At 38.0% G+C, this 144,179-nt stretch overlaps 9 protein-coding genes across 12 annotated transcripts in view; 4 read left to right on the forward strand and 5 right to left on the reverse strand.

The window, feature by feature from the left end:
* Positions 1-8,257, reverse strand: part of rragca (Ras-related GTP binding Ca) — a 10,687-nt gene extending 2,430 nt beyond the window's left edge. The window contains exons 1-7 of the mRNA XM_067405925.1: positions 7,930-8,257; positions 6,052-6,255; positions 4,969-5,168; positions 2,548-2,662; positions 2,153-2,295; positions 189-337; positions 1-110 (exon numbers count right to left, since the gene is read on the reverse strand). The exon at positions 1-110 is cut by the window's left edge and continues 2,430 nt beyond it. Coding sequence (XP_067262026.1) covers positions 1-110; positions 189-337; positions 2,153-2,295; positions 2,548-2,662; positions 4,969-5,168; positions 6,052-6,255; positions 7,930-8,109 — 1,101 coding nt within the window. The 5' untranslated portion in view covers positions 8,110-8,257. The remainder of the gene's footprint in view (positions 111-188; positions 338-2,152; positions 2,296-2,547; positions 2,663-4,968; positions 5,169-6,051; positions 6,256-7,929) is intronic.
* Positions 8,258-12,205: 3,948 nt separating this feature from the next.
* Positions 12,206-13,705, reverse strand: gja9a (gap junction protein alpha 9a). Its single transcript, XM_067405938.1, has one exon. The coding sequence runs from the start codon at positions 13,700-13,702 to the stop codon at positions 12,206-12,208; it is 1,497 nt and encodes a 498-aa protein (XP_067262039.1). The 5' UTR covers positions 13,703-13,705.
* A 7,105-nt stretch (positions 13,706-20,810) lies between these two features.
* rhbdl2 (rhomboid, veinlet-like 2 (Drosophila)) lies at positions 20,811-25,967 on the reverse strand. The gene is made up of 8 exons (XM_067394282.1): positions 25,671-25,967; positions 24,902-25,124; positions 23,864-24,012; positions 22,981-23,093; positions 21,872-21,972; positions 21,702-21,762; positions 21,521-21,582; positions 20,811-21,341 (listed from the first exon to the last, which is right to left on the reverse strand). The coding sequence occupies exons 2-8, from the start codon at positions 25,118-25,120 to the stop codon at positions 21,159-21,161; spliced, it is 888 nt and encodes a 295-aa protein (XP_067250383.1). The 5' UTR covers positions 25,121-25,124; positions 25,671-25,967; the 3' UTR covers positions 20,811-21,158.
* A 1,105-nt stretch (positions 25,968-27,072) lies between these two features.
* Positions 27,073-46,240, reverse strand: akirin1 (akirin 1). The gene is made up of 5 exons (XM_067405952.1): positions 45,864-46,240; positions 31,892-32,038; positions 31,240-31,374; positions 27,638-27,709; positions 27,073-27,498 (listed from the first exon to the last, which is right to left on the reverse strand). Exons 1-5 carry the CDS (start codon positions 46,066-46,068, stop codon positions 27,488-27,490), a joined length of 570 nt encoding a protein of 189 aa, XP_067262053.1. The 5' UTR covers positions 46,069-46,240; the 3' UTR covers positions 27,073-27,487.
* Positions 38,032-40,067, forward strand: LOC137024141 (uncharacterized). The gene is made up of 3 exons (XM_067391341.1): positions 38,032-39,210; positions 39,301-39,553; positions 39,658-40,067. The coding sequence occupies exons 1-3, from the start codon at positions 38,032-38,034 to the stop codon at positions 40,065-40,067; spliced, it is 1,842 nt and encodes a 613-aa protein (XP_067247442.1).
* A 6,523-nt stretch (positions 46,241-52,763) lies between the features above and the next one.
* cnr2 (cannabinoid receptor 2) lies at positions 52,764-57,250 on the reverse strand. The gene is made up of 3 exons (XM_067405965.1): positions 56,930-57,250; positions 55,635-55,730; positions 52,764-54,684 (listed from the first exon to the last, which is right to left on the reverse strand). The coding sequence occupies exons 2-3, from the start codon at positions 55,708-55,710 to the stop codon at positions 53,609-53,611; spliced, it is 1,152 nt and encodes a 383-aa protein (XP_067262066.1). The 5' UTR covers positions 55,711-55,730; positions 56,930-57,250; the 3' UTR covers positions 52,764-53,608.
* A 2,512-nt stretch (positions 57,251-59,762) lies between these two features.
* pnrc2 (proline-rich nuclear receptor coactivator 2) lies at positions 59,763-63,626 on the forward strand. Its single transcript, XM_067405980.1, has 3 exons — positions 59,763-59,936; positions 60,469-60,686; positions 60,875-63,626. The coding sequence occupies exon 3, from the start codon at positions 60,896-60,898 to the stop codon at positions 61,361-61,363; it is 468 nt and encodes a 155-aa protein (XP_067262081.1). The 5' UTR covers positions 59,763-59,936; positions 60,469-60,686; positions 60,875-60,895; the 3' UTR covers positions 61,364-63,626.
* Positions 63,627-64,745: 1,119 nt separating this feature from the next.
* dop1a (DOP1 leucine zipper like protein A) lies at positions 64,746-89,069 on the forward strand. Of its 4 annotated transcripts, none has more exons than XM_067406001.1 (38): positions 64,746-64,874; positions 66,650-66,842; positions 66,934-67,115; positions 67,203-67,373; positions 67,992-68,181; positions 68,311-68,409; positions 68,684-68,783; positions 70,050-70,159; positions 71,624-71,738; positions 71,829-71,949; positions 72,088-72,207; positions 72,284-72,395; positions 72,834-72,863; positions 73,389-73,622; positions 76,142-76,694; positions 77,035-77,306; positions 77,389-77,541; positions 77,643-77,743; positions 77,866-78,131; positions 78,221-80,327; positions 80,655-80,766; positions 81,023-81,205; positions 81,315-81,440; positions 81,527-81,661; positions 81,775-81,830; positions 81,908-82,012; positions 82,319-82,385; positions 82,655-82,799; positions 82,921-83,000; positions 83,273-83,382; positions 83,518-83,667; positions 83,772-83,833; positions 83,964-84,116; positions 85,872-86,008; positions 86,218-86,273; positions 86,404-86,568; positions 87,902-88,031; positions 88,230-89,069. In XM_067406001.1, exons 2-38 carry the CDS (start codon positions 66,705-66,707, stop codon positions 88,530-88,532), a joined length of 7,449 nt encoding a protein of 2,482 aa, XP_067262102.1. In that variant the 5' UTR covers positions 64,746-64,874; positions 66,650-66,704; the 3' UTR covers positions 88,533-89,069. The 4 variants fall into 4 exon arrangements, with proteins under 4 accessions (XP_067262102.1, XP_067262093.1, XP_067262111.1 ...); XM_067405992.1 differs by lacking the exon at positions 64,746-64,874 and adding an exon at positions 64,890-65,549; XM_067406010.1 differs by lacking the exon at positions 64,746-64,874 and adding an exon at positions 64,890-65,383.
* Positions 89,070-90,571: 1,502 nt separating this feature from the next.
* snap91a (synaptosome associated protein 91a) overlaps positions 90,572-144,179 on the forward strand; it is a 66,403-nt gene continuing 12,795 nt past the window's right edge. The window contains exons 1-16 of the mRNA XM_067406031.1: positions 90,572-91,411; positions 117,059-117,201; positions 125,050-125,125; positions 125,340-125,442; positions 127,502-127,595; positions 127,893-128,004; positions 128,090-128,196; positions 128,291-128,332; positions 133,478-133,539; positions 133,684-133,689; positions 134,359-134,371; positions 135,026-135,162; positions 135,257-135,339; positions 135,897-135,911; positions 137,304-137,477; positions 141,527-141,607. Of these exons, the coding sequence (XP_067262132.1) occupies positions 91,282-91,411; positions 117,059-117,201; positions 125,050-125,125; positions 125,340-125,442; positions 127,502-127,595; positions 127,893-128,004; positions 128,090-128,196; positions 128,291-128,332; positions 133,478-133,539; positions 133,684-133,689; positions 134,359-134,371; positions 135,026-135,162; positions 135,257-135,339; positions 135,897-135,911; positions 137,304-137,477; positions 141,527-141,607 (1,378 nt within the window). The 5' untranslated portion in view covers positions 90,572-91,281. The remainder of the gene's footprint in view (positions 91,412-117,058; positions 117,202-125,049; positions 125,126-125,339; positions 125,443-127,501; positions 127,596-127,892; positions 128,005-128,089; positions 128,197-128,290; positions 128,333-133,477; positions 133,540-133,683; positions 133,690-134,358; positions 134,372-135,025; positions 135,163-135,256; positions 135,340-135,896; positions 135,912-137,303; positions 137,478-141,526; positions 141,608-144,179) is intronic.

Raw genomic sequence — 144,179 nt, forward strand, 5'->3', positions numbered from 1 at the left:
CATGAGAGGGGTGCCAATTGGCTGGTTGCTTGTCCTTGAGGTGGAAACACCCACTTCGAACACTTCATGAATGGCTTTCCGGAAACAGTGGAAATTGTAGTCTATCAATCCTGTGGCACAAAAAGGAGAGAGTTAAAAAGAACCGCTAGAATCAAAGACAGCAATATAACAGTATTACTGTGGTGTACCTTTGCGCTCAAAGCTCTCTTCTCTCAGGATGCAGACCAGAGCGAGGAACCTGGTGACCTCTTTCAGGTACAGCACTGTGGTGTTGTTGAGTTTGATGATGGCCATAGACTCCTTATCATATGCACTGCCACTGCCATCCTCCTTTAATCTACATGAACAAAACATACACTTACAATGCAGAACTGATATAAGCATGCTAAAAAAAAATAACATTAGGAAAATGTGAGCTCCTCTTCTTAAGAGGAAAGGAACATAATTCATTTTTAATGAAAGCTACAACCATGGCCGTTTTTTTAACAGTATGTAGAAATGTAAATGGTGAAATGTTACATCAGAAGTTTTAATGTACATTATTAAAATGGAATTAGCATTGGAATAACACTGGATTACAAAATTCTAGATACAACTTTCATTATTTACAGAAATGTGAAAACATTGACATAATTAAAAATGCTTTCCATCCTGACAGATAAAAATAAGATGTCTTTCAAATTTCATTACTTTAAAAATAACAGTAAAGCATATTAGTTGGCAAAGAATATAAAGTTTTAAAGCGCTTCCATGGACAGAAGAAAGATGTGAGAGAAATTTGAGTAGAGCGAAAGATATAAAACGATAGATAAAATGATAGATAGAACGATAAAACAATAAAATGATATAGAACGACAAATAAAATGGTAGACAGAACAACAGATAAAAGGACAGATAGAATAATAAAGCGATAAAATGATAGAACTATAAAATGATAAAATAGAATGACAAATAAAATGATAGATAGAATGATAAAATGATAGAGCGACAAATAAAACGATAGATAGAACAACAGATAAAAATAATAAAACGATAAAATGATAGAACTATAAAATGATAAAATAGAATGACAAATAAAATGATAGAAAGAATGACAGATGAAATGATAGAATGATAAAATGGTAGAATGAAAGAATGACAGAACTAAAACGATAAAATGATTGACGGAACTATAAAAATGATAGAACGACATAAAACAGTAGATAGAACAACAGATAAAAGGATAGACAGAATGACAGAACTAAAACAATAATAGACGGAACTAAAACGATAAAATGATATAATGACAAAACGGTAGACAGAACGACAGATAAAAGGATAGATAGAATAATAAAACGATGAAATGATAGAACTATAAAACGATAAAATAGAATGACAAATAAAATGACAGAAAGAATGACAGATGAAATGATAAAATGATAGAATGACAGAACTAAAATGATAAAATGATAGACGGAACTATAAAATGATAGAACGACAAATTAAACGATAGACAGAACAACAGATAAAAGGAGGGATAGAACGATAAAATGATAGACGGGACTATAAAACGATAAAATGATAGAACGACAAATAAAAGGGTAGACAGAACGACAGATAGAAGGATAGATAGAGGGATAGATAGAATGATAAAACAATAAAATGATAGACAGAACTATAAAACGATAAAATAGAAAGACAAAAAAACGATAGAAAGAACGACAGAAGAAAAGATAGACAGAATGATAAAGTGATAGAACGACAAAATGATAGAATGACAGAACTAAAACGATAAATTGTTAGACGGAACAATAAAATGATAGAATGACAAATAAAATGATAGATAGAACAACAGATAAAAGGAGGGATAGAATGACAGAACTAAAACAATGTTAGACGTAACTATAAAACGATAAAATAATAGAATGACAAATAAAACGGTAGACAGAATGACAAAATAAAAAGATAGATAGAATGATAAAATGATAGAATGACAGAACTAAAACGATAAAATGATAGACGGAACTATAAAATGATAGAACGACAAATAAAACGGTAGATGAAACAACAGATAAAAGGATAGATAGAACGACAGAACTAAAACGATAAAATGACAGACAGATAGATAGATAGAGCTCCTATATGCAAATAAAAATCATATACAAAGTCTGACCCGTAAATACAGGAGACGTCGATGACCACATCAATCATGTCGCAGCAGAGCTCATAGGACTGCATGTCCACCGGTGAACTGTCGGTGGCGATGTAAATCTTACTGACGACATCAAACAGGAAGGCCTTCTCAATCCCTGAATTCTATTAGCGGAGAAACACACATACACACATTGCATAATGCCCTGCAGGGTTTGATATGGGATCTTGCAGCACTGAGAGCATAATAAAACATGCATGAGCATGACTGCATCTGAGATGGAGGGCCATTTCCACTGCAACAACAACACTATATATTCTTCATAATGAAAATAATGCAGTGACCAAAGAGGGAATGGAAATTCATTAAGGTGCAACCATCTAGAAACATTGGGGTCTTGAGGTAGTGGCACATACAGATATAAAGATGTTGAGAAGGTTCTCCAGTGTGGGAAGCTGAGGGATGAGCTTCTGGACAACTTTACTGAAGGCCTCGAAGATGGAGTGATCATATATACTGGTCAAATAGAAACTGCAGAGGACAGAAAAAAAAAAAAGCCTTAGAATGAGATACAAAACATCCGATAGATTTGATACAGCCAATACACCTAATTGTGGTGAACAGTTAAATGCATTTCTTAGTTAAAATGGGGGGGTATTTATATTAGTGGGACATTTATGTAAAAACAATTACGTAGCTATATATTGGGAAGACAATAAATTGCAATGTTTTTGTAGCGAGATCTGTTGCCAAATGAACAGAAGTGTTACCAAGACAAAAGCCAGCAGAATCTGCCAGAACAGAAGTAGCTTAAAGGCTCTGCCGTATTGGACAACAGCCTCTGACTTAAAGGGATAGTTCACCCAAAAATGAAAATTTGATGTTTATCTGCTTACCCCCAGGGCATCCAAGATGTAGATGACTTTTTTTTCTTCAGTCGAACGCAAATTATGATTTTTAACTGCAACCACTGCCGTCTGTCAGTCAAATAATAGCAGTGATTGGGAACTTGAACAATAAGAGTCGAAAAAACTTCCATAGACAAATCCAAATTAAACCCTGCTGCTTGTGACGGCACATTGATGTCCTAAGACACGAAACCATCCGTTTGTGCGAGAAACCGAACAGTATTTATATCATTTTTTACCTCTAATACACCACTATGTCCAACTTCGTTCAGCTTCCGGCTAGTGAGGTCTGATCGCGCTCTGACAACGGAAGTGATCTCTCGCGCTCACTGAAGTATATGGGCGAGACATCACTTCCGTCATCACAACGCGTTTTTTGACCTCACTAACAGGAAGCTGAACGAAGTTGGACATAGTGGTGTATTAGAGGTAAAAATTATATAAATAATGTTCGGTTTCTCGCACAAACCGATCGTTTCGTCTCTTAGGACATTAATGTGTCGTCACAAGCCGCAGGTTTTAATTTTGATTTGTCTAAGCAAGTTTTATTTACTGTTATAGTTGAAGTTCCCATCTACTGCTATTATTTGACTGACAGATGGCAGCGGTTGCAGTTAAAAATCATAATTTGCATTCGACTGAAGAAAAAAAAGTCACCTACATCTTGGATGCACTGGGGGTAAGCAGATAAACATCAAATTTTCATTTTTGGGTGAACTATCCCTTTAATAAAATATCCTTTCATATCAGACCGATCTGATGTGCAAAGATCTCTAAGCTCTCTTCTGCAAATAAAATGAGCAACACTATTACTTGTAAGAAATGATAGTAGTTGGCAATTATTACAACACAATATAACAAACTTTGTACACCATGAAATAGTAGTGCAAGTCTACTAACCACATTTCATTTGCCAAGTGAAGTCTGTGGTCAGTGCTTTGTAAACAACAGGCAATGGTGAATTGCAAGCATACTTCTAGCATGTTCTGCAATTCTAGCAATTCACCCTTGCCTGTTGTTTACGAAGCATTGACCACTCAAGCCCCTTGAACTGTACACTTGACTTGGTGTACCAAACAGAGCTGAAGGAAAACAAGCTTCTTTCTTTCCTAGTGTGGCTTTAGCATGTAAATTCAATTGTTTAAGAGCTAATTCCTCTACATCCACAACTATAGTAACCTAAACAGCAACTAAAAAGTATGCTTTTTTTTTTTTACTGAGGTGATCAGAGCATCTAAAGTTGCCATATTTGGATTGATAAAGACAAAATGCAAATATTTTCAGATAATGCATCATTAAGCAGACACTCTTTATTTAGATCAGAGGGTTGAGAGCTGTGTATTCATCTTCACATTCAGTAAAGAGTACCAGGAGATTTTAAAGCATTAGTGAAGACAGCAGGAAAAAAAACAAAAAAACATGTAATTGGATCCAGCCATAAGTGGCACTCTATTTAAAATTTGATAACAAAATTAATTTTGCAAATGCCTATAATGACTGAGATTTAACACAGAGCTCATGAAACATCACCATTTCCTTGGAGAACCACTTTTCAACATCAATCCATTACATCCATTATTAAGTCAACACCAGAGTGGCTTTGACTTACAGTAGTTTCTCCGATTTAGTGACATAAAATAAACAAACCAAGAAACAAAATCAAACTTTAGAAACATCATTTCCACATATTCACACATTAATTAGCTGTTCTGCAAAATTAAAACATTAAGAATGTCACATTAAAAAATTGATGATGAAATCACAATGCATCTACATCAATGCTGGATTTCTGTTTTGTCTTCTCAGATCACAGAAATACTGAAACATGGGAATCCAGCACATATTATATGCCAGCACATATTACTGGCACATATAATCAAGGAGTATTTTAATCAATAAACAGCACAGAAATAAAATGCAAATGATTACCTGAGATGTAGTTTTTCTAAACTGGCATCTGCCAGATCATCATTGGCCCTCTGATGTATATCCCTCTGGGTCTCAATCTTATGGTCATCTGACAGGCCATCTACTTTATGGATGAACACTTCAAAGTTGATCTCTGGGTTAACTCTGTAGGCCCGTGATACTGTTAGGTGGAGTCGACCAAGGGCCTCCACGTAGTCATCCTTTTATACAGAGAAAAAAAAATACAAAATCTTATGAGTTGGCAATGTACAATCGAGACTGATTAGGTTTAGAGAAAAAGCTATACTTGAGGCTACCAAAGAAATTGAAAATTACATTGTACATATTTACAAAATAAAAGAATGCAGAACTTTAAAATAAATTATGCAAAAATATAGCAGTCTCTTCTAAATAACAGAAGACAAGAAAATTGACAGCTCTTCTTGACACAAAAACACATAATTTGTGCGATATCACATTCTGCTGTAGTTGAGACTTCTACTAGTTATTATCTAATCTGCGATCTAATCAACCATATCCTTTAAAATAACTTTCAGCAGAAGAAACACTGAAGGGCTGAGAGAAGATACCCACTCCTCTGTATCAGCAGAAACGCAAAGTCAATCTTGTGTCTATTTTTACCTTAAGCCAATGTGATACAAGGAGCCAAGCCTCAATGACAAACACCATTCAATTAAATTAAACCAGAATATCTGGACTCAATGCCAAGATTTAAATAATTAACCATTTACAACCATTAACCAACTACAGTTAAACACAATCTTTACAATAACTTAAATTTAAATGATAACTTCCTCTGGCAATGACAACTTGATTCATTTAAATTAAATGACTTTCTTTTTGAAACATACAAACAAACTTAGCTACTTGGAAGCTCGGTTTTATCTGGGTAGAAATAAAAGAAGTTGAATAAATAAAAACCTTAAATATTCCACCAACAAATATGATATAGCTGGTCAGCATTTGTAATTACAACGTTTCACACAAAAATCCAGCCATCTCGAATTACTGACAGAAATGCATCACTATGTTGTTTGGGTGTATACAGTAATTAGAGTCAAGGCTTTGAATTTCCCATTTCACCTGTGCATCGATGACAAATATCAAGGCCCCAGTTCCTCTGAAAATCATCTCGTAGTCAAAGGTAGGATCAAAAAAATCAACTTGTCCAGGGAAGTCCCAGATCTGGAAGTTGACAAAGGAACTGCTGGAGATGTCATCTTTATAGATCTTGTTGGTGCTTTCCAGAAATAGGGTCTCGTTGGGGGACATCTTATGAAACACCACCTGATAAGTCAAAGACATTTAAAACATTACAAGCGTTCTCGAAATGCCCTGTCTCAACTCCAAAGTGTAATTATGTCAACCAGTTGTGAAATCAAACTAAAAGCCCAGTCACATGCTTACTGGTGGCAAGGATTAAGTCTCGGGGGCCTCAGATTCAAATTCTTAAATCATAAAGCCAAGGTAATCATGCACACTTTAAAGCGGCACTCTTTTTGCACATTTTTGATTGCAATTAGTTGGCGCTTTATCATTAGTACCAATGGTTTTGGACATTACTATACTATACTATACTATACTATATACTAACACCAAGCGTGCAAAATAATTATTATGAGGAAGAGAAGTCGAAACAAAAAGATCTAATTCAACCATATTCAATTTTTGAAAGGGTTTACTATTTTGCAGTAGTGATAAAAGTTGAAATTCTTATTTAATCTTTCGCCAAATAGTGACTAAAAAACAAAAGTTGTGTTTTCCGCAAAGTAACCAACACAGCACTCACATACTTTCCATTGAGAATCAAGTGGTGCATAAATGAAGTACTGGCATTATGAATCATAATATTACATATTTCATATCAAGACACCTATTGTAGTGGATGCATGACACTGCTGCTTCACATCTGTTTATTTTTTTCTCCACACGTGCTTATGAGTTCTCTCCCCGCGGCATTTGTGTGTTTTATGGTATGGCAGTTGTGACTGTCATGTGTTCATGTTCAGTGCCTGAAACATTTATCCTGAATTGGTGGAATTGTGGAAGTTGGAAAAAAAGAATCAAAAGGAACTGCTTATTTGTTGTTATACTGTTTGCTACTTTTAGATTAATGATTTTTAAAATGCCCAAGCACTGGCTGAAAATGCTATATAAGATAAACATAATATTACCATTGTTATTATCAGTAGTATTATCCCAATCAATTGCATGAAACAGTCGGTCATGTGACGTCACCATGGAAGCGCCCACGAGGGGGCGACCCGCTCCATGCACAATAAAATAGCTTTTTCTAGTAGACTGTTATGTCTATAGTCTTCATCCCATGTAATTGTTCATCATTTTAAAAAGCGCTGTTCATTACTTTGTGTACAACGTTTTTAATTAAGTAAAAAATTCCTGAGTGCGCCTATAATGGCGAAATTTCTTAAACAAATAGGAGTAATATATGAGAAATGCACTCAAATGTCGACTTACACAATACGCAATTAATAACCTTTGCATAACGTACTGTATATGATGCGCAAAAATAGTAAAAGAAAGAAAACTCATTGACAAGAATGAGCTAAACCATGTCTGTTCGTACGATTTATATCGTCGGTGTTGCGAGGGTGTGGGGGATGCTGAATGTATGAATAAGCATTTCAGGTTTTAATATGAAGAAATCACGTGCCACATTAATGCCGGGTGAGTTATCAAAACATGAACATAAGACATGCTACATATTCTTAGCCAGCTAACTGAATGCGATGTATTTAGGCCTGTATGACATCCAAGTCCGTAAATCCACCGCTGCTTAAGAAATAGGTTGGTTGTAATGGCTCTGAGTGCTGATCTTGCCCGTGCCCAGTGACAGTTAAGTAGCCCGGAGCGGCTCTGACCCGGTTGTAACTCGCTCGGCTAAGAAGTCAGCAAGGGAAAAGATCGTAGACTGTCTAAAAAAACATCTCTTTCTCCTACCTTTTGGATAGAGGACTTTCCGCTCCTCCTTAATCCCATCAGCAAGATTCTCGGTTTGCTGTCGGAGGGACTAGGACTGTCCTCAATGTCTCCCTCCTCTTCTCCATATCCGAAATCTTTGGGAAATGAGTCCGCCACCCCGTAGCTGTCCGCCAGCGGTGCCTCGTACTGGATCGACATGTTGACCCCCCTCCCCAACCCCTTTAAAATATAACCTGCCCGATTATTAGTAATATAATCAGCATAAAATAAATGCTGAGAGAACAAACATAAAACCTCGTTACACAATTAATGGATGAGAGCAAACTTATTATGGATTCTCCTTTAAATCTTCAGTCTCTTGTGTTTCCCTTCTCGACGAAACGCCCACTTAAGATCGATACTCGCGTGTAATTGGACGTCCGTCCGGTAACTCGTATGCTGGTTGGCTAAATAAAGTGTCACTCAACTGAGCTATTGAAATGCGGGCGGATCGTTCCAAGTCATGTGCCTGGTGGTCACCTGACAAAAGGATTCGTGTGAATGTGTTTTTTCCGACCTTTCACCTGAAGTGGGCTTTCTTATCTAAAAATGCTGAAGAATTGTTTGTAAAAGTTATATGCTGTCCCTTTCAATTTTCCCTGTGGGAAAGTACATTTTACTCCCTGGATATTAGACAAACTGTATGCTCTTTCTAAAACAAGTATGAATCAGCTCGACCACTTTCATGATCGATGTGAGAGCAATTTTATTATTACATTAATAGGCTAATAGACCCTTTCCACATTATGCATGCCAAATGTGGTAGTTGTGAAATTGTTTATATTAAGTCAAAACAGACATTTAATTTTAGACCATTCACCACTTTAATTAACAGGCTGTTGTTTACCTAATATATGGAAATTATGATACACAAATCGTGTATCTCAGTTTTATGTGAACCACGGGCCTTTCCAACACTGTTGGACCAATGTGTCACATGGCAGACAAAAGTCGTTATTGTTCAGTTTTACTAATATATATGCACAACTATATAACTATATGTATTTCATCAGATTGCAAAACTGAAGCACTTTAGTTTTTACAATTTTAGTTGCACAGATACATATAATTCATAAAATATTAATTTAAAAGATACATTTTAATGATCACTGGATGTTGGAAACTGTTTGTTTGTGGTTAGGACACAACCAAATAATTAGTATAAAGCAAGGATGGGATCTTATCTTAATTAAGATTTCTTGAAATGGTGCAAGTAAAGTTTTGCCATTTAAGAGTTGAATGGGAATGTAGAATCGTCTTACAAAACAGGTTAATTTGAGCAACTTTTTTGTAGTTTTATTCACTCATGCCTTCTTTTTCTAAAACAGCAAATGAACAAATATAACCAACCCAGTTCTTAATACTCAAATTAGAGTAGCATTTAGCTGCTGATTTCACAGTATAAATATTTTTTTGTGTGAGGACTCAAAATATATATCCATATATATATATATATATATATATATATATATATATATATATATATATATATATATATATATATATATGTCCAGTAGATGGTGGTGTGAGCACTCAAACTAGTTTGTTTTTTAAACTGTATTATTAATCCACTGCAATGTGGCATTAAAACTCGGGGAGAACAAGAAATAATAACACATTTCAAATGTCACATTTTATTATGAGGTAATACTTCTCATCAAATTTACGATTCTTCTCTTTAGTCAAGTGTAAGACAAGAACAAGGATAATTTCTAATGAACCAAAGTGTGACATGAATAGATGATGATAACCATTCAAGCTAACAGTAATGGAAACAGAAAACATACAAAAAACAAACAAACACACAAAACCACAATTAATAAAAAAATTGTATTAATATTTGGATTTGGTGGTTGTGAAGAGAGCTCACAAGAAGCTGTGGGAAGAAGCTGTTGCATATTTTCTTACCGTTAAGGTTCTAAACCAGCTTCATCTTGCTGATAAAATCATGTGTGCATGATTAAACAAAGCACAGTAGGCATGGTCTTGACCGCATTACATGTCACATTACAAATCATTTCGCCAAATGATTTCAGTTATTTCAAATGTCCTTACAGCCTACAAAAGAAAAGAAAAATATGACACTGAACAAGCAAATAAATATAGTAAACAATAGATAAAAACAACAAATTCTTTCCATGTTTTTTGCCACAAAATTACGTTTTACTATGTATGGAAAGCACATAGCCTACTCTTTCTCCTGTTCTCTCTCCTACTCATGCACACACATAGGGTACAGACACACACTCACACAAAAAAAAGTGTGGTCAGTGCTGCTCTGACAATTTTATCAGTAAAATAGTTTAGCAACTTTAAAAGCTACATGACATTTCTCACTAGGGAGATAATAAAAGCGCTGTTCTTGAACCAGATAAACTACAGTTTTATTATTAGACGCACAGACTCAGGTAATTCACATGCTTAATCTCTCTCTCTCTCTCTCTCTCTCTCTCTCTCTCTAATAACTGCATTAGTCTGCTAGCAATGGCTCAAGCTTCCATTACTAGCTCTAAAATTATGAGATCTGTAAGAAAGTAGTCCTACACATGAGTGGTTTAAGGAAAAAACCTGACAATGTCTTGAAATACAACATCTGAACAATGTCATGAGATGTGATAACTATAGTATAAGCGAAATAATTGACTCTGGTCCATTGAATTATTAGAAAATAATGCACACAAGGTGTGCTCCACTTCGTGTTGTGGTCATATTACCACCTTGGGTGTGCATCTGCCACTGCCTTTCTAATAATTTAACGGTCCGTCATCAAATATTCCTTACTTATTCCGCTTTTTTAATCTTTTGAGATTTAAAGGATTAGTTCACTTTCAAATGAAAATTAGCCCAAGCTTTACTCACCCTCAAGCCATCATAGGTGTATATGACCTTCTTGTTCCTGATGAACATAATCGAAGAAAAATTAATAAATATCCTGACACATCCGGGCTTTATAATGGCAGTGAATAGGGTTCATGAGTATGAGCTGAAGAAAAAGCTTCCATCCTCATCCATCCAGCAGTAAGTGTAAACCTCTTGCAGTTCACAAAGCTTACACTACGTCATGCGCCTTCCCTATTCAACTTAGGGAAAAAGTGTAACTGACATGACGGCAGTTTACACTTTCTTCATAATGTGTATACGGAAGGCGGTCTAGTGGAAGCTCAATACTTCATAACTTGTTTAAATATGGATATTTTTTTACACAAACGCATCGCTTCACTTCAGAAGGCCTTTATTAACCCTCCGGAGCCGTGTAGAGCACATATTTATGATGGATGGATGAGGATGGAAGCACTTTCTTCAGCTCATACTAGTGAACCCTATTCACATGTCATTATAAAGTTTGGATGCGTTAGGATATTTATTAATATTTCTTCAATTATGTTCATCAGGAACAAGGTCATATACACCAAGCACAAAGTCATGTACACCTAGGATGGCTTGAGGGTGAGTAAAGCTTGGGCTAATTTTCATTTGAAATGCTCTTTGTCTATATGTTTGGAAAAGACAACCTTTACAAAGAAAGATTCAATATTGGCTTAATTGCATTGTAAATCAGACCACTTTATTTAGCTGTATTATGACATGCAGATATAACAGTGTTTTTTTACAATATCATATTTTTGAAGATTTTTACAACTGTTCTAATTAAGCACTATGGCCTGGTTTCACAGACAGGGCTTAGATTAAGCCAGGATTTAGCCTTAGTTCAATTAGGAAATTTAAAGGAAATTTAGTAGCATTAATAAACGTACTCTAGAAAAAAACATTACTGGTCTGCATCTTGAGACAAAACAATGGCACTGACAAGATATGTCGGTGCAAGTTGCTTTCAGTTAAAACAGCTTAAGCCTTAAGCCTAAAGACTAGCTTAAGCCTTGTCTGTGAAACCAGGGGTACGTGTTTTAAAATTGTGATTAGTTTTTTTTTTAACCATTACACCATTTTTACTTCTGATGCAGGAAGCACTCAAAAAGAGAAATGTCCAGAAGGCATACATAATTAAACATGCAATCCATTGTTCTGTATTGTAGTCATACTACTATTGTTAATTAAGTATACTATGTGTACTGCTGAATTGATATGTATATAAAAGTAGAGTTTAAACAATCCATTAAAGAGTGCCACCACTTATATAGTTCAATATAAAACTTTAGGTTAAGATTGCTTCCATGCTAACATCAAAGTTTTAGATGTTAATTTTACAATCCATCAATTTATAATTGCAAAAATGGCTATAATCTATGAGTTTTTCTCATATCTGTAAGTCTGTGGGAGCAGCTCGTCTGCTACTGGAACTGCTGGCCAATGAGGCGCGATGGCTTGGTGATACTTGTGGACTATGCCGTGACTCAGAGCTGGATTCTTCTATTGAATCAGGAGAGGTGGGCCTGCTCCGCTTGGATTCAGACCTGGACGAAGTACGTGCCCGCACAGTAGAGTAGGGACAGCGGGCTTTAGCGCCTTCCAGCGAATCCGAGTCGGAGCCATTACCTTCTACAACCGTTGAGCAGTTCCAGGGTGCGCTGACCTTCCATGGCTTCTTTCCCACGCCGGATGATGAGTGAGAAGATTCTCTGGGGTGGCTTGATGAGTCTTGAGTCTTGGACTCCTGCCCTTTCTTGTGCGTAGGTGGAGGCTGGACAGAATCTTCCCCCTCATCTTGCTTTGGTGGCGTGACGGAGTTGCAAGGTGGTGAGCGCGTGTCACTGCTGGTGTTGTTGGAATTGCTGTTGTGCTCTGTGGGACTGTGCTCCGAATACTTCGGTGCATCAGAACCGTTTTTAGCTGGCAAATCACCCTGAACGGGCAAGAAAGCAGAGGATGGGTTAATCAAAGGAGGGTAGCCGGTTTCATCTGGTGGTCTCTCAAGCAGAAGGTTGTATCCGCTGGGTGCAGAAGCAATGGTGGCCTTGCGGCCAGTCGAGGTGCCGATGCATGTCTGATGGACCACAGAATCTTTCTTCAGCTTGTTGGGATAGTAGCTGTCATCGAGATCATCACTCAGGTGTGGGTAGTAGTTTAAAATGACTTTTTTAAGCTTCTTGTAGCCCAGGTGCATGATCTCAAGGATGTTGAGAAACAATGAGATGGCAGCTATGCATTGCATGAACACCATGAAGACACTTTTCTCAGTGGGTCGAGATACAAAGCAATCCACTGCGTTCGGGCAGGGCTCCCGCTCACATTTGTACAGCGGATTTAGTTGAAACCCATACAGAATATATTGTCCGGTCATGAAGCCCACCTCTACGGCAGAGCGGGTGACTATGTGAGCCACGTAGGTGCGCAGAAGGGACCCTCTCAACGGAGCTTTGTTCAGCTTCCCCTGGTCGATCTGCCGAAGCTCACGCTCTATTTTGCGACGTACCTCTGCCATCTCCACATCCACAGCCTCAAGTTCACGTCTCAGTGTTAACTTTTTGCGCTGTCGCTCTTTCTCGAGGGCACGGAGGCGGTAGAGGGCATGGCCCATGTACACCAGCGAAGGTGAAGACACAAAAATGACCTGCAGCACCCAATAGCGGATAAGGGAAATGGGGAATGCTTTGTCGTAGCACACGTTGCGGCAACCAGGCTGCTCGGTGTTGCAGATAAAGTCAGCCTGTTCATCATTCCAGACATCCTCGGCCGCCACCCCAAGCACCAGCATGCGGAAGATGAAGAGGATGGTCAGCCAGATCTTCCCCACCATGGTGGAGTGGATATGCACCTCTTCCAATATCCCGCCAAGGAAGTTCCAGTCTCCCATTTTCACTTGGGCATTTTTGTCTCTGTTAAAGGAGGAAATAAGCAAGAATCATGAAAACGGACTCTGCGTCGCATTTGAATATTAAAATGCATTGAAATAAAACAAATTTCCTACTAAACTATTATTTGATTATTGAGCGTATCACTTTCATCATTACTGTCAGTCACTTTATTTTAAATAAACATTCTCCCAGAGCTAAGCTTTCCCAAACTAAGAACATCTTAGAGTAACCCAGTATATTTGTATAAATGTATAAATAGGCTGACTACTTCAATGCTAGGAAGGAATAACATAACAAAGAGACACATTTTTTATGGTAAACTAAAACAACTGATGCAAGATCACAAAGTCTCCACTGCAAGCATCGAAGCATCAGTATTGGGTATAATTCAGACATAAACGTTGAATACCCCCCAACAAAAGCAGATTAATGGCAGATCAATGTGGGATTTTCAGTGACAGATTCTTGTTTGATTGCAAACAAAATATAATAATGATAATGATAATACAATGTAAAAAGTAATACGCTCTATCTACTCAAAATTGTGGCAACAGATTACAAGCAATATTATTAATTAAATTCAACATATAAGAATTGAGTTAGAATTAATCAAATTAATTGCTTAAAAGTCATCCATTTAAAAAGTGTAAAATTAGCAAACACCATTACAAAAAACACAAACTTACATAAAAAGCAATGTATTAAACTACCCAACTAAATGAAACACTGATCAATGTAATGGCATTTTTAATAAAAGCAACATCAACAGCTAAACCTATGTTAATTATTATGTTTCTCTTTCCTTTAGTGATTCTGCTTGTTATCATCAGGTGTCTTCAATTTTGGTAATACAAAATATAGTTTTAATTCATCTCTGACATCTGTTATTCAGATATTTTTGATTAAATTTTACTTCAATTTTACTCCTTTTAAATGGCTGACATTTCAGGAATCAATTGGATTAATTCTAACTCAACTATTTTTTGATTATTTAATTAATAATATCACTTGTAATCGGTTGCCACAATTTTATGGAGAAGTTATAGCGCATTACTTTTTACAGTGTACATTTACCATTTTTCATACCTGAATTTAATGTAAACAAATACATTTAGTCCCAAACAACATGTGTGTGTGTGTATATATATATATATATATATATATATATATATATATATATATATGTATATATATATATACACACACTCACACACACAAGTATATTAAGTATAACTTAGGTACCTATATTAATTACAGCAAGTTTAACTAACCTCTCTAAACGACTTAATCTCAAAATTGTCAAAACATGCAGTACTACTACATGCAGTCAATCAATCAATCAGTACATTGCTGTGTTTACAGTTGTTGAGCATATTTTTGTTGAAAGTAAACGTAGATAAATAAACTGAAGCACCAACGTACCTTAAACAAATTAGGAGAAAATGAAGTAAATCTTCATTGTAAAAGCGACCCAAAAGCTACTCCAAGGCCTACACCTTAAATAAAAGCTAGGCTTATGCCATCCTGCTTATTGTTAAAGGTCTCGACTAAACACAAAACAAGCAGGTCTTCTTGGTGCCAACTTATAGGCATGCAGGAGAAATCAATGTGTTAGCTGATGTCATTACCTTACAGCAGTATGGACAGAATGCCGGTGCTTTAAATCCCCGCGGGTCATACAGGCGCGATGAGGCCACCAAAATATTTAAAAATCGTTGGTGCCCTGCACATCTGACACAGCACATCACCTGAACTTTTGTGACCCCCTTTTTCCTTTCTGTTGGCACCGAAAGAGGGTTTCCAAATGTAGGGTTCAGTTGGCAAGCGCACTGCTTCTGTATGTTAGTGCGTCAATAACTAATACTCAAGGGAACACTGAATTGATTGTGTATGCCATGCATAAATATACATTATGGAATGATAAAGCCCCCTTCTGTATGAAATTAAGGCTCTGCTACACTTGGTGCCCAATTCATGCTCCTGTGCACCCGCTCTTAAACACAGTAGTTGGTCTTGCATGTTTGATTTCTAGTTAACACCCGTTACAGAACAACATTTCGCTGAATTGCAAAAATAACTGTGCGTTCAACACTATTGGTGGATTTCCACATTTTGTAAAGAGAAATGAAGGCCTGCTGGTTCTTTTAACAACATAAAACCAAAAACAATGACCGACATTATGAGAAATGTAGAATAAAACAGAAAAGGCTGAGATGTTTATTGTTATCATGATAGAGATCACAGCTTATCACAATGCTTCTAATGGCATTTGGCCACATGTTGGTACTACTTTTAGTAGTCAATACTTTGGGAAGCAATCAATCGGTCATGTCCGATTTCATACTCTGCTGGGTCCAGCCCAATGTAATTAAGTTGTCTCTGCTAGTTGTGGAGATATTTTATTCCATTTAAAAGAAATCAATTGTGTAACCCCATTACACTCACTAACTATGCTGTTGGTTGGTTTCATCCACGGCTTGCGACATCTACTTAGGGGCATATGAGGCAAGCCCTGTTTAACATAGTGAGTCTCTTCATTACACAATTTGATTCAGACTAGGCATGCTCTTAATGAATAACTGAATTAAGCAGTTGAGTATACTGTAGCTAAAGTGAAGCACATGAGGTTAGCTTGAATGCATTTTATGCTCCATGAGTAAAAAAATCTTTCCAAATTAAACATTTTATGGTTCATCATAGATATACACATACTGTACACACTACTTACAGACCCCAAACCTTTCTACATACACAATATTGAAGTGTAACATCTTAGTACAACGATGAAGATTCAAATTGTGTTTATTAAAACAAAGTAAGCTCAGGCAATACACAAAGATACGAAACAGCGTACTACACACTTACAGTGCTACACATGAAAGAACTGAATGCAAGGAGGAACTTAAATACACAGTGATAATCAACAAAATACAGACAAGTGTGCTCGTTAAATCAATGTCCATGACAACTGAATAGTGGTAGGAAACAGGTAACTGAAGAGAAACAAATTAAAAGTCCATGAAAAGAAACCAATACCAACTAAATGTGACAGAACTCCCCCCCCCTGGAAGGCTGCTCCTCATGCCACAAAAGAGAGTAAACGGTTCTTTTAGGAGGGAGAGTCCTAGTAGGTAGGAGGAGAGTACCAGGGTGGATCAGATGGAGGGAGGAGCCAGGGAGGAGATGAATGTAGGTACGGGCAGATAAGGGTCCCAATTACAAGTGCATCAGGTGATGGGAGGAACCAGGAAGGAGGTGATGGCAGGATGAAGCAGAAGTAAGCCCAGAGCACATGTGATATGTAGGCCCACTGCGGAAACAAAGGTGAGAGGAGCCACGGTGAAGTTAGCGGACGAAATGCCAATGATGGAGGCGAGAGACATGGAGATCAGGACCTGACAACACCTAACACCATGGGATCCAGCTTCCGAGGTGGAACCAGGGTTATGGAGGACTGAGGCAACTCGAGAGGCTACACACTGTGAAGCCATGGGTGGAGTATTACCTCCAGCTGCCCCTCTCTCAACCTACTGTGGGCATGATGGGTGGAGCTGTATCCCCAAACCACACACTAACCCTACCCATAACCCTATCTCTCCACCCATTAAACAGGTTAAGATCATTTGGCTCTGCAGCGAGCACCACTTGGGTGACTCCGGTGCATACGAGGACCAAGGTAGAGCCCAACAGAGTCGAAGGGGTGTAGAAACGAAGCACAGCAAAAGGCCCAGAAGTCCATGGTGCAGGCAGAGTGATGTCTAGCCAAGGTAGAGCCAGAGGGATGAGGGAGCTTGGTGGAGCAGTGAGGAAGATGGTCCCAGGTGGAGCTGAGGAGCCAAGGTGGAGCCGACTGGTTGATGGGCCAAGGTGGAGTTAAGGGAATAGCTACCTGATACAAAGCCAGGGGATCCACACTCCAAGGCAGAGCTGGTGCCCAGCAGAACCAAGGCGGAGCTGACTTACTGTCTAGTTCCAACAGTGGAACCAAGCAACTGAAGTGCACCAGTGAAGGCGGGGCCAAAAGAAGCAACTGATCTAGGCAGAGGAGGATATACCAGCGGTGATCTTTAAGCTGGGCAGGTGGAGATGAAGGCTCTGGGCTTGGCAGAATCATTGGAGGAAGGCTGTCATCATTTCCTCAAACTGCTCTCTTTTTCCCATCCGGCTCATATGTAGAAGTCGGTATACACATCTGGTTGGACTGAGCAGCAACATTTAGCTCCAAAACGGACGTGTCTTCAAGCTTTGACTCCATGGCTCTGGGTTTGTGGCGGGCGTCAGCCCTGTCTCCAGTTCTGCGGAGGGCTAAGGCTCCTTTCCTGCAGAGAGCGATTGCTCAGGCTCACAACGCATCCATCAGCTGCAGATATGTGCACAGCAGACAACAGAGAACCACCTCTCTCCAGGTTCCTTTTCCCATATCTGGAAAGGGGGCTATACTAGTTCGCCCCCAACCAAGAAAGAGACTTTATTGTCTTGTCATCAAAGTTGAATCTTGCAGCCAGTTGACTAAAGCAGGTAGAGTACTCCAAGATAGAGAGATTCTTATTGGCTAGGTCAATAAGTTTTGCTGCAAAATTGTTTAGGTCCAGTATTCTGTAACGTCTTAGGGTGCGTTTACATGACAACAATGTAAAAAAATGGAAACGTTTTTTCTTTGTACAGATGACAACATTATCAAATCTATCCCCGTTCACACAGATTCGCGCAAATGACCAAAAACGATGTATTATGCATGCCAGACAAGAAGTTGGCAATGTCACTTCGTGCAGAAAGACTACATGCCTGAATTCACAGAATTCATTTTTACGTTTACTGCACTTTGATATTCTTCTCGTTATTTCCCTATAAGGGCTAATAAATCGAAAGTCTCACACATTCACAGAAAACACCTTATTTCTGCATTGAAAAATAAGATGGATAGACTAAACACGTAATACGCATGTGCATGCCGTCACCGTTTTCACAGATTTGCGTTTTTACAGTTTACACAGAGATGATAACATTATTGTTTTCAAAAAACTTCCTCTTTGAAACCCATTTTCAAGTTTGCGTTTTTAGGCCACCTAAATGCCATTGTCATGTAAATGAACAGTGAAAACGCATAAAAAATTTTTGGCTTTTAGTTGAAAACAGTGTTGTGTAAACAACCACCTTAGTCCGATGATGATGATGATGATGAAGAAGAAGATCATTGAAGATTCAAATTGAAGCATGTTAAAACAAAGTAAACTCAGGCAATACACAAAGATATGAAACAACATACTACACACAAACAATACTGGATAAAGAACAAAATGCAAGGAGGAACTTAAATACACAGTGATAATGTACTAAATAAAGACAGGTGTGCTCATTAAATGAATGTTCATGACAACTGATTAGTGGCGGTAAACTACAAAGGAAACAGGTAACTGAAGAGAAACAAACTAAATTCCATATAAATTAAACGTATACTAACTAAATGTGATGGCAAGATGTCTCTTATGCAAAATAAAAACAGTAATATTGTGGAATTGCTACAATTTCAAATAACTGCTTTCTATGTTATTATTTATTAAACAATGTAATTTATTCCTGCTGAATTTTCAGCATCATTATTCCAGTCTTCAGTGTCACATGATCCTTCAGAAATCATTCTAATATGGTGTTTATATATTATCCCTGTTAAAAATAGTTGTGCTGCTTAAGATTTTTGAGGAAACCTTGATACAGCATCATTTGATGAATAAAAATTTCAAAAGAACATTTATTTGAAAAATCTGTCACTTTTATTCATTTAATGCATCCTCATTTGCAAGTACTCATTTCTTTCAGAGAAAAAATCTTAATGATGCAACACTTTTGAAAGGCAGCGCAGATTATGTATATGTATTTCTTCATCTACAAATAGATTAGAAAAAACTATCCATTTATGTCAGGCAGGGGAATGTCCCTGGTGGTGCCTGATCGGCATTTCTGTTAGTCAGGGCAAATAACTGAACTTTTGATGAACATGTAGTTGAAGGCACAGCTCCAGATATCAGTTAATTAAGTTCTAAATATAGCCCAGAATTAGATTAACACATATTATTGCAGGAGTGAGCGTGTTGCACCTTTGATTCACAACCAAAATTATGGTTTGTACTGGAAAGTGATAAATATACCTAATTGATGTGATTGGTCAGCAGAGTGAAAAATCAGCCTCAAAGCAACCTCTTCATATCCTCAAATGCCCTTTAAGGACTTACAGGTCACATCAGGTATAAGATACTTCTGTAAATTTCAGAAACATGCATTGAATACTCAATGGCAGATATTCAGTTTATTATGGCACAAGTGTGAGGACTCAAATAAGTATATAATAAGATCACTTAATGAAAGCATGCTTGAACAATCAGTAAACTATTTTGGAGTTTTTTGTTAGATTAAGAACAAATTAAATAGGGTTCTGCAGCAGCCCATTTAACAAGCTTTCTTCGCAGCAAACACACTGTATAAAGTGAATATTGAAGTGCCATGAATATCATAGTAGCTTAGACATATTTGTAATGAAAATTGATGTTTTTTTTCATGAACTTAAAATACCTGGAATGTTCTGTTTAGACTGGCAAGAACACTGTATCCATATTGGCTGGCAATCAATGATCTGTTTTGGAGAACTACCATCAGCTAATTAGAACAGGGGGACAACATTTGTTTTGGGATGTTTTCCGACGTAAACTCACTTGACCGTCAGCTATTTGGCTTGGTACAGCATTTACCTCACACACAAACTCATTAACCAGCACATAAAACAACTATATTTAAAACAAGTGAATATAATTAATGACTAACTTGAACACATTGGTTTTAAAATGTTAGTACATTATGTTTTATTTTATTTATTTTTAAATAAAAATGATATTTCCAACCTAAACCCTGAAACAAAATGATATGATAATCATGTAGTGATGCATGTCATTATAATTGAATTGACACAATTTCCTATTGATTATAGGTCAATAACTTATGCAACGCCACATTTAAAAAAAACTACATTGTTGTGACCTCAGGTTGAGGTCTGTCCACTTGCTGATCAGTGCTGCCCTCTACTGACACTTCCAATATTCTGAGTCTAAGAAATCAGAAATGCATTTAAAATTTCTAAGTAAAACAGAGTTTAATAGAGAAAAACAACAACAAATTCAGTCACAAATTCAGTTTGTAGGCCAGCATGTAAAGGGCTCAATAATTTTGTGAATACAAGAGGAACTACATTATTTGAGGAGGTGTGTTTAAGCAAAACCAAAAAGGGATTTAAAAATTACATTTACCTTTATTATATGTATGTAGAGAATTAGCATATGACATTAAGAGTCTTGTCTGACAGTTATATTGACCTGAGACTTGCTTTTTTTTTTTAAAAAGCCATGATAATAAAAAGTCCATTGTGAACTGATGCATGACTTCAACTATCACAGACGCACATCCTCCTCATGCGGGTGCTGGGGACAGGAAGATGTTGAAAATTACAGCAAACAAGATGAAGGCGATGTATCCCACAATGCACAACCAGAAGCGTGGGTCCCTGAGGAGCTCTTTATTGTAGTTGGTGAAAAAGACATAACCAATGGTCATGCCTGCTACACCACCACCAATATGGGCCACAAAGGAGACCTAACAAAAACAAGAACCTTGTGTGAAAACTATATTCAGAGTGAATTCTTGTGGTATGTCCTATTTATTAAGCTTGTAGTCTAAATAAATCATTCTATTCGAGTATTAGGTATTCTGGTTTAAATAATATATTTTAATATATGGCTTATGATTCTGCTATGATCTTAAAACGGTCTCACCTTCATGGCAACGTCGTGGCTAAAGAACCTTCTGTAAATAGCAAATCCAACATCTGTTCCAACTGAGAAAAAAAAAAAATTTTCATTAACCAGTCAATAGGTCTGAACAAAATGCTCAAACATCAATAGTAGATGTCAAATAAGATACCAATAGTAGAGTGGAAAGTGAAAATGGACGCACCGATAAGAACAATTACAAGAATGCGAAACGCACCCATAAGTGGAATCATCTCCCTGAAATTCTATAGGAAAAAGAAAACATTTTTTATTTGGGTACTTGAGTATATAGTCTGAATTGTCTTTTCTAAAAAAAATGTATATCCCTTCAAATATAACTGGAAATCTACTCACCACCACAGCATTCATGAAGTAACCTCCCATGAGGGCATAAACACCTCCCGAAGCACCCACAAGAGCACTGCGAGGATCAAAGATGGAGCTGGCAAGAGAGCCTGAAAGAGGATTCACATGTATATACACACATTCCTTGAGAATATGAAGATTTGAATCAACAGCAAAATTATAAAATGATCATAACTTAATAATTTTCAACTAAAACTATACTGTATCTAACCAGGAACTTCTCATTATTGAGTGAATGTCCAGAAGTTTAAAGTTTTGAATGTTTTCACCATGCTTTAACTTCATTTACCCACTTTTTATTAATTAAAAAAATTGAGAAATTCTTTGAAATTTCAAATTCTTCAAGAACTACAGCAAAAACCAGTGTGAGAAAAGAAAATATATATTTTTAATCAATATTTATGAGAATTTGTATTTGAATATATCATTAGATTCCTAATAACATATGAGAATTACCAGTATGAACTCCATTGACTTCAACTGATTTAATTAAATTCATTGAAAATTTAGATGAACTTTTGCTCTACAATCAAATAAAGACAATTTGTCATTTTATTTTAAATTTCAGAATTATTGTGTGTGCATATGCGAGCATGTTATAAACAAAATGCAGCCCCGGTGGGAAGGAAAACAAATGTATGTGTAAGTGTAGGAAAGAGGCTAACTCTAACTAATAGATGTTTTTTTAAAGAAAAAATTCATGTGTAAAGCCACAGTTCACTTTCCGCACAAAACAGTCCAGAATGCAAAAGGTGTAACAATTCAGTTTAAATGGTCATATCTCTTATACTTTTTATTTTTAAAAAATCTGAAAAAATAAATGTGTATTTTGACAGTCTTAAACTTACAAAGTTTTATCTTCATACTAAAAACTATAGATTAAAAAAAAAAATAATAATAAATGATGTACCTCTTCTGGGTCAAAACAGACCAGAATGCAATAGTATGTGAAACAACACGTATTTAAAGAATAAACATTACTTTAGAGTTGTGACATAACTTGCAGTAACTGTTTGCAATCCAAACAAATATTGCATTGCAATGTGAGAGATTGTATACTGTATCCCTGTAAGAACTACTGAAATACGCAAACCTACCTGCAAGGACTCCTGCCATATAGACCATGCCTACTTCAAAGCCCTTATGCACCAGCTCCAGGGGAATGCCAAGAAGAAGCTGCATTAACAGGTTTCCCATGATATGCTCCACCCTAAATGAAGAAAGATGGTATTAAAAGGTAGGGTAGGCAATTTCGGAGAAGCTAGCAATAGCAAGCTAGCTTTGAAAGCATAGCGCTGCATTCACATGGGGCGTCGATGTCAGTGCTTGACGGAAGGCATTTCTGAAGCTTGAGCTGACGCGACCGTCATAGTACAACATGAATGCAGTTGGTTAGCGTATATGATCTGATTGGCTGACGCCTGCGTTGGCACTTGAAAAATTGAGAAATTTTCAACTTCTGCCATGAGCAACACGAGTGAAGTGACGCCACGGAACCCATAATTCAGTTCAGCAATGCATGACGTCACCCATTCAAAGTAAATGAGAAGTGTTAATGTCGACGCCCCGTGTGAATGCAGTGTAAGATCCCACCCTCCCTTCAGAGCATCTCCAAAGCCTCACCTCCTTAAACTTCCAAGATATATATTCAAAGATATATGTACCATTTTATTTTTTATATTTAGACCACTTTTATTATTGATTGCCATCAGGATGTGAAGAGAGTTTCAACCAGTATAACAAAAGTGTAAAAAAAAAAAAAAAAAAAAAAAAAAAAATTGCCTTACCTACCTTTAAATACCTATAAGTTATTAACTTGGTTGTCTGGCCCATTTTAATAATGTCACTGGAATTAACTTTTATCATTTCATTCATTCAGGATGGTTCAAAATAGTTTTCATTGAGCATTTTCATGCACAACTGCAACTCCCAACATAGAGAGTAATTTTAAAATGACGAAAATGAGCAAAATCCCCTTACCCGGCATGTACAAACATGTAGGAGAGAAACCGCCATGCCTCCTCGCGTTGTTCAGGCTTATAGGTAAGAGGACTCTCCCAGATCCCTGTACCCAGGGTTATCCACTGCTTTTGAGGCTTCCATACCGCATAGTATATAAACACTCCTAACTGTAAAATCGAAAAGAGTTCTGAGAGAGAGGACATCAAATCTTCATTATGCCAAAAAGCACTGTCCAAAACATTACCCTGTGTGTCAATGCCTCAAAAGGCATTTTTACTGTAGCAGAAAAAGCGCAGATTACAATAGGAAAAAAATGTTGGTTTAGCAGTAATTAAATCATATTTAGACACATCATTTTCAAAAATTCTGTGTAAATTAAACCAAATATGAATTGAGGTAAATAATAATAATAATAAAAAGACACTTTCTAATGGAAGTTTATTAATTTGAGACTGATTTTCAGTGACTAGGTCTATTTTAAGTAATGTCCATGGAAACAAGGATGAATCTGGCTTTTCAAACACTGTGGCTAAGACTTGCCATACAGGAAAGGAAAAGTGGACAGCATAGCTCAAAAAAGAATCTCTGTTCTTTCATAGCGAGACTTCCCAACAAAAATGTTCGCAAATTGATGGAAATGTACTGGTTGCTGCAAAGTGTCTACAACGAATAAACATAGGCCCTATATATATATATATATATATATATATATATATATATATATATATATATATATATATATATATATTATATATATATATAAAAAAAATTATATATATATATATATATATACACACACATATATTATATTTATATTATAATATATATATATAGGCTGGTTTAAAAGAGATTTTCAGCTGATTGGCCAATAGATCAGATAAACCATCTCAACACCAGCTTGGCCAGGATGGGAGACCATTTTAAGCCAGCTAAGACCAGTAAGCTTTAACTGGTTTAAGAGACAGTAGCTGTGGTGACAGTAGAAAGAGTTCAATATAGCCAGCAAGATAAGATTCCAGCGGGTACAAAGGTTTCTATACAAACATTTGATTGTACCTCCGCTAAGCTGATGAGGATGATGAAGATCGGTGGCGGACAGCAGTTCGCCCGCTCCAAATACGTCTCCCGTAACTCCTCGGGAAGAATCCATTTCGAAACATTCTTATGTATCTTTTCTACCCTGCGACCTCTTCTCTTCGGATTTGCTCGAGTATCACCTTCTTCATCCCTGTCTACGGGAATAGTGTCTTGCTCTTCGATGTCATTATCGCCCATTTCTCTTAAAAATGCAAATCAAAAGGATCGTTTTTTGGATTAATTGACAAGAATGAACAAAAGGAATTACAGTTTTTTTTAATTATTATTTCATTAGGCTAACAGAAAAGTTTTTAGTAATCTTGGCAATTGTAGCAGAGCAAAAGCAAACTTAAAAAAAATCTAAAATGTACTTCAAAGCTATTTAGATTTAATCTCCACGTTATTCAGAGGCTCTCTCTTCCGGAGTTATTGGCTCTTCCTGCATAAACAAACTCATCCTGTATGGAATTATTTACGAGGTTACTATAGGCTATATGCTTTATTTTAGAAACAACTTTATGAGGGAAAAAATTGTAAGAGTGATTCATAGCTATATCGGGGGGTTTTGTAACCTGAAATACAGGTTGTTTTTTGTTTTCTTTTTTTAAATGATAGGGCATTTTCTATAAATGTTTAGAAGTTGCATTTAAACTGAGCAAAATTAAGTGCTTTTGATGTCCGAAAATCCTTTGAATAAAGAGAATTTGCGAAAAAACAAAAAAACAAAAAAAAAAACAACTCAACTTACCGTTTCTTCTGATCCACTACCTCTCACGCGAGTACAAGAGATTTCTCTAAGAGCGCGCGCCGACCAGTGCTCATTAATGTTGTTGGTAATTTGAAATAAGGCAAAAAAGTCTCTGTTTTTAAAATAAGATAAACAAAAATAGTTTCGTGACCACCACGGACTAAAAGACGCTCTCCCTGGACGATAATTACAGGCTTCATCCAGCTTTTCCGGTTCCAGTCTTCCTTCCTCTTGTTCCTAACTTGAGGGTCTGCAGGATCGTTTTATGTTTACTTTTGTTGAGCAAAAAAGCAACCTCTGACCCGCCAAAGTATGGTAGACTCTTTACCTGAGCTTCCGCAAACCGCCACACCTGAAGTCACGTGATGCTATTAATTGTTTTAAACATTTCGTCCAATTGACGAAATGCACGCCAAAAACGATATATAAACGCTGACAATTAACTAACCATAAATAAACATACAAAATATTGTAAAATACATAAACTCATTTAAAGAGAAGGTGGCATCCTTTATGAGCACTAGATGTCGCCATTTCCAGTACAATCAACATTCGGGTTTCTTAAAGAGAATTCGGACAAAAAAAGAATTTTACTCATAGTTGCGTTTCAAAACCCGTATAAGATTCTGCAGAAAACAAAAGTACAAACGTGTTTTTTTTAAATGGTTTTATATTTAAATATTTTAAAATGTAATATTCCTGTGATAGCAAAGCTGAATTTTCAGCATAATTACTCCAGTGTTCAGTGTCACATGATCATTCAGAAATCATTCTAATATGCCGATTTGGCACACAAGAAACATTTATCAATATTGAAAACAGTCGTGCGGTGAATAGCATTAATTTAAAAATAGAAATATTTTTTTCTAAGTCCTAGTCAATTGTTTTCTATAAAATAAGTAAACTGACCAAACAAGAAAAAAGCAAAACAAAAAGTATAATACAGTTGTTTACATGTAGCATGCACTACATTCCAAGTCTTCTAAAGCCATTCAATAGCTTTAAGGAACATGATTATAAATGTTAAATCACTGATACTTTTATATCCAGTGAGCTATTAATGCCACCCTCTCAAACACAACAAGAATTGAATTTCAGGCAACAAAAAAAAAAAAAAATAATGACTTGAATGTCCCCATCACACAAGACTCCACAACACTTGCAATTTATCCTATTAACCACTTTCATGGAGATTTAACTTTTTTTCCATGGAGGTCAAACTATGACATTATTTAAAATATCTTTTGTGTTCCAAAGCAGAAATTCATAAGTGTTTGGAAAGACATGAATCCGAGTAGCTAATGAAAGATAATCCACTTTGAGTAAATTGATATGCAACACAAACCTATACAAGTTCAAAATTATTTGAAAGAAAGAACAGAATCAATACAAATGCTGACTTATCACAGATCTTTTATTTGTCAAAAAAGAAAAAAAAAAAAGTTGGAGAGTTAAAAAACAGACTGAAGGATAGAGGGAGAGAGTCTGGTATATCTGCTGCAGGTCAGTCACATTACATTATACAGAGATGATCGCATCAGCCAAGCTTTTTTACAGCGGTAGTTTGACATCTTTTCCCACAAATTCTAAAAGAGATTTAACTTTCTTAGAATGCATCTAGATATGCATATTTGGTGTTGGGCCATCAGTAACAGTTAGCAATAAAAATGAGTTAAATGTGGATAGACCATGGCACCCAAGCATTTTAAGGGGGGGGGGGATCAAAAGTGTAAGGAAGAAATTTCAAGTGAAAGGAAGGGGGCTGGTTCTATAGCAACCGGCTGCTGAGGGTTGGCTAGTACCATCTATACTGTTCTTCAAGACACATCTGAAAATAAAGAGACAATAATCAGCATTTGGACAAAAATGGTACAACTGAAAACTACTTTTTTAAAATTTGATACTGCAACAAACAGACAATGAAAGAATGTTAATTGGCTGCTAATAGAGGAAGTTAATATACTTACAGCTTGCAGGCCTGGCGCCATATCTTCGCATAATCTGATCCTGTGTGAATTTCACGAAGGACTCGTATTGTTCTTAAGGGGAAACGGAACAAAAACAGCACATTAAGAATACAATTCAGCCATAAACTTGAACAAAACTGGCGAAACAAGAAAACATAGCAATGTAGCATGGCGGGGAGGGGGAAATAAATAAATACATTATACTATGGACTACTTGCACTGATCCTCGTGACGCACATCCGGTTTAAATAATACTGCTCAGTTATTTCTGGTGTTGTGCTCTTCAAACCATTCCTGAACCATTTTTGCTTCGTGGCAGAGCGCATTATCCTGCTGAAAGAGGTCACATGGTCTGCAACAATGCTTAGGTAGGTGGTATGTGTCAAAGTAATATCCACATGGATGGCAGGACCCAACAGTGCCCAAAGCATCACACTGCCTAAGGTAAGCGACGAGCACACACACCTGGCCATACATGTGATGTAAAAGAAAACATGATTCAGACCAGGCCGGTTCACCAGTTCCTTCCTTGGATCACTTTTGATATAGATACTGACCACTGCAGACCGAGAACACCCCACAAGAGCTGCAGTTTTGGAGATACTTATCACAATTTGGCCCTCGTCAAACTCGTAAAACAAAAACAAAACAAAAAAACACTAATATTCAAAAGTAGTCGCGCTGTCATTGCATTATTCTTTAATATTTAACATTGTTAAATTTTTTTAAGGCAGTTACCTCACATTCATTCAGCTATTTTAAACACTGGAATAAAAGCACCAACGCACACAAGCAATCCATGGGTTTCAAAGACGCCACTTTCGCTATGCCCGCCACCATATTTGTGTCCGAGATGGCAACTAACACAGCAGCGCTTCATTGTATTGATGGTCATCTTTAGCTTCAGCGCGAGTGCTCAAACAGCAACACAAAACATTATCTACGATTGTGACAGTCATATTAATAACATTTTAATGGTCTACACTATTGTATTCAAATATTGTGAATTCTAGTTGCTGTGTTTCGGCGTGTTGTTACTGGAAGAACGCATATACAACGAGTTATTTTGACTACGTTACTAGTTCAAGTTCATGCGCGCATGATTTTGCGCAAATATAAGTTGTAATTTTATGTTTATCTTGTATAAATATATATATATATGAATTACCATATATAGGATGTGTTCCGTTAAGTTCATTAACCTAGCAAAGCACTTCAGTTTACGGTTGTTCATTCAGTGCTTGTAACGTTAGCTCAATCAGTAATGTTATTATCAAAATGAGATGATTTGAGGAAAAAAACTGGTAGTGTTCATGATCCGTATTAACCAAACCATGTGCTTATGAAAATAATACAACAACAATATAAGTGCTAGTTATTAAAAATAACGCATTCATTTTTTGAAAACATTAAAGTTTTAATATTACAGTAGTAAACATTGCCGTTTTGAGCTGCGCACGCTGAAGAGAATCAAAACCCATAAACTGAAGGTTAATTAACTCAACGGAACACATCCTGTATAAGATAATTCAGATATTTATACAAAATAAAAATACTTTATTTTTTGCCTTACTTTTTGAGCCCTCACACTGAAGCTATTGATGATCATCAGCTCTGCAGGTTATTTACCTCAACGAAACACATCCTTTATGAGATATTTATACTTAAAAAAAAATTACACTAATGCACAAGTGAAGTTTGAACAAGTTGTGTAATCAATGTTTAACTCGAGTAGATGCGCTCTTCCCCACAACAACACGTTAAAAACAACACCACAGAGAATTCACAAAGCTTTATTACAATAGTGTTCTCGTTATAAAGTTATGTAAATTACAGTCCCAGCAGTTATTAATGTTGTGCGTTGCCGTTTGGCTGCCAGTGGTGTGATCCCTTCTGATTGAAGCCAACAATTCCGCCGATCTAACTCCTTTGGGATCGAATAAAATTGTAGTTCGGGGTTTCTCTGACGACTGTTAAAACGCCAATAACAAAACATATCCCAGATATATTGTAAACTTGTTGTGAACCTTCTGAGAGCGTCTTGTTGCCCTTCCTCTGGTAGTTGTAGCTGCTGTCACCATAGACAAACAGGGCGCGCAGATGTGACCGGACACAAATATGGCGGCGATAAAATACAGTGACGTCACATGAAACCCATGGATACTGCCCTTACGAAAATTAACCATAATTACTACACTTTTACTAAAGTAAAACCATGGTTCGCCTTCATAAGGGTGTTTGATTAATTGTAACTATATGAAAGTCAAGATATAGTTAATCGTCAGCTTGGCTTGTTTGTGCATGTCTTGTAGGCTCTTCACTGCTCATTTACAGTCAGAAAGCAGCTAGCGCACGATGCTAGTGGCGCTAACGGGCTTACAGTGACTGTCATTCAGTTAACAGATTGCTAGGATGGAATCAACCATTCTTGCCAGTTTTAACTCGTTTTTGTTTGCAGTACAATTATAGCTGTAATGTAAAATAGTCTAGCCATCGTAATAAAGGCATTGTCACCCATAGTTACTACACTTTTACTGTAGTAAAACCATGATTCATTTTCATAAGGATGTTTATCAGTCAAATTAACGTTCTTATCAGTTCAAAGATAAAAACACTTAATGAGAAGACGAGCACTGGACTGCAACAGGTTGGTGGGGAAATATTTATTATTCAGAATGTGCATTTGGAAGGGAAATATATTTATAAACATTTTAGCAGGTTGAAGATAATGTTAATGCAGAAAATATGATTAATTGTTCAAAAAAACATTTGGCAGCCCTAAAACGTAGTAATAATCTGCGTTTTCATGAGAATCTCTCTGTATACAAGCGCATTGAATGCTGACCGGAAATCCTCGAGCAGTACCAATTAGAACGCAGAAGTAGTTGTGCAAGTAGTCCATTAAAAGAAATAGACCTTATGTAGCCCTGACACTTTTCAGTGCTGCACTCTGTGTGTTCTGTTTTAAAATGTATTTTAAAATCTTCAATCTACTGACATTTGTTATGACAGCGCTTCAAACTTTACAATGCTCATGATAACTTTCCTTAACTCTACAATAAGTAAATCCTCTTCACCAGCTAATTACTCTTTGACAGTGATGCCATAGGAATACAGAGCTACCTCAAAAATTAAAGTTCAAAGACAAAATTCTAAAGATGCCTGCACGGTTTCTCTGGTCTATAGACCTTATTTTCCAGAGAAACATGCGCGTCGCCATCTTTAGAATATTGTCTTTGAACTTCCGTTTTCGCGGTCGCCCTGTATATTTCTATGGCATCGCTGTTGAAGAATAATTAGCTGGTGAAGTGGATTTACGTGTTGTAGAGTTTACAATGCTCATGATAACTTTTGTTATGCTTAAAGCGGGTGTCTTAAATGTCAATAGAATGGGAAGATTTTAAAATGAGCAGTTCATGCATAAATACATAAGATCGCTGTGGAAATACAAGCCGGAAGTCAAAAGACAACGAGCGCAGCGCTGTAAAGGGGCGGGGCTACATAAGGTCTATACATATAAATTTGTGTTTTTATCTGAATGAGAAAGGCATGAAATCGATAAAGCTAATACAGCACAGTGTGGAATCTGCAATGTGTTGTACCTGCAAGCTTTGTGTTCAGTATCTGTTCATACTCTTCACGGATCTTCTCCTCGTGATCTTTGATAAGGCGCTCACACAAATAGCCAACCTGCCTCAGTGTGAACAGTGGCTGATCCTTCTTCAATGATGAGGCACCTAAAAAAAAAAAAAAAAAAAAAAAAAAACAACTCTGAATATCTACTTGACCATGTCACTATACATTCAATTTACAAAATATCTATACTACGGTTCAAAGTTTTGGGGTTGGTAAGATTGTTTTAATGCATTTTAGAAAAGTCTCTTATGTTCACTAAAACTGCATTTATTTGATCAAAAGTATAGGAAAAACAGCATTACTGTGTACAATTCAAAATAACTGCATAGGTGTCTATGGAGAGACAGAAAGCTCTCCGATTTCATCAAAGATCTTCATTTGTGTTCCGAAGATGAATGAAAGTCTTACGGGTTTGGAACAACATGAGGGTGAGCAATTAATGAAGTAAACATTTTTGGGTGAACTAACACTTTAATAATTACAGACAGGTGTGCTGGAGCAGGGATGGAACTGAACTCTGGTGGGAAGGTAGATCTCCAAGAACAGTATTGGGCACACCAAGTCTAAAGGCTGATAAATGGTGAGCTTTTCATTGGACATGAGGTTGAGCAGACTGACCTGTGGGAGAGCTGGGGGAGGTGAGGGCGGGACTGGAGCTCTGGATATCAGTGGAGCTGCAGGGCTCAGTCTGATTGAAGGCCCCTTCTAACTGCCGTCGCCTCTGGTAGCGGCTGTACTCCTGACGAATGTTCTGGAAGATCTGCTCTGTTGGGGTTAAAGGAAGACAATCGAGAGTTCAGAAAGATGTTAATTCAGCTTACATAAAAAAAGAAAAAAAGAAGACTTCTCCTAATGGCCTGATAAACTTGAAGAATGAACTGGTGTGATGTCATTATTTTAAACCAAATCAGGCCAAAAGTAGGTTTGTTTGGAGTTGTTTCAAACTCCAGAAACCAGCTTGTCAAAGCAAACTTTTCAGGAAAATTTCACTCCCTGAAGACCTTCAAACTACCCATTGGTCTATGGCAATTGTGTAATTAGTAGGTGTGGTCTGGGACTCCACCTGGTGCCTTATTTGATGTGGAAATTGATTAATTTTTTTTTTTCAGTTGACTTATTCTGTTCAGACCATCAAGGTCAGAAATGAGTAAAAACATGAACACAGTGGAGCGCTGCTTTTGAGTAGAAATGAAGTTGTAATTCTAATTCTAAGTGACAATGACATGGTTTGTCTCATCTTTAATACTATAAAGCTGCTTTCTTTAAAGAAATCTATTGTATTAAGTGAAATATAAATAAACATGACGTGGCTTGATTTAAGTGCCAAATTGCCGGGCTGGTGCAAACATGTCCACAGTGCTATTATCAGATGCTTTCTTTACTGTGGTTGTGTCATCGCTGTCGTTTTTGTTGTGTGTTTATTTTGTTGTGGGAGGTGTCAGGATGTTCCCTACCAGTATACTTCTGCTTTAGCATTTTAAACTTTTTGCCCCCAAGCAGAGCAAAAAAGAACTTTGCCGCAAGTATAATCGGGGCCTATTTTCAATCATCTTAAACGATGAGGTGAAGAAAAACAACAGCAATCACTGGCTTTACTTCAGCCACCGCACACAATGCACAGAGGATATCCTGCTTTCAGCATGGGTCCCATGACGAATAGAGTGAAGAAATAAGTTTCACTTCAGTTTTACAATCAGCCACAATGGTACACTGACAACGTCACTAACACACTCTGCATAAGGGACAAAATGGGATGCAGGCTAGTTTGGCTTTGTGGAGGGTAAGGCTTATTTCTGGTAACTGAATCTGGGTGACGGGACTGCAATGCGGAGGGCAGCAATGCAACCATGAACCTCCTGAGTCCCTTTCTAGAAAAACTGGGTTGGGTTTAGTCCCCCATCCTAGTCTTTAACACCAACAGATTACTCAAAACTGTGTATTAGAAACCAGCATGACTTCCATGAGCCATACTCTTTAAAATTATCTTCTATAATAGACTTAAATCATCACAAAAGTGAGTATTTGGATGTTGAGAGTCTCAGATTCCTGAATGTAGGTCATTTAAAGCTTCAAGGGTGGACAAACACCAGTGCACATCTGCTGTGCCTGCATCACTTATCTTGGGTGGGGAGCTCAGAGTTTCCCCCCCTTCTAAAGGCATCAGCATTCACATAACTAAAAGACGAAAAGGAAAAAAAAAAGAAAAAAAAAAAAACCTCAAGGGGTAGAGGTGTGAATCTTCGCTTACCTCATCATTCAATTACGATTCAGAGGGTAATTAATAAATTATCAAACATTTTTCAATGTATCCTGATTAGGGCTGGGCGATATATCGAATGCTTTTGTCACGCGCATTTTGTCAGTAAAGTCGGTTCCCTGATTACCGCTAAATCGCAATCACCTGCTTTCAAATGAAGCGGCATTTAATAGACAGAGCCGGAACACTGCTTTTAACCCTGGGTAAAGGAACGTTTTACAAGAGAAAAGAGGTTTGCACCGCTTTTTACCTGGTGTTACATCAAGCACGTCCCACAAATTTATTTTATGCATGTTATTTTCAAAATCCCGAAACAGACAAGACAGGCAACTTTTTTTTATTAATATAGCCTATAATAAGTAGGGCTGGGACAATACATCGAATCTCGATTCACGATAAGAATCTGATATTTTCAGATGTTTCGCAATAGAGTGCCCCAGGGATGTCCCGTTTTTAATGATGACGTCTAAAGTCCCCGCTAAAAGAAGTAGTCCCTTTTAGCAATTTGTTAGCAACTGCCGATTTTAAGACACAGTAAAAGTTTAAAAACTCACAACAAGTTGGTTATATCTGGTGTGTTTTATGTCATAGATCAAAACGTGAAAGTATTTAGAGGCTTTGTTAACCACAGACCTTATTTCAGGCGATTTAGCAAAAACCCATTCAAAAAACCCATAGACTTGACGGCGCTGGAACCGGAACTCCTAAAATGCTAACTCGCTTCCGGGTTTTGCCTACAAAAACGCGTCATCCCTGGGGCACTATTCTCTCTTGGAACGATTCTGAGCTTAGATTTTAAAACAGCAGATGGCACTACTATATGTGCTTTAGAAACACTCGTACATTGCCTGCTTTCAGTTCCTTTACACACCACTTAAACCTAAAATAATCATTCATAAAATTCAAAAAAGTTTAAGCGAATTACAAATCTCGCATCACAAAAGCATTCTGAGGCAAGGTGAATGCACAAGCGCAGTCCAGTAGTCTTCTTCATGAGTGTTTGAGAGTGTGCGGTTAAAAACTAGCCTAGAGTGCCATCTGCTGTTAAAACCAAGCTCAGAACCAATTAGAGAAAATATCAGAATCGATTGAGAATCGATGCATCGTCCCAACCCTAATAATAAGAGTACTTTATTTACAATAAAACGGTGTGATAGGCCTTTTTAGTTGCACTTTCTAAAATTCTATTCCTTTGTTTTTATGCACTGATGCGGAATCATTCACATCAGCATCGCAATTAATAGAAAAATGAATACATTCCACATCTCCATCTTGATGGTAATGTATTCCAGCAAAGCAGGCAGTGTGGCTACAACTTAAGAGTGCCTCACTGCAGAAGAGATTTCCTGTGTTTACAATTCAGTTCTCATCTGATTTTACTTGTACAAACACACAACTTTGCATGGCCAATAAAAAGGGGGTTTGGGGGAAACACAATCAAACCTAGAAATTAGTATATGTGAACCAAAGACTCACTAATGATTTGTAGATGTCGTGTAATAAAGTTCGGTCACAATGGGGTGTCCAATCCCTGCTCCCGGAGGGCCTGCCCTGCAGAGTTTCGCCCCAATTAAACAAACTTGAACCAGCTAATGAAGGTCTAACTAGGCCTTTGATTTTTGACAATGTGTGGATGTGAGGATGTGATGTGTCTTAGTGAGATCTTCAAATCTCAACGGTTGTGATGTAATTATATAAATATATTGTCTGATGAGCTGCATGGAGTAAAACAACTTTCAGCTTCGATTCACAGAAAATGCAGCTCTGCAAGTGCTGTGTGTTTGATTTCGCTTTGCATTTGGGAATGCAACGTGCACAAACCATCCGTAATGACAATCGTTTATGAATCTGTTGTCAAAGAGAAACGTCTTCCTGGATCTCCCTGTGGTTTTCCATCAAAATAAAAGCTCAATGATTAATGTTTGAGGGCAAGAAATAAAAGACATCCAAAAATGTTAGTATTGTAATTTTACTGTTCTGTAAAATTATTTTTATCATCATCATCATCAAATAACTATATTAACACTTTAATATTTTCATTATAACTATTAATACCTTCTTTTTTGTCTTTAGCTGATCAAATGCCTGGCTCACTTAAGTGACTGCAACTTTGTTGTTGTTGAAGGCTTTTATAGAAAAATTATTATATTATATATGGGCAATTCCACGCAAAGGTCATCCTTGCCATGAAAAAAAAAAGTTTAAAATAAAAGAACAAAACCCTATGTAAGTTGTTAATTTAGGTCTGTAATATACTGTATTAATGTGCTCTATTGGACATTTTAAGAAAATTGCCTTGTTTATCCACAATATATGAGGTAAGCAACAATGCTTAGATAACATTTTCAACCAACCATATTTCATGCTCTCAAAAAATGGATCAAAGACCCCCCTTTTTTTAAACTTTATTTTAACAGTAAGCATTGTGTAGAAAGATGGAGGCATGCCTGAGATATAAATACACTCATTTCGTCATAACAGCACTGCCTGTGTAATTTATAAGGGCTGGAATAAAGAGGTCATGACGCTTCAGTGCTCTGTCACGTCCATAACGTTTTAAAGATTAAGTTTGTGTCATATAACAATTATAAATGCAAATAACTTGAAACTTCATATGCAAAGCTAAATTATGTTTATGCTTATTAGGATCAACAATTCATTTTACTACGTTGTTTTGAACAACCATAATAAGCGTTACGGACGTGACCGTTACGGACGCTTCATATTAAATCCTATGAGTTTTCTTTCTTTATATTGCTGTGATCTGTTTCAGGCTTACCGTATCAGAACATATCCAATAATAGCAATCATCTTTGTGCTTCATTAGTTTTAATATGAAAAAATGTCTCAACTTTTTAGTTCATTCGATTTTATAACAAAATTCAAACAATACCTATAGATATCACTCGTGAATAAGCGGCAGATCAAGCGGATCAGGCGCACATGAAATAATCTTTGCTCTTTTCCAGTTACAGAACGAAATATCAACATCAGAACGTCGGCCTATATGATAAAGTAAAAAGTACAGAAGAGCATTGTGTCTCATAGGACACTTCCCTCGGGATGTTACGTTTTTACCTATTGGTTAATTGAACAGGCAACTGATGATAATCTCGCGGTCAAACTGACAAAATATAATAATATTGCAATAATTTTGACTTGAAATAAAATGTGATCATTTTTACTCAAGGCTTTGCTTTAAACTGCATAAACTAGCCGAAAATCGTGCGATCATTTAGACATGATTGAAAGTGACAATAGTGTCAATCGGTTCACCTGACTGTGGGAGAAATCTGTGATTTTAAACTGCTATTTGATAAACTTTAATATTTGTTAATGTATTTTAGCAAGCAATGCTGTAAGAAAGAAAATCTGTATTCTGTTATCGTCCTTGCTGTAATGTTACGTCTGTGTTTATAGTAGCCTATTCACTTCACTGTAGAGAGGCGTCCTGAAAGTGCACGAGGAACCTGATTGGTTTAGGCGCGAAACAGGCGCCCTCTAATTCGCTCGCGCTGCCTGTCATTCAATCTCAGGTTTTGACAGCTCGAAGATAGCGTTATCGACAGACAGATAAAAATGGTAAGATGTCACTAAAACAGCACACAATTAAGTTAAATAGATATCTAGTTATTATAATGTATCATATCAAGTAACCTGACCTGATACCCCAGCTCTTTCATCACCTCAGATAGGATGGGTTTTAGAGATGCACCGATCGATCGGCCAGGGATTCTGAGCCGATCCGTTTTGTTACCAGCAGCACAGGCAATCTTGGTATAAACACAGTTTTGAATCGTTAAATAACTAAGAAAGTGAACCCATGTTGTATTTAACAGTATTGAGTCCGTTGAACACCGTTCATAAACTCTTAAAGGGACAGCAGTCCAATATCCCTGCTGCTGTCTAAGTTAATCAAAAAAAAAAAAAAAAAGACAAAGAAAATCACTTTCTGCTCTTGACTGAATACGTTTTATAACTTTAATGGTAAGAATTTATCTGTATTAATATTTACAATAAAGACTACAGAAATTAAGGTAACCCATGTACAATAACACTGAACTTTAATTTCTATTTCTTACCTGAATAAAAACCCAGTTAACCTGAAAACTTTTGAAAATCGGAATTGGCAAAAAAATCGGAAGTCGGAATTGGACAAGAAAATTGCAATTGGTGCATCTCTATCAACATATGACAATAACGACCTCTATATATGACAAAATTTATAAATGCCTATTCAATTAACCTAATACTAGTAATACTATAGGCTGCTACATGTTTGAATTTAGGTAAAAGGTATGTCCAATGCTGAACGTCAGAAAGCTTTCAGGGAAAGGCACAAAAATGATGAAAACTACAAAGAAAAGGAGAGGAAAAGAAAGAGAGAGGAAAGAGCCAGAAAAAAAAATACAGCAAACTAATGAGGAGAAAGAAAGAGTCCGCACTCTTGCAAAAGAGAGACAGAGGAAAAGGAGACTCCGTCTTAAACATCAAAGTTTAGATGTTCAACTGGCTCCTGTCCCAGCATACAAGTGTAAGCAGTCTCTTGGAAGGGCGGTCAAACGAGTTCTTACTGCTCTTCCTCAAAGTCCAAACAAAAAAAGCAGTGATTAAAAAGATTGTTGACGCAGTTGGATTCATTGAGCACAGTGAAATTAAACAAGTAGACCTATCAGGTACAACAGACCACACTGAAGAAAAGGTCAAGCAGTTTTATGTGCGGGATGACATCTCACGACAGGCACCTGGCAGAAAAGATTCTGTCACCATAAGAGAAGATGGAGTTAAGAAGACATGTCAAAAGAGGCACTTATCTATGTCTGTTTTAGAGGCATATAGAGTCTTTCAGGATGAGTACCCAGAGATTAAAATAGGAAAATCAAAATTTGCAGCACTGCGGCCAAGAGAGGTCTTCACAAAAGCAGAAACACCTCATAATGTTTGCCTTTGTAAATACCATGAGAACACACAAATGCTGCTTGAGAGTGTTCATAAACACATACCACGACATGCCTTCCAAAGCGTATCAGCATTTATCAGAGCTCTGGTCTGCAGTCCTGACTCTCCGGAGTGTATGTTGAATGGATGTAAAACTTGCTGTAATGCAATTCTCCTTCAGAACATCATTAGCAACATCCCAGATGAAGATAAGAACATCCAAACAATGTGGCATTCATGGGAATCTGAAGGAGGGTTTCAGGTAAAGATAATGAAGAGAGGAGAATTGAGGGATGTATTTGCATTGCTGTTGGCATCAGCCACAAAATTTCTTAAACACTGCTTCATAAAAAGAAATCAAAGTGCAGTTTTCCAACAGAAGATGAAAGACACAAGTGAGACTTCAGCGGTGTTACAGATTGATTTTGCAGAAAATTACACTACTGCATATCAAGATGAAATCCAGGCAGCCCACTGGACCAGCAGACAAGTCACACTTTTCACTGCTGTTGCATGGGGCAAAGCAGATGTGCAATCCTATGCAATTGTCAGTGATTCACTGGAGCATGAAAAGAAGGCAGCTGTAACATTTCTGTCCAAGGTGGTGGAAGACCTGAAGAAAAAAAATCCAAGAATGGAAAAATTGCACATCTTCAGTGATGGAGCAGCATCTCACTTTAAAAACAAATTTATTTGGTCATTCATGTCCACAATCTTTGGGGAGATCTTTCCAAGCCTTAAGGTATTTATTCAAATGTTTTGTATCATAATGGACATATGTGTTACAAGCTTACATATGGTGTTCTTCAATGACAATCATTTGACTGTTTAGGTGGAATGGCACTTCTTCGCCACAAGTCATGGAAAGGGAGCTGTTGATGGAGTAGGTGGGACAGTGAAAAGGTCCGTTAGTTCAGCTGTGCTAAGCCGCAAGGTTATTGTGAACAATGCACAGTCCTTCGCAAAAACAGCTGCGCATTACTGCCCGAACATTAATATTAAACTTGTTATGGAAAGGGACATACAGACGTTCACACATGAACACCAGCTAGAGCGTCTGTGGACGGATGTAAAACCTCTCATAGGTAACTATTGGATAGCAATTTGTGCTCACTAATGAATGCGTGTAAATGATAAAGTTATTAAAGTGATATCTGTAGTATTATGACCTATTCACACTCTTTCTTAGGAACCCAGAGTGTGCACCACATCGAGCCCATCTCTTGGGGCCTCATCAAACATAGTCAGTATTCGTCCTCATTAGAGGCAGCAACACACAAATTTCATCATTCAAATGAGGATGAGCCCCAAGCCCATCCAACTGAGCCACTGGTCAATATAAAAACAGGCGATTGTCTGCAGATCTGCTACAAAGGCAAAAAGTCTAGCAGGGAATTTGTCGGCCTTGTTACCGATTTGGATTCTGATGGGTTAGAAATTCAGTTTCTCAGGAGAAATGATGAAATGGGATTCGTTTACATCCTCCCTACAAAGGAAGACAAGTCATGGGTGGAAAAAGGACAAATAATCCAGCGCCTCAGTCCTTTCCTTGACAACAGAGGCCGTTATCATTTCAAAGAGGCAGTACTGGCAGAGTGAAAGAAAAAAATAATTAAGAAGAAAATTCATGAATTATATGAAAGATGAAAGTGTTAAGCATGAATGAATGAAATAAATAAGTTCCTTCACCTTTCCTCTTTCCTCTTTTCTCTCATTATCAATTATTTTACATATCGTATTATGATATTAGCCTGGTAATGTCTGGAATGGCATAATAGAGAAGTGTTTTCTCTCTGGCTAGGGGGCGCTTGTCTGAAGTTTAAAATCATTGGTTACCCGTAAGCCAATCAGATACGTTTAGTTATGACGCCTGTACAGCCGCATCGAAGCACAGACATCATGCATCGAACTCAAATCTATGATTGAACTTCCACTGTAAACCTGTTGTAAACACATGATGATGCGAGCGAAATACCGGAGTGAACATGGCTGTAAACGACTTTTGCAGATTATGCGAAGTTAATGCATCCCGAAGTTTGCATCCCGTGTCTCGTTTCCCATTTCCGCGGTCGTTTCGGTTTTGGATTTCTCTAAACTAAAAATTTAAAATCGGCGCGTAGCATCTACGTCACGGCTCTCAGCCCGCCCTCTGTTCGTTGATTGGCCCGGCTGTTTCCAGACCGGTGGCAAACAGAAAGCTCTGACACTGTATCAGACTGAGTACAGAAGTGAAATGAAATTGAGCGGAAGTAGGAAGTCTGACGTAGTCAGGCTATTATGATATAGGATCCAATCTAAAAAAAATAAACTTGTAATGCCATTTTAAAAATCTTCAGAATAATTTCAGACTGTTTTCTTAATGTTAAAACTGCCATTCAGAGACATTTTATGGGTCAACAAAAGAGCCATGATGGTTTGATTGTTGATTTCTCAAACATGTTTTATGTGTATTTCAGATGTGTCACATCCATAACAGAATTTTGTCACATCCATAACGTTGGTTTTTCCTCATTATACACTTCATAAAAAATGTTATATTTTAAACATTGATATTTTTGTGCTCAGCTAAGACCCCTTTATCATGTGAATATCAATATTTATACATTCAACTTAAAAGTTCACAGACTTTTAAGAAAGTTGCACAGTATACTGCAAATTCTGTCATTTTCTGTCACATCCATAACATGTGCCTATTTGCCTTTTTTGGGGGTGTTTAAAATTATTTTAGAAAAACATATTTTGTCTACAAATTTCCCAGATTGGGTGCTCTGAGAATATGCATTGACAATTTATATATTGTAAGAAATTTATTTTTACAGAGACATTTTATCTGTCATTATGAGTTCAAATGTCACATCCATAACGCTGGAATTGCCCATATATTATATAGTGTGATCAGTGGAGAGAAAAAAAAAAATTATTTTTTTTTTTTTTTGGCCCCGACACAGGCAACGTGAGGTGACAACACAGTCAGCTTTTATCAGTGCTAGTTCTTTGGTGTCGGTTTGATGTGTCCCTACCCTTTTCACCCACTGCCTTTCATTGCATGGGCAAAAGCAGGCCTTTTCTTTTGTTCTAGAGAATAGGTCTGTAACAAATAACCAAAATCGATAATGAAAATAATCAACAAATCTGTCTCTTAATGTGTTTGAGATATGTTTTTCTCAGTGTAACTTAATGTATCCTTATTTGAAATCTTAATAGGTTATTTAGTAGTTAAAGTGTAGTGTAGTTCACAATTATCTGTTAAATGTTAGAAAATTATTTTGCAAAGGCTTGTCCTAACAGCAAGTCTCGGTTAAACTTCACAGCCTTTAGTGAACAAGAGTCAGGCAGACGGAGCATAACAGAACAGAAGTGCAATAATTCTCACTAAAACATAGGCCTACATTATTGCACTTTTTGAAAGGTGCCTATAAATAAAAATGTATTATTTCTAATATATTTCTTGTTAGACATCAAAAGCAACATGCAGCAATTTTGTAATTAATGGATTATTTTTTTTAATCATCAACTATGAATTATTCCATTTGAATAATCAAATAAATAATTGTCCGATTAATCGGTTAGCAAAACAATTATTAGTTGAAGCCCTATTGCAGAAGAAAGTCTAAAAGGTTTTAAATAAAACAAGGATGATATGTTTTAGATACAGCTACAGGAATATGCACAAACTAGTCAACTTGCAACACCAGCCCCCTTTAATGACAGGTAAATCCCTCTGCCTGTATCAAATGCTGCCAAATGCTGAGACTAGGTCCAACAGGTTACTTAGCAACTGTAACCTTATATGGTCAAACCAAGCAATCAATCACAGTGGCTTCCTGAGAGAGGATGGGGAGCGATTCAAGGCCCAAAAGCACAGAACAGGGATAATACGACTACAATGGAGGTGTGGGATGAACTGGATTGGGGGGAGGGGAGTGTAAGTGGGTGTAGAGTTATGGCGTCGTATTCACTACACTGTCGAGGCTTTGAGGAGGGAATTTAAAAATCCCAAACTGGCAGGAAGAGCCCTCAAGCCCAGGGTGTGTTCCTGCAAGGAGCTTGATTCGCTTTGTTTAGGATTTGGTGTGTTACAGGCGTTAATTATTCCGAAGCAAAAAGCTTTAGCGTTTGAATGTCAGATGACTTATAAAAGCAACCTCAGACATAGCTTGAAATATCAGACACCAACTCGTAATAAGAAACTATGAGCTGCTGATGGAAGATCTAGAAAATATTTTATTCAAATGTGCCCATCTAGAGAAATAAACCTAAATGAGGATGATAAAGAGGGTCGTTCTATGAAAACAAAAGGGGCATTTGGTTTCACAAAGACAAGACTACCAGACAGCGAAGTGGGTCACATTCCATCCTTGCCATTTGAACCATTTTACTTCATGACATTTTACTTAACATGCATTTCTCTCTATCTCTCTGGCGCATCCATTTTACTGCGGAAATGAGAGTCAGCATCGTCAACTTCATCTTTGCCACCGAAAGACTAGTTTATTATTAAATTATTAAAATGTCTCCTTTGTTGTTTCCCCAGACACCTTCATATTCATTACTTTTGCCAGTGTGCTATGGCAATCTTTATGGAGTGCTTAATTTATATATTAAACGCCCATTATTATGGTTTATTGCCTCTCTAACGTAGAAAGAGAAAAAAAAAAAAACTCTCAACCCCAAAACTAACCCCTAGTCGGGGGCAGACCTAAATAAAAGACTATTGCAGCTTCTGTTTAATGCCTGTTCTGTTTCTTCTAAGCTGCTTGTCACGAGAAAAAGTCAAATATTTTCATGTTTTTGTATTCACTATGGTGTTTATCAGACAACACAATTATGAGATACAAGATTACGAAATGAGAACCAGGTTCTTCCTTTACTATTCACCGTCACTTAGCAAAATAATCTTTGTGTCAGCAAGTCATAAGTTTTGTCCCAAATGACGCACTACCCCCTCTCCCTCCGATACGCAATTAAATTCCACACTTCGTTTTTTCCGCTAATTTAGTGCATCATCCGGGTATATAAAGTGCACTTTTTGTTCTTGGAATTTTCTGTGTGAATGCACTACTTGCGCCATTTATACTTTCTATGACATTTTTAAGTACGTGAATTGGGACACACCTATAGTTCTATGTAAGATTAGAACCCCTCTTTAAAGAGAAAAAAAACAAAAAAAAACTGACAGCATAAAAACTGATCTGAACAGATATTTATAGCACTGAATTTTTATCTTGGTGTTAACAGGACTTTTTTTGTCATGTCCAACTCAAAGTATTGCAAACTGGAATCATTAAAGGTAGGGTGAGCAATTGTCGGAGAGGGTAGCAATAGTGAGCTAGCTTTGAAAGCCTAAAGGCCGGAACACACCAAGCCGACGCCGATGAACTAGTGGCGACAAAAGCATACTGCGGGGTTGGCTCACGTCGGCAGCGTCTGTGTCCAAAGTTTGTCTGACACACCAAACCAACGCTCGACAGCCGACGGCCAAGTAACACGTCAGTTCTGCCTGCGTGAGATGAAATGCCTTTCCGAACCAGCAGGTGGCAGTATCTGAACAGCCAATCAAAATGATCAGATGGCCCAACGGACCGATAAGCTCCGAAGCTGATTCAACATTTCGGCATTTCGGCATTTCGAATCAGCCGAAAAAAAAGCTGATGAGGACCAACTTCAGCCGACGATGTGGAACACACTGAGAAAACTTAGTCGGTCGACGAACAAAAACTGCCAGATGGCCGACCGTTGGCTTGGTGTGTTCCTGCCTTAAGATCCCACCCTCCCTTCAGAGCATCTCCAAAGCCACGCATTCTTCAAAACACAGCAGTGCACAGCAGAGAGCACACGAGAGACAGCGTTAAACTACCTCATATCTCAAAGAACATAACATTACAATAATAATGAACAAACAACTTGGAGCACTGACCTGTATCACCTTACTGCTGCAGATTCATCTCTGCGTTGATAGTGTTGCCACTGAAGCACATAAATTCGAGTCACAAACCGCTCCGAGTATAACGTCAAGGGTTTCCATCTCTTCCAAATAACGGTAGTTATGGCGTGAACGCAGCATAAGCTTGTTGTCTTGGTTCAGGAGGAACTGTAAAGTTGGCTGCCGTTTCAGTTGCAGTGCACACACGGTGATGGACATCGAACTATGCATAGCATGAAACACGCCGATGACGTGCGAGGTCTGCGCGAGCAGTGTGTGTGGAAGTATAAAAATACAGATGTTGACAGGATGTTGCAGCATTGCACTTGGACCGAATGCAATGAGCAGACGAACATTTAATAGTCCTACACCTTCCAAAGACAATATATATACAAATATACATATTTAGATCACTTAACTTAGTGATTGCCATCAGGATGTGAAGAGACTTTCAACCAGAATAACAAAAAAATGTTTATGGAACAAATTGCCTACCCTGTCTTTTAAGAATCAGAACCTAAAACATTAGTTTGCATATCTTCTCAATCCTACTGATGGGGAGGCGCACCTTACAGCACCTATAATTAAGAAATAAACGATGGCAAAGTGCAAGAGTTTGTTCTTAACTTTATTGTTATTTCACTCATAGCTTACGAATTTATTCAATGTGGCGTCTTTGATATTTTAAAACGTTTTTCTAAAGCTGTGACTGTTTTACAAGCGCTAAACAGGAGGATTTGGGCGGGTTCGCCAAGGGGTCCATACATTTCAGATGAAAGCAGCGCAAGTATACAGACTACATAAAAAAATACACGGCTTTAACGAAATTAGTGTTAAATATCAAATTACTTAAAGCTGCCGAATTTTTGCCAGGGTTATTTTATGTATATATGCACACATAACATGAACACTTGTGTTTTCGAATAATATTGTTAAATCTAAATTAAATAATGCCAATCCACCCTTGCGCACATACCCACCTTTCCTCTTTGTTTGGACACACTGGTTCAATCCTGCTGATAAACCAAGTGGCTAAACGCAGAGATAAATGTTCACCATCCAGGCCAGAGCCAGGCGTTTGTAGAAAGACATTGTCATGTGTATTGTTTTCGGTAGTAATGGTCGATGACTACGTGTGCGTGTGTTCACACTAAGCCATGGGAGTTAAATGAAGCTCTGTGTCAGCTAGTCTGTATTAGCGTCCGCTTTCAGCCTAGCTAGCCGAGCTCAAAACAGCTATTCATCCAAACTGCATAATTAACTACAGCACATACCAACTACCCACCACAACCATACCATCCATTAAGAAACTCAAACTGCATTACTCAAAGCAGCTCGAAGGAGGAATTAAATTAACAGACTGTCGAAATTCAAATACCCACTAGCTGGTTAGCTGAGATTAAACAACCCCCCATTCCCCTCCTCCATGTCAAACAAACCAACGCTTTTTTCCCTCAAAGCCTTTTTCTCACCTGGAGTTAGCCTGTGTTCTCCACCCATAGACTGGGGCGACATCGAGTGTGCCGGGCTCTCTGTTGACGGGCGAAGACCGCATCTCTGCGGGGAAGGAGTAGTCGGAGTGCCCGGTAGAGGATTGCACCTCCTTCGCTTGGGGGACTGCGGGCTGAGAAGGGCCTCAAACTCCATAGATCGCTTCAACGTCGCGCCACAAGCCATGATTGCTGATTTAATGGGACAATAAACAAGAACGACGGTAAAATGACACGTTTTCGATAGTAAAATGCGTCGATTTCCCTTTCAAACTCGACTTTTTCGGGGTTTTTATTGAGCTTCGCACGATGTCGGCGGCCCCCCCACTGTTCGCTCACCGGTTTAAACACCAAGTGCCAGATTTGTAGCAAAAATGCTAAAACGACACAGCCGAGGACTGTACCATTCAGGGAGAGGGGAGGGGGGAATGTTATAAACAAGTTTGTTTTTTCTTAAATAACATTAAATCATACTTTATTTTGTTTACTAAGCAACAAAAACATTCACACGGTTTAAAATATATTGTATACATATAAGCTATATTTTAAATAAGTTTTTACTTTATGAATAAATTTACTACAGTGGTAATCGTCCCAACCTGTGATTCGTGATTTGTTAATGCCCTCTCTTAACATAGTTTCTAGCGATGTGTTGCTCCAAATCAAAACGATTATTAATAATGAAAGTGATAGTTATACTTACTCAGGTTTATGCTTGCCATTGTTTAGCTTTTCTTGTATAAACAGGCCTCTTGCTCCGACTTTTAGGTGGAGGCTATTTGAATATAGAAAAGAACAACTTTTACTATAAATTAACTTAATATTTTAAGACCCATGTACGATCATTATCTACCTTATGAATGTATATTAAATAGCCTAGGTAAATATATAATATGAATACATTATGTATAATATTTGATTATTATTAATAATAATAATAATAATAATAATAATGTATAATATTTGCTCTTTTTCGTCAATATTTGTTTTTCTCTTTACATGCTAAGTGAACTCTTTCAGTTTACCTAAACTCCTTTTGGGTTAGTATCTTTCACTCTAAGAAACCCCCCCCCCCCCCCAATTTCCACTCCTCCAACAGCTTAATCCTGATTGGTGCTTTACAATCATATGACTCTGATCAATATTTATTGAGTTTATTTGGCCAATGACCATATTTCTGTTGGATTTGCATGTTGGTGTTTGTTTGTGATAGACCTAAAAGCAGTCTTTCAGCTCACAAGAAATAATTTCCTTTCTGTCTCTTTACATTTAAACCACCTCTGTATAGACACAGTGTGGTTATTTTCACATTGCTGACTCCATATGAATATCACACACTTTTATATCCCAATATTTGTCTATTTTGACTTAATCCAATGAAAATAATGTAAAATGTAAAACATATCGGCATTTAATAATGTAGGCCTAATTGATAACAATTAAATATACAATTAAAACCTGAATTCTGGAAATTTGGGGACTTTTTAAAATTTGAATAAAATGAAAACTAGAAAACTTTCAAATCACATGAGACAATATTTTATTCACAAAAGAACATAGTTAACATAACAAATGTTTAAACTGAGAAATTTTACAATTTTATGCACAAAATGAGCTAATTTCGAATTTGATGCCTACTACAGGTCTCAAATTAGTTGGGACAGGGGCATGTTTACAATGGTGTAGCATCTCCTCTTCTTTTTCAAAACGTCTGGGCATCGGAGTTATGAGTTTCTGTAGTTTTGGTGTTGGAATTTGGCCCCATTCTTGCCTGATATAGGTTTCCAGCTGCTGAAGAGTTCGTGGTCGTCTTTGACGTGTTTTTCATTTAATGATCTCAAATTTGGACTCGTCTGACCATAGAACACATTTACACTTTGAAACAGTCCATTTTAAATGAGCATTGGCCCACAGGACACAATGACACTTCTGGACCATGTTCACATATGGCTTCCTTTTTGCATGATAAAGTTTTAGTTGGCATCTGCAGATGGCATGGCGGATTGTGTTTACCGACAGTGGTTTCTGGAAGTATTCCTGGGCCCGTTTAGTAATGTCATTGACACAATCATGCCGATGAGTGATGCAGTGTAATCTGAGGGCCCGAAGACCTCGGGCATCCAATAAAGGTCTTCGGCATTGACCCTTACGCACAGAGATTTCTCCAGTTTCTCTGAATCTTTTGATGATGTTATGCACTGTAGATGATGAGATTTGCAAAGCCTTTGCAATTTGACGTTGAGGAAAATTGTTTTTAAAGTATTCCACAATCTTTTTACACACTCTTTCACATATTTGAAGCCTCTGCCCATCTTTACTTCTGAGAGACTCTGCTTCTCTAAGACATCCCTTTTTATAGATAATCATGTTACAGACCAGGGGCTGTATGTATAAAGCCGCTCAGAGTAAAATTTTAGTCTTAAGTGTGTCAAAATTCTAAGAATTTTGCTCTTATTCCTACACTTAAGAATAAGTATGATTCATAATGGTTCCTAAGTGTCAAGACTAGGTCTTAGCTCCTAAATTATTTAGGAGAGCTGGAGAGGTCTCCTAGCCTAGTTAGGAGTAGCAAGATGGCAGCAAAGAAGAGGAGACACACGCTTTCTAATGAAGATATGATGTATTGGAGTTATAAGATGACATGGTGTTGATAAAATACTATAAACTTGATTGATAATTCATTTTGTAACTGACCTAATAAGAAATAACCATAAAGTAATAACTTTAAATAAAGGTAATACATTTAAGAAATATTACTTAAACAATAACTAATACATTTAATGTATTTTGAATAAACGTTTTATATCTTTCAATGTAATAACTTCTCCCACTCTACAAATCAATGCTCTGACTGTAGAAATGAAATAGTAATTACCTTTTTTGGTAACTGGAAAAATGCAGCAGTGCACGGGTGATGACTTGAGCCCATCAGTCCACAGTAAGCAGACTCATAAATAGTACTATTGCTAAACTTACCACATCAAACATAGTGGCCAAAATTGATGTGCAAAGGTTTTTTGTTTGTTTTTTAAATGACCCTACAATTTTGCTAAAACTATCATAATATGAGGAAAATAATTTTATTTTTATGTTTATATTATTTAAATGTTTTAAAATTTGAGGGAAGAATAAATCACTAAACTAAACAAAGGTATTTATCTGACAAAATTTTTGGCAAAAAAAAAGGGAAACTACAGCTACAGGTTTCAGAAAAAACAAAAAAGCTCAGAAAAAGCATACATTGACTACAACATAATCAGTTTTTCATATTTCATTGGTCCTCTTGTTTATGCATGTATTCATAATTTCTTTGTATGTGTCACAGTCACCAGCTCAGTCACCTTCTCCCCACTACAACTCCCAGCATTCCTCCTGTTCTACACCTGCACTCATTCATCAATCACCGGCACCTGTAAACCATCACTCTCGTTAACTCTCATCAGCACTCTCTATATAAGCAGTCACCATCATCACCACAGTTGTCTGGTCTTGTCCATGACAAGCTCCAACTGATCAATCTGCCACATTACCTGTCAGTCCCACTACAGAAATATAGATCTAACTGCACTTCCAATGCAAATGGTCACAGTGTCACCAGTTTCAGTTATGGCAGTGAGGAATATGGATTTGGCTGGCTGTGATCTGACTGAATATCTCATAAGGATCCTGATGGAAAGAGGCCTCAGATACACCAATATATCGTCAGTTCCGGTGAGAAAAAGTCGCCAGTGTCATCCCATCATGGCTACCAATCCAGTATTCCGTACTAAGATGGCCGCCAGTTCAGAGTCCCATCCTAAGATGGCTGCCGCCACGCCTGAGCCCTCAGTCAAGTATGGTTATAAATATCTTTCTCGTCCAGGATCCAGTCCTTGTCCCACAGTCCAGAGGCGTCTCCCGTCCTCGTCCCGAGTCCAGAGATGGATTTTACTCATGAGTCTGCTCCAGTTCCTGTGTTCGCTTTTAACCCAGTGGACATTAGTTTCTGTAATGGCACTAGCAATTGTGTGTGTTTGGGCCACACACAATGGCTCTAGTCCCTGAATCCGTTCCAGTGACGGCTCCGGCCCCGGACCAGCGTCCAGTGACGGCTCCGGCCCCGGACCAGCACTGCCATGGTGCCCTCAACTGCCAGCTCTGCCCTGGCTACCTGAGGCCATATTCACAAAACATTTTCTTACCACTAAATAGTTCTCCTAAATAGCAGTAAAAGTTCTTAGCGAAGAGTTTTCTCTTAACCTATTCGCAAAGCTGCTGAGACAAACTTTTACTAAGGAATTGACCGAAGTCTTAAACTAAGAGTAAGGGCGGGGTTGACCTCGTTGCTATGGAATAAACACACAGTGATTGGCTGATGGGGGAGGAGTCAGTGATTTAATCATAGAAATATTGTAGAATGAGGTGTCATGTTTCCACATTAAAATAAAGGTTTTAAAATCCAGTGTTGCCTATTCAAATATTTTTTTTTAATAAAAATGTTGCCATAAAGTTTTAATGTAGGTTAAGTGTCACTAATTAAAATAGTATATACAGTTAATTGTGGACTGCCTCTTGGATGTTTTTATCTCAAGGAAATGCAGAATTCAAATGACAAATTCTGTTTTATAAACAAAGTTTGGGAGAAACACATTCAAACAGTCTTTTTAATCATCTTGAGAGGAGGAATATATACACACAGATGAGAGCTGACTCGCCTATAGTTACTTCGACAGTTTTCTGCATCCCTCTGCCAACCTGCTCCTCACTCTCGGCTGGGGATATGAGGAGAACTCTGGGTTTGGGCTAAATTCCTTGGACAGCATGCCAAATACTCTCTCTCTCTCTGTCTCTGTCTCTGTCTCTCTCTCTCTATATATATATATTTTTTTTTTTTTACTCCATTCAATCATTTGTAACTGTGAAATCATGAAAACCATTGCCTCAGGTAATCAGACAATATTTATTTATTTGTTAAAGGTTTTTTTTTGGTGTCTCATTGTAGATTCAAATCTATAAATCAAAATGTATTGCATTTATGAAGAAAAGGTTCAGCACCCAAGGCTCTATCGCTATTGCCTCAGTGTAAAGTGTCTTTGGGTGGATTAGGACTTTTTGTGATTTGCTCTTAGTGATTTAGGAGTCCTCTTGACTACTCCTAGCATTTCACAGATTTAGGAGCTAGTTTTAGCGCTAAAATGCTTTGTGAAATACTCTTAAAGCAAACATTTAGGACTCCTAAAATTAGGATTGACATGCCCATTATTTTTAAGAGTTTCTCCTAAATCAGCAAGTTAGGAGCTACTTTTAGCCTTAAGATGTTTTGTGAATGCGGCCCCTGAACCGCCAGCTCTGCCCTGGCTACCATCCTGGAGACGACCTACCCTTCTCACCCTGATCACCCGTCATGATTCCAGGACGCCCTCCCTCCCCGACTAACCATATACGGCGCGGGGACACGCCTTACAGGAGGGAGGAGTACTGTCACAGTAACCAGCTCAGTCACCTTCTCCGCACTACAACTCCCAGCCTTCCTCCTGTTCTACACCTGCACTCACTCAATCACCGGCACCTGCAAACCATCACCCTCATTAACACTCTTCAGCACTCCATTCTCACCACAGTTGTCTGGTCTCGTCCATAACAAGCTCCACGACCCAGCCAGTTATGCTCACCAGAGATGCCTACTTGCTACTTACCTGTGACCTGTCTTCTGACTGTTACCATCCACCTGTCTTCTGACTGCTACCATCCACCTGTCTTTATCCGTCATCCAGTCTGGCTCACCTGCAAAAGAGACATTACCATTCAGCAAGTGACCATTCAATGTGCTTTAGGCACAATACTCACCATACTTCACCTCTATCCAGATCTGTGCCTCTGAATCTAAATAAAGACTGTGTTTGTGTTTGTGTTACTTACCTGTCTGTTCCCTTGTCTAACACAACAGTGTGATAGCCTGGCCAAAAATCATTTGAAATTTCATCATCACACATGAAACAATTGACTCCAAGCACAGCTTAGCTTATGTTTATATCTTTTAACACATTTTTAAAAATATTTGAATTAAGGTTGAAGACGTCAATTTTCAGATGGCTGGACATCACATTTGGCCACTACCCTATGGCACTTTCCAACTGACCATCAAACCATGTGGCAAACCTTAATAGTGGGCTTCCCTGGAGATGTTGGAGCCATTGATGGAACTCATGACACATCATTGTTCCAATTGTAAATGGGGAGACGTATATCAATAGAAAAATATTTCACACCCTCAATTTATGATAATTTTGCACAATGCAAAGCTATTTTAAATGTAAATAAATAGCTATTTTAAATAAATTTAAACATTAAAACATTTCAGTGTCTTTTTAAATAATTTTTCTTAATATAATAACATGAAATTATTGGTGGTGTGCTGCTGTGACTTCACTCTTACAGACTCACTATTGGCTGATTCAGAGGTTGAGGGTGGCCATTTTGAGTTGACATCATTGTAGTCCTTAGTTCACAACACTTAAGAATCAGACTTAGACTTTACTAAAAGTTGCTTTTAGCTTCTTTATAAAAAATCTCCTAATCTTAGAAATGTCTTACTTTTTACTAAGAATTTTACACTTTTGACACTTAAGTCAAAACTGAAGTCTATTCTTAAGAGCATTTCTGAAAAGTTTTATGCATACGGGCCTGATAACAATGAACTTAATTAGTTGCTAGATGTTCTCCCAGCTGAATATTTTCAAAATGTCTTGCTTTTTCAGCCATTTGTAGCCCCCGTGCCAACTTTTTTGAGACCTGTAGCAGGCATCAAATTTGAAATGAGCTCATTTAGTGGATAAAAGTGTAAAATTTCTCAGTTTAAACATTTATGTTATCTATGTTCTATTGTGAATAAATTATTGGCTCATGTGATTTGAATGTCTTTTAGTTTTCATCAAGGTGTTTGATATTAAAAAAAACAATGTATGAGTAAATTAATTGGTCAGATTGTAAAGTGTAAGTATGGTTTCTTAAACAATGTAACAGTAATTTATAGTTATGGCATACAGTATTTTATCTCACTTTAATAATAATAATAATAATAATGCAGAAGACCTTATGTTCAAACAGAAGTTAATATAAGATTACACTAATTACATTGCATTTTGCTTTATTAACAGACTCTTTTTTAACAAAGCAACATACAATATGCTTATTGTATCATAACAATTACTCTTCGTGATATAGTAAGACATACAGCCAAGAAATGTGATGAAGGCAGAGATGAAGTGTGTATTACAGAATGTACTACAAAGCATAATGTACAATCTATCCAAAGCGGAGGTGATGTTTTTGCCAGCAGTCATCAAAAATGCTAAAGGTATTTTGTTTCACAGTGTAATCTATATATATTTTGGCATCGTTTATGCTTGGGTCAAAATGTAGCTGTTGAGTCAGCTGTTCTGAGTGTGTTTAGTAGATCATTTCACTCCTGAAGAAAATGGTTTAGAGAAACAGCATTATACATCAAAAGCTGATCACAAATTACTATACACACTGACCTATTGTATGTTCCCTTAATTTATAAACATGTTAAAGTTCTTATTAGAATTCATTTCATGTTTTCATATTTCCCACACTTAACTCTGTCATTTATTTGATAACCTACAAATTCGTATCTCAAGCAATGTAATGGCAAGGCATAATAAAGTATACATTTCAGCAAAATGGATGAAAATGATGACCAAAATATTTTCCAAATAAATAAGATTTCATAACATTTGTATGCTGTTTTGCTGGTTGTCTACACTCTCAGAAATAGTATCTGGATTACTATCACTTACTGTCTGATCCTTTTTCTTTTTGCCAGAATTATTGTCATTTCTTTGGCAATAAGTTTTTCCCAAAGTATGTTCCCTGCATGTCTTACATCTGAACAGTGCTAACAGTTCTCCCCTCAGCTCTCGGCAGCGTAGGGCGTATAGGAGCGGGTTTACACATGAGTTCACCAGGCAGAGCGTGCTACAGAAAGCGAATATTCGCTGTTGTATTTTCTCAAGGGTCACCATGACATCCAGCATCATAATGGACAGGACAGGCAACCAACAAACCGCGAGGATCAGGAGGATCAGACTGAAGGTACGTGCAAGATGAATGTCTATTCGCATTCGAGTCTGTCCTTTTATGCTCGGCCTCCCCAACTTTGGTACACCCATTGCTGCTTCATGCCGGTTTGCTTTCCACAGGATGAGGGCATAAGCCACTGTGATAAGGAAGAGCACCACAAGTTGCAGGCCCATCCAGAATGCCAGGTAGTAATGATCCACAAAGGGGAAAAGACGGGAACATGGAGGATCCAACCTGGTTTTGCACCTCCAACCCATCAGAGGAAGGAGCGAAATTATAATTGTTACACACCATAAAAATACTATAGCCAGCTTGGCCCTAGTGCGTGTCAATAGCACCTTGTAATTGGAAGCCTGGTAGAAGCAGAGATAACGGTCCAGAGCTGTCAGCAATAGACTTCCCACAGAGCCTGTGAAGGCCATTGTGACGCCACCCAGCTTGAACAGATAGATATTAGCGATGTCGCCTTTACTATAAAGATGGAAATCTACAAAACTTATGGTGAAGAAACAGCTGGCCAAAGTGTCGGCCAAAGCCAAGCTGCTGATAAACAGGTATGATGGCCGTCTGCGCAGATTGGTGGAGCTTAGAATGACCACCAGGACCAAAATGTTCTCCAGGAAAGTCACGGGACCAGCTAGAAAGCAAATTGAGCCAATAGCGTTCTTCTCTGGTTTGCTCAGGACCATGTAGCATTGTAGGTTGTTGCACAAGTTTGAATCTGCAATAGTTCAGGATCAAAATTATTCAAAACATTTGCTTTTGATTAATATTTAAAATATTTTAAACCAATGTTTTAATTAGGAATATTTTTAAATACCGTTCAAGTGTTTGGGTTCAGTAAGATTTTTTTAATGTTTGATCTCTTATGCTCACCAAGGCTGTTTATTTTGATCAAATATACTGTAAAAACAGTAATACTGAGAAATATCATTACAAATTAAAATAACAACTTTCTATATATCAATATATTTTAAGATGTAATTTATTTCTGTGATGGTGAAGCTTATTTTTTTTTTACTCAAGTCTCAAGTGTCGCATACTCCTTTCGTTCTTTGGCGAAGAAACATTATTATCAGTGTTGAGAACAGTTGTGCTGCTTAAAAGAACAGTTCACCCAAAAATGAAAATTCTGTCATTATTTACTCACCCTCAAGATGTTCCAAACAAACCTGTATGAATTTCTTTCTTCTGCTGAACACAAAAGAAGATATTTTTAACAATGTCAGTAATCAAACAGTTGATTGGCCCCATTGACTTCTATAGTATTTTTCCCCCATACTATGGAAGTAAATGGAGTCCATCAACTGTTTGGTTACCCATAATCATCAAAATGACTTTTTTTTTTTTTTGTGTGTGTGTGTTCGGCAGAAGAAAGAAATTCATACAGGTTTGGAACAACTTGAGGGAGTAAATGATGACAAAATCCATTATTTGGGTGAACTATCTTGTGGAAGCCATGATGTTTCAGAATTTATTTGAAATAGAATTGTTTTTGTAAAAATGTAAAAGTCTTTATATTCATCCTTGCTGAATAAAAGTAAACTAATTTCTTTTAAAAGCAACATTTTACTGACCTCAAACTTTTGAAAGGTAGTGTTAAATTAAGAAAATGCATAAAAGTTCACAACTCAGAACAACATGTCATGATCACAGATGGAGAAACTATACCTGTGGTTGAAATGTTTGGTGTACTTTCTGTTGAATAAGATAAAACTTCTTGATCTGGTTCCAGTCCGCTCCCCATTTCCCCAGGGAAGAAATTATCTATTAAAAATAAATGATGAAAAATGATTTTGGAGTTTGACATGATTAGGAGGGATAAAACACTCATTTAAAGTCAAACATGTCTCCAAGCAACATTTCTTATTAGGCTAATGCATTCTATAAATAAAATGACATTATTCAGGCTGCATGGCTTAGATTTGTAAGAGAAGTAATGTTATCTTTAATGTGAAAAAATCAGCTTGTCCTACAGGTCTATTCTAGTCATTTTGTGAATATAAAACCACTCACTGTCAGTGACCTAAAGCTGTTCAATAGATTAGAGACATATTGCCCTCTGCTGGCCAAAAGACCATACAGGATTATTACAAGAGAAGGATGGACAAATGAAACAAAACTATGAGTGTTATTGTTTGATTCACATGTTAATGAACCATATAACAATTAATTTTTTCTAGTATCCACTAGAAAAAGGAATAGCATTGCATGCAAAGTCCAGAAAGCAGACACATGCTCTTGGTTTAACTATAAAATGAAGACTAATCTGTTTAGTTATGTAAATAGGCTGCTCTCTATGAAGAGATTATTTTCCCTCCTTCCACAATCACCTTATTGATCCTTTCCTTACAAGAGGCAGTAATATCTTTTCCTTGATATCTTTTTCAGTAATATATTTTCCTTAATATCCTCCCACATATTCATCCCAAGGCGCATTAGCTCCATTCCATCCCTTTGTCTCAGTGTTCTTAAAATTTCTGGAAATGCTGTAACATTTTCAGTTAAAGCCTCTTCTCATGTTAGCTCTAATAGAAGGCTTCCCTGAGTCTTTGTTTCTTTCTCATTTAGGCTACTTAAATATTTTTATGAGTTTTTCCTATAGCCAGTTTCACCTTTGGTGGCTCACCGATGGTTAAAAGAAAGTTTTCCTTTATCCTCTTTAGTTTTGCTTTAGAACCATGTGTAATGTAAAAAGCCCTATAGTTATAAAAGACAAAGGACTGTACAAATCACCCTTATGAAAGACAGTTATCTGATAACTTAAACACACTGTTGGAGTCACAAACTTCCTCAGGTTACACACTCTCACACAAGTGAAACGTAAGAAGATCTTACATACATTTATTTACATGTCTTACAAACAAGGACAAAAATTTCTTTCCTTATTTCACCCATTAGAGTTGTTTCAGTTCACACAGGATTTTGGCATAGCCTACACACTGATCAAATGAATAGGTTCTTACCGTTGTGTTTTGCTGTCGGTAGGGTATTGAATCCGGTATTTCACAAATCTGATCTTTCTGCAGTTTGCCTCTGATTACAACACGAGAGCATATGCCACACCCCCAATGAGAGAAAGAGGGAACTAAAAATGTCAGTATCATTCAGAATGATCATTTTCAGTATTCCTTCCAGACAGCTGTTATGAACTGTGATGTATTCATCATATATGAGCAGAGATGCAGGTTTCAGAGATTAAGATGACCAGGAAACATTGCTGAGCAAAAAACAAAAAACAAACAAAAAAACAAGCAACTGAAAGAACCAAAGCTGTTACTCTCTAAAGGTAATATACAAAGTACCCAAAGAGGAAGCTTTTTGTGTCTCATCACCACAAGATGAAAATCGTGTAATTAATGCTGAAACATTTCTTTTTTACCAGAGCTTCCTCATGTTGTTGCTGACCTATTTCACAATAATATAAAATTCTATTTACTCATATCTTGGAGAACAGATGGAGCAGAAAAAAAACTTACCTCTCACTGCAACAGTCCCAATTTTTATACATTTCCATCCCTTTAACTGCTTATTCTGAAAGGCTATAGAAGCACATTTTGTGAGGAACAACAACGCAAAAAAGTTTTTGAGTGTTTCTCATTTAAAGCATTTAAAGTGATAAATACATTTATTATTAATGAATAAAGGAAGAACTACGTTGATGTTTATCCACGGGTTATGCAATCCAATATCCATAACCAAAGAAAAAAATAAATATTTGCCTGTGATACCTTTAAAATGATATTTTCACTCAGTAAAATATAATACTTAGGCCTGTGTAAATATTGTGTAGCGTTATTTTTAATCAGCAGGTGGCGCTTGTGAATCTTTTTTGTACTTACCTCATGTAATGTCTGGGGTCAAATTGACAGCAAAGCAACTCTAACATCTCTGAAAAATATGCTAATTGTGTTTATTAGAAAAAATCATATCTATCTATCTATCTATCTATCTATCTATCTATCTATCTATCTATCTATCTATCTATCTATCTATCTATCTATCTATCTATCTATCTGTCTGTCTGTCTTCTACTTATCTACCTATCTATGGTACATCTATGATATAGGTACATACTAGGTACATACTAGGTACAAATATACTTTCCATGCATCATAAAAGTATTTTTTGTTTGTTTATTTGTTTGTTTCTTGTGTATATCTGTTTCTCCCCAAATTTGGTCATTTGACCTCTTCTCAAATCGTGTGTGACAGACAAGAGCCTCCCACCCGACCTACTTTCCAAACATAGGGCACAAACTTAGGCCAAGCCCACAGGAAAGCTGTACACCAAGGTTGCATCCAGTGGGTGTGCACTTCCGTCACCAAATACGGATTTTGATCACACAGGCAAACAAGTTCTGCATTATGCAACAGGTTTGCTTGAGGGATGAGCAGTATTATTCTACAGATGAGGGAATTTTTGTTAGGCTACATATTCATATTTATACTTTTTTGTTGACACTGACTGTCAGTTTTGTTTAGCTGAATACTTGTGTATCACACTGAGCTTTTTAGATACACATTTCAACAGCAGGAAAAAGTTTACTTGGGAAAAGTCAATACTGTAGCACACAGAAAAAGAATATAGTACATTTATTTTTGTAGCATTATGTTACATGTGAACATAGATATTTATGGAATGTCTGACCGATTTTAGCTAACACGATGAAAGGATGTTTAGAAGTTGTGAAGATGACAATTTTACCTAGAATCAACAGTTTTTAGTTATTGTGCAAATTGTAGACAATTGAATAAGCGTAGTTTCAATCCGAGCTGTTTTGATGAAACATCAAGTTACTTCCTGACAATAAGGCTAGAAATAGGACAACAGAGAAGGTCTAATTTTGACCTAAATTAAATGTTTATATGTTTATTATATTGTTAACTTCTAACAGCTGTTGAACTTAAAACATTCTCAGAGTTATAGCGCCATAAACAACCTGAGTAGACATTTTGGTTCAAGAACACCAAATGGCCCATATGCCTCCTCTACTTCCATTCATTGATTTATGAAGATACTACACCCCCAAAATAACACCTTTGTCTGTAGCTTTTCAAACACTCTCCCTTCTATTGTCATTGGCAGTAGACACCACTTCACAGGTTTTTACCTACCTGTTGTCACATGCCAGCAGGTGGTCGTGTGTGATATTTCTTGGAGGATGTCATCATGTTTCTTCTTGGTTTTAAAGACAAAGTGTTTCCTGTATCTCACTCACACCTTTCCTATGATCATGGTAATGTCTGCTCAGTGTCTACTGAGCAGTGTCTACAGTGTCTAGACATCTACTTCAAAATTAGATGTGGGCCTACTCAAAATTTAGGCCTATTCTTGTCTTATATGATCATTTGCACATTAAGTGACTGAAAGTTATGTATTTTAGCTTGTGTTTAGCTCAATTTTCCTAAAAATAAACCTCTTCTATAAGGAAATTGGATATCTAAAGATTCAAAACATCGTTTCATTGTTCACAGAATTTTACATAAAGCATATACACTTCTACGTGTTGTGCCCTTTATGTGCTTTTCGATGATATGGACATACATTAGTAGGTTTAAGTGTTTGTATTTTTTGTTTAACCCAACCGGAAGAAAACCATGTGACGTTTTTTACGGCTTCGAGCTATTACAGTAACGCGGAAAAACCAAAATTCCCCACAAACATGCATAATACTCAGTGACGCAGGATGGATGGCAACAGGCGTGTTCATCGCTCCTATTGGTCACACGTCGACAGTGCTGCTCCCTGATTGGCCAGAGCAACACACGCCTGAACTACTTATGCTTTGTTGAGGATCCATTTTGTTGTTAGACGGAGACAAACTGGAGGAGAATAATACCATTCCGCTGTTGCCTCGGATTTGTATGAAGATTCACATATCGGGATATATTTTCTCCATTAATAGCTACAGCTAACACACTAGACCAAGGGAAGACGAAGGGCTTTTTCCATCAAAGCCTGAGGAAGTCGGTAAGTTGTTTTTTTACTGAGTTAAAAACATAGGGAGTCGTCGATGGTATTGACGCCATGTTGCGTTCGAGAGTCTTTTGTTTTGGTACGGTGCCAGAAAACATGACCTAATACCCTTATTTTTTAACATTTAAACCACAAGTATTTTGTAAAAACATTGTAGTATTTATTTGCAACTTCGAAATGACCGAAAATATGTACTTTTTCGTCGATAGCCACCATTATTTTTGCGAGAAGACAACATGATAGTGGAAGATCTGGTGTTGTTTATGTAACACCACATCTGCAAAATATTCCATATTTCAATTAACGTTAGGTCATATTTTTAAATGACAAATTATATGCAGGATTGTCTAATGTCTGACCTCAACTTAATTTTAGACCGTTTATTTACACTTGCACACAAACAAATGGTTTAGTTACATATTTGATATTCGTGAAAAGATGAATGTTGGTAGATATCGTCTAAATTGAACGTATGTTGTGAAGTTTGTCGTACTTGAGATTAAACAAATGATGTTTCTTTTGTTAGATTCACGGCTTCTAGAGCACCGTGCGCCGAGGTGAATTCATGTTCAACTCGGTTACACGACAAAACAACGCTCATTGGCACATGAAAACCTCAGATCTTGCTGGACTTAGATGTGCAGCGAGAAGTAGATCAACTACTTCGAGGACCTGGAGCCCGATTGGTGAAGAGAAATTAAAAAGTGAAAAGAACCACGCACTCAACTTTTTTACAACAGAGAGGTAAGTAGAGGAAGCGAGTGGGGGATGGGCGGGGACGCGTTGGCTGTCTCGCGCTGCACGTAGCCCTTTGTTATTGCCAGCCTGCATCAATGGACGTTTATCATTAACCAGTTTGCAAATTTTAACATAGTACTTAAGATGTGCATTTATTTCCCTTTGATTAAACACTGTTTTATCTTCGTCTTTAGGTGACATCCAGTCAAAGCAGTATGGGAGGTGGTGAGAGATACAACATTCCAGATCGCCCAGCACCCAAGAAGAGCCACCAAATTGTCAGGGGCAAGCAGAGAAGTCGAGACCAGAATGGAGTGGTGCATTCCGCCTCCTCGGGAGCCTTAGGGGTGCCCCATCACCACAGCCATCGCAGGGGTGAGAAGGGCACCAGCTATTCTTGGTCTCCTGAGGCGCGGCAGGCCGCGTCTGTAGACAAGAAGAATGCCTCAGTTCGTTTTGCCACACCATATGATCAGAATTGGGAGGGTACCATGTCCCATCTGAACAAACTTTTGTCAGCTCAGTGTGGTCAGAACTATGCTGGAGCCAAGTTTAGTGAGCCCCCATCCCCGAGTGTTCTACCCAAGCCCCCGAGCCACTGGGTTTCTCTTCCCATGGGTGCTTGCGATCATCGTGAGATGATGACCTTTCAGTTAAAGAGCCTTCTGAAGGTTCAGGCATAACAAGGTCTCACTGCTGCTCTCTTAAGCCAACATATGAATGAAGGCTCCGCTTTGGCTTTTTGCCCTCCCCTTGAATGCTTCAGCTGCGTAATATATTTTACAGCTATTTTTAGATTTGCGTCTTAATAAGGTGACGACCATTTGGCAGGAAGATGTTTCTCCTAAATGTCCTTCACCTAACTTTTTTAAAAGATAACCGCTCCACTAGTTATTACGTCATTGAGGCCTTAAGGGGTGGTCGAGAACTCTTAGCGGAGCTGTATGCCATGACAAATGATGAACTGGATGTCCTCCTTAATAACTCATTGCTCTGTTATGCTCCTGTTTTGTTTTGTTCTTTTTTTGATGGCTGTTTGTGACAGTGTTTTTTCTTCTCAACCAGGCCTAGGAGTAGATGTCAAGACAACTCAAACCATTTTCTTTCTAATATTTCGCATTCTGTTTTTCGCTTGCTGAGGTTTGATGCACACTCTCGGCTTGAGTTTTAATCATGCAGGGAGTGGCGGAAACCTCTTGGTGCTAAGCACAGCAGCATTTGTAGCATAATAGCGCATACTGCATCTCCAGGTATATCTTTTTATTTTGCTTTTTGGGAAGTAAAAGCCACTTGACTTTGTTCTGCAGGGATAACTAAGCGAACAGAATATGGAGGGGGGGGCCAAGCTTAAGTGAAAAGGTCATATAACTAACCTCAAGCTTAATGAGGTGGCACAATGGACCTTGTGCTTTCAACACCTGTACTTTTTTTTTTTTTTAACGGCGCTGTGCGCATTGCACTATAGGTGTTGAAATTCGTTAAGGTTCACAAGCTCTATTGCAGCGTTAAACTTTTACTTTTTGCATCCCTTATGTTATAGCTTAGAAAACTTAAGTGTGATTTTTAATGTCTACCAAAGCTACATAATCAGCAATTTTCTGTTGGAATCCCCGTTTGCTTAACCAGATCTGGTTACAAGTGCCATAAATCATTGGGTAAGGCATTATCGTATATCAAGGTTTTGGTTGACAAATCATTTTTTGGAATTCATTTTTTTTTTTAACTTTGCTGTACTTTTAGAACGATCGCAGAGCAAATATGCGGAGGATGGTTATGACACGATGCCACAGGATGGATGTTTTCTCTGGTCTTGTCTCATAGCCTTGTTTGCTCTGGGATGCGTTTTGATATTATAAGCATTATGTTATGAAATGTGTGTATTATGGCACGGGGGAACTGAGAAGTAGGGCGCAAGTCCAGTGTGGACATGTTTACATTGTTTTAAAAGAGGCAGGTTGCCGGCATTTTACACACACACTGCCCTTTCTCACTTGTTGTTATTCTTGCACTGCTGTTCATTTGTGTTCAAAAGTTTCAGACAATGTTGCTCTTTCAACTGTGGATATGTGATGAAGCACCCCTTCCCACTTAGTTATGTATGTGGTGGAAACTACCTCTCTTGCAGAACGTGATATTAATAGCTATCTTAAAGATGACAAAACAAAGCTGATGAGTTTGGATCTGTGTAATGGAGCCATGTAAATAATGAAATGTATAAAATGTTGTAGCATATTGTACATTTGTGCAGGAATGTTTGAAACCTGCAGATAAAGTATTTTTAGTAATAACACTGAATGTAAAAGTCACGCTAAGGACGTGGCTTGTTTTCAAATGCTGAAGAATATTTTGTTAAGAAAAAAAAGAAAATTTTGCCTATAGTGCGTCAACCCCTGCACTGTGCGGTTTGTTGCCAGTGATCTTGCACATATTTTTTTGTATAATGCACCATGTAGGGGCACAACGAGCTTTAAGTGCAAGTAAAAAAAATGGAAAAAATGTTTTGAAATTGAAAGGGACTTTTATACATTTTGTTTGAGTTGCCTATGCAAATAGAAAATTTATTTTAAATATTTTGCTTGTTTATAACAATTCATTATTTTGCCCTTTATCCAGAGTATCCATAAAGCAGTGTTGCATTTGCATCAAGTCATTGGTCTTTCCTCCGCGGGCCAATGTTTGAAGCCAATGATGCTGCGATTTACCTCCAGAAACACCAGGTTACATTTTAACCTTTTAAAGTAAAAAGTAAATTATTTTAATAGAATGTGTAAAAGTCCTTTTCCTAAATTTAGCTATCCTGAACAATTGGCTTTGAATTTATCCCAACCATGTAAGTGTCACTTGAACTTGAAACTGAAAGCCCTTTTGGTAAGAATTGGTATATACTAAAAAGATTGTTTAATTTGGTTGTCTAAAAAAAAAATAAAATCCCTTCCCTTCCCCCCAGTATTGTCTTTGTGTGTTATGTTGTTGCTCTTTAAATCTGTTGTAGAGGTTGCATACAAAAAACAAAATGGCTGTTACCTGCTGTGACTATTTGGCGTAGTTTTGCCTTTTTTTTTTCTCTCTCTTTTTTTTTCTGCATTTAATGAAACTATTCACCTAAAACCTACTGAGAACAATATAATTAGTTCCACATTAAGGAACACAAGTAGATATTTTAGTTTTAGTGATGTACAAATACTTGTTCTTGCTTATGTTAAACACTGCTTCCAATTCGAGCAGGAAGGCACGTAGGACAACTGACACTGTATTGGACTTCGGCCCAGTTTCGAAGTCATTTACTCGGTGTGGCCCATGAAACTGATTATCCCTTTGGACAAGAACTCGCTATCTGCTCAGTGCTCACGTAGACAGCAGTACCCACTGGGAACGATTTATAACGTTGGTTTATCTTTACCACGTTTCATTAACAGAACGATATTAAGAACTGTAGATGGTGTTCGTTCAGTCAGTTCAAATTATTGGGACATTTTTGAAAATGTCTCAACCTTTTTGATGTTTTTTTTTTTTTTTATTGTGTAGGCTAATGATTACACTATAACAAAACAGACTAATATGTCAATACAGAGTGAAGTAAGAAAAAATATGAAAAAGTGTACAATATAAACGAAAGGTGTAGGCTATGCGTAATTATAACAGCTACAGAAAAACCGGAAATGAATGTGGTATTTTGAAAAGTGTTTACAGCTTCAGAGAGCTCGATTAAAAAAAACTTCTTTGTTCGAAACTAATCTTATAACATAAAATTACAGGGAAACCATGAACATCCTACACGGCAGACAATGGTCAGCTTCACTACTGTAAAATTTACATGCACTAGATTACGTTTTCACTGCTGTTTACATTTTCTATGGTTAGCCTGTAGTGTAATATTCGATTAACCCAAATAATAAAAAAAAAAAACAGGAAATAATACAACACAAAGTGATTTACGAAAAAGGATAAAACAAGTTTTACACTTACTTTACATTATAAATAATCTTGAAAGCTTCTATTTTATTAAGATTAGTTTAACAGCCTTGGAAATAAAAGTGCGCAACGTTGGGTGCAGTGGTTTCTGTTTTGTTTTCCACAGCACCATCAACTGGCAACAAGCTACACTGGTTTCGGTGATACAGACGTAACCTACTGAAGAAACTACAACCTTTCAATAATTTAATGGAATTCAAACCACTTAATACAGTCGGAAAAGTGAGAATCATTTTGTGCTAAAAGTAGTGTATAAAGTATTCAGTTTATAGTCTACAATAATATGTATTTTTAGAATAGCAGTTGTCAGCAACTTACATTTTTAAAAACACTGTATTCAAAATTCACGTTTGTAGTATTAATTTAACGTTATACTGAAGAACAAAACGCGAAACGCTCTTCCAGTAATATTAATCACAGACCTTATTTTACTTATTTTCGAAAATCGCCAATGTGAAAATTTATTTCCGGGACTTGCTTACAAAGTGACGCCATCACGGAAACTTTTATTGTGAAAGAGTGACGTATTTTTTGTTTAACGAGGAACCGCTCGCGCATGCGCAGAACTAAGCATTTTTACCTGTCAACGACTTTAATCAAAAATGGTACCATCCGCGAAGTGTCAACGCTACCTGGACTGATGTCAACATTAACGCAGCTGTATAACACATGGCTTTACTGAAAGCAGATATGTGATCTCGCCAGCGGAATCCGGGAAAGGGTTTATTGCTGTCAGTATACCCACCGACATCGCACCTGACCGTACATCGCTCACAACCTATTCATCCATCCGTTCATCCATCTATCCTTCCATCCATACATTCGCCCGCATACAAGACTAACCCTTAGCCCCTCACAGCTCAGACCTTTTCAAAAAATCGTCGTCGACTGACAACGGTAAGCAGCAGCTCAATGGAGAGAATCCAGTGCTCTGTATCGAGCGTACAGTAGCTTAGCAGTTAGCCTGTGTTCATGACATTTGATCGTGTTTGGATGGTTATTCTCAGTTTGTGGGGGAGGTGTCGTACCAAGCGGAGAGATTTATTGATATGTTTACCAAGAATCACATATTCATCATTGTCACACTGGCTAACCGCTTTTGAGGACCTCAGAGGGGCCTTCTCATCACATAATGGCCCCTTGTTCCCCATCCGCAGATAATGGGACATCACAATCAGTCTGTCAAATGCATTGATGCTAAGTAAAATATGTTGGATTTAAAAAATTCAGTTCAGTTGAAAAGAGTGTCAGATTTAAAAGGGCTTAATATGCATACTAATTTTGGTTGGTAGGATCTTGTTTTGGTTTTGGATAGAGTAAAAACTGGGCTGTTATCATGCATCTTAAAGGGACAGTTCCCTCCAAAATGGAAATTCTGTCATCATTTACACACCCTCATGTTTTCTGTATGGATTTCTTTCTTCTGTGGAACACAAAATGAGAATTTAAGCAGAATGACAGCCTCACTTACTTTCATTGTGTAGAAAATGACAGTGAATGATGACTGATGTTGCCGTTCCTATGGGTTTGAAACAAAATGGGGATGTTTTTTGGGCTGAACTGTCACCCCAGTTAACTGTTTTCATTTATATTGCAGGCTTTTTTGCAAGAATTTAATGTTTTATATAACATGCTGTTAATGGCAGATTAGAAAGAAGTACAATGTTATTTATTCCCAGTCAGTGCTTTATTGTTGATATTCTTTGCCCTTTATAGCTTAAAGTGTTTCACCTTCAACTGAGTCACACCTGTTAATAATTCAACAGTCTCCCACAGCATTTCCACCAATGACAGTGAGCTCTTCTGAACAGTAAAGGGCTACTGTGTTTGTTTGAGTGTAAAATATACCACTTGGTGAAGCTTAATGTTGAGTATATTGGAATCTGGGTGTGAGCTCTTTTTTTCCATCAACAAGCATATGATCTGCACTGTAACATTACTCATTGAGTACACTCCTTTTGATTGCATTTCTTTTCCTCTGTTCCTTTGAACTGAAGGTGTGATGTTTGTACGTGACCTCGGAATCGGCTTTTAGGCCCATCGTGTAGGACGATGAATGCAGAGGAGTTGGAACTCCTCGGTGACTCGAAGTACAGGAACTATGTGGCAGCGGTAGATAAGGCCCTAAAAAACTTTGAGTACTCCAGCGAATGGGCCGATCTGATCTCAGCACTCGGGAAGCTCAACAAGGTCCTTATACATCCACCTTGATCGCTTTTAGAAGCAGTTCCAAACATGGCAGTTGCTTTATTGGTCTTGTTTTTATGTATTTGGTGGACAGGTTTTGCAAAACAATGGCAAGTATCAGGTTGTGCCCAAGAAATTGACCATAGGAAAGCGCCTGGCCCAATGCCTCCACCCGGCGCTGCCCAGCGGGGTTCACCGCAAGGCCCTGGAGACTTACGAAATCATCTTCAAGATCATTGGACCAAAGCGCCTGGCAAAGGATCTTTTCCTTTATAGGTAGAGATATTGTGAGATTGATTTTTCTGCTACAGTGACTTTTAGTGCCTAATATGTGCCTTGATCACCCCTTTTCATCCTCCTCAGTTCTGGACTCTTCCCTTTACTATCCAATGCTGCTATGTCTGTGAAGCCAGTATTACTTGGGTTATATGAGACCTACTACCTGCCCTTGGGGAAGACTCTTAAACCAGGCCTGCAGGGACTCCTGACTGGTGTAATGCCTGGTCTGGAGGAGGGATCAGAGTATTATGACAGGTAAAGTATATATTTTTTTTAATCCTAGTATGTACTTGTTTCATGTTTATTAATATGTGTACAACTGTTTATATTACTACTAGTAATTTAATTTATTTGTAGGAATTTCTGATTTTCTTATTTATTATTATCAATGTTTAAAACCGTTGTGCTGCTTTAATATTTATAAACAATATTGTGGAAACTGTGATTCTTTGTTAATTGAAAAGTGGATTTTATTTTCATTTTTCTTAACAAAGTATAAGTCTTTACTGTCACTTTTGATCAATTTAATGCAGCCTTGCTAAATAAAATAATTAATTTCTTTAAAAAAAACTGACCCAAACTTTTGAAATGTAATGTATATTATATGTTATTTGTTCTTAAAAAATAATAAATAAATTAAAAAATAAAACCATAAAAACTAAAATCAATAATTTCAAATGCATATTCATGAACATTCATTTTGAAATATACAGTGTTATTAAATTATGAGCATTTTAAAGAAATTAAGTGAGACAGTCAAGGCAAAAATAGAGCTGATATTGCTAAATATGCAATATCAGCTGAGATATATTTATGTGTGTATGTATACATGTATCTACAATATCGACTAATAACGATAAATAAAAACAACAGGACCAATACCCTGCTAGAAAAGGTGGCAGCAGCTGTGGAGCAGCCGGCCTTCTACAGTGCCCTGTGGGGCAGTATCCTAACCAGCCCCGCTGTGCGTTTGCCTGGAGTGACCTTCGTCCTTCTGCACCTTAACCGAAAACTATCCATGGAGGACCAGCTGTACATCATTGGCAGTGACATCGAACTGATGGTACACTGATCAATAGTGGCAAAATGCAAGCAAAAAAGCCTTTAATAATGAATGGATCACAATATAGAAGTTGTTCTATTGGATACCACAGGGAACATGATTTACATCATGATTTCATGTTTTCATCAGGTGGAAGCAGTCAGCACATCTGTACAGGATTCCAGTGTGTTAGTGCAGAGGAGCACCCTAGATCTTATCCTGTTCTGCTTTCCCTTCCACATGAGTCAGGTAACAAAACTTATTTAAAAATGTTGATTTTAAACCTGTTTTACATCTCATTTTACCACAATGATAGGAATATTTCTTATATTTCTCTTCGAAATCCAGCTGTGAAAGACCTTGCTGTGTTGCGTCTCAGGTGGCAGAGTTACCTGTCCACCTTTAAAACAGTTATTTGTAGATTTGGTTACTCCCTAGTCACAAAAATAGAAAAGTTAGTGTAAAGTTTTTGGCATAGAAATTAAGCACTAAGATTAATTGCACTGTATACTGTTCATTTCAGGCTACACGTCCAGACATGATCAGGATTCTGTCTGCAGCACTTCATGTTGTTCTAAGGAGAGACATGTCCCTGAATCGTAGACTTTATGCTTGGCTGCTGGGTGAGATATCCATACCTCAAACACCCTTTTTTGTTTTGTTCCCATTTTCAAAGATATGGCATTTCTTAGAAATCTTTTGTAATGTTGCAAATGTCTTTAATGTCATGTTTGATCTATTCAATGCATCCTTGCTGAATAAAAGTATTAATTTCTTAAATAAAATCTTGCTGACCCCAAAAAACACTAGCACTAAAACTAAAGCACTAAAAAACAAACAAACCAATTACCTTGGAAAAACGATTACTGTACTTAAAGGGTTAGTTCACCCAAAAATTAAAATTCTGTCATTAATTACACATCCTCATGTCGTTCCACACCCATAAGACCTTTGTTCATCTTCAGAACACAAATTAAGATATTTTTGATAAAATACGATGGCTCAGTGGTGGCAAAAAAACAAAATAACGACTTTATTCAACAATATCTAGTGATGGGCGATTTCAAAACACTACTTCTTGAAGCTTCGTAGCTTTGCAAATCTTTTGTTTCAAATCAGTGGTTCGGAGCGTGTATTAAACTGCCAAAGTCATTGATTTCAGTAAACAAGGCTTAGTTACATCATAAGTGTTTTGAAATTTCAATAATTCACCACTGGGCGGGCGTGACTTTGGCAGTTTGACTTTGGTAAGCTCCAAAGCACTGATTCAAAACAAAAGATTTGTAAAGCTTCAAAGCTTCATGAAGCAGTGTTTTGAAATCGCCCATCACTAGATATTGATGAATAAAGTCGTTATTTTGTTTTTTTGGTGTGTAAAAAGTATTCTCGTCGCTTCATAACATTAAGGTTGAACCACTGTAGTCACATGAACTGTTTTAAATATTTTTTTAGTAGCTTTCTGGGCATCTGGCATTCTTGCAATGGAGGCCTCATTGAGCCATTGGATTTTATCAAAAATATCTTTATTTGTGTTCTGAAGATGAATGAATTGTTTTAATGTCACAATACCCTTATGATCCCTCATTTTTTCATAATAACCATATGATCCGTTTGCTGACAGATTGGTCATATGAATCTTAAATGGCCTGCATGTATGTTAAGTGTTTTGGTTGACCTTATTTTGTCTCTTACTTGCTGTCCATATGCTGTGGATGAACATTGTGGTAAGTTTGAGTACCGGTAACAACTATTAGTAGCCTCATATCATATTTTCATAAAGTCTTCCTCGTTTATTTCCTTGTCTCTTTGCAAGTAATTAAAAGTGTTTAGAGAAATTTAATATCCATGTACTCATGTCAATGTGCTAATTGTGTGCTTGTTGTTTTCAGGCTTTGATAACAATGGTGTGCAAGCAGGCCCTCGTAGCACCCGACTCAGTAATCCAGAAGAGCACGTCACGCACTACTTCAACACGTATTCCAAGGACATGCTCGTTCAGGTATGGTCAGACTTTCAAAGCTGAATATGAAATCCAAACAGTGAGAATTTCATCAATGTTTTTGAATGTAGAATCCAAAGTCTGTTTTATGTCACAAATTAAGATGGATTGATGTGACTCACTTTGTTGTTTTGGACTTTGAGCATCAAAAGCATCATAGAGACTTCAAAAGTTCTTTCTTTTTTGGAGTTTGAGTTTGCTTTTGTTGTAAGATGAAACCGTTTTTGTTATGTCTGCAGTGGTGCACAGGTGCATGCACACATTTTGTCAATAAGCCACTCTGTGAGTCTATACTTCTCTCCATGTGGTCTGTATGCATGGTTTAGTTTGTGATGAGACACTGGTCCCAATGCATGCACAGACAGAGCCTTTCAGGGCCATGCTTTTAAAATGTCCTGGTACCCCTGGGGTTGAGTTTGGGACTTCAGCAGGGGGAGTTTTGTTTTTGGCATTTTCCTCTCTGTTTTATTGGAAGGGGAATTGTTTGATTGCGTGCCATCTGCTTTGGGCCACTTGTTGGATCTCGCTTGTTTGGGAAGTAGGTTATTGCAGGGACCGTCTGTTCCTCTGTCTGTGCAACCATGCGTTACACCAAGTGTGAAATCCCTAAAGAGCTGAAACACACACTTGCAAAGGCATTCGCAGTATAATGGAGAGAACTTTTTTTCTCAAGGGTAATGCAGAGGAAAGATCCATCTTGACTACTCTAGCTTCATTCAGACTAACTTTGCCGTAATTTAAAGCTCAGTTAAAATTAAAGGGATAGTTCACCCAAAAATATTCTGTCATCATTTACTCACCCTCAAGTTGTTCCAAACTTGTATGAATTTCTTTCTTCTGCTGAACACAAAAGAAGATTTTTTTGAAGAATGTCGTTTGGTTACCCAAAGTCTTCAAAATATCTTCTTTTGTGTTCAGTAGAAGACAGAAATTCATACAGGTTTGGAATGACTTGAATTTTTCTATTTTGTAAATGAATGTTATAGATCTTATTGTGAATGTTATTACTTTTATCTTATTGTTTTATCTCTTTAGTGATGCATGACTTCTCCAATCATTTATTCTTCTTAAACCCTGCCCCTCCACAAGCTCACATTCATTTTTTTTAATGCAATGCCCACATCTTAAAATCCAATCTACAGTGAAAGATAGAACCCCACACTGGATTTTTTTCTTTCTTTTTCGATAATATATATATATATTTTTATACTTGAATGTATGTCATAATATGGAAGAAAGGATCTGTCTCTAGTTTCATTTCATTGTGACTTTTAGAACTCTACTAATTTAATTAATAACACTGTTAAATGTAATCTTTAGCAAAGCTCAAAACTAATATATGTTTTTCATATTGTATATTATATTTTATGACGCATTTACTTGTAATATTTAAAGCAGTTGGTTTAAGTATTTTTATTTTATTTTTTTCTGTGCATCTCTAAATGTGTCTGTGTGTGTTTGTAGGCCATGGTGGGGATCTTGCAGGGGAAGGCAAGAGGAGGGGAGGAGGAGAGCATCCTGATGCACGACTTAAAGCCGTTTCGCATTCTCATCAGCCTTCTCGACAAGCCTGAGCTGGGTACAACCATTATTACATGATGTTTGAGTTATGCCTAGACTTACGCAAAGAGAGCTTGGCCTTGATACTTTTTTTGTCCACTTCATTTAGGCCCAGCAATCTTAGAGGATGTTCTGATCGAAGTTTTTCGTACCCTGCACACTCAGTGCCGTGCTGAGTTGGACCTTCAGAACCAAAGCCCCTTCAGCAAAGACCAAACTCAACTTAGCAGGTCCGCAATGCTTTTGTCTCACTAATGGTTCTTACAATTACGCAGTTCTTACAAATATTTCAATATTTTTAGTGAAAATATTTTCCAATTTTGAATCTTTTGTGATGTTGTTTTTTTTTTTTTTTTTTTTTTTCTCAGCAAACTCCGAGAGAACAAGAAAACAGCAGAGCTCATTAAAACCGCCAACCTCTTGTTTAACTCCTTTGAACCATACTACATGTGGGACTATATTGCATGCTGGTTTGAGGAGTGCTGCAGGTGTGTGTAGGATAATAGGAGACAAATATAATGCATTTTTGGTCCATTCTTACTTAACCACATTCTTTTTTTGTAGGTGGACTCAGAGCAGTCATACCCCTGGACAAACTACGAAGTCTGAGACATCAGCACGCTCATTGGTTGAGTTCTGTGAGCTGGTGGACTTCTTGTTGGACATTGTATCTTTGGTTAGTAAACTTTACACTTAGATAATTTAGCTATTGAAATGTTCAGTTTTCTGCTTTATTATTCCCCAATGTCCATTTTCTGCTTTAAGAAAGTGACTTTTTGCCAGCTAGAAATTAAAAATTCATGTAAACATGCTGAGATTTAGTTGGTCTAATCTCCACTGATGTTTTTATCTCTGTAGTTATAGGCAACTAAACTACTTAAACATTTTAGTGACACTTGGTTTGTCTTAGCCTTATAGTTTAGACATTTTCTACATGTGTCCAAATTTTTATGTGTCTGTTGATGTCCTTGTGAAAGTTTCAGAGATCATCTTGGTCTTAGTTTCTGCAATGGTTGTGAAAGAACCAATCAGGGTTTCTGAATTGTTTTCTGGTCTCTGCTTTGCTCGCTTCTGTCTGTCTGAAAATCTCTGCTCTCTTTTTCTTTCCTCGAAGCCTACTAGAAGCATGAGGGTTATCTGCCAGGTACAGTACTGCTCTTACTTGCCTCTTCACCTCACCTTCACTTCACTCTAATTTTTTGGCTACCTTTCCAGAAACATCCATTAACGGCCTGTAATCTCCAGGCTTTCCATTTCCTGTTCAGTGCTCACTTTGAAAAAATGCCACTTCAGCTTCACACCACTCACACCCTCTGATCTGGAATGCCATGAAACAGACAAGCAGAGTAATAAAAAAAATTAAAACGCCTATTTGCAGTTGTATTAAATTATAGTTCTTGTTATATTATAGCTAAAATTTGATCTATGGATGTTGCGGAAGGTAGAACCATAAACTTGCATGAACTCACCAATTAAAAATCTTAAGCTTGTTACTCCCTTTTATGCCACACATAAAGCCTAAAAGGTTCTTATGTTTTTCAGTTTTGTTAACCATCACTCTTAATGTATAGCACTGACTGTGATGCAGGAATTGACCTCCAGCTGTCTTAATATTGACATGAAACTGAGCCTCCCTCATGTATCTCTTTCTGTCTCTTTTTCTCTCTAGGAGACATACATTGAGATCCAGACAGAGCACCTACCTCAGTTGCTGCTGCGGATGGTTTCCGCTCTTACCACGCACCTGCAGGCCCTGGGCCTGAGAGAGCTCACCCACTGTCTGCGCCTCTGCTCGAAGATCCTCAGCAAAGTCCAGCCCCCTCTGGTGTCGCCCCTCGCGCTGCCCTCTGGTCCATCGTCTGCCGCAACTACCCCTTCCGCTAGAGACAAAGATGAGAAAATGGTGAGAGCAGACAATCAAATGATTCAAACATGTTTAGTGAATAAAAACCCCAAACCACATATATGACTGACTTTCTATATAATTCACACCTTTAACAGTACATTATAAGTTTAAGGTAAAGCATACAATATGCAGCGTCCTCACAGTCATGGAAATATGTGAATAAACAAGCTTAGGAAAAACATGAAAATTTTAATGTTTTTCTTTGTTATGCTCAGCTCTAAAATATTTTATCAGTTCGAATTTTTTTTTTTTTGCTATCTAGAAAATTTATCAGTGTTCCTATGGTGGAAAACCTAGAAATATATATGGGAATTTTAAAATTTCCAGGCATAGAAAAATTCAGGAGAACATAATTTCTGTAAGCTTCTAGTTAACATTTAATTAGTAATGAATATTCAAAGTTTTATTTTTTTTTTTAATATGTAAATGTCAATTATATGGGCTTCCCTTGGTAACAGATGAAATAAATAAAATGAAAGTAAGCACAGAGACCTATCTCCAGGCTGAAACTCAAAATCTGTTACTCTCATCTCTGCCATTCTGCATAGGGAATATGTAGTATAGATTAAAAAGTATCTTGACTTGACTGTTCAGAGTTCAGTGCTGAAATGTACTCTTTCTTTCTTCTCTTACTTTGTACATCACTCAGCACTTTATTTTACTGCCAATATTAACAGTACTCTGTCAACTTAGAATGTCTCTTAATTGTTTTGAAGTCTTTGAAAGCAGTCCCTACAGCATTAGTCTGTTAAATTCAAGCCAACATGGACTGTTTGCCATACAAGCACTGGCCTGAAAAAACAATTATTCGGCCTGATGGTGTGTGTCTCTACTGTACATGCCTTCACTGACTCCCTGCTCTGGGTCCAATAGACAGGACGGTCCTCTCTCATTGGCCCCTGACATAAGTTTGTTAGTGTGTGTGAGTCATGACCTGTTTGCTACCTTACTGGGACTTACTAAGTGAAGCTTCATCGAAATTATGCCAGACTCCCTGGATGGTGCCAGCATGCAGGGAGGGTAAGCAAGGGAATAGGGATGAGACGTTCATGCACAGCTGAGTTCCTCTCTCTAGTGGGAGCCAAGTCTAGCCTCTGAGGCCCAAGAGTCTGTCATTTCCACTCAGGTGAAAATAGCCTTCAACCTCTCAAGCTCTCGCCTTTCCCTCCTCTGGGGCTCATACAGCGCACTGCTTACCACCTGAGTCTGGCTCTGCGCTGCTACACGGTTTTATGATTGAAACCACTAAGTTGTGGATGTCTGATTGTTTTATAGCCAACTCACAGCATGATGGGAAGGGCTTCAGGTTAAAATGTAGGGCTGAGAGAGCTGTGTTCTGCGAAATAAATCACCAAAAACGGCTAGATAGAGCTCACCATAATAGAATTCACTGGTTTTGGAATGCTTTTAACTTGATGCACTGTCTTAATGTAAGGCTTGTGACGGGATTCTCAAAAAACTGCACCAGTTTTACAGGGCTTGACATTAAACCTTGTTATGTACTTGCCCTTCGATCAAGTAAATTGGTCATTGATTCACTTGTACAAGTTAAACTTTTTGTTTTGTCCAGAAAGAAAAAAGGACTGTAACTTATTTTGAAGCAATACTCTCATCAGTGTTTAGTCAGTTCTTATTTACTTGAATCCACATGTTTGTGATTATTGCCCCTTTTAAATTGATTTCAAGGGAATTTACCTTTTTATAATCCTTTTCCTTTCTCCTTTCTTACTAAATGTCATCTTTAATGTCAAATTAATACATTTTATCAGTAAATTCAATTAGAATAATAAGACGCTAAAAAGTCTGTTATTTAATATCACTATCAACAAAATTCAACTTTCACTGCAGAGAAGCTGCATCTAAAGTGGCATTTAGAGTGAAAATAGCTCTTGGTCATGTGATATTGCTTAATTATATAATGTTATAAATATAACATCATTTCAGCATTTTGAATTTTTACCATTTCTGTGAGTTTCTTTTTGTGTGCTATTGCAATTTCCCACAATAGACTTTCTCACACAGACTGGCAAGACCCTGTTGCCTTCCATACATTATTTATTATCAGTCACCATTTACATTGAATGAAATAAAATCAGAATAGTTCTCAGCTGAAGCTTCTGTGCCTCCTTAGATATTTGTTGTTGTTGATGTTTTAATTAATGTACTTTAAAAAATCCCTTAAAAATCCATTTGTTCGGAATAAGCAGACAAGCATTAATGTCGATCCCTGCACAATGGTCGAAGGTGTATGTCTTAATGTGTTTGGCTGTAGTTCCAGTGCTTTAAATATATTAAATCAAAATTGTTACATTTCTGAGAGTTTTGCCATTCAAACAGTGAAGAACAGCATGTTGTCAGTATGCTAACTACAAGCACCACCTCTAAAAATATCAAAACTAATCCAATATATTTCATTGACTTAATAAATCTGCACTGACTTTGAAACTAATTAAGTTTTGGACAGTGTTTTGTATGCCAAGCTGAAGAGAAACTTTTTCATTCCCAATCTTGCACAGACCCTACCAGTCACCCTTGAAGCCCCTGGCAGCACTGATGTATTTGATGATGGCGAGAATGCTTCCAGCAGCCGATTGTCAGAAAGTGGATTTACCGATTTCATCCAGTACCAGGCTGAACGTGGGGACCAACCTGATAAGATGCAAGACCCCGAGGATGATGCATCCAGCCCTGAAGATGTACCTAGTCAACCCAAACCTAAACCCAAATCTGGGCTCAGTAGTTTGGCCCACAGCAAGCCCCAGGACAAGCCAGTGATGCAGTGCTGTCTTGAACATTTCCAGCAGTTCCTTTCTTGCTTAGTGAGGCTTTACATCACCCCAGGTGGTCAGACAGAGGCAGGAAAGAACTGCAATGCAGAGACGGACACTCTAACAGTGGTGGCTGATAAAAAATGGACAAGTGGTTTTGAGGAGCAGATGTCTCATGAACATATGGAATGTCTGGCTGCATTCACTGCTGCCTGCCAGCTCTTCTTGGAGTGCTCCAGTTTTCCAGTCTACATTGCTGAGGGCAACCTGAAGTCCTCACCCACCAGAGAGGAGCAGGCAGGTAAAAATAACCTTCTGCTTATATTTCTTAACTTTATGTACCAAAGGTTAAAGGTCAGGTACCTTCCTTCAAGTTGTTACCTTATCAAAAATCCTGCTGGACATTATCCTTGACTGCCTCTGCCAACATATATAATTAAGAAATACATATTAATATTGCTTTAATATACAACCCTTACGTACCCTTATGGCACAATCCGTTTTTTCCACATGCATTATGTATTAATTTAATATAAAGGGATTTGGGGGGCATTATTGAGGATAATTTATATAAATACAGACTATTTTCACACTTGACATCCTTCTATGTCACATATTTGTGTTGTGCCAATTCTTGACAGGTGAGAGTGTTCATCCAGCGGTTTGGCTTCAGACCCTGATGGATGCATGCTGTTCAGCTGCTGATTTCAGTATTCAAGCAGTAGCTATCTCACTTGTCATGGACCTTGTCGGACTCACTCAGTCTGTAGCTATGGTGACAGCTGAGCGTGTGGCAAGTCCAGACTCGAGCCAGCCAATGAGTCCGAGCCAGGGGCGTGTTGCAGTGGTGATTCGACCACCACTCACACCGGGTATCTTGAAGTACATTGCAGAGAAAACGTGTTTCTTCAAGGTTTGCAGTATTTCTTTACTTGTTTTAATTCTCCTGAAGTCTCTCCTTGTGTCTTGATCACCTTCTCACTTTTCTCCTGTAGAGTGTAGCCCTTATCTTATGGGATCAGTTGGGAGAGGATACCCCTCAGCACCACAAGCGCAGTGTGGAGCTCTTTTACCAGCTTCACAATTTGGCTCCCTCCCCCAGCATTTGTGAAGATGTCATTAGCCAGCAGCTCATGCATCGGGACAGGGTCAGTCATGCATGTACAGACACCCCACAAATAAGGGGCATAGAAATGCACGACTATACATGCACAGATATTTTTTCATATATTGCAAAATTCTATTTTAGAGAATACGTCTGGAGGCTCATGTAAAATTCTCAGTTCTTTGGCACCTAACCAGAGACTTGAATATCACCAAGTCTTCCCCTTTCAATCGGACATTTGACAGGTAACAGCACTTCTATGGGAAATTAACTCTAATTTTATACAAAAACAAATATGACTTAGTGAATCATCTTAAGACACTGTCATTGATCATTAAATCGCCTCACCATTCTCTTCTTCTTGTAGGTCTCTGTTTATCATGTTAGACAGCCTCAGTTATTGGGATGGCTCTGCAAGTGCTGTTGGCAGGGCCTGGTTGAACCAGGTTTTGCAGAGACATGACATAGCTCGTGTTCTTGAACCTCTACTACTTTTGCTGCTGCACCCTAAAACCCACCGTGTATCCATACAGCGGGTTCAAGCGCAGCGTCACTGGAACCAGGTCTTTCCCAACACACTGGAACAAGAGTCCTCTGAACCCATTTACATGAGGGATATGGGCTATACTGAAAGTAAGAGGGTTCATCTAGTAATCTAAATAGATTTACCATCTGCTTTTTTTGTTATCAAATTTGCTAATAAATGTGTTTCTCCTCTGCAGATTATGGCCAGATATCAGGGAATGGCCACAGGGGTGTCCAAGCATGTGGCAGATGCCTTCCATTGGATGATATGGAACCTTTTAGCCTGACAGTCAACCCTTTGAGTGACAGTCTTTCTCTTTTGAGCCTTAGTAGTGAGAACCTGCAGCTGTGTGGCGAATATCAACCTCCTGATCAGCAGGGGGAGCACCAGAGCTCAGATTCGAGTGGCTCTCAATCCTCCACTATAGACAATGGCAGCTTTGATGAACTGGAGGGAGGCGGAAGCACTGTTAATATATCTGATCCTGTGCTTTGTCAATCTGTTTCGTTAGAGGAGGAGTCCTTGCACAAAGCAGTTTCTGCTGTTCTTTTTGAGCTAGTGGACAGAGTGGTGCAAATGGTGGAGAAAGAGTCCTTTGAGGCACCATCTCCTGATGCCTGGATTCAGACAGACTCTGACAGTTCTAACTCGTCCACCGATACCTCTAATGGGCCTTCCATCACCCTTGCCCCCTTTTCCAACACCCAACCTCGAACACTCCCAGAACTGGTTGCAGGGGGAACCTTGGAGTTCCTGGCTGTGGCCTCAATTGATGCTTCAGTGGAAGAGGAGCGTCGGGAAGGCATCGCTCGCCATAGCTCCTCGCCTTCCATCATTACACTGCCGGACAGCGGTGGCAGTGCTCTCGCCGAGCAGAGTCTCCAGGTAGATGACCAGCACCGCAAGCGTAGCCACAGCAGCACCCAGCTCAGCCTAAAGGGCAAGATTATGGAGCGTCTGGTGGACAAATCTCCAGGGGCCAAGCCCAAAATCAAGAAGGTCAAGAGGAAAGATGATGAGAGACGCAAGACCAACCAGGCTGAGAAGAGCCGGCCACCCAGTATCTTCTTTGGTGACAGTCTTGACTTGGAGAACTGGTACAGCTGTGGGGAAGGGGAAGTGTCTGAGATTGAAAGTGATATAGGTTCACCCAGTGGTGGGGCTGCTAGTGTTGTGGGAGGATCTCGCTCTTCTGGGTCACCTCGTTTTAACATCCATCCCCTATACCAGCATGTGCTGCTCTATCTTCAGCTCTACGACTCCTCTCGGACTCTGCATGCGCTTTCTGCCATTGCAGCCATGCTACGTGCTTCACCAGCAGGATTTGTGAGTGCCATCTCCACCACCAGCATAAACAACACATACACCCCACAGCTCTCTCTTCTGCAGAACCTGCTAGCACGCCATCGTGTCTCTGTCATGGGCAAGGACTTCTACTGCCCCATCCCGCAGGACTCGCACTCCCACTCCTTCCGAAGTGCCATGTTCCTGGAGATCATCATCTCCCTTTGCCTCTATTTTCTGCGCAGCTATTACTCGGCTCATGTGGCCGCCACATCACAGGACCTGGCTGGCAACCATGCCATGCAGCTGACCAGCGTGGAGGTGTTGACGCTGCTCTTCAGTGAGCTTTCTAAGGTCACTGGGGGCTCAACCAAGGGCTTTGCAAGCTTTATTTGTGACGTTCTGTCCAAATGCAAGGTGCAGAAGGTGGTGCTACACTGTTTGCTTTCCACCATCTTTAGTGTACAAAAATGGCATGAACACCGTGCCCGTGGCACCAATGTGGCTGTGGTTGAGGAGGGTCTTTCAGAGGACAGTGTCATCAATCTGTCAGAGGACCAGTTAGACAACTGCAGCGCCATACAGTCACAACTGTTGCGTCTGCTTCAGAGCCTGGTGGTGTTGGAGCACCGTGTGATGATCCCAGTGGATGAGGGTGGTGAGGGAGGTCTGGGGTCATCTGGGTCTAGTGGCGGACCTAATGGTCCAGGGGCTGGTTTTGAGCTGATTGGAGGGGAGGTAGAGCATGTCAACCCACAACAACCTATGACTTCCCTGCAATACCTACATGGGCAACCCATTACATCTCAGGGCATGTTTCTGTGTGCTGTGATCCGAGCCCTGCATCAGCATCATGCTTGCAAGATGCACCCACAATGGATCGGCCTTATCACAGCCACTTTGCCATACATGAGAAAAGTACTTCGGCGAGTGGTTGCATCTGTTACGCTTCAGCTGTGCAAAAACCTTGACAACCTTATCCAGCAATACCGCTACGAGACGGGCCTCACGGACACCAGGTACTGGACCAGTTCGGGGCCATACAGCAAAGCACAGCAGTTCACAAAGCTGTTTGTATTGAAATCTTCAAATTGTCAATAAAGACGTCATATAATCACAAACAAATCACTCACAGCAACCACAAAGTGATTATTTCACTGTAGGTCATGTGATAGTACATTATTTTATATCCACAAGAGGGCACTATTCACCATCAGTTCTTTATTTATTGCCCTAACAAAGTCATGCACTTTAGGGAATATAAATTAAAATACATACTATGATCTTTTGAAGCAGTGCTTTGTTTTATGCAGGGAAATTAAATGTGTCTGTGTATATATTTCTAGGCCCCATTGGATGGCATTGTGTATCCCTCCTGACCTGATTCTAACTGTACTAGAAGGAATGACAGCCATAATCCATTATTGTCTGCTAGACCCAACATCACAATATCACCAGGTGAGGGAGCTAGTGTTTCATGCTTTTGTTTCTTTTAAATGCTTTAAGGTAAAGGACACATCAAGAAATAAGGGAATAAATAATGAGAACATAATAATAAAGCTTAATAATAATAACAATTATCATTATTATATAATTTATGTATATATATAATATTGATTTAATAGGTGTCCGTTTCAGTTTTAATCTGTGCTTAGGTGTGAGCTTTGAATTAGTATGAGGTTTTGCGTAATGCTTATGTGCATGTAATCCTCAGCTCCAGGCAAATGTAGATCAGAAGCATCTTTCAGAGGCACGTGCAGGCATTCTCTCCATCTTGCACACCATTATGTCCTCTGTAACCCTGCTGTGGGGTGTTCTTTATCTGGCTGATAGTTCTGACAAGCCAGCTGCAGCCTCTGCTTGTTCCACCTCCAACATCAACCTAGGATCCACGAAGGTACAATGTGGAGAGTAAACTTGTGTCTTAAGACATGTAGTGATTCTGCTTTGGTCCTGTGTGAAGTACAGGTGCTAGGCTAACTACTTTTTTCATTGGTTGTTCACAGAATCTCAGGCAGCAAATTCTGGAGCTGCTGGGGCCGATCTCAATGAATCATGGAGCTCACTTCATGGCTGCTATTGCTTATGTGTGGAATGAAAGGAAGCAGGCTAAAACTCCATCCAGGAACAAGGTAGGAACAACACCAAAAGTCATCTGATAGTTCTGTACCCTGGAACTACAAAAACAAACACTTTAATGTCTGGGTCTGTATGTTAGGTAATTCCCACAGCTAGTGAGGAACAGCTTCTCCTTGTGGAACTTGTTCGTTCAGTAAGTGCCATGCGAACTGAGACTGTGATACAGACAGTGAAGGAAGTGCTCAAGCAGCCCCCAGCCATCGCCAAAGAGAAGGTATAGTTACGAATGTACTCTGACAACTCCCATAATTCCCTTCCATTCACTATCAGTTACTGCTGATGGTTTTGCAGGTAGACTTAAGACTCACCTTTGTCTTAATTTTACAGAAGAATCTTTCCCTGGAGGTCTGCATGCTTCAGTTTTTCTATGCCTATGTGCAGAGGTAAGTGAACTATAGTAATATGCCAAATTTATTCTTTAAATTACTTTGTCTCACTACCCTTGTCTTGTCTCTATTAGTATTCCAGTGTCTAGTCTGGTTGATAGTTGGCCATCACTCTTGGCATTGCTGAAGGACTCTGTGCAGCTTGGTCTGCCTGCTCCAGGACAATTCCTCATACTAGGGTAAGTGCTTTTTCACAAATCGTAGCACAGCCATACTTTCATTTTAAAATTATATTCAGGTTTTACTTATAATATAAATGGAGGCAAATAAAATGGAATGAACATGTCTGATAACAAAGTGAACCCTGTCATAAATGAATTTTTTTTTATTATTTAAAAAATAGGCATGGTTTTTGAAGGACTTCATTGGCTATCAAGCCTATTTCATTGGAATGTCCTGGATTAAATAATATTAGGCAATGATTTATTGAGAAAGTTAATTAATAGTTTTAAAAGATTTCTCACTTATTTTTATGTTTTCTTTAGAGTATTGAATGAGTTTATCCTGAAGAATCCCACCCTGGAAAGCAAGAAGGACCAGCGAGAGCTACAGGTGACCTTTCCCTCACTCCAACACTCTTCACACTTACATTCAAGTACCATTCTTTTTGACATAGTTACTTTGTATTACTGTTTTTTGGACATTGTAAACATGGTAATACCTTGTTTTACATTACCACAGTATGTAAATATGGCAATTCTACTGTACTAAGTTAAACATTAAAGTACCATTAGGCATTACCATGTTTCAGTGTCAGCTGTTTCTCTTACATGTTTCATTTTAAATGTTCACATTAAAATCATAAAACCATGACTCTCCAGGATGTGACCCATAAGATCGTAGAGGCCATTGGTACAATTGCAGGCTCATCCTTAGAACAGACCACGTGGTTGAGGAGAAACCTGGAAGTCAAACCTTCCCCTCAAATCATGGTGGATGGGGCCAGTCTGGAGGCAGATGTTGAAGGTCAGAGTCTTTGTGTGTCTGTGTTTTATGTAAGGCAAAGCCCATGTAAATCGAGCCCTGTTAACTTGCACAGCTGCATGAGTGTATGGCGAGTCTATCACTAATAGTATGTATGTTTCAGATCTAATGCTCACAGTGATGGAGGCCTCCAGCTTCACTCCATCTGTGTACAGTGTTCACGCCCTCATGTTGCTGGCTGAGGTAAACACAAAATGTCACATACACACTCTTTTCGTTCTTTAAATACACAACAAGCCCAAATCTACCACAACCAGTGCAGCAGATATAATTTGTAAATTGCAATTTTGGAAATTGGATTTTTGCATTAGTATCAAGCACACCAGGAACATTCACAGGTCACCAGAGGTCATGCTCTGCCCTGCCCTACTTGTTTCTGTATGTTAGCTTTTTTTTTGGATTGTGTTGATTTGCTTTCTGTGAATTAAATTATTGTGCTCATGTTTTCTTTGCAGGTGCTGGCTCATCTATTAGATATGGTCTTCTACAGTGATGAGAAGGAGAGAGTGATTCCTCTGCTGGTCAACCTCATGCATTATGTTGTGCCCTACTTGCGCAACCATAGGTATTTAATCTTCAAAATCCAACACTGTTGACACAAGATGAAGAACCGACAGTTAATCGGACAGAAAGTTGCTGAAGCTGCTTCAGTGTCTTGAATTTTGTAATTGAATTTTGCTCTCTCCCTTCTTTTTGCCAGCGCTCACAATGCCCCCAGTTATCGTGCATGTATCCAGCTGTTGAGCAGCCTCAGTGGATATCAGTACACCCGGAGAGCCTGGAAAAAAGAAGCTTTCGACCTGTTTATGGACCATACGTTTTTCCAGATGGACTCCTCTTGCGTCAGCCAGTGAGTACTGTACAGCACAACATGTCTTTTCTGCTTGTCGCAGTGGTTTTACTGCCACTCACAGGGCAATGTGACCTCTAGTTGACCACATCACTCTATTTCAGCTGGAGAGCAATCATAGACCACCTGATGACTCATGACAAAACCACATTCAGAGACCTGATGAGTGAGTCTTCCCTTTCTACTAAGTGGGCCTTCCAGCTGCGCCCATCTTATTGCTCTATCATCATCATCGAGCTGATGTTTTTGTGTGAGTGTTGTAGAGAGGAACTTGCTAACATTTTGTATATGTGCAGCTCGAGTTGCTGTGGCTCAGAGCAGTTCTCTGAGTCTTTTCACCAATCGAGATGCAGAGCTTGAACAGAGAGCCATGCTACTCAAACGTCTGGCCTTCACCATCTACAGCAGTGAGGTGGACCAATACCAGAAGTACTTGCCAGACATTCAAGGTACACACAGACAAAAACAGACACTTGAACATAAATCCATTGATTTCAAAATCAGGGGTTTACAATCCTGCAGGGCCAATGTCCTGAATTTACTTCCAATCTGCACCAACACACTTGTCTGTAAGTTTCTAGGGTCGCGATCCGCTTTGCTTGTAGACACAGACTTGCAAACTTACCCAAGCTCTTCCCCTCGGGGGAATCTACAATTTGAAGCGGGTTCCAGTTCAAGTGTATGAGGGAAGTTTATATGGACAGACCTTCAACTTCCGGCAACATATATCACAATGCAACATGATTGTGATGCCACAGCAGACTGCACTTAAGTTACCCCACCCCACACAACTCTAGTGTATGATGTATGGTTTTTATTTTGTGATTTAACTGCATAATACTTGTGTCATAGGTTATTGTATTGATATCTTAGTTTATGTAATTTTATATATTTTCTCCAACAGCCCAAGTATACCTATAGGCATATAGAATGGTACATCAAACAAATTAATAAGGAAAAGTAAATAAACAATATAATGTAAATAATGAATCGATTCTATAGCGAATTCTAAGTGACCAAGGGCTTAGGATGTTCCAGTTCAACCCATTCCATGGGTACTGCTAGTAGTGGACAACTTTAAGTAGTGCCAGTAGTATAATGTAAGCCATGATGTATCTCAACAAGATGGAGGGATGTTAGCGAGGGAAGGGCATGAAAAGTGATGTGGAGCACAGCCTAGTAATCTAGCACTAGTAATAAGCTCTAAATCAGGGGTCGGCAACCTATGGTACGTGTGCCAACTCTCAGACAGCACTCAGAGGGTAATCACTGGCATGTGAGCAATAGCAAGAGATGTGTATGTATTTAATTTAAAGGATTAGTCCACTTTAAATAATTTTCCTGTTACTTAGTGGACTTCAATGGCCTCCAGACAGTTGAAGGTCAAAATTACAGTTTCAGTGCAGCTTCAAAGGGCTTTAAACGAACCCAGATGAGGAATAAGGGTCTTATCTAGAGAAACGATCTGTCATTTTCGAAAAAAATACAACTATATATGCTTTATAAACACAAATTATCACCTTGCACGTGCTTCCGCTTTCCATAAAGCTTTTCCAAAAAGCTTACGCTGAATGTCCTACGCCTTCCCTATTCTACTTACGGAAAAAAACTAAACTGGTCCCGCGTTCGTTCCGTAAGTAAAATAGGGAAGGCGTTGGATATAGAGCGTAAGCGTTTTGAAGAATTTGCTAGATAAGACCCTTATTTCTTGTCTGGGATCATTTAAAGTCCTTTGAAGCTGCACTGAAACTGCAATTTTGACCTTCAACCATCCGGAGGCCATTGAAGTCCACTATAAGAAGAATAATCCTGGAATGTTTATATCAAGAACCTTAATTTCTTTGCGACTGACGAAAGAAAGACATGAACATCTTGGATGACATGGGGGTAAATTATCAGGAAAATTTCATTTGAAAGTGGACTAATCCTTTATATACCCCTCGTACCTGCAAACCAATGAACATTTTTGAGGTAATAATTCCTCATAGTCACACACCCTGTTTAACGTTAGGACTTATAAATACTAATAAAGGGTGAGAATTAAACCGTATCACTTGAGTCACAATACACAGTTGAGTAGATAACAGCTCACAGTTTGCTCTGCTGTATTTGTTGCTTTTATATTTCAGAAAAAGTTACTGCTGTCAATGATATTTTCAGCTCTGTATACACAGTCCGTAACATTTCACACAATGTCATTTCAGAGCGTCTTGTGGAGAGCCTACGACTCCCTCAAGTCCCCATCCTCCATGCTCAGGTCTTCCTCTTCTTCAGAGTGCTGCTACTACGCATGTCCCCCCAGCACCTGACCTCACTCTGGCCCACTATGATCACTGAGTTGGTGAGGATGTGACACACCTTACACATTTACATATTACAAATAATCACAGGCAACATCTCACAAATCAGTCTGTTAGCTCTTGACCGTGATGTTAAAATAACAGAAGTTCCCAGGGAGAATATGGAGAGGAATAGATATTTGGTGGACCTGTTTTGTCTCATTCTTTTAGAATCAGCCATGTTTATTAGAATGTTTGTTTCTTCCCACAGGTTCAGGTGTTCTTACTCATGGAACAGGAACTCACTGCAGATGAGGACATCACCAGGTACCCATTTATCAAATCTGTTTTATCTTTTAGCTTTTATTCGAGAAGTAAAATCTGGCTCCATGTTACACCTTAAGGGGGATTTGTACATGTTGAATACTGATGAATGTGGTCTCTGGCCTCTCTCCAGGACCTCAGGCCCCTCGGTTGCAGGGCTCGAGACAACATACTCAGGGGGCAATGGCTTCTCTACCTCCTACAACAGCCAGCGCTGGCTCAACCTCTACCTGTCTGCCTGCAAGCTGCTGGACCTGGCCCTCGCTCTGCCCTCTGAGAGTTTGCCTCAGTTCCAGATGTGGGTATTTTTTTATATGTTTTTACATATTAAATGTTTGAAATGTATTTTAGTACAAGGAAGGAACTTGTTTCAATAAGCTAGCAATCTTTCTTGTTGAAAAGTATTTAGGGCTTTTTACACTGTGCTTAACCCCAGGTTAGCATCGTCCTAAATCCTGCTTTTAACCCGGAGAGAGGAACATTTCACACATGTAATTTAGAACTGGGGTTAGCACTGCTTTTTATCCAGGTTTATGAAACCATGCTCCAGAGCAGGGTTAGCGCCGCTCTTGTGGTAACACTGCATTGCACTGCTAAACTTGTAGTGTGAAATTATGTGGTGTTGGAATGTTATGGCTAGATGCTTAGCTACAGACACCCAATCGCTTGCCTCATATTCACATGGTTTGGACAGTCAGAGAAACACTGTGTTTGTAAAATGGTATGAGAAAATGCGTCAATTGGAGTGAAGAAAAGACTCTTTCATTTCATTCTAGTTAAAAAGTGTCGTGACGGGTGGACAAGTATGGTGTCCCATACGGGGTTGAGACTCAAACCCATGACCTTCGGGCTACAAGTCTGACTCTCTAACCATTAGGCCACAACTGCCTCTTCCTTCATATCCTTAATATGAGGATGCACAATTTATGTAAACAGGTCACATGCTGCTTTCGTCAAATCAATAGCTATGGACATTTTTTGTTTCAGTTGGAATGAAATCATTCCAATTGATGAATCTCAACATAGTGTTTACATGAACGCCAAAAAAAGTGATTGGCTTGATGTGCGCGTTTATATGTCACAAGCTTAAAATCAGAATAGATTTTTTGACGTGCATACTGAATGAATATACAGAGTTTCCCGCTATTTGCGTGTTGACATGCCCTTTCGACTGGATTAGAAATGGTTTAAACCAGCCCTTACAATCAGAATGAAATTTTAATCGGATTTAACCAATTCATTCCAATTGATGTAGTTACATGTGACTTTTTTTTTAATTCCGATTTTGCTAGTAGTCCGATTATAAGGGTCCATGTAAACGCAGCTAATGATACTGACACCCCAAATACACGAATAAGGACATTTAAAACAGGGTTTGGGAATGTACAGCTCAGCTTATGCATACCGTGGATTAACGGTTAACTCTAAATCATGAGCAGTGTGAAGCGTGATGCAAGATAATACAGGATTCTGTTTACCCAGGGTTTAGAATGACCTAGGGTTTTTAAGTGTGAAAAGCCTGAGAAAACTATTCATACATTTACATTATATCAGTTTTCTTCATGGATAAAATTCATGACAAATATTGAGCATATTTAATTTGAAGGAAATAATAATACACTGTGCCATAGGTATCGCTGGGCTTTTGTTCCTGAAGCCTCGGATGACTCTGGTCTGGAGGTCCGCAGACAGGGGACCCATCAGAGAGAGTTCAAGCCCTATGTTGTCAGACTGGCCAAGCTGCTGAGAAAAAGGGCCAAGGTAATATGACCACAAAACCGTCGCTAAAATATATCTATGGAAATCTATTCTGTCCAACTGTTGCCTTATTTTAATAGAGATTCATTCCACATGATTAGCATAAGAACTATAACATGTATAGACTATTCAGTAGATTTGCTAATGCTCCTAAGTCTAGGATGTTCATTATCCTCATGGGAATGTCTCCATTAACTCTAGAAAAATCCAGAGGAAGACTGCTCCACACGGACTCTGTCCTGGGAGCCCGGACAGCTCCTGCTCACCCTTTATGTGATCCGCAGCATGGAGCAGCTCCTCCCTTTCTTCAACCTTCTCAGTCAGGTGTTCAGCAGTAAAGGCAACAGCCGTTCAGGACCGTATCACAGCCCTACTCCCAGAGACGGCCCATTTGCTAGCAAGGATGGCAAGTTGGAGAGCCAGAAAGTCTTCTGGAGCCGGGCCAGACAGAACATTGAGGAAATGGTTGAGAAGGACTTCCTTGAGGGACTCATCAAAACGTGACCTGACATGAAAAAGTGAAACTATTGAGCAAAAACACTAACACCTCACCTTTTAAAAAAATGGAAGAGAACAAAAAAAAAGTTTGTACATTTTTTGCTTTTCTAATTAATGTATTTTCCCCCAAAAAGCTATACTATTTAATTTAAAGTCTTTTACTTGTAAATATGGCCAGCTGTGATGAATTCTTTCATTTGTTTGAGCCTATAGGATAGTATGATGATACTGTGCCATTCCATATTGTGGTGACTTGCCTAATAAAAGAGACATATCATGTGAATTTAAAACATTTTTGAATTCCCTCATCCACAGAAAGGCGTGTAGCAGACCTCATGTCCATAAATTACTGATCAAACTTGCACTAATATTTATTTCCTTTTGGACTAGATTTTAATTGTCAACAAAAACCTTTTGTGTAAGGAAAAAAAATGCATATACGTGGACAGGTAAAAGTAATGTTACTTTGAAAATGTTCAAAGCCATAAAGGAAAAAATATATATACTGCATATCAGAGTAAGTGGGAGAGAGGAAATAAAACAGACATGTTCCACATCCTCTAGAGCTGTTTTTCTTCTTTAAACCGTGATCTAATTTAACAAAAGTAACAAAATAAGCCTTTATTTATTTTGGTTATGAGAATTACAATGATTGCAATGTGTCAGGTTGGTTTGTGAACTATTCAACTAGAACGATTCATTCAGATTTGTTCATAAATGGGTGTTTTGAATGAATCTTTTGATTGAGTGAAGAGTTAAATAACGTCTCGCTATTTATGCTTTAAAACTCTGACTACAGCCATAAATCAAATAGAGGGATTATGAATTTTTAAAATGAACTTCCTGTTGACGTACATTGTTTAAATTATTTATTACTTAAAGGGTTCACCCAAAAAATTAAAATTATGTTATTAATTACTCATCCTCATGTCATTCTACACCCGTAAGACCTTCGTTCATCTTCATGGAATATAAATTGAGATATTTTTGGATAAAATCCGATGGCAGTAAGGCCTGCATTGCCAGCAATAGCACTCCTTTATCAATGCCCAGAAAGCTACTAAAAACATTTAAACAATGTGACTAAGTGGTTGAATCTTAATATTATAAAGCGATGAGAACTTTTTTGTGCGCCAAAAATAACAAAATAGCGACTTTATTCAACAATGTCTAGTGACGGGCGATTTCAAAACACTACTTCATAGCATCGAAGCTTTACGAATCTTTTGTTTCGAATCAATGGTTCGGAGCGTGTATCAAACTGCCAGAGTCACATGAACTATTGAAGCTTCAGTTCAAAACACTGATGACGTAACAAATCCTCGTTTACAGAAATCATGGGATTTTGGCGCTCTGTGAACCACTGATTCGAAACAAATGATTCGTAAAGCTTCGAAGCTCGTTTTGAAATCACTAGATATTGTGGAATAAAGTCGTTATTTTGTTATTTTTGGCACACAAAAAGTATTTTCTTCGCTTTATAATATTAAAGTTGAACCACTGTAGTCACATGAACTGTTTTAAATATGTTTTTAGTAGCTTTATGGGCATTGAAAAATTGTGTTATTGCTGGCAATGGAGGCCTCACTGAGCCATCGGAATTTTATAAAAAATATCTTAATTTATGTTCCTAAGATGAACGAAGGTCTTACGGGTGTGTAACGACATGATGGTGAGTAATTAATAACAATTTTCATTTTTGGGTGAACTAACACTTTAATTAGTCTCTTATTTATTACTTAATTTGTCTCTTAAGCTGTGTTTATAGCCTAATAAAAGTCAAAAAGCAGTAGAGAAACTTGAAAATGATGATGCTTGAACATTCTTGAATAGTCCCTTATAGAAACTTAAATTTGAATCACAGATAACAGCCACTGAACTGAATTTTTTGGTGAATCGACTGAAAAGATTCGATCCTCCAAAAAGAGAAATCAAAATCCCCACCTTTAGTTACCATAGCGATAAAACAGCTCACTTAGATAGTAAAACGCAATCTGGGTTTTAATGACGTGTGACCTGACTCATGCGTGGGGGCGGAGTGATAAGACAAATAAATAAATATTGAGTCCAGCAGGGACCGCGGCTTCCCGTTATCGCTGCGTTTCATCTTCCTTGTTCCGTAATTGTCCGAAACTGGACATAGCCACAGGGTGGATGAAAAGTAAGGCGAGCGTTTTTTTAGAGATGAGGAGAACAACGCAAGCAGTTTGAAGGTTTGGGTGACTGCACATCCAGCGGGGTTTGTCGGGAAGATTAATCCTTGATCTGGAGGAGGAGAGAAGGACGACTGTTCGAGCCGAGCATCATTCGTTAACAGCCTCCTCCAATACAAAGTGGAAATAACGAGGAATATCTTTCAGGACTTTATTAAATTAGTCTTTTATAACATTCAAGCTCACCGTTTTCTCTTTTTTTAATAACTGTTTGTGGTTGAAATACTCGTTACGCATCTCTTGTATGCTCCGCATCCCCACGAGGGGAATACACAGCGCAGGCGTTGACCTGAAATTTATATTATAGTAAACACGGAGTCTCGCTCTGTATGTTTTAGTATTGCCTTAGGTATGTCCTTTGCTCATCATCCATGGTAAAGACTTCATCTAAGCTTGGTTTTGATAAAAATAACATAATATTAATATCGCAAATTGTGGTCGAGAGTCCATTTTAAAGGGCCCCATCCTTTGGACGCTTTGGAGCTACTCGACGCGTCTCTTTATACGGGAATAAAGGCGTTTGATTCCGCGAGAGAAGAAAGATGTCGGGCCAGACTTTGACGGACCGCATCGCCGCGGCGCAGTACAGCCTCACGGGATCCGAGGTGGCTCGTGCGGTGTGTAAAGCGACCACGCACGAGGTGATGGGACCTAAAAAGAAACATCTCGAATGTAAGTTGGTTCTGGTTAAAATTACACCTTTCTTTGCCTTGTTTATGTCTATCAAATATACCTACACCATCTGTTCTCACCTATACACTTTGCCCATCATGTTCATGCAGTGGCTCCTCAAAGGTCATCAAATACCACTGGATTGGATTGGTTAGAAAGGCCTGTAGTGCTGTTTTACTGTCAGTATTGTGGAATGGAGATATGCAATTGCTCTGTGACTAATGGGCCCTCATTTCACAGTGTGTCTGTCACTAAGCAGAGAGACACCAGAATGAACAGAGAACATGGCTTCCGTCCACTGTATGGCCTGAAAGGAAACAGAACAGACTATTTATCACACTCTTCCAAGTAATTTGTTTGGAAAGCCATTTATTTGGTATGAAATTGAATACATTTTCATACAAATAATCTGTATATATATGAAACGTAAGGATATATAGACATTTTAAGCGATATATCAACACAGAGTACGCTACAGTATCTATAAAATTTACATATTGGCTACATACATATCACTTAACACATTCATCTATTTATCTATCTATCTAGCATGTGCAATATAGGTTGGACAATATAGATTTTCAGCAATATAGCTCGCTAGATAGATAAATGTAACTGTTTTCATACAACTATATATATAGAGAGAGAGAGAGAGAGAGAAAATGTCAAGGTATTTAAACAATGTAATCTGCAACCTTTTGTCTACTAACTGTAAGTTTACTGTACGTTACTCAATGTTGATAGCATAATAGGAAGTGTATTCGAAGGCTAAAGTAATCAACCTCCAGATGAGGTTGAGCAGCATGTGGCCTGGTATTGTTTCGGCAGCCCCAGTACACTTTCATTGCCTCTCAGATTCACCTCTGCTGAATTATACATGCCTCATTCATAGGTCAAAGGTGAGGATGTCACCAACAACATTACGTGGAGCATTTGATACCGGCGACTTTAGACCCCTTTTGATATTCTATGAAAGTTTAAAACTCAGTGTCTTATTGTGTGTCATGTAGAACAAAATACAGACTGACAAATATGCATTGTTTACTCAGACCTCTACTAGTAGTAAAATGAATTGGTAGAAATTGGACACAGAATAGACAATCTGCAAAATTCAACAAACATTGTGTATTAAAGTGCATGTGATATTGAAAGTAAATATAGTATTTGAAAAGCTTTTAAAATTGGCTCATGTTGAAATTTAAACACTGTCTCTTTGATATTTGGCACATTGTGTTTCTGTATGGGCTCTTAAATCAATGGCTTTCAAACTGTCCTGATCAGCATCACAAAAGGTCTCTGTTTGTGGCAGGTGTCCCAAGCTCCTAAGCACTGTGACACACCCACATCTGTCTCAGAGGAGCATGGGTAATCAGAACACGCCAATTAATGCAGAGATAAGCAATTCAACTGCAAAGCTTAGGGCAAATTCACATGGTTGAAAAGCTTTTCTTTGGTTTCTATCCATGTGATCTGCCTGTGCTGAATATTTATTTAGTTTATTTATAGTTTTAAGCCATTCAGTATTATTTTGTATGCAGCGTTCAGCATTCAGTCGACATGCCAGCAATCTCTTTAATGTGCTGACTCATTAGTTCACCTCCCATTTTGGATTGTACAATCATTTCAGTAACATAGTGTCGCTTGTCTTGAGTTTTCATATCTTATGTGTACATAATTGTCATCTTCAGTTTTTTGATATTTATAAAACAAAATCAGAAAACGAACATAATGAAATCAACTTGCATTTTGCTACATAGATATAACATAATTATTAAAGGGAAACAGGAGAGTCTCAGTTTGAGCAGCAGACCTGCTAGGTGGATTGTGCTGCTGAATTGGTGCATAAAGATGTTTAAAAATGTACTTTTTTAAATGTAAATTCATGTTGCAGTTACACTTAATGTTGACACATTTTTCAGGTTAAATAAATAAACATTACTTACACTACCAAGAAAACAACCAATACAGTTATATAATATATTTTTACATTAACAGTGCAATTAATGTTCTATTTATTAAAAAAAAAGTATATTTCACATCAAGTTGGTGCTTTTTAAGCATTTTTACATTTATTTCAAAACAATAACTAAGAATGCAGTAACAAATTTATTTCCCCAATCAGATTGCTCACTAAAACCCCTCACAGATTGTGTATCTAAGTATTTCAAGTTTGAATGTGATGTGACATTAAAGGTGCCATCAAACTGAAAATTGAATTTACCTCGCCATACTTGAATAACAAGAGTTCAGTACATGGAAATTACATACAGTGAGTCTCAATCATTGTTTCTTCCTTATATAAATCTCATTTGTTTAAAAGACCTCCGAAGAACAGGCGAATCTCAACATAACACCGACTGTTACGCAACAGTCAGGATCATTAATATGTACGTCCCCAATATTTGCATATGCCAGCCCATGTTCAATGCATTACACAAGGGCAGCCAGTATTAACGTCTGGATGTGAACAGCTGAACCATCAGACTAGGTAAGCAAGCAAGGACAATAGCGAAAAATGGCAGATGGAGCGATAATAACTGACATGATCAATGATAAAATGATATTTTTAGTGATATTTGTAAATTGTCTTTCTAAATGTTTCGTTAGCATGTTGCTAATGTACTGTTAAATGTGGTTAAAGTTACCATCATTTCTTACTGTATTCACGGAGACAAGAGCCGTCACTATTTTCATTATTAAACACTTGCAGTCTGTATAATTCATAAACACAACTTCATTCTTTTTAAATCTCTCCAACAGTGTGTAATGTTAGCTTTAGCTACGGAGCACTATCAAACTCATTCAGAATCAAATGTAAACATCCAAATAAATACCATACTTACGCGATTAGACATGCTGCATGACGAACACTTTGTAAAGATCCATTTTGAGGGTTATGTTAGCTGTGTAAACTTTATGCAACAATAGAGTCAAGAGCTCTGGGGGGGCGGAGAGCGCGAGCAATTAAAGGGCCAGCAGCATGAATCAGTGCATAGTTAATGATGCCCCAAAATAGGCAGTTAAAAAAGTTATTATTTTGAGCTGAAACTTCACAGACACATTCAGGGGACACCTTTGACTTATATTACATCTTGTAAAAAACGTTCGATGGCACCTTTAAGCTGTGATATCTAAGTGAGTTGTTTGCTTACTTTTTAATTAATCATCACATTAACACAATTATTCATTCAGACAACATGACTTTCATGGGGACATTCATTCTCAATTACCCATCACCAAACCTGCCGCACGCTGTAGGGGGTCTGTTAAAACTCAGTGGGCTCAGAGGAGGCGAGAGAGATGCTGCTTCCCAATGTAACTTTACTGGTGCTGTTTGCTTGAAAATTAGTGATTTATACACATTTATACACATATTTAATTCAGTTTGCATTTTATTTTTGTACTGTGGAGTATATTCTCATTCAGTTTTTGAGGATGCACTGCTTCCCTTTCCTACTCAGAGGAAACGTCTCTGATAAAGAAACTTTTTGTTTCAAACAACAACATTTTTTCAACTTTTTGTTTTAAACATTGTATCAATTTTATGTCCTGTGACTGGGAACCTGCACAGATTTTTGTTAGTTTTTTTTTTTTTTTTTTTTTTTTTTTTTTAAAAATATATCAGGTTTGCTAAAGGCTTAATTGTATCAGGTGTTTGGTACTGTCTTCCTCATTAAAGGAAATCAGAAGCAGCAGGAGCCATGATCCAAATGGTATAATAGCATTAAAGTGACACTAAAATTGTCTTGAGTGTCACTGGATTAGATAATGGGATATATAGCATCTGCAAACAAAAAAATTATGCTAGAGCTTTTCTCACTTCTACAAAAAACTACCTTGCAAGTATGTCTTTCCAACTGGTCCCATGGTGATTTTAGTGGATGCATCAAGCAATTTCCCCTCAAATTCACATAGTTGTGCTAGCAGTAACCACGGGTGTAGTTCATTGCATTAACTATTGATGTTCCACTGATTGTTGTTTACCAAATTTTCGCAGTTGAAATCCACTCATTTCAATAGGAATCCATGCAATGGAGAATTTCATTAGAGGGCGAAACATTTCCCCACGCAGATTATGCAGTTCATTCAAATTCGCCATATTGACCAACAAAAAGCTGTTTGAAATTGACTCCGTTGTGAGCTTTGCTTCAAACATTGCTACATGACAAATGACAATTGTCAATTTCTCTAATATGACCGCACCATTACAAACTTCAATGATTGTGTCAATCCAATCAATCCAATGATTGTGTCACATCCTGTCTACTGAGCTACAGTCAAACCAAAAATTATTCAGACATTTTTGATATGTTTGAGTGGGTGAAGGACACTATAGTTAATTTATGTAAGTGAGGATAGCAAAATAAAGTAAACTGTGACATATTATACCCAAAAATTCTTCATACATTGGACTACTTGTAAAATTTATATAAATTTGGAACCAAAAATTATTCAGACACTTTGACCTGACCATGTTTTGCTTAAGTGTTATCTGACATAATTAAGATTTGTTTTTTCTGACACAGTTTAACTCTGAGATCTTGTCATATTTTATTACCATTTTTTAAACTAAAGTGATTAAAGTGTACTAATGAATGAAATGTTCAAGGTGTCTGAATAAATTCTTTGACTGTACCTTCATGTGGTCGATTTTTTTAAGGCAGCATAGATGTGTCCTTCATTGGCTTAGATATCTCAAAATCTCAAATTTGTGGTTGGTGGTCAGTTTCTGTAAATGTACATTTTTAGCCAACTTTTTTCCACTTTTGATGTCATTTCTAGCGAGAAATTGATATAATTAAATAATAATTAAATATTTACTTGGTTATCACCAAAACACTCTCTATTTTGCTGTAGATCATTAAACTGTTATGCTGGTACCTTTGTGCGCAAATGCTGCCTGCAAAGTCATTGCTTGATAGGGCAGCGTGGAAACAAGTCAGCTGCCGAAGCATTCGGACACAGCCAGTGTTTGTGAACAAATCGAGTGAATGATTCAACGACTCAGTACGTCAGTGCATCCAATGTCGCATATTTCCCTACTATATAGTAATAGGGAATGCCCATTGGTTTAATTTATTGTTCGATACTGTATGTCTAAAAAGAAGTATATCCTAATTCCCAGTACTCATACAAGAGTAGGCAAAATGTCAACCCAGTCTCATTAGAAAAACGTACTTGTGGTAAAGTTTTCGCGAGTCGCAAAATACGTACCAATATGTACATATCGCTGCAGTTTTGATGTGAAATGTCCACTAAGTGGCGCTAAAAGCGTGTTCATTTTTTTTTTTTTTTTTTTTTCCGGAACAAATAAACATGAATATGGTACGTTTTTATGATGTTGGTTCTTATATGAATCACCGCAGTTCTGATTTGAAATTTGCACTCCATTGTGTTTTAAAATAACGTACCACCAACGCTACACCTAAACCTACCAGATAGTGTTAAAAAAAGCAAATGTGACATAAAAATCTCCATAATCGTGCCATTTTAGCTTGTTTAGATCTCTCTTTGAGCTCTTTTACCATGACTCGCCTTTCACGAGATTCGTACCAAAGGCTTCCTCGTCTTAAGTACAACTCTGTATCAGCTGAGCTACCAAGCAAGCTTGTTGTGTCAGAAAAACGAAACATATGGAGCTGTTTAAGCAATGCAAAATCCAAAATATATTACTTTGGTAAAAAAGCATTTTAAACTCGTAACGTAATATTGTGCAAGGAGACGTGAAAATGAGTCTTTATTAATCCATAATCTGACCCCGTAACTGTGTATGAAAACGATTAAAAGCGATTGCCATTTTACTGTTTTAGCATTCATTTCTGTTGGAAACTGCAGTGATATGTACGCATTGGTACGTATTTTGGCGACTCGCGAAAACGTTCCCACAGGTGCATCTTTCCTATGAGACCAGGTTGCAAAACATTCCTGGATGCCCTACTTTTCCCAATGAGATTCTGAAGTGTGCATATGATGGACACTCTGCTATCCCATGAGGCCACGGAAGAGGATTTGTGAATGGCAGTGAAGCGATGCAACTGACACTGGTAGTCACATGATAATGACAACATGGCGAATACATCTAGATTACATTCATACTATATAGAACATACTTTTTTAGCGGTTGCGAAGTAATTGCTTATTCAAATAAGTACCTACCCAAGAGAGTATGCGATTTCGGATGCAGCCAGCCAACTATTTCTTTCCCAAATGATTCAGCTTTTAAACAAATCGATTGATTGAATGATTCCAATAAAGACAATCACTTGTCACCATGTACTGGTGTATTGATACAACCTACAGAAAGAGTCACTAAACCATCACCACCACTAATGCATAGACTGACAGAAAAGCGCAAAAATTGGAGTAATACAAACCGGGAAAAGTCCATGTGCTGTTGAACTGTTATTACAGCATTTTTAAGCCAAAAATTCTGCAAATGTTAGCAATGTTAGGATGCTGAATTATCTGAATTAAATGAAAACATGATATTGTTTGCATTGGCAGCTGATTAGATATTTTGTTTGCTTTGTTTAGCATCTATAATTGGATTCATGTTCGCTGTAGTATGTATATTTATAGATGACTCAAACCATTAAGGAATGAAACATATTCATAGGCATCTGGTTCGTCTTTGTTGATGCTATTTTTAGTGACTGAGGGTAGAATGGCCTTGTGGGGTCCTACAAACTGGGCAGAGTGTCAAGCTCCAACTCACACTTGAGTTTCAAACATCAGCAGTATAATGATAAAGATTTTCTCTAAAGGCCCATAGGGAGCTGACTCACAGCTAAACGGGACAGACATAAGGAGAAGGAAATTATTCATCTGAGTGTCACAAGAAAAATGAAGAGGCTGTTGATGCCACCAGGGTGTCATTTAAACCAACGTGCTGATTTAAGGAGCTTCTCTTATAGCTTAATAAGTGTAAAACTTACATTAGCTTACAAAATACATTTAAATACGGCACATTATTCAGGAGAGAATAATGCATCCTGGATAAGATTAATTTTTCAGTGTGTCTCTGTGAATCAGTCTCACTCTAGCCTTCTCTTTTTCATCTTTTTATCTTTGCCTGTCTGTCTCGTTCTAGCTCTCCCTTTCTGTCCATCTCTTTCAGCAACTACAAATCAAATGGTGCAACGTTGGCGATACTCTGTCTGCAGTGTGTGAAAGTAAGAGAGCGAAAGCTGGTGCTGCACTGATGTCACTCAGCAAGAGAAATCAGCATTGCTGTGAGGTCACAGTATTAAAATGTGGCTTTCGGCCAATCACTACAAAGCATAGTGGCCGGCAGAGTGTTTTCAGCACCTTGGACAGGGACACCCCCACAAAAACCATACTAAGACCTCCCTCTATTCTTATATTCTGCCAATTCCCATTTTACCAGCACCCTTCCCCCCGCATAGCTGACTTAGAGGTCACTGCGTCCTTGAAGCTGTATTATTCATTGCACATTAGTCATTGTTTGTGCTAATTTAAAACTTTGAAATGAGTCATTTATGCTGCTCTTACAAGCACACGCACATATTTGCACTTGAGTGTAGCGAGAGAGATGCTCTTCTGTCCATTCATTGCACAGATGTTCGTAATGCTGTTTGCTTAGTGGTGAAAGTGCTAAATTTGTCGCCTGGTTAATCAGGCTACAATCACACTGGCAGTAGTGTACATGGCATCAATGGGTGCTGTTAGTACACCGCTGTTCCATGAATAATGCAAGAGAGATGTGTTTCCTGTGTAATCTGTCTGCCAGGCCCCCAGGAGCCTTTAAGAGACAGAGCAGGGTGCAAGGATCTTGACCAGGTCTGCCATTAGAGATTAAGCCACACTGATCCTTACATTAGAGAAGTCAAACACATTGAGATTATACGTGTCATGCTGGAGATTGAGATTAGGTTTTTCAAAGGGGGAAGGGGGTTAGAATCGGTCAAGGGACTACAGATTAGTTTGGAGAGGTAAAATAGAGCACTGAGATTATAATAGCACATTCATGATTATCTGATGTCGAGATGCTCAGTCAACATAAAATGTGTCTGCAAGCCATTTTGCTTCTGTACAGTGACACAGTTCAGAGTAAGTAAGTGTTATACACATTCAAAAAAAATAATACAGGTAGGGGTGTATGATATATATACATGCCCATTGGTTTAATTTATTGTTCGATATTGGATTTAATTGTTTATACTTATTCCTTCTATTTTTACATTTTTACACCTTTGCCTTAATCGCTCATTTAAAGATAATCTTTAAAAACATTAACAATTTATTAACACTGTTAAACAATCTTTAGCAAGTCTCAAAATTAATATCTATTTTTCATACTGCATATTATAATGCTGTGATGCTTATTGCCTAAATTCACTTGTAGCATTTAAAAATGATAAATTTTTTGTGTTTTATAGTATTTGTATTTTTAGTTTATTTACACAAATTAATTTATCGGTTATTGGCATTAAAGGGATAGTTGAAAATTATCCTATGATTTCCTTACCCTCAAGCCATCCTACACTCTAAATAATGGTGGGTTAAAAACAACCCAAGTTGGGTTGAAAATGGACAAACCCAGTGATTGTGTTATTTTAACCCAGCGGTTGGGTTAAATGTTTGCCCAACCTGCTGGGTAGTTTTATTTAACTCAACTATTGTTTAAAAATTACTGTATTGTTGGAAACCCAAAGTATGTTGGAAATTAACATTTATCATGTTTAATAAATGAACATTTATTAATAAGTTTAATGAATGAATAATTAAACAATAAACATTTATTAAATTGCTCATTATTAAATGTTCACCTTTTGATTATTATTGTTGCCTCTAGTAATTATGTGTCTAATTTTTAATTTCCAACCTTTTAGGTTCATTTTAAGCCAGCCATATAGTAATTTTTAAATAAAACTGCCCAGCACGTTGGTTGAAACAACGTAATCGGTTGCAAACAACTTGGTTTGTTTTTAACCCAGCATTTTTTTGTAGGTGTATATGACTATCTTCTTTCAGACAAACACAATTTGAGTTCTATTAAAAAATATACTTTCTCTTCCAAGCTTTATAATGGTAGTGGTCACTCTATAATGGCCAGAGGTCACTCTTCTGCCAGAACTCGTCTTGCGTATGGCCATTGCCAGAAGCTAGTTATTATAGTTTATAAATACGGATATATTTCTTACAAAAAAACATCGCTTCGTTTTCAGAAGGCCTTTTATTAACCCCCTGGAGCCACGTGGATTACATTTATAATGGATGAATGCACTTTTTTGGGCTTTAAAATCTCAAGCACCATTCACTACCATTATAAAGCTTGGAAGAGCCAGGATATATTTTAATCTAACTCTGACTGCGTTTGTCTGAAAGAAGATAGTCTTATGCACCTGGCTTGAGGGTGAGTATATCATGGGATAATTGTAATTTTTGGGTGAACTATCCCTTTAAAATGAAAATAACTATTGACTTATCAGCATTGGCCAGGTTTCTAATACTGGTGCATCCCTAAATAAATACAGGTGCACAAAACCTATATATAAATTATCAAAACATGATGTCAACACTTTTGCTCCCTAAAATATTGATTAATCTTCTCTCCAAAAGATTTCTGTTTTTAGTCTTTTTGGAGAAAAGATTAAAAAATGATTTTTGGAAGCAAAAGTGTGACAACATTTTATGCAGATTTTATGATTTAAGATTTTATGCACTTCAGAGTTGTAATAAAAATGTAGGGCAAGACTTGATTTTATCCATTAGGAATGATAAATAGGGTCCATTTGGAATGATTCTAATGCAAAACACTTTAACACATTTAGCTAAATCTGTTATTTGGTGGCTAAAGTCTGGCTTGTTATTAGACTGTTCAACATTATTAGCAAATTGTCTTGTAATGATAATGCTTCAAGTTAAGGGTGATTTACTTTTTGTAAAGAAAAATGTGAAAAATTTCCATCATTGGCAATAAATTGGTCAGGTTTCCTAACGATTGCTCTAATCATGTTTATAAGCTCACATCTGCCCTACAGAAAAGAAGATATTCTCCTGTACAGGCTGGTTTATGCTGGTTTCTTCTTGGATGCCATGTCGCCACGCTGCTTGCCAGCGAGGGCACATGGGCGATCTCTCAGTTTTTTTTTTTTTTTTTTGCTCCAGGGAGAGGACTATAAATAAAGAGAGCTTTTCATGCTCCATTCATGTGCAGCGGAATATGGCTGTTTTTGCTCTCAAAACACACATATTCAGCACACTCATTCAGCTCTCATTTTACTTAAAGACTACCTTAAAACCATTATTCATTCCAGCACACGCATTAGTTTGTATAGCTCTGTTGAAGGAACATGGCGAAATTGTTATTTCAGTATAAACAAGTAGCTAGTAGCATAGCATCTTTGGACAATGGGAATGTGGGTAAAGATATGCAAAGATATTAAAACTGGTCAAAACAACAAGCTAAATACACCATTATATGCAAAGATATTAAAACTGGTAAAACAACAAGCTAAATACACCATTAAGGTCATAATCACTTGTTATGAAAAGCAAAGTGGAGAGAGTAATGCAATTTAGCATGCTAAGATTAGCATGAAATTTCCAGCTGGCTACATTGTTTTACAGGTTTACAATGGGGCTCTATCACATGATATTTCATCAATAAAATATATTACAAAAGCACCCTGTGACATCCAACAATTTCTCAAATAATATGTATTTATGATATTACAAAATAATACATAGAAAATTAAACTTCTGGGACTAGAGAACTCAACAATGGTAATTCACATCCACAACATGCAATATTACTCACAGTTCTGGTTTTATTACTAACAAAGAATGCACTTACAAATCCATTTCACATAATTTTACAGTCTCTGCAAGTAACTGGACTGAAACCTGGTCAGAACTCACCCAGCCAGAGCATGCTGGGTAACACTACACATGCCTTACATTGTAGTGGGTAGCACTACAATACTAGGAGATGTATGGAAGCGTGAATGTTTATAGTATACTTTGTTGCAGTAATATCAGATTGTTCATTTAATTATTAGAATATGAATCTATCATCAGTTTATTAATATGCATTTTTTTTATACTTTATTGTGTTCTCATGCCATTTCTTTTATTTTGATATTTTGTGGACTGTGATTGGCTCCTGTTCAGTTGTCTTGTTATGAGGTTTGGTCTTGTGTATTGTTAGCCTAAATGTTTCCATTGTCCTGTGTCTAGCACCGTTCAGTGTAACCAGGCATTGATCGGTGAGTTCTTGTTTATAATTAACTGTAATTTCTAAAGATACACATCATACACAATCAAGCTAAGTAATTTCATGAACATGACATGACCATAAACATAGGAAACATGAACTAGAAGACCAGTACATAATGAGGCCTAGCGTGTAGGCCTACATAGAGATAGTTGCAAGAGACATATTGTTTTGAAAGCAATTTTTTTCATCCAAATACAACATTGTTAAAGAGCTAAAGAGCCATATTAAATGATAATATTTACTTAAATCCAATTAATACTTCCGCATAAATGAAATGAAATGAAATGTAATGTCATCCATCCATCCATCCATCCATCATCCATCCATTCATCTGCATTAAAAAATGGATGGATGGAGGTTTATTTTAAAGGGGGGGTATCACACACAGTTTCTGCCAATCTCATGTTAATCTTGAGTACCTATAGAGTAGTATAGCATCCTTCATATCTCCGAAAAGTCTTTAGTTTTATCATATTTATAAAAGATACATACGCTGTACAGAGTCTTTCCGAAAACAGCCGAGCGCCTGGAGGCGTGCCTTGTGAGCGGAGCTAAAGAGTGACTAGCACGCACAGCTTTTGCGTAGCGATCATCTGGAAGCTATCAATGGTCAGCTAAACAAATGTATTTAAACACACAATACACCATCGCATTATCCCTGGATAACTTTTGAATCAACATAATGAACATAGCATTCATATATATATATATATATATATATAATCTTTTAGTCTTGTATTTCTTCTTACTATTAATAGTTGTATGTAAAATAACCATAAATTAATCATCTTACAGATTACATTTACAGAACGCACTTTGATAGGTAATTGACTGAACAGTTCTCAAAATACTATCGCAAAAAATGTATATGATATTAATATCTTGTAATTAAGTATTTATAATCTTTTCATGATTAAATGTCAACCACCCATTGAATGGTTTGCCCTTCAACCGAAAGTGTCTTCATTAAGTTCGAGAGTATTTTGCGCATAATGTCATGTGTTGAGTCACAACCCGTATCAGAGCTGCTGTTTGAAGCTGTCTGTGTACACATGCTGTTAGATCAAGTGGATGTGGTAGTGGATTTTCTTGTACACTCTTTAGCTCTTCTATTAGGAGGACACTCATTGTTAACCGGCTTTTAACTGCCCTCTTGTCTCGCTCCATGGCTGTGTACATTACTTAATTAAATGTTGCCGTGCCTTAATATTCAACAAAAGGGACCTGGTTTCCTTACACCAGACTAAGTGCTGCAGTTGCCAGGGAAACAGGCGGTTTAAGCATGTCTGTCTCCCCTCCTACTCGTGTCTTTAGAGGAGTGAAAATTACTGGCTCAGAGACCGACCGTTCTGTGCATTTTAACACATGGCATCGGTGCCTTGTTTGTAGAAATGATTTCAGCTTGCATAAATATATGATGCAATTACTCCACAATGGCATTTACAGTCTGGGTGAAAATGCTTTTGTAATGACACCTCAGAAGGTTAATTGAATGTCTGAAGTGCATGTTCTAGGGCTTTCTTTGTTGCTAATGGTCACTTTATGTGCAGCTGAAGCTGTTCAGTGCATTTATAGGCTGTGAACTATGAACACATTGACCAGACTGTTATGAATTTCGAATTTTATTTGCTCAAAGTGCTGAGTTGGCAGATTAAAATGTGAAGAGATTCATCTATTAAGTTTGTAAAGGTATTGACTATGTGTTTTCAGCTTCCCTTTTGTAAGTTTCTGGTACAAGTGGATATATAAATATTGCAGCCATTAAAACTGCCATATTTTCTTTCATCTTCTCGGCAATACAATGTTTTTTTTTAGCATAATTTGATATAAAATTAGATTATTTAAAAGTTTAAAAACAAGCTTATCTTTTTGTCTTTTTTTTACTTTTTAGCAGAAGTAAAAAAAAATAGCAAAAATCTTAGCCTGTGTAGGACAGACTTTGAATATTGACTTTGACACCAGTTACAAAGGTCGTAGGAAGCACTGGTTTAGGGGCAGGGGATAGAAAATATCATTAGCTCAATAAAAAAAAAAAAAAACATCAATGGAAAGTCCCGCCATGACAGAAAAACAAAAGTGTGTGTGGCTGATGGATCTGCCACCGATACTGTAATTTGGTCCTGTTATTGAACAGGGAAAGTGGCCTGTAGGCCAAGTTGACAGTCGATAATAGTTGGGGAGCACATCAGAGGCCATGAGGCTGCAGGGTAGTTTTCAAGCCTGCTATATGAGCTGCAGTGCAGCTGCTCCTCGCTGCGTTTGTTTGACTGCTATGCTCTGATACCATTTGTGTATTGTGTATACCGCTTCGTCTTAGCAAGGTGTTTATTTGTTTGGTTATTCTGGATTTTGTGCATGTGTTAGCATTCCTGCCGAGTAGCGAGAACCATGAGATGTGTCATATCTGACTCTACTACTGATTCTCCACCCCCAGCCTTTTATCACTCTCCGTAAATAATTTAGGAAGCGAAGGCTAAGTCAGAGATACTGTGTCCTCTGCAATCCTACTGCACAAAACTCAAACTTTTATTACAGTATGACTCATATGTGATTGTAATTTGTTTTAAGCAGAGCCTTGCTCCATAATTTCCCGGTGAAAGCCCCAACAAGTACAAAAAAACGCCCGGGACATCACTAGATGTTCTACCTCTATGCATTGATTTAGCAACTCAGAAGAGACAAACTTTACGTCTTACAAAGTTTAGGAGACTGAACAAACCTGCATTACTACCAAACCTTTTAAGGAGCCATTTGGTTTATTTTATACTAACAGAGGCATTGAGCACTGTGAACTGAAAATGATGTGAAGGAACATATCCTGTATTTATATAACGGTTAGTTCCTGTCCTTGATTCTTATTGGTCAATAGCTGTGTTTTATTCACGATAACACACGGATGACCGCTTCACCCAACGGTTCTGTGTATCACTACACAACACATAAAGCAACCATTCTTAGCAACGTAAACTGTTTGTTCTCAATTGATTATGTTCATTGAAGCTTACTGTATAATGTAGAAGAGCGATGTGGGAACAAGATTGATTTAGTGAGTTTATTAATACCTGCATTCAGATTTAGCATTTTCCTTCAGGTCAGTCCTATGTTCATAATAAAATATTTGTTCAAATGTCCGATGTATTATCTTGTCCTTTTAACAGTTAAAGGGTTTTCCCGTGACTGACAGCGCTGGCTTAAAGCATTTGTCAGTTGTGTTTTGTTCCGTGTTCACAACAATTCAGTCTTTTCAATGTAAAAGTCTTCGCTACTGACTGACACAACTATTTTTCCGGCGAAAGGAAGGCTTTTAGTAACAGTTTACTTTGTGAAAGTTGCTCTGCTTTGCATCGTGCCTAACAACGCCCTTCAGCAGTGATTTATTCACAATACAGCACAGCCTCTCGTACCTTATTGCTTGCATACACTATATCGAACAAAAGTGTAGGGTTAGTAAGATTTTTAAAATGTTTTTGAAAGAAGTCTTTTATGCCCACCAATGCTGGTTTATTTAATCAAAAATACAGAAAAACAGTAATATTTCACAATATTATTATTGTTTAAAACAGGGGTGCCCAATAGGTCGATCGCGATCTACCAGTCGATCGCAAAGACAATGCTGGTAGATCGCACACAATTATAATAAATGCTTTTGTTAAATTTTAATGAAAAGAAATATAACGATGCTCTTTCTTATCCTTTTAGTTTCTGTTTGACTTGCATTTGACTAATACATTTTTACCAGGCAATATTTTTGTTTATTCAGTTGCCATGACAACTAGCCGGAGGACAGAGCGCGAAGTCGGCTTCCTCTAAATACGCATGAAACAAATAGCCATCTCTGAAGTGAGCGTGCATGCATTGCGCAGACGATTTTCATGAACACATCCACGATCTCTTTCATGTTCTGCATTTTCGCACATAGAGCTTGTTAATACAGTGATAATTAAGGAAGTAGGGAAAAGCATCCTCCTCCTTGTACTTAATCTAATGTGCTGTAAGTATTTTGAGTTTAGGATTAAAATTGAAAATTGAATATCAACAATGAACATTTATTTTTATTTTCCTGAATTCCATGTAGAGATGCATGCAGTAGTAGCAACAAGCATTTGAAATTAAGCTGTTTTTTTTTTTGTTGTTTTTGTTTTTTGGTTTTTTGGTTGGTAGATCTCATTTAGTTGATCATTTTAAAAGTAGATTATCAGGCAAAAAAGTGTGGGCACCCCTGGTTTAAAACAACTTTTTCTATTTTAATATATTTTATAAAGTAATTTATTCCTTGGTGGCAAAGCTTAATTTTCAGCAACCATTACTCCAGTGTCACATGATTCTTCAGAAATTATTCTAATATGCTGATTTGGTGCTCAAGAAATATTTCTTATTATAATTTCAAAGTTTAAAACCTGTTGTGCTGCTTACTATTTTTGTGGAAACCACAATATACTATATATAATATCTTTCATAACATTCTCAATTTCATTACTGTCACTTTTGATCAATTTATTAATTTCTTTCCCCCAAAAAAAACTTACCGTCCCCAAACTTTGAATTGTAATTAAAAAAAAATAAAATAAAAAAAAAAAAATAAAAAATAGAATGATCTGAAGTATCAATGTAATATTATGATAAAAAGAACTAGATCAGGGTTTTTTATTTAGTTCAGGTTACATATCAAGGTGTTTTTGACCTCCAATTTCATCCTATCAGGCTGTGGTAATATGCTTTAAGGTGTCAAACCAGGATTTTAAAGCCTTTTTAGAGGGAGGGATATTAATGTGTGGACTCTGTGGTTATGTAATCTCATCTTGTACATGAGTGTGTGTACCCTTCCTCTTTTAGTCAAGGTGACTACATCCCATAGCCTGGTGTATTTCCACCCTATAATATTATTTCCTATGTGAGATAAGGCTGAAAGTCATTGTTCCGACAGCTCTTAATTAGATTATAATCATAGATAGAATGATATTGGAATTTCTGAAACATGGTTACAGTACTTGTCAATATGTAAAAATAATATTTGAACCCAGACTGTGGTTTCAGGAAGTGTGTTGTGATGTAGTTCATGGTGTATGTGTGTGGTCTGTAGGAGGAGAGCAGGCTGCTTTGTCATGATCTCCTTGGGGACATATTGATAGAAATCTCTCTCTCTCTCTCTCTCTCTCTCTCTCTCTCTCTCTATGTGTGTGTGCATTCCTCCTATAGTGAAGGTGTAATAGAAAGAGAAAGAGAGGGCAAGGCTCAACACTAAGGATTTTTTCTACTGGCCCGGTTGGGCCAGTGGTTCAAATTTTTACTTGCCCCGTCAAAATTTTTACTTGCCCCACAACAAAAAATTAATAAAGTAACAGAAAAGAAAATGGGCCTATAAAATAAGCCAAGTTACTGTTTTCATTGGTTTTGATACATGTAACCTTTGTACATAAGGTTATGACACCAAAAGCTAGTAGATTAACTCATTTAAATTTTAAATATTATTTTAGATAACATCAAGTAATAAAATAGTAATAAATAATCAGATTATGAGTACTAGCACAAGTGAATACAACAGAACAAACATATAAATTAAATAAACAATGCTCTTCAAGTTTTTCATGTAGAAATAGTAATATCTAACTATATAACTATAGATATATAATTTAACTATAGATTAAACTTTATTAATCAGTCGAGCAGTTACAGTTGCATAAATAATGTTTTGAAATGTTGAAAATATAAAACGTTAAATACTGTTATTTGAAATTATTTTAAAAATGAAAAGACACTTTAAACAAGAAATTAAATCCGCCAGCAGGTGACAGCAAGTTCCTGCTAATGAGCGTGAGTCATTGAGATTCAACCGATTCATTCAGGAAGTGTTGCTCAGAGACGCCAAACAATTCTGTGGACTTTGTTCGGAACTATTTTCGTTGGCAAAATACAGCAAAACAGGCGATTTGGTGTCTAATATGTAAGTCACTTGATATTAAGTTATTGTTCATTAAACTGTATGCTGTATAAAATCAATATCACAATTGCTGATATTTGCTGATATTGGTTAACTATATTAAATGATATAAATAAAAGATATACTGGGGCATTTTTGCCCGTTATCTTGAATTCTGGTGCATTCTAAAGGCATTTTTGTAGACTAAATCATGCAATGAAAGCGTACACTCTAAATATGCACGCGCACTAGTCTAACCTACTAGACTACGTCACGTATTGCATGCATGACACTCAATGGGTTTGTTTTTTTTTGTTTTTTGTAAATTGAGTTGTAAAAACTCAATGATTTTAGATCGTTAAATCAACAATTACAATATCATAGACATAGACGATATATATTGCATACCCTACAGCACTGGCCCGATCGGGCAAGTGACCATTCCGTCTACTGTCCCAAGCGCCATTCACACTGGCCCCAGGCCATCGGGCAGTCCTTATTGTCGAGCCCTGGAGGGACAGAGAGAGAAGAGAAAGATCTGCGTAACTGTTTCTCTGTCTATCTATCTATCTGTCTATCTGTCTATTTATCTGTTGAACAATGTCTGTCTAGACGGATAGATAGTTAGACAGACAGACATAGTCACACATCTTATAATCTGTCTATCCATCTAACTTAACTATCCGTTTGTCTATCTGTCTGCGTGTGTTTTTTATGTCTATCTAACTGTCTGACTGTCTGTCTGATGATCAGTATGTCTGTCTCTCTTTACCATCTAACTCACCATCTACAGTATCTGTATAACTATCCGACTGGTCTGTCTGTCTACAAACCCGATTCCAAAAAAGTTGGGACACTGTACAAATTGTGAATAAAAACAGAATGCAATGATGTGGAAGTTTCAAATGTCAGTATTTTATTCAGAATACAACATAGATGACATATCAAATGTTTAAACTGAGAAAATTTATAATTTTAAAGGAAAAATAAGTTGATTTTAAATTTCATGGCATCAACACACTGTCACAGACACGTCAGGTTCCACCTCACTTCAGTACCCGCGCACCCAATCACCAGCATACTAATCACCGCCACCTGAAGCTCATCACATCAGTCATCAACACCAGCACTTAAACCCCACACTCACACACACTCACTGTCCGGTCTCGTTTGTGTTACACCAGTTGTAAACTTACCTCAAGGACTCCCTAAGCGATACTTACCCAGCCTCATCATCTCCTTCGTCTCCATTGTCTCCAGTCTCCTCGTGTGTCTACCTACTAGTGTGTGTGAGTGTTTCCATCCACCTTCTCCAGCGTCTCCATCTTTATTCATCTGCAACATCAACAAGGACAGTATTCTCTCTCATTCCACCTCTGAGATCTTCCACCACTTCATTCATCACCCGTTTTGCTCTGCTGTTTGCCCAATAAACAACTTAACCACTTTTATTCCTGCCTCCGGTGTCTCTGTCATAACAGAAGACCGGACCATAACAGCTAAGCATCAGCATGAGCCAACAGGACCCCTTTCAGGAGCTCGTGGACGTTTTACGTCGAGCACTCACCTCACAACCACCATCACCATCACCAGCACCCACCGCCGCTGCCGCTTCCGCATCCACTGCCACGGCTGCTTCTCCAGTCTTCACCGCCAGTCCCATGGCCAAACCGGCGCCCTACTCAGGATCGGCGGAGGAATGCAGCGGATTCCTTCTGCAGTGTGAGTTGGTTCTGGAGATGCAACCGCACCTCTACCCCACCGACACGGCTAAAATAGCGTTTATAATATCACAACTGCAAGGTAAGGCCCTTCTATGGGCGGATTCTCTCTGGACTCAAAGAAGCTCTGTCGTTAAATCATACCCTGCATTCGTCTCTCACTTCAGAGAAGTCTTCGGAAAACCCCTAACCGACTCGTCTACTGGTGAGAAATTGTACAACCTTAAACAAGGAAATAAGAGTGTTAATGATTATGCCTTGCAGTTTCGAACGCTAGCCGCAACCAGTGGTTGGAACGAACAAGCCCTCATCACCACCTTTCGACAAGGGCTGGAGCCCAACGTGCGGTTGCATCTCGCTGCATACGAGGACTCCCTAGGACTCGAACGCTTCATCCAACTCGCCATCCGCGTGGGTTCTCGTATGCAGTCGTGCCTCCTAGAGCACCAGAGCCAGCCACCAACCACCACACTCCTCCGTCGGTTCGAACCCGTCAGCTCCCCAGAACCAGCAAGTGAACCAATGCAAGTGGATAACTCCCGCTTATCTTCTACAGAAAGACAGAGACGGCTGACCCTGAATCTATGTCTATATTGTGGTTCCCCTGGGCATGTAATCTCCACATGCCCAATTCGTCCTCCTCGACCCGTGGTGAGTGCCATCATTCCCTCAATCCAAAAAATGAAACCACTCACTACTGTAGTAAACCTTACTGCGGCTAATGCTTCTATTTCAGTGGTGGCGCTCCTCGATTCAGGGTCAGCAGGAAATTTCATCTCCGGCGCCCTCTGTCGACACCTCGGGCTCAAGACCTCGCCTTCTCCGAATGTTTACAAGGTCCACTCCATCACGGGCAAACCCCTGAGCCGAAGGATGATCCGACGGATGACTGGACCGCTTCAGCTGCAAGTGGGTATCTTCCACACTGAGAACATCCATCTGCTGGTTCTGGAGGAATCCACCGCTGACGTGGTTCTAGGGCGTCCGTGGTTGGAACAACACAACCCCACCATCTCCTGGCGCACGGGCGAAGTCCTGAAGTGGGGCGACCACTGCTTCAACAGCTGCTTCCCAGACCTTCCGACTCCAAGATCTCCTCTCTCCAAAGACCTCTCCATTAACGCAACCTCCATCGAAAGTCCTGTGGATGAGCGCTCCGTCGACATTCCACCCGATTATGCCCACTTCAGTGACGTCTTCTGCCCGCAACGCGCCTCCAAGCTTCCTCCACACCGGCCATGGGACTGCGCCATCGATCTGTTGCCGGGTGAACCAGTGCCTAGGGGACGCATATACCCCCTGTCAGTACCGGAGGAGAAGGCCATGGAGGAATATATCAAAGAGGCCCTTAACCAAGGATACATCCGCCCGTCTACTTCCCCTGCTGCTTCAAGCTTCTTCTTCGTGGCCAAGAAGGACGGAGGCTTGCGGCCCTGCATCGATTATCGCTCCTTAAACAAGATAACCGTTAAATTCAGGTACCCACTTCCCCTCGTCCCAGCGGCCCTGGAACACCTCCGTGGTGCCACTGTGTTCACGAAGCTGGACCTCCGCAGCGCGTATAACCTCATCCGGATACGCGAGGGGGACGAGTGGAAGACCGCCTTCGTCACGCCCACCGGCCACTACGAGTACCTCGTTATGCCGTATGGCCTGGTCAACGCCCCCTCCATATTCCAGGACTTCATCCATGAGGTGCTCCGGGAGTTCCTCCACAAGTCCGTCCTAGTGTATATAGATGACATCCTTATTTACTCCCGGAGCCTGGCCGAACATCGCCACCACGTTGCGGAGGTCCTCCAACGCTTACTACAGTTCCATCTATTCCTGAAAGCAGAGAAGTGCTCATTCCATCAGCCCTCTGTCCACTTCCTGGGATACGTGATAGATCACAGTGGCATCCGGATGGACGAGGGGAAGGTTTCCGCCATCCAGAACTGGCCAACCCCAAGTACCATAAAAGAACTCTAACGCTTTCTAGGCTTCTCCAACTTTTACCGCCGTTTCATCAAGAACTATAGCACCATTGTCAGTCCACTCACCAACCTACTCCGTCATCAGCCCAAGTCTCTGTCCTGGTCCCAACCTGCCAACGAAGCTTTTGAACACCTCAAGAAAGCCTTCACCACCGCTCCCCTCCTCGTCCACCCCAATCCAGACCTGCCATTCGTCGTTGAGGTGGACGCCTCCACCACCGGAGTGGGAGCGGTCCTATCACAGCAGCAGGGGAATCCAAGTAGGCTCCATCCATGTGCCTTCTTCTCCCGCAAGCTCAACCCGGCGGAGGTTAATTACGACATCGGGGACCGGGAACTCCTGGCTGTCAGGCTCGCCCTTGAAGAGTGGAGGCATTGGCTGGAGGGAGCTAACCATCCGTTCCAGGTACTCACTGACCACAAAAATCTCGAGTACCTAAAGGCTGCCAAACGACTCAACCCTCGCCAAGCCAGATGGGCGATGTTCTTTTCAAGATTCAACTTTACAATATCCTACCGTCCAGGCTCCAAAAATCTCAAAGCTGACGCTCTCTCACGTCTCCATGCACCCGAGGAAAGGAACGAAGACCCCGACACCATCCTGCCCGAATCCATATTTATGAGCCCCATAGAGTGGTCAGAAGAGACACTCCCCTCCTCCAATGCCTCCTCACGAACTCCGCCGGGTTGCCCCCAGGGCTTGCGTTACATCACCCGGACACGACGCACTCCACTCCTGCACTCCGTTCACTCTTCACTTGGCACTGGTCACCCGGGGGTCAATGAGACCCTCTCGCTGCTCAAACAGCGCTTCTGGTGGCCAAACATGGCCAACGACGTCAGAAGGTACGTGCAGGGCTACAGGGAGTGCGCCATCTCCAAGAGCCCACGCCATCTTCCCACCGGCAAGCTCCATCCTCTGCCCGTTCCTGAGAGGCCCTGGTCACACCTGGGAGTCGACTTCGTCACCGACCTCCCAGAGTCTGAGGGTAACACATGCATTCTAGTCGTCATAGACCGTTTCTCAAAGGCCTGCCGACTCATTCCCCTGGAAGGTCTACCCACAGCCATGACCACAGCCGAGTTAATGTTCAACCATGTCTTCCGTCATTATGGAATCCCCGAGGACATTGTCTCTGATAGAGGACCTCAATTTATCTCCCGAGTCTGGAAGGCGTTCTTCTCACTCCTGGGTGTGACCGTCAGCCTATCGTCTGGATACCATCCTCAGTCGAACGGGCAGACGGAACGGAAGATCCAGGAGATCGGCCGCTTCCTGCGTACCTTCTGTCACGGCCACCAGAACTCCTGGAACCAGTACCTGGGTTGGGCCGAGTACGCCCAGAACTCCCTCCGTCAAGCCACCACTGGATTAACACCTTTCCAATGCGTACTCGGTTTCCAACCCCCACTGTTCCCCTGCAACGGGGAACCCTCCAACGTTCCTGCCGTCGACTACTGGTTTCGGGAGAGCGAGAGGGTATGGGACTCAGCTCACCACCAGTTGCAGAGAGCCCTGCGCAGGCGCAAGATGACAGCCGACCTTCGGCGCTCCCACGCTCCAACCTACCAACCGGGGCAGAAGGTCTGGCTGTCCACCAGGGACATCAGGATGCGCCTGCCCTGCAAGAAGCTGAGTCCCCGCTTCATTGGCCCATTCACCATCCTGCGACAGATCAACCCCGTCACCTACCGGTTACAACTCCCTGCACAATACAAAAGAATTCATCCCACCTTCCACGTGTCACTATTAAAACCTCACCACCCTTCTGTTCTTCCCTCCACAGAACCTGACGTGGCAGCCGCCGAGCCCCCCCTTCCAGTCATCCTGGACGATGGAACTGCTTACGTGGTACGAGAGATCCTGGACTCCCGGCGCCGTGGTGGTCTCTTGGAATACCTGGTGGACTGGGAAGGCTACGGTCCCGAAGAACGCTCATGGGTCCCCAAGAATGATATCCTTGATCCTGCTCTGTTACAGGCTTTCCACACCAACCACCCAGACAGGCCTGCCCCACGACCTCGAGGACGACCACCACGACGTCGGGGTCCTCGGCCCTCAGGAGCGGGCCGTGGGAGGGGGGGTACTGTCACAGACACGTCAGGTTCCACCTCACTTCAGTACCCGCGCACCCAATCACCAGCATACTAATCACCGCCACCTGAAGCTCATCACATCAGTCATCAACACCAGCACTTAAACCCCACACTCACACACACTCACTGTCCGGTCTCGTTTGTGTTACACCAGTTGTAAACTTACCTCAAGGACTCCCTAAGCGATACTTACCCAGCCTCATCATCTCCTTCGTCTCCATTGTCTCCAGTCTCCTCGTGTGTCTACCTACTAGTGTGTGTGAGTGTTTCCATCCACCTTCTCCAGCGTCTCCATCTTTATTCATCTGCAACATCAACAAGGACAGTATTCTCTCTCATTCCACCTCTGAGATCTTCCACCACTTCATTCATCACCCGTTTTGCTCTGCTGTTTGCCCAATAAACAACTTAACCACTTTTATTCCTGCCTCCGGTGTCTCTGTCATAACACACATCTCAAAAAAGTTGGGACAAGGCCATGTTTACCACTGTGTGGCATCCCCTCTTCTTTTTATAACAGTCTGCAAACGTCTGGGGACTGAGGAGACAAGTTTCTCAAGTTTAGGAATAGGAATGTTGTCCCATTCTTGTCTTATACAGGCTTCTAGTTGCTCAACTGTCTTAGGTCTTCTTTGTTGCATCTTCCTCTTTATGATGCGCCAAATGTTTTCTATGGGTGAAAGATCTGGACTGCAGGCTGGCCATTTCGGTACCCGGATCCTTCTTCTACACAGCCATGATGTTGTAATTGATGCAGTATGTGGTTTGGCATTGTCATGTTGGAAAATGCAAGGTCTTCCCTGAAAGAGACGACGTCTGGATGGGAGCATATGTTGTTCTAGAACTTGGATATACCTTTCAGGATTGATGGTGCCTTTCCAGATGTGTGAGCTGCCCATGCCACACGCACTCATGCAACCCCATACCATCAGAGATGCAGGCTTCTGAACTGAGCGCTGATAACAACTTGGGTTGTCCTTGTCCTCTTTAGTCCGGGTGACATGGTGTCCCAGTTTTCCAAAAAGAACTTCAAATTTTGATTCGTCTGACCACAGAGCAGTTTTCCACTTTTGCCACTGTCCATTTTAAATGAGCCTTGGCCCAGAGAAAATGCCTGCACTTCTGGATCATGTTTAGATATGGCTTCTTTTTTGACCTATAGAGTTTTAGCCGGCAACGGCGAATGGCATGGTGGATTGTGTTCACCGACAATGTTTTCTGGAAGTATTCCTGAGCCCATGTTATGATTTCCATTACAGTAGCATTCCTGTATGTGATGCAGTGCTGTCTAAGGGCCCGAAGATCATGGGCATCCAGTATGGTTTTCCGGCCTTGACCCTTATGCACAGAGATTGTTCCAGATTCTCTGAATCTTTGGATGATATTATGAATTGTAGATGATGATAACTTCAAACTCTTTGCAATTTTTCTCTGGGAAACTCCTTTCTGATATTGCTCCACTATTTTTCGCTGCAGCATTGGGGGAATTGGTGATCCTCAGCCCATCTTGACTTCTGAGAGACACTGCCACTCTGACAGGCTCTTTTTATACCCAATCATGTTGCCGGTTGACCTAATAAGTTGCAAACTGGTCCTCCAGCTGTTCCTCATATGTACATTTTGCTACCTGCCTCTTATTGCTACCTGTCTCAACTTTTTTGGAATGTGTAGCTCTCATGAAATCCAAAATGAGCCAGTATTTGGCATGACTTTTCAAAATGTCTCACTTTCAACATTTGATATGTTATCTATATTCTATTGTTAATAAAATGTAAGTTTATGAGATTTGTAAATTATTGTATTCCTTTTTTATTCACAATTTGTACAGTGTCCCAACTTTTTTGGAATTGGGTTTGTATCTTTCTCTCTAACTATCTCTCTGTCTGACTGTCTAACTGTATCTGTTTGTCGATCTAACTATCTGTCTTTCTAACTCTCCAAATATCTGTTTGTCTGACAGCCTACCAATCTAACTATCCAACTCTCTGTCTGTCTGTCTATTTGTCTAACTATCCAATAGCTTGTCTTTCTGTTTGTCCATCTGTCTGTCTAACTACACATTTTTCCAACTCTCTGTATGTCTATCTTATTATCTAACTCTCTGTCTGTCTTTTTGATTGTTTATCTATGTATTTCACATTCTACCTCTCTCATGTCTCTTTATTGCTCTCCTTTAGCATATTTTCCTGCATTGTCAGATGTCACACTGAATGGCAAGTCAAAAGAGACGTTTGTCATGCACTGGTGCACCACAGTGTTCCCATCACACTTCATTATTCAAAGTTATGATAGCGCTATAATATTAATCACCTGTTCTGTTCTCTTCATATCTGCATTATTAAGTTTAGGCCATTATTTATGGATAATATATGTCCATAACCATAGCTATAATGAGAATTCAAATTATAATGGCTTATAGAGATTTGTGAACTCTGTCATCATTTTGCCCCTCTGAACTTATATGTCTTTTAAGAGAGAATGTTTGATATGCTAGCATGCTAAGCACAGTTCAGAAACAGAGCAAGACTGAAGTTGAATGCAGGACAGCACTGAATAGCACAAGTGTTCCTCTTACCCTGATGTCCTGGTCTGCGTTGAGCCCACTGCTTTTACCCAGAATGCCGTAATACAGTATGGAGGAACTGTTATGAGTTCAAGTTAAGTCTTTAATTTGCATTTCATATTCCCTCACAGATTTGATCCAGGCAACGCAGGAGTCCAATGTCAATATTCCCCAGATGGCTGATACCCTGTTTGAGAGAGCAGGGAATGCTAGCTGGATTGTGGTCTTCAAGGCTTTGGTCACCACTCACCACCTGATGGTCCATGGCAATGAGGTGAGGAGCAAGCAGTTGATTACTGCAGTGTTATTTACATGATACTTGTATGGTAAACAACTTTTATGGCAATGTCACGATAATATTTTGAATGAAACATTATTATGAAGTGTCAGTTATGGTAATGGATAGTTGTTGAAGTCAGTTCTAACTATCTCAATTAGACAAAATATGCATTCTCTCTTGTTGTTGGTTTTGTACATTACCATTCAAAACCTAGACGTCAGTAAGATTTCCTTTTTTTGAAAGAAATTAATACTTTCAGCAAGGATGCATTAAAATTATCAAAAGCGACACTTTTACGATCATTACAAAAGCAAAACAAAACAAAACAAACAAAAAACACTATTTAAGCAGCAACTATTATTGAAATTTTACTTGTGCACCAAATCAGCATATTAAAGGGATAGTTCACCCAAAAATGAAAATTTGATGTTTATCTGCTTACCCCCAGCGCATCCAAGATGTAGGTGACATTTTTTCTTCAGTCGAACACAAATTATGATCTTTAGCTGCAACCGCTGCCGTCTGTCAATCAAATAATTGCAGTAGATGGGAACTTCATCTATAAGAGTAAATAAAGCTTGCTTGGACAAATCCAAATTAAACCCTGCTGTTCGTGATGACACATTAATGTCCTAAGACACGAAACGATTGGTTTGTGTGAGAAACCGAACAGTATTTATATCATTTTTTACCTCTAAAACACCACTATGTCCAACTCCGTTCATGACTCCTTTAGTGATGTCCTTTAGTTGGACATAGTGGTGTATTAGAGGTAAAAAATGATATAAATACTGTTCGGTTTCTCACACAAACCGATCGTTTCGTGTCTTAGGACATTAATGTGTCATCACGAGCCGCAGGGTTTAATTTGGATTTGTCTAAGCAAGCTTTATTTACTCTTATTGATGAAGTTCCCATCTACTGCCATTATACGACTGACAGACGGCAGCGGTTGCAGCTAAAAATCATCATTTGTGTTTGACTGAAGAAAAAATGTCACCTACATCTTGGATGCGCTGGGGGTAAGCAGATAAACATCAAATTTTCATTTTTGGGTGAACTATCCCTTTAAGATATTTGATGGATGATTTTGACTCTGAAGATTGGAGTAATGGCTGCTGAAAATTCAGGTTTTCCATCACAGGAAGAATGACATTTTAAAATATGTTAAAATACAAAATAGTTATTTTATATTAGTGACACTTAAAAACACTTTGAAAGCAGTTACTTTTGATGTTTGTGAAAATTACTGTACCAGCCTTTGACATAATTCCCATTTCAGAATACTCAAAATATTCAATGTCTCAACAATGCAATTTAAAACGTGGTTTGAAAGTGTTTTCAAATTGATTCTGGCTTGGGCTGCAGATGTTTGCATTGTTGAAAGATGTTAATAATACATAAACAGTGTTGTTTAAACCTAACAGTTAAACAAACTTTAGGCTTTGTGAAGCCTTTCCTTGAATTTTAACAATGTTCTGAGGAGCTTATACCCACAGCTGACCACCTATTGCACTCAAAGCCCTCTTGCTTCTGCTTATCACCATTATCACACCCATCAGGCTCACAATAGGAGCAGAGACACTCAGGCGGGCAGATGCTCCGGCCCTCTCTCTCTCTCTCTCTCTCTCTCTCACTCTCTCTTTCTGAAAGCGCAGTTTACTCTTTCAGTCAAGGCTGGCGCTGTGCGGTGACAGAGACATTGGAGAGTGAAAAGGCAGAATGACATAAAGAGCAAGAAGAATGAATGATAATGGAAGGAGGGTGAAGGAACTGATAGCTTGAGAGGAACTGATAGAATTTCAGAGAGCTGCAGCTACAAAAGATAACTGAATAAATATGAAGCCACATATATGCGGGCTGCATATGAATAGGCGTCACTATGTTATAAAAAGTGGTGGGGATAGTTATGGAGGTGTGCATATGGACATGCTGGTTATGACATCATGGAATGACAAAGGCGTAGCTAGTGAATATTAATTCTTATGCAATTTCATAAAATTATATGCACTATCTCACTCACTAAACACAAATTTGAGTGTGAAATCTGCATACAAATGTTTTCACAAACAAATCATGATTCACCGAAACTTTTGTAATAAAATTTATTCACATGTTTTTACATGTCTTATTAAAAGACATGTAAAAACAACTTAAACCACACATACACAATAATCATATGTGCTATAATCCAAACTATAAGTTTGGTGACCTTATAAACATGGAAAAAAAAGAACACGCATGTAATTTTAATACATTAGCGGTTTTTGTTACCACATCCCATGGTTCTTTTTTACCTGTTACACTTTTGAACAGCACACCTTTTGTGGCTACCACCTCCGACAGCAAAATCTCCCATTCATTATCATTTTCTCTGGACAAGTGCTGCATTGTAGAAATTGAAAGCCCTTATATGGAGCTGGTTTGGGCGTGTATTATGCAAATTACCAACCTCAGGTACGTGGTCGCTCATTTAGAATACTCCGAATTCATCAACATTACACCGAGGTTAAGAACAAAGTCATGTACGTACACACGTGTTGTGAATCGGGTGGAATTTTTTTTGTTTATAAATATGAATAATGTACGCAATTATTAGTGAATGAAACCCAGTCTTTTGAAAAGTTTGGGGTCAATAATATATTTTAATGTTTTTGAAAGATTTGTCACCCCTAGTCTGTCTGTGTTGTCTTGTTTCACCTTAACAGACTTTCAGTTTGCATTTATCAGTTCTTGTTTTCCTTTGTTCAATTTTCCTGCTACTCCTTTTTTGTTATGGTTACTAATATGGTTTTCCATCACATTCAGCTGTGTTATCGTTAATCACTTTCTTTGCCTGTGTATTTAAGTTCCTGTGTTTTCAGTATTCTTTGTCCGGTCTCAGTAATGTTACATTGTGTGTGTACCTGATAATCTAATAATAGATACCTAATAATAATCAGTTTGAGATTATTAAAGACTGTACTTGAATCATATTCTTCGTGTGTGTTCCTACAACGTTCCCGTGACACTTATGCTCAACAAAGGCTGCATTTATTTGATAAAAAATACAGTAAAAACAGTAATGTGGTGAATTATTAGTAAAAATTTAAAAAAATGTTTTCTATTTTAATATATTATAAAATGTAATTTATTTCTTTAATGGCAGTGCTGAATCTTCAGTGTCACATGATAGAATCATTCTAATTAATTCTAATTCGTCTTTTGAAACCACTTTAATTTTTAGTAAGACGGGTTCAAAAAATTGTCCAAGGCTCAAAGTGATGGTCTCCCGATGTGCGTGTTATTATGTAAATCTATTATGTAAAGTTATGCAGAGTGTTGATACTTCTACAAGCATTGCCTTTCATTCTGCTGAATAAGCATTGAGGGAAAATAATGTATGTCAAAGCAGTAATATATAGTAGATGAACTCACTTCTAGTTAAAGAGAGCTATTCAATTATTAGAAATGTGACCTGCCAGACTGCTTTGTCTGAGGAGACAGCTGCACTGCTTCATAATCTTCCCCCTAATGTTTAATTCGTTATGGTGGATATCAGCGCAAGGGGAGACAGAGGTGCAGCTGGATAGTCAGATAGGAAAGTCACACTCTGGAAGAAACAATTAAACAGGGTGTGTGTTTTATAACATCAGGTTAGGTCACATACACATGGGAAGTATTTACCTTGACACATGGATATTTGAACTGGTTAGTAGTCTGACCTAATTGATTAAAAGTGTTAGGTACAGTATATATGTACATTCATCTCCTCACAAGCCTCTGTATCGATCAGCTGACACATCAGTTAAACTCTGACTGGCAGAACTGAAAAGGCACAGCACACTGAGATGATGTATTGCTGGAATAGGTTTGATTTGTGTTGTAGTTTAATATTTCAAATTTAATAATTAATTAAATTAAATTTAATTAAAATTTAATATTTTAACTCCAAAAATCACTTTCAAAAGGTCTTCCATAAATAGATAATATAATATATACCTTCACAGAACACTAGAATTCATGAACCAAACATACAATAAAACGGTTTTCTAGTAAAATTCTCTAATCAAGACTTGAGATTGAGAAATTGAGACTTGAGAAATGACATCAGATAATAAGGCTTGTCTGTAGAGAATATATCTTAAACTAAGCATATGTTTCTTTACCTTATAGGTTTTTTTTTTCTTGTTTTAAGCATAAATCTAACTGTAATGATTCGTCACTTGAGTTGGGATCCATCAGCAGCCTTTATTGATAGAAAGGGTAGTACAAACAGGCAGGGTCAAACAGGGGCAAACAGGGATAGCAAGGGACAGGCAGAATCGTAGTCAGGGTAAAGGCAGGGAATCAGGGCAGGCAGATATCACTCACAGTCCAGGCCATAGGCGCTGATTTATGTTTCTGCCGGTGGGTGTCCAGTAACAGCCCCCCCTCTCTGAGCGAGTGCGAGAGTGAAGGAAATCCGACTGCGAGTTGAGAGATTTGTGCGAGTTGTCGACTTTTGCCATTAAAATAACGTCATAGAAACGGCCTGTATATATATATATATATATATATATATATATATATATATATATATCTATATATATATATATATATACAGTACAGTCCAAAAGTTTGGAACCACTAAGATTTTTAATTTTTTTAAAAGAAGTTTCGTCTGCTCACCAAGGCTACATTTATGATTCCTTGATGAATAGAAAGTTCAAAAGAACAGCATTTATCTGAAATACAAAGCTTCTGTAGCATTATACACTACCGTTCAAAAGTTTGGGGTCAGTAAGAATTTTTATTTTTATTTTTTTGAAAAGAAATTAATACTTTTATTTAGCAAGGATGCATTAAATCAATCAAAAGTGTCAGTAAAGACATTTATAATGTTACAAAAGATTAGATTTCAGATAAACACTGTTCTTTTGAACTTTCTATTCATCAAATAATCCTGAAAAAAAATATTGTACACAAATATTTTGTACAATTGTACACATTAAATGTTTCTTGAGCAGCAGATCAGCATATTAGAATGATTTCTGAAGGATCATGTGACACTGAAGACTGGAGTAATGATGCTGAAAATTCAGCTTTGCCATCACAGGAATAAATTACTTTGTGAAATATATTCAAATATAAAACAGTTATTTTAAATTGTAATAATATTTCACAATATTACTGTTTTTTACTGTATTTTTAATTAAATAAATGTAGCCTTGGTGAGCAGACGAAACTTCTTTTAAAAACATTAAAAATCTTAGTGGTTCCAAACTTTTGGACTGTACTGTATATATATATATACAGCTATGGAAAAAAATAAGAGACCACTCCAAGTTCAGAAATCAATGTTAAGTGGTCTCTTAATTTTTTCCACAGCTGTATATATATATATATATAAAGGATCGTTTCTGATAGCTGCTATTAATTTTTTACTTGTTAAAATCCATGGAGAATATCTCGTATTTTTCCGTGGGTGCTCGACCATTTCCGTGGGAGCTCCAGCCTATGGATCAGCGCTTATGGTCCAGGCAACAGTAAAAAGTCCAAAGACAGGCAGCAGAGAATCGTAAACGAGAGGCAAACAGGTTCAGTAACAGGCAGGCAGTCAATACAAGAAAACGCTCAGAAATGTACACCGTGGCAATACCAGACTTCGCAATGATGGTGGGGTAGTGAATGTCTTAAATAGTCCAGTAAATGAGCTGCAGCTGGGTGCGGTGATTAGTCCAAGGTACGGGGCTGATTGGAAATGTAGTGTGTGAGTGTGTGTGTGTGTGTGTGTGTGTGTGTGTGTGTGTGTGAGTGTGTGTGTGTGTGTGTGTGTGTGTGTGTGTGTGTGTGTGTGTGTGTGTGTGTGTGTGTGTGTGTGTGTGTGTGTGTGTCAGTTCTCGGGAGAGGGTGCCCTCTGATGGTCAGAGGAGGGAATCACGGAGTTCGTCTCTGTGACACTAACTACATATTTTGAGATATTTTTTTAATAAAGAAGACATAAAAATGCCACACACACACACACACACACACACACACAGGGGCGGTTTCTTCATTAGGGCAATAGGGCAACACACCACCAAAGTGAGAAAGGGACGAATTTTTCAATCACATCAACCAAAGTTATGCTAGCTGTCACTGCTAGGCTGTTTGTTCTGCTTCTGGATATAGTCCAATCAGCATCGAGTCACGCTCTGTGGAGTACCGCCTCTTTTTGGGCAATTTCAGTCTGGCCGAGATTTGCCCCGACTACTCCCATAGACTTCCATTCACAGAACTTTTTTTTCGAACTGCAGGCACTGCAATGCAATCTCTATGGGTTCCGGGAGGGCTCGCACTAACGTGCTTTCGTCATCATACGTAACCTTAACTTTGTAGCGATTGGTGAAAACAAACATACCTCCATTAATATTTTTCTTTAAGATGAAGTGACATCCAATAATTTTCTCATTCCATTATTTACATTTCACAGATATATTCTCCATCTGCAAATGTTAGAAAGTCGAGAAAATATTTCCATTTTGCAGTCAGGCGTGGACGAGTCTTCAGCAAGCACAAACTTCCGTGAACGAGCGCCGCCGCGCGCATGCGCGCCAAACAGATGGAGTTCAATCTGAGTAAAATACATTTTGCTAAAAATATTTGTAGTTGAAAATTTGTTTTTGTTGGCGAACATAATTATACCATATGTACAATTTCGAAAATACAACTAAGTGTATTTGTACTATAGCAGTAACTGTGTAAAGTGACTGTTGTAGGGTATTCAAAATAATAATAATTGGTCTGTTCTTTTGTTTTTATTTATTTTCATTTTTTAGTTGAGTGTATTTAACTTCTGCTTTAAAAAACATTTTGATTTTACATTGTAAAGTTACAATTTTAGAATATAGCCTAGGCCTAATGTTATTTGATCCATACTACACAGTTCAAGTTTGTTTTTATAGCCTTCAATATGAACATTGTTTCTAGGACAATATTGGGCAGGATATGAAATACATTGTTTTTTTAATTAAATACAGATTTATTTTTTTTTAGATCCCAGTCCTATGCATGCCTTAAATACAGAATTTTCCATGTTTTATATTAGTAATGATACATTATTATATCACTTGTTAAATGATTATTTAACAATTAGCCTATTAATTCCTGCATTTCTATTAATTCTATTTCTTAATTGTGCCCCACCAACATTTTTTTGCACCAGCCACCACTGCGCACACACACACACACACACACACACACACACACACAAAAACTAATTCAAGATACGTTCTCTGAAATTAAAATACAAACAAGTAATAATCATATTTTTACTGATTGTTGCAAGACAAAAAAAAATATTTCCAGTTAAATATTCACACTGTGTGTGGAAACCAATTACAAAATAATTTTTCTAATTATTTTGATTAGTGAATATTTTCAATTTCATTTCCTATTCGCTGCTCATTTCTGTTTTCACTAGTCTTGTTTGCCTGCTGTTTTTCATTAAATGTGTCAAGCTGCATAAATGTGTTTGTAAATGAAGGCTGTATTCACTGTTCATATGTGGTGAGTGTGCTGGTCTTTCTTGATAAATCCTCTGCCATTATTTCAATATTTGCATTCACTCCTACTCAAAGCTTTAATGTGAGTTCTGAGTGATTAATCATGAGATGATGATATCGGTTTGGTAGCAATTAATTCTTTTTTTTCACCGAACCACAGTTTTCATATGCAGTTCTGCATTTCTTATGCATCTCTCTGTATCTCTGTCAATTGCTGATTGGAACTTTTTTATTAATTGAGGGCAGTATTGAAATTGTAGTCTTCCAAAAACTTACATCTGAATTATAATTCCATGTGTGCTGAAAGTTTAACTGCTTTTTTGTCCTTTTTTTCCAGAGATTCATCCAGTACCTGGCCTCCAGGAACACCCTATTCAATCTTAGTAATTTTTTGGACAAAACTGGCTCTCATGGTAAGTAATATTTCATGCAGTGACAGCAGCTTCCAGTCAAAATCTTCTTGTGTGAAATAAATCACTATAAAAGAGTTATGTGAGCTATAATTAATTGCACTACTTTTAGTTCTTATTTGATAAACTTTGATGTCATGCCCACTGCGTACATTTGAAATTGTCTATGAACTATAAATCATCAGTCTGTTGTATTTATAAAGGCTTGTACTTTCAGGTTACGACATGTCAACGTTTATCAGACGCTACAGCAGGTATCTGAACGAGAAGGCATTTGCCTACAGACAGATGGCTTTCGACTTTGGCAGAGTGAAGAAAGGGTAAATGATTATTCTGCTACATGGCTGTACCCTGAATTAACATTGGAACGCTACTGCGCAGTAACAGATTTGAGTGGGATGCTGGGAAATCAAGGACAACCTTGAATCCTTGTGATGCTTCTGTTGAAAAAGCAGTTATTTTCACCAGGTTCCTTGCTCCCTTGGAACTATTGTGTGTGTGTGTGTGTGTGTGTGTGTGTGTGTGTGTATGCATGTGTGTGTGTGTGTGACTTTGATAAGTAAAATGGGCCATTACTCAGAGGCTGCCTACTGTATGTTGGTGACCAAGGTCTCATTGCAGACACAATGAAAGAGCTACAGCACATAAATTGGCTGACATCCCAAGCACAATGACAGCTCATGGCTAACAACTCAAACACACACATCTGATTATTAGAGACTAAAAATTGTATATTTAATTCATTCTCTAAGTAATTAGTATTCATGCTCCCTGAAAAAGGAAATCCTTTCTATTACATTTTATGTCAACTATCCATATATATATATACACACACACTATTTTGCCAAAAGTTTGGACGTGTGCTTTTACATGCACATAAACTTTAATGACATCCCATTCTTAATCCATAGGGTTTAATGTGGAATTGGCCTGCCCTTTGCAGCTATAACAGCTTTAACTCTTCTGGGAAGGCTTTCCACAAGGTTTAGGAGTGTTTTTATAGGAATTTTTGACCATTCTTCTAAAAGCATATTTGTAAGGTCAGGCACTGATGTTGGACGAGGAGGCCTTGCAGTCTCCGCTTTAATTCAACCCAAAAGTGTTCTGTGGGGTTGAGGTCAGGACTCTGTGCAGGCCAGTCAAGCTCCTCCACACCAAACTCGCTCATCCATGTCTTTATGGACCTTGCTTTGTGCACTGGTGCGAAGTCATGTTGGAACAGGAAGGGGCATCCCCAAATTTTTCCCACAAAGTTGGGAGCATGAAATTGCCTGAAATGTCTTGGAATTCTGAAGCATTAAGAGCTCCTTTCACTGGAACTAAGGGGCCAAGCCCAACCCCTGAAAAACAACCCCACACCAAAATCCCCCCTCAACCAAACTTTACACTTGGCACAATGCAGTCAGGCAAGTACCGTTCTCCTGACAATCGCCACACCCAGACTCATCCATCGGATTGCCAGACAGAGAAGCGTGATTCGTCACTCCAGAGAGCACGTCTCCACTGCTCTAGAGTCCAGTGGCGTCGCTCTTTACACCACTGCATCCGACACTTTGCATTGCACTTGGTAAGACTTGGCCATAGAAACCCTTTTCATGAAGCTCTCTACGCACTGTTCTTGAGCTAATCTGAAGGCCACACGAAGTTTGGAGGTCTGTAGCTATTGACTGCAGAAAGTTGCCGACTTCTGTGCACTGTGCGCCTCAGCATGCGCTGACCCCACTCTGTGATTTTACGTGGCCTACCACTTTGTGGCTGAGTTGCTGTTGTTCCCAATTGCTTCCACTTTATTATAATACCATTAACAGTTGACCATGGAATATTTAGTAGTGAGGAAATTTCACGAATGGACTTATTGCACAGGTGGCAACCTATCACGGTACCATGCTTGAATACACTGAGCTCCTGAGAGCGACCCATTCTTTCATAAATGATTGTAGAAGCAGTCTGCATGCCTAGGTGCTTGATTTTATACACCTGTGGCCATGGAAGTGATTGGAACACCTGAATTCACTAATTTGGAGGGGTGTCCCAATACTTTTGACAATGAGCTAATTTGAGCCAATATCTTCTTTGTAACATTCATGGCAGCTAGCCAATAATTCTGTGCACTCTCACTCAAAAAAACAATAAAAAAACAGGATGCTTGGGAAAATGTATCCTAGTGACATTGTACAAAACATCTAGCACTATGTTCCACAAATGTTGTACATCTGGACAGTCCCTAAGCATGTACATCAATGTTCCTATGTTCCATGGCCTACAAAAATTACAGTAAGGGTGGGGCTGATCTTAACATTTCACCCAAGAATTGTTGTTATACCAGATTCTGGATTATGATTACTTATAAATGACATAAAAAAAATTTGTGTTTCTCAGTGCTGATGGTGTAATGAGAACAATGTCTACAGACAAGCTATTGAAAGGCATGCCCACGCTGCAGAGTCAGATCGATGTTCTGCTGGAGTTTGATGTGAGTCTGCTTTCTGTCATCATCACAGACTGATTCTGTTACACTGGGTTCAAACTTGACTAGCATCACATCAAGTTAGGACAAACTTTTGCAAGATACAAATCTGTGACAGTCATTTTAATGATGTTTTCACAATTTGAAAAATAATACAGTCTTGTATTTTATGTTTACTAAAGCTTTTTTTGTTAAGTAGCTGGTCAATTTTAACAGCTGGTGAATAAATATATTCACAGCTTGTAGAAACATTCATTTCTTTGACTTACCTTTAATTCTTATTCTCTTGCTTTGTTGTTTCAGGTTCATCCAAAAGATCTTGTAAACGGGGTGATCAATGCTGCCTTTCTGTTGCTCTTCAAGGATCTGATCAAGTTGTATGCCTGCTATAATGATGGCATCATTAATCTTTTAGGCAAGTCTTTGTTTTTCAGATGGACATCTGCAAGATTTGACACAACTATATGACTTACTACGATTACCTTGTTCAATTTTTTTAGAGAAATTTTTCCAGATGAAGAAAGGACAATGCAAAGACGCGTTGGAAATCTATAAAAGATTCTTGACACGAATGACCAGAGTCTCAGAGTTCCTCAAAATTGCTGAGGTAAACCATGTATTTTTTGTAACTAAATGTTCAATGAAACTTGCATTAGTGGTTCATAGGTTATGTCATATAATCTCTCCTTTTTGCCCAACAGCAAGTGGGAATTGACAAAAACGATATTCCTGAACTTACGCAGGTAAGGCTTTGTTTAAATTGCATTTTCTGCCTTTTCGTTATTCCTCATGATGCCAACACTCTCCACGTCAGTACTAACAATGCATGTCAGTGTTGTGGTGTTGTTTTAACATGTGTTGCATGTGTTGTAGCCTTTGAATCCGAGAAATCCCAGCAGTTTTAGACAACTGAAAGGTTGTTGTCCTTTACTGGCCATTGGGCCAGTCATAGACATCCATGCGCTACATATAAGTGGTCATTCTTCTCTCATGATGGGGCATTTGTCAGAATGGTGCGTGTTCCATGGATCCATCCTGTCCTGTGCCCCCTCCGGCTGATTGACAGATTCTGTACCTGTCTTCTTATTTCAGCGGTGCAGATTGATCACACAGGCTGAGAGTGTGAGTAGTGTGTGGTACTTTCCACTTTTGGAAATCCTGCAGTTGAGGAGAGAGCAAAAGCCAATCCTCATTAGCGCTCATTAAATAAACTGCACACAAAATCTCATTTGAGAGTGAATTTGGATGTGACTGAAGGATCATGAGCAGAGTAGCAACAATGCTTGCTGTCTGAGACAAGAACTTAAGCTGCAGCCACATTTGCATCCCAGTAAAGCTGAAGAATCACCAAGAATAGAGTTTCCACAATCATTAAGACCCATTTAATATGTTGAACAAATCTATTTGCATAAAAACTATTTAAAGATGTCTGACAGTTTTGGGAATTTTTGTAAATTTCTGTCTAATGGAGTATTTAACTGCCTGGTGCCTCCATTTTTGAAGAGCAAAATATGAAAATAACTGGCACTTTCCATGAATATGGAGAACTTTGGTGTCCCCTGACTTTTTTAAAAGCATTAAAAGCACAAATAGCTTGTTTTTCTGTTGTAAAAGCTATTATGATTTTGGTGATTTTGGCCTTTTGTGCAAAAACTTGTTGATGTGATTTTCCCTGTATTACAAAAAAAATAACATTCTTTAAACTTGACATATAAGATGTAATACAACATGACATTACAACATGAAATTTTTTATTCTTCTTATTTTTTATTTAATTTATATATATATATATATATATATATATATATATATATATATATATATATATATATATATATATATATATGCATACATTTTTTTTCAAATATAGTTGTCTTGACTGCCTCAAGCTTTCAACTCTTCTACCCCCAAAATTAAAATTAAAATTAAATTTAAAGATTTTTTTTAAATCTATAGAAAAAGCCACTAGAGTAACAGCTTAATTTAGACTAAGTATGCTTGCAAATTTAATTTGTTACTCATAAATGTTTATTTAACATTTATTGCTCAAAATGTACTATATATATATATATATATATATATATATATATATATATTTTTTTTTTTTACAAAAGAAATTTTCATTTTAAATTCTAAAATTATTATAAAATAACACTAAAATTATTTGTTTGACCTAAAATATTACCCACCTCCTGTCACCTTGCCATTTATTGAAAAACATAAAAAATGACCATTTTCTTTTAATAGTTTTAGTCTCCTGTTTTGTGCTGTATTCATGTAAAATGCCAATTCCTTTAGAAACTTCTAATGGTTTTGCGGTTGTGGAAGCTCTGTTATGAGATAAGGAGAGTTTTTCATGCTGGTAGAAACTAGGAGGCTTGCTCTGAAAGCATGCTGTGTGTGATGTCAGGGAAGGATGGTTGCCTTTAGATACTCTGGATCAGCAGCAGAGTTTAGGGCGTGCTGGAGGGAGATGTGCATGACTGCCTGGGTTCTGGATTTGGCAGTGGTTGTAATTAGGTTTTGGCCTAGGATGCACAGCTGTGTAGCTTGAAAAATTTGATTAATTTTAATAGGGTGTATTAATGTTCTCACACAATTTATTTCTAGATATTCCCTTAAACCAGTGGTCTCAAACTGCCGGCCCTCGGGCCATTTACGGCCCGCCCTCCCCCTCTACCCGGCCCGCAACTGATCTAAAAAATAAAACATAATCCGGCCCGCTAAATTATTATTATTATTATTATTATTATTCTTTAGTTGCTACCTGTCTGATATGCAAAGAAAAGGTCGCCGTTCTATGGGGGCATTCACATATCACGTCACATAAGCGGTCGCGCCGCATTCTCCTTCTTTCCAATGCGCTTTAGCTCCAGTGGCGTCTGTCGTTGCTATGCAACCATGAGCCGCGCTCTCAACCGCGTCGCTTCTATTATGAGCGTGCTTGCCTAAATTAGCCTACAGTAAAAGCACTTGACTTTAAGTCACGAGCGTCGATTTAAACCACCGAAACGCGTCCGATAGTAAATTTTCTGAAATGTTGCGCTTTCTTGCGCTTGAATGTTTATATGGCCCTCCTACGAAGTGTCAATCACAGAAACGACCCCCCACCAATTTGAGTTTGAGACCCCTGCCTTAAACCCTATTTAAAGGACTCAAGTATACTGAAATAAGTAAGTAATCGGTTGTGCATGCATTTAAAGTCTACACAACCAAACAGAGTTATTAAATTGCTTTGTTTTGTTAATTTGTTGTTTTTAGCTTCTATTAGTGTGAAGAAATATGAGTTTAAATTCAGACTAGCCCATTCCTGTTCATTAAACTCAGTTTTGATGCAAGCCTTCCTCACACTGCAATTAGAAATCAAAAGAAATGTTTTAAAACTCATTTTTTAGCTTTGCATTTTTCAGTTAGTTTTTGTCACAACAAAAAAGCTCTCATGTCTTACAGGAGCTAAAGAGAGACAACACACACATTTGTGTTTAACACACTGTTTAAGGATCACTGTTATCTGCTTGATATAGAGCGCAGGGTAATTAATGGATTAATTGTATACAAATTAATCTCCATTATTCCTTTGTAAATATTTATGACCGTGTGTGTAACTGTGTTTGTGTGTGTATGACAGAGAGAATGGGAAGAGGTGAGATATGTTGAGGGTATGCCCTAGGTTAGTGCATTGGTGTATTGCGCCAACACTTCAGCTGAACCCCCAATTCTCAGAGGCACTTCTCAAGCCACTAATCTGTCTACTAGGACCCCAGTGTAATTGCCTGAGAGTGCTGCCATGAAGGATTTGTTTAGCTGCCACTGCTATAATTATTGTATGAATTATCATACACTATTTTAATGAACAGAAATGTTTGTGTATATTAATTATACTTAGGTATATTTTATTCTGATAAGTCATCTAGCTGTATATCACGCCACTCATTCAGGTAACTGAAAACTGGTGTTGGTTCAAAATCAGTGACCTACAGATATCTTATCATGTGTGTGGCCGGAGAGTCTACTGAAGTGCTTTATCGAGTAAACACAGGTTAATTTACTTCAAGAAATAATATGTTTAGATAAGCTGTCTGAGTGCTGTTGGTTCATTATGATTAGCCATTCACCTATTTTAATGTGAATGTTGGGAAACTGCATAAAAAAATGGTAGATGGAAACCAAGTGTGCCACACAAGTCCTGAAAAGTGAAGCCAAAGCATTTTGAGCGCACCCTGGTGGCTGGCTGCAGTATAGGTCGTAAACCCCGCCTTCTCCATGTAATTGAATGGGACGGGAGAAATTAAAAGATCGCATTACACTTCAAAATAATTTTTTTCCAAAGATGTTTTTTGTCATTTTAGGTATTTCGCATCACGCATATGTATTTTCAAGTGCTCATATTCCCAATAATTTGGTTTTAGTTAGTTATTTAATGCTATAAAAATGGGTCATGTTTGATACTATAAAAATGGATGTAATATCATGATTGACAGCTGTGCTTGCTTCTTTTTTTATCCGATAAGAAGACATGCCATAAACTACAATGGAAACACATTTTATGAATAAAAATCTCCATGTGAGACCATGGATCTCACCATGTTCTCTCCATGTTTATCTACAAAAAACTCACGCAACTTTGCGTCAACAGTGGATACAATTGAATAACTCAATGTTGGTTTGATCATTCTGAAATGACTGAGCCAAAGTCTGTCATCAAAATTATTTGGTATAATGACCTACCAGAACTGTTTGGTTATGCAATCACACGATTGCATTCCCAAACACCAGGCATCCTCCACTGAATGCAAAATAACATGACAGTGTTTATTGCGTTTTGTCTGTACTCTCTGAGTCGCAAGTCATTTATGATGTATGAAAAAGAGCCTTGGAGAAGCCGCTGATTGCATCAGTCATCATTTTAATACAGATATTTTGTGCTAAGTTCCCAGGAAGTCTCCTGACCACTTGGGATGGAAACGCTTTTATTCTCAATGCTTTATACGATTCAATTTTGAGTCTAATTTTGCGCAAATTTAAATTTGCAACTTAGCTATTGTAATATTTTACCATTCTGATTGTAGTTTATGCATCAAATACAGTAATAAATTTGTGTTAATTTTTAATTTACATTATTATTATTATTATTTTGTACAGATATTACAAAATGATGTATAATGTGAACAGCTACAGACATACAGCAGGGTCACCAGATCCGACAAGGCACCCTACTCAATCTGTACATGATAGGTAGTTGAATTTATGATACTAATGATAAATATTTTTCCAGGCTTGATCAAACAATATTTAATGATCATGATTTGAGAATTGTAAAGGCTTTGTGGCATTAGATGTATGTATGTATGTTAGATATGTGTATTTTGACAAGACCTAGACAGTCAATAGATGCTCTGTGGTTTTGTGGCCCATCATATCATATTTCCCTAGACCCAAGGCTTTTTATTTAGCTTTTATTATGAATTAAGCACAAAAATGGACCAGATTTTATATTTAGCTGTAACTGCATGACATTTTTACCCATGAGATACACCCATCTGCGATTATGTGTGTTATGTCTAACCAATAACGTGCTCTGAATCTCTATGTTGTGCCTGAATGCATGAGTGAGCATGCTGCAGTGCATTGTGGGCCCCACTGGGACCATGAACTAAAGCATTGTGCTCTGTATCCAAACCTGCATGCATGCAGGGAGAATTTTTTACTTGCTTTAAGTCTGTTAACTCTATTAATTCTGTTGTAGTAATCTTCTAGTATAATCTGTCCTCTGCCTGTCTTCATTTACTGTTAGCAGCTTGACTTTGTCTTTTTGTGTTTTGTAGTCTGAGACTTTGTGTCCTTAGTGGTAGGTCACTTTAACAATGCGTTGTTTTGTGGCTTTGTAGGCCCCTGAGAGTCTTCTGGAATCTCTGGAGACACATCTCAACACGCTCGAGGGGAAGAAAGTGTAAGTCCTTAAAGTCTTCTGAATAATATGAAGCAATAAAATAAGTCTCTCTTCTTTATCTTGGATGGATGAAGCTTTTCTACAGCTGATAATATCTATACTTTACAAAGAGTAATACTGTCCCTCCTTTCCTTGTGTTAACAGTGATGAGTAAGTATCTCTACAGAATGTTTGTCAGAATTCACTTTTACGTAAACATAATTATATTTTTGTACTGTAACGGTGATGTTGTCGTCATTGTGGTGTTCACAGTTCTATAGACTGATGGTTGAACTTTTAGTTTTAAGTTTCAGCATTTTAAAATGCTGACGTTCCCTCTCTCTATAGAATGAATTATTTGAAATAATAGTATTTTTTATTTTTTATTAAGTTCACTCTGTACAAGCTAAACCAGACTGAACTTAACATACTACCAGTGCCAGCCTAGAATTGATTGCTCAATATGAATTGATCGATTTTGATTTTGAATTTTTTCATTTCAGTGTCATGTGACTTGTATCATTACTGAATACCCTGTATTCCCCAATGCATGCCAGCTGTTGTTATATTATATGCATTTAAAAGAAACATTATACTTTTTGGGATTATATAACTTGGATTTATTTTGTTTTCTACAAAAAAAAAAAGAAAAAAAAAAAAAGAATTAAGAAGCAGGACAGTAATACTGTTTATTTTATTTTCCTTAATGCATAAGTGCTTGCTGTTTGAAAGTGATTTCTCATATCATGAATTATAATTCCATTTAACTTTTTGAGTATAATATTTTGTCAAAATTATTTCAAAAGCCATTCTCACATTCTTTACATTTCCTACCACTAGGTCACCTACTAAGGTGAGTAACGTGAAACTTTTTTACAATTGAATTATGCAGTATTACACTAATGTTCAAAAGTTTAGGGTCAGTATGTTTTTTGTAATGTTTATTAAAATGTAGTCTCTTATTCTAACCAAGGCTGCATTTAACTGTTTAAATACAGTAAAAACAGTAATATTGTGAAATATTATTACAATTTAAATTAATCAAAACAATTTTTTTCTAGTTTAATGTGATTTATTCCTGAAAAGCTAAATTTTCAGAAGGCTTTTCTCCAGTCTTCAGTGTCACTAATATGCTTATTTGGTGTTCTAAACATTTCTTCTTGTTATCAATGTAGAAAATGGTTTTGCATCCCAACATTTTTATGTAATCTGTGATGCATGTTCTTTTAGGATTCTGTTATGAAAAGAAAGTTCAAAAGAACTTTTCATTTTTTTTTTGTTATGGATTTTTTTCTTTTTTTTTCTTTTTTGGTAACAATGTAAAAGTCTTTACAGTCACTTTTGAACAATTAAATGTATCATTGCTGAGTAAAAAAAAGCTACTGACGCCAAACTTTTGAACAGTACATAATTCTGTATAATATACAGTATTATAAGACATAATTCATATTACTGTGAAAACAGTAAAACCAACTTAAAATTAGTTAATCCAATATGTCACATATAGAAAGGATCTCCAACAAATAATGGAACACCTGCTGGTACCCCTGCCAAAACCGCAGAGCCCACTGCTGCAGCAGCTGCAGTAACTGACACCGTTGCAGCAGAGCCTGCAAAAGCAGCACCGGCTATAACCACCATCAAGTAAATTGTCTTATTATAATACAACAAACACAACCATTTGTAACATGTCCTTTCTGTATGTGCATCACTCTCTCTTGTCTTTTTCTCTCTACAGTAGCGGCTTTAATGATCTTGTGGATTTTGATCTGTTGGCTCCAACTGCTGGGGCATCAGCGGCTCCCACTGCATCATGGGGAGGTGAGTTGATGTCAATTCATTTTGCTGCTGTAAGCCATGGTCACCAGCAGTCGTTGCTGTATTGAAGAATGTTGTTTTTTTTATTACTTTTTTTATATTGTTTTATCAGGGTGGGTCAACTGATCTCATTTCTGGTTAAAGTTGTGCAAAAAACTCCAGCATTTATTGTTAAAGAGACTAAAAAAACTGTAGGTTTGGGTTGTTATTGGTACTTTCATCATTCATATCACCACTATATACTATTTAGTCTATTAAGCTGCACTGCATGAACCATTTTCTACCCAAATTAGGCCAATTAGGGGTATATTTATCGAGTGGGCATTCTAATGAGTTATAATGACGGACTAATGGGAAATGTCTTTCCCTCTCTGCTTTTCTGCCCAAGCTTGTCAAGTCCCAGTTGTAAGCTGCAGTTTCTTTAGAAAGAAAAATTCTCTAAGTGGATCAGCTGAACCAGGGAGAGATCAAAAATCTGTTTTCATCTAATACAATCTTCTTCTTTTTTCCCCTCACTTCTTTCCCTTTTATTCCTGACTGTTTTTTGGCTTTGGTGTCAGATCTGCTTGGTGAGGGTGAGTAGAGATTATTTTTAGGTTGCATATACAGTACAGTCCAAAAGTTTGGAACCACTAAGATTTTTTAATGTTTTTAAAAGAAGTTTTGTCTGCTCACCAAGGCTACATTTATTTAATTAAAAATACAGTAAAAACAGTAATATTGTGAAATATTATTAAAATTTAAAATAACTGTTTTCTATTTGAATATATTTGACAAAGTAATTTATTCCTGTGACGGCAAAGCTGAATTTTCAGCATCATTACTCCAGTCTTCAGTGTCACATGATCCTTCAGAAATCATTCTAATATGCTGATCTGCTCCTCAAGAAACATTTAATGTGTACAATTGTACAAAATATTTGTGTACAATATTTTTTTTCAGGATTATTTGACGAATAGAAAGTTCAAAAGAACAGTGTGTATCTGAAATCTAATCTTTTGTAACATTATAAATGTCTTTACTGCCACTTTTGATTTATTTAATGCATCCTTGCTGAATAAAAGTATTCATTTCTTTAATTTCTTTTCAAAAAAATAAAAATAAAAATTCTTACTGACCCCAAACTTTTGAACGGTAGTGTATAATGCTACAGAAGCTTTGTATTTCAGATAAATGCTGTTCTTTTGAACTTTCTATTCATCAAGGAATCCTGAAAAAAAAGTACACAACTGTTTCAACATTGAAAATAATCATAAATGTTTCTTGAGCAGCAAATCAGCATATTAGAATGATTTCTGAAGGATCATGTGACACTGAAGACTGGAGTAACGATGCTGAAAATTCAACTTTGCATCACAGGAATAAATTACTTTGTCAAATATATTTAAATAGTACACAGTTATTTTAAATTGTAATAATATTTCACAATATTGCAGTTTTTTTTACTGTATTTTTAATTAAATAAATGTAGCCTTGGTGAGCAGATGAAACTTCTTTTAAAAACATAAAAAATCTTGGTGGTTCCAAACTTTTGGACTGTACTGTACATGTGTTCTATCCAAGAACTGAGCCTTTGAAATGTATCAAAAAATATTAAAATTGTATTAGATTTTATTGATGTTTTTATTTTATTTTATTTTAATTTTTTGTCCTATAATAATTTTGCAACCTAATATTAACCTAACAATTTTTTACTTTTTTAAATAATTTCAAAATTTGAATGGGCATGACACCCTTGTGTCTTGTCTACAAGGAACTTTCTGAACAAACTTTGTACTGTCCGAATCTGCGTTCTTCTTTTTTAATCCAGCTGTAGCTTTATGAAGTAATTTGGCTAAAAATCTCTCCACAAAAAACTCCTCTGAGCTTTCTTTCATCCTGTCTACATCCATTTCTTGCCTCTCTCTTCTCCTCTGTCTTTCTGAATGCTGTGGTTTGGTTGTGGCTTTGCTGTGGCGGGGTTCCAGGCTCTCTGGCTGCTCCTGCCACTGCTGCCGCTAGCTCTGAAGCGCCCCTCTCTGAGGCTGACTCTGCCTCCGCAGTTCCCTCTGCCGCAGCCTCTGCTACCGAACCAGCAGCCGCTGCCTCGCTGCCAGTGCCTGCCCCCGCTGCCACCGTCTCAGACATGGATCTGTTTGGAGGTCAGTCAGGTCATCTCCAGGTTTAACTATCAGGGAAGAATGGGAGTCTTCCACTTTTTGGTAAATGTTTGGTTTAGGTACATTGGGTACATGGATTGTATTGTCCAAGTCACTCATTTGACACATGACGGCTTTTCATGAAGGTACTATAACTTGTCAGTTACTTAATATTTAAGTAAACGTATTTTGCTTAATTTGCAGTATTTTTCATGGCTTTTCCAATATGTGGCCTGAAGTCACTATTGTGTAGGAAGAAGATAATTAGTTCACTGGACCATATTTATTCATTTAGCAGACGTTTTTATTCAACTGAGAGCAATACCAGCAGAAAGGGTTAATTTAAGGGAGAAAAGAACAGAAGTATTATTAGACCTACCAGCTGAGTTGGTCCATTTGTTTTATGAAGCATATTATCGCTAAGGATTAGCTCACTTGAGATCACTTACAGCAGACATTTCGGTACAGCCCTGATTATACAAGGGCAACTGCAAATAAGAGACATCAGATCACCTTGAACTGTCAAATTTCATGCCATGCAAATGTTTAAACCCAGGCCAGCTCAAATCTAGCTCCACTTTGCCAGCAGATATGTGATATTAATGTTTTAAAAATTTGGAGAAAACCAACCAATTACACATTGAGTATAAGTTTAAATTGGTTTATTTTTTTATTTTATTTAATACATTTATTTTTTTATTAATTAGGGTTGCCAACTTTGGTATATAAAAAAGAATTAAGTACTAAAATGCATTTCAGATGCAATCACTTTAATTGCACTTGCTGTAAAAAAACAAACACATGTAATGTCAATGTCTAATGCATGTTAATCAGTGTTATTTTAGTATTATTGCTAAACTAATAATAGTAATGTTAATTTTCATGTTTTATTTTTATATTTTCCATTTTCATTAAAAATTTTATTAAATTATATTATCATTTTTATTATTTTTATTAATTTTTATCTATTTTAGTTAGGGATGCACCGATACTGATACTAGTATTGGTATCGGGCCCGATACCAAGCTCATGTACTTGTACTCGTACTCGTGAAAATACCCCCAATACCAAAGACCGATACCTCACGTGATGTAACTGACAGAATTGTCCGTGCACAGAGACACCGGCGGCAGCAGCAGAAACAATGTCAGCCTCACAGGTGTGGAAATACTTCAAAATTAATGATGACAGCACACATTGCGAACTGCATGCTTTCAATCACAATGCGTTATCGATTAGTGAGGCGGGATAGGCGGAATCGCGCTGAATGAAAGACCAGAAGTGCTCTCTCGCTCTCGATCCCAGTTCTCTCAGACAGTGCACGATTGGTTCTCCGTTGTCAAAATGTCCATCGTGTGGAGTATCTCATGTAAGTACAGTCGGTTATGGCTTAAGTGGATGTAAACATTTGGGTGAAAACAAGATATGTGTCAGTATCCATGGATTTGGTCTTAAAGGGACCGTAGCCTATATTTGTCATTAATGTTAATGAAACAACAAAATATGTTAAATAAATGTATACATGGTAAATAAACCTACTGTATCTGAAAAACAAGTTTATTTAATTTGTATCTTTATAGTATTTGTTGTATTGTTTGTAATTTGTTTGTAAATTTCTTTTTAATATAACAAAAATTATATATATATTGGTAATTATGCCCTTTGAAGGTTATTGGACACTGTGAAATGTTTGTTCTTTAAGTTTGTGACAAGCACATAAAAATTATTACTTTTTTTCATTAGAGTAATAATAAAGAAGCTGTCCTACATTCATTAGTCTCACTGTGTGTTCACACTGCCGGCGGCGAGAGCGTCAAAGTGACGCTAGTCATTCATTTTCAATGAGAGCCGGCGGAGAGCTCCGGCGAGAGCGGCGCGGCGCGTCTTGGACGGTGAGAGCATCGAGGAGAGTTGAAATCAGGTTTACTTTATGGTAATGAGCTATGACGCGGTTCGGCGGCAACCAATTAGAATGTAGAGGTCCTCGCTTGAGATGCTTCCGATTGGTTGACGCGACTTGTCATTTACTTTGGCTCTGCTTTGACCCTCCCGTCGGCGGCGGTTTGAACGAACAGTACAGCGTTGTTGGCAGGGCGGCCAAGGCGAATGTTGGCGCTCTCGCCGGCGGCGGTGTGAACGCACAGTCACTGTGTTGTGCTTGGAAAACTGCAACATCACCAAAAAAAAAAAAAAGAGAGAGACAGAGAGAGAAATTAATAAATGTTTTATTAAAAAATATTGGTATCGGCGAGAAAAAAAGTATCGGTACTCGTACTCGGTCCTTAAAAAATGGTATCGGTGCATCCCTAATTTTAGTACATCAAGTTGAACTAAATGAAACCGAGAGATGTTGCTTTGGCAACTAGAGAAAATTAAATAAAAAACATTTTTGTTAATTGAAATAAAATAAATGTAAAACAAAAAATATATATGTGAAAAAGTTTTTCACATATATATTTTTTGTTTTACATTTATTTTATTTCAAGTTATATATAGTCTTAGTTTAAGTTAACTATAATAATGCTGCTGTTAAAGGTAGGGTAGGCATTTTTTATTTTATTTTTTATACTGGTTGAAGCTCTCTTCACTTCCAGATAGCACTCAATAATAGAAGTTTTCTTCTCTTTTTTCTTCTATTTCTTCTGTGGATGTCTCAGGACAAAAAAATGTTCGTCCAATCATTGCTTTTGGTCCGAATGCAATGATACGATGTCACACGTCATCACACGTCATTAGCGCGTTCCGTAAGACTACGCAGAGTTGTAGACAGACAGTCACAGAGCTTCATAAACAAACAGCAGCCGCCTTTTACAGTTCCTCATGAACCAAAACAACGAGCTTATGCTGTGTTCACGCCATTTTGTAACTGTAATTACGAGATGGCAAACCGCAACATTCTACCCCGAGCTGTTCTGTGCCAACACTATTAATGGCAAATTGAATCTGCAGCAGTCAGGTGGTACAAATAAGAGCTCTATAAGTTATTTACATTCATTATTATGGAAATGTTATATGCTTTGAGACTTGAGGTAATTTAATGCCGCCTCTCATGACGCTTTGCAGACGGTGCTGTGTGCGTTGCGTTCATGTGTTTTGAATGAGTCGTGGCTTTGGAGAGCACCCTGAAGGGAGGGTGGGATCTTATGCTTTCAAAGCTAGCTTGCTATTGCTAGCTTCTCCAAAATTGCCTACCCTACCTTTAATTTCTATTAAAGTTTCATATAACATTACAGACACAGATTACTTGAGGAAATCTTTTTTTTCTCCATTCTAATCTGGATTTTTAACCATTTGTTCATACAAAAGTCGTTAAAACATTATTTTAGTGTCCTTGGTATACATGTAATTATAATAGTAATAACTACAGTTATGCATAATTACATGCAGTATCCTAAACCAAACCCTATTCCTAACCCTAACATGTTGCACATGTTGTTAATTAATGTAACTCAGTACTTTCTATGTATAATTACACTGTAACAAGGACACATTAAAATAAAGTGTAACCCAAAAATCATGTGCAGAATTAATGCAATTCCTTCAAATTCAGGATAATTCTGTATTATATGGATGTTGGCAACCCTAACAGTATCTTACACCTTGTTTCGTACAAAGCTGTGCAGACTGTTGATTTGATATTCCTCTAATGAAATCAACAGTTGGTTAAAAAAAACAAGCCTTTTCCCCACCCAGTTAAATTCATTCTTACCTGGCTATCACAATATCAGTCGTGATGGGGTTTGAAGGATCAAATGCTCATCACTGCCTTTGCTTTAGTTAACAGAAGCAATGCTGTCAAACCAAACACTTTTTACTCACTTGTTGGTCCTGATGGCATTGACAGGTTGTTACACGCAGGCTGACTCATTTCCCTCAGTGTGTGTGTGGACACACTGAATTAAACTGTATACAGCCCAGACTGGTCTACTGTATTTTACTGCCATTTGGGTCGTATAGAGTGTTTCTGTTCACTTCAAGTCTCTCTCTCTCTATCTCCCCTTCATCCCCGTTTCTTTTTCTCTGTTGGGTTTTGTTGGTCTGGTTCGGCCCAGACGCTTTTGCGCCCTCCCCAGGTGATGGTCCAAGCGAGGGTGTGGCCCCAGCAGCTGCTACCGATGCATGTGCCGGATCTGGTGGGTGCTCATCCTTACACAAGATCCTTTAGCACCCTGCTCTTTATTTGTGTGTGTGTGTGTGTATGGACTGATTTAAATGGTTTGTGTGTAATATGGGTGCATGCTTGAATGGAAACATTAAGTTCAACAACCGCTATGGTCAGCAGTCTGTGTGTATGAGAGAGTGCATGCAATGCAATTTTTGTTTGCATTGTTTCAGTCCCTGCTTTTGTCCACACGATACAGCAAAATCACTTTGTCCATTACCTGCCTAAGCACATATATCATTCTCTGCAGGCACAGTTGATAATTTCTCTTCTTACATTGCAAAAAAAAAAAAATCATTTTTAATCATTAGAGTGGTCTTGTTTTACAGTAAAAATATGTACACATCCTTAAAACATTAAAAGCAAAAGTGTAGGTTATAGTATTTTTTTTCTTCTGGTTTTAAGAATAAACCTCAATAAATTGTATTAGATTTAAAAAATATATTTTATAAGATATATTCTCTGAGGACAAGTATTAATAATATGTGAAAAAAAATAACATTAATTTTGTGTTAAGGATGTTTAGATGTTTTGAAAACAAAACAAAATTCTTAAGAAAATGATTTTTGCAATTACTTTCTGCTGTTAACTTTAGTAATAATTCAACTTATTATTATTTCCCTTCCAGCTTATATTTTCAGTATCAGTGATTCATTCTAACAACCTAAACATTTATTTTCATTAAGTTTAAAGAGCAAAAGCTTAGTGGTTGTATTTACATAATGCAGCTATGGTATCATAGAACATGAACAGAATTACTCTAAATTGACCTTATTTATATTTGATTTTATTGTAACTTATGGGTACACTTTATTTTGATGGTCCACTTTATGCATTCTACTACTTTGCAACTACATGTCAACTGATTTTCATTAGAGTATTAATAGACTGTTAGGGTAGGGTTAGTAGAATAAGTGGACATGTACATGCAAGTTACTTTTGTAGAATGTCTGTTGGGGACCATCAAAATAAAGTATTAGTAGATATTAAGCAGAGAGTCTACTAATACTCTAATGACTGCCAGTTGTCATGTAGTTGCAGAGTTACTTATAGTTAATAGAATGTCAAAAGTGGTCTATTGAAATGAAGTGTTACCTAACTTAAAAGGGTTAGTTCACCCAAAAATGAAATTTCAGTTATAAATTGCTCACCCCTTAATGTTGTTCCAAACCTGTAAGACCTTTGTTCATCTTCGGAACACAAATGAAGATATTTTTGATGAAATCCGTGAGCTTTCAATATATCATTAGTCATAATACATGCCATATTTGAGGTGGTCAAAAACATGGAAGTATAGTCTGATGTCAAAGGTTGCAGGTTTTTAAGGTTAGTTCACCCAAAAATTAAAATTCTGTCATTAATTACTCACCTTCATGTCGTTCCAAACGCGTAAGACCTTTGTTCATCTTTGGAACACAAATTAAAATATTTTTGATGAAACCCGAGAGCTTTATGACCTCCGATAGACTGCAACGTTATTACCAGTTTCAAGGCCCAGAAAGTTAGTAAAGACATTTTTAAAGGTGCCGTATAACACGTTTTCAAAAGATATAATATAAGTCTAAGGTGTTCCCTGAATGTGTCTGTGAAGTTTCAGCTCAAAATACCCCATAGATTTTTGCCTATTTTGGGGCATCATTAACTATGCGCCGATTCAGCGCCCCTTTAAATTCTCGTGCTCCCCGCCCCCGACCTCGCAACTGCCTTAAACAGCATAAACAAAGTTCATAGAGCTAATATTACCCTCAAAATGGATCTTTACAAAGTGTTCATCATGCAGCATGTCTAATCGCTTAAGTATGGTATTTATTTGGATGTTTACATTTGATTCTGAATGAGTTTGAGGCATTATGCATTATACAGACTGCATTATACTTGTCTCCGTGAATACAGTAATAAACGATGGTAACTTTAACCACATTTAACAGTACATTAGCAACATGCTAACATGCACCTTTAAAATAGTCCATGTGACTATAGTTGTTCAACCTTAATGTTATGAAGTGATGAGAATACATTTTGTGCTCAAAAAATAACAAAAATTTCTTCTCTTGTGTCAGTCTCCTATGCTGTTATGTGTTTACAACGTGAACAGCACAGGATACTGACATGGAAGAGAAGAAATTGTTGAATAAAGTCATTATTTTTGTTTGTTTTTTGAGCACAAAAAGTATTCTTGTTGCTTCATAACATTAAGGTTGAACCACTGTAGTCACATGGACTATTTAAATGATGTCTTTACTACCTTTCTGGGCCTTGAAAGTGGTAATAACGTTGCAGTCTATCGGAGGTCATAAAGCTCTCGGGTTTCATCAAAAATATTTTAAGTTGTGTTCCAAAGATGAACAAAGGTCTTACGGGTTTGGAACGACATGAGGGTGAGTAATTAATAACAGAATTTTAATTTTGGGGTGAACTAACCTTAAAAACCTGCAACCTTTGACATCCAGACTGTATTTCCGTACTTTTGACCACCTCAAATATGGCATGTATTATGACTAATGATATATCTATAGACGTATAATTATATGAAACAGATTAAA

The sequence above is a fragment of the Chanodichthys erythropterus genome, chromosome 2 (assembly GCF_024489055.1).
Source record: "Chanodichthys erythropterus isolate Z2021 chromosome 2, ASM2448905v1, whole genome shotgun sequence".
Lineage (NCBI taxonomy): Eukaryota > Metazoa > Chordata > Actinopteri > Cypriniformes > Xenocyprididae > Chanodichthys > Chanodichthys erythropterus.

Excerpts from the sequence above, each read along its gene's own strand:
- gja9a (XM_067405938.1), bottom strand. The coding sequence starts at position 13,702 with ATGGGAGACTGGAACTTCCTTGGCGGGATATTGGAAGAGGTGCATATC.
- rhbdl2 (XM_067394282.1), bottom strand. The coding sequence starts at position 25,120 with ATGGGCGATAATGACATCGAAGAGCAAGACACTATTCCCGTAGACAGG. Across the intron at positions 23,094-23,863 it reads TACATGTTTGTACATGCCGG|GGTGGAGCATATCATGGGAA; the intron begins GTAAGGGGATTT and ends TTCTTCATTTAG. Across the intron at positions 21,342-21,520 it reads GCCACGACGTTGCCATGAAG|GTCTCCTTTGTGGCCCATAT; the intron begins GTGAGACCGTTT and ends TGTTTTTGTTAG.
- LOC137024141 (XM_067391341.1), top strand. The coding sequence starts at position 38,032 with ATGTTCAACTGGCTCCTGTCCCAGCATACAAGTGTAAGCAGTCTCTTG. Across the intron at positions 39,211-39,300 it reads AGATCTTTCCAAGCCTTAAG|GTGGAATGGCACTTCTTCGC; the intron begins GTATTTATTCAA and ends TTGACTGTTTAG. Across the intron at positions 39,554-39,657 it reads GGATGTAAAACCTCTCATAG|GAACCCAGAGTGTGCACCAC; the intron begins GTAACTATTGGA and ends ACTCTTTCTTAG.
- akirin1 (XM_067405952.1), bottom strand. The coding sequence starts at position 46,068 with ATGGCTTGTGGCGCGACGTTGAAGCGATCTATGGAGTTTGAGGCCCTT. Across the intron at positions 32,039-45,863 it reads AGAACACAGGCTAACTCCAG|AGCAGATCTTCCAGAACATT; the intron begins GTGAGAAAAAGG and ends TAACCCCAACAG. Across the intron at positions 27,710-31,239 it reads ACTGAACACAAAGCTTGCAG|AACAATACGAGTCCTTCGTG; the intron begins GTACAACACATT and ends TTTCCCCTTAAG.
- cnr2 (XM_067405965.1), bottom strand. The coding sequence starts at position 55,710 with ATGGGGAGCGGACTGGAACCAGATCAAGAAGTTTTATCTTATTCAACA. Across the intron at positions 54,685-55,634 it reads ACCAAACATTTCAACCACAG|ATTCAAACTTGTGCAACAAC; the intron begins GTATAGTTTCTC and ends GAACTATTGCAG.
- pnrc2 (XM_067405980.1), top strand. The coding sequence starts at position 60,896 with ATGGGAGGTGGTGAGAGATACAACATTCCAGATCGCCCAGCACCCAAG.
- dop1a (XM_067406001.1), top strand. The coding sequence starts at position 66,705 with ATGAATGCAGAGGAGTTGGAACTCCTCGGTGACTCGAAGTACAGGAAC. Across the intron at positions 80,767-81,022 it reads CAACATCACAATATCACCAG|CTCCAGGCAAATGTAGATCA; the intron begins GTGAGGGAGCTA and ends TGTAATCCTCAG. Across the intron at positions 83,668-83,771 it reads GACTCCTCTTGCGTCAGCCA|CTGGAGAGCAATCATAGACC; the intron begins GTGAGTACTGTA and ends ACTCTATTTCAG.